At 43.6% G+C, this 144,179-nt stretch overlaps 1 long non-coding RNA gene across 1 annotated transcript; it reads left to right on the top strand.

Moving 5' to 3' along the window:
* Positions 1–43,062: 43,062 nt before the first annotated feature.
* LOC117368219 lies at positions 43,063–101,652 on the top strand. Its single transcript, XR_004540928.1, has 4 exons — positions 43,063–43,305; positions 70,945–70,954; positions 81,916–82,089; positions 101,484–101,652. It is a non-coding gene; the product is annotated as an uncharacterized LOC117368219 (long non-coding RNA).
* The last annotated feature ends 42,527 nt before the right edge of the window (positions 101,653–144,179 follow it).

Genomic DNA, 144,179 nt, shown 5'->3' with positions numbered 1-144,179 from the left:
AACTTTTGAGGATTTAATTTTAAAAGACATTGGTAATCTGGAAATTAATCCTCCTCATACTCGGTTTAATTTATCCAAACAACAACAAGTAGCAATTTCTACTTTGTCATCTGACACGAACATTGTTATCCATCCAGCAGACAAGGGAGGAGGAATAGTTATTCAAGACACTAGTGCATATGTTAGAGAGGCACAACGACAATTAGGTGACCCTACATATTACACACTATTACCACATGATCCTACACAATCCATTCAGGACGTCATTTCTGACGTATTGTTACAAGCCTTAGAATCTGCAGTTATTACCGACAAGGAATTCAGATATTTAAATTGTAAACACCCTCATATCCCTGTCATTTATTTTGTTCCCAAGATTCATAAATCATTGTCTAGCCCTCCAGGTAGACCCATAGTCTCAGGTATAGGATCACTTTTGGAACCTTTGTCAGCTTTTTTAGATTCTTATTTAAAAGACAGGGTCCCGTTGGCCCCCTCTTACGTTTTGGATTCCACCAGTATGATACAATTTTTGTCCTCCCTTCAAAATATACCATCACATGCTATCTTACTGACCTTTGACATTTCAGCTTTATATACTAATATCCCTCAAAGAGAAGCCATTGAGGTTATTAAAGTGGAATTACAATCTCAGGAGTTGCCTGCCACTAGGGTACAGTTTTTGCTTGATTTGGCTCAGATTGCTCTCAACATGAATTACTTCCAGTTTGACTCTGATTTTTTCAAACAAATTAAAGGCACGGCTATGGGGTCCAAAATGGCCCCGTCCATAGCCTGCCTTTATGTATCTCAGTTTGAAAGCAAGTTCTTGTATCCTTCTGAGTTTTGGGAATTTTTTCTATTTTGGAAGAGATACATTGATGATGTCCTGGCAGTTTGGATTGGCACTCCCGAGGACTTGGCAAGATTTTATGATTGGCTTAATAGCTGTGATTCCAACTTACAGTTCACTATGACTATGGACCTTCACCACATTTCTTTTTTGGACATCCAGATCACATTGACCAATGGGCAGTTTAATACATCCATTTTTCGTAAGCCCACAGACAGAAATAATCTGCTACAATACGACAGTTTTCACCCGAAACATCTGAGAAACAACATACCTACAGGACAGTTTTTACGTCTCCGGAGACTTTGCTCCACAGTGCAGGAATATGTGTACAAAGCGGATGAAATGCAACACAGATTTTTGGAGAAGGGTTACCCCCCTTCTGTACTCAAGAAAGCTTACAAACGAGCACTATATGCTAACAGGTCGTTGTTGCTGCAATCGCAACACGAATCTAAAGGTAGCTCATTGCTATGTGTGATTCCTTATTCTATCCATGCTTTTCAAATAAAGAAAATTATCAAGCGTCATTGGTCCATTTTACAGTATCACGAAGTTTTTCAAGAAATCCCTAGATTTGCCTTTTCCAAAGCTTCCAATCTAAAACAACGTATTACGCATTCACAATTTTTAAGCCCTGTGGCTTCGGATTTTGTCAGAGGCCAGCATCTACCATGTGGACATTGTAAATATTGCCAGTTCAGTGTCACAACTTCACAAATGTCATTACCTTCTCGAGGCAAATACACCCAGCATGTGACTAACTGCAACACTCATCACGTTATTTACGCTATATCATGCCCGTGCCAGCTTGTTTATGTGGGGAACACTACCCGAAGTTTGAAACACCGTATTGGAGAACACATGAGTCGCATACGTACCGCAGTGCAAGAGGCCCCTCTGGTGCAGCATTGGCAGAGAAATGATCATGTCATAACAGACTTAAGATTTACAGTACTGGATTGCTATTACAACACCAGGGGAAGTGACATAGCCCGTATGCTGTGGAGAAAGGAACAGAAATGGATTTACGATCTCAACACCCTTCATCCTTATGGCCTCAACAATGAAATCGAGTGGGTAGCGTTCCTCTGATCATATCTGGCAATCGCTAGGCATATCTGAAGTTATTTGCTCCGTATTGAAGTTTTTTGCTCTGCTTTTGCTCTGTATTGACTTTTCAGCGCTACAGTGACGTCATCACGCCTGCTACGTTCGTTTTCCCGCCTTTCTCCGGTTTAAATGCCGTAGTGGGGGCGGGCGACTTGTGTAGCACGGAGATTTTTCAACTGCAAAACGGTATGTACATCTTTGTGCTCCTGTCCTTTAAGCTAGCTGGAAGTTCTTTTAAAATCAAGCAGAGGGACCAGCCACCACTATTGGGAGCCCATCAACCTGATCCTGCTGGGTGTCTGAGCTCCGCCTCCCCCCCCCCCCCCCCCGCAGTCCGCTGGGGAGCATCAACTGCCTGCTTTCTTTTAAAAACAAGCAGAGGGATCAGCCACCACTTTCGGGAGACCATCGACCTGATTCTGCCAAGTATCTGTGCTCTGCCCAATAACTACCTTCTTTTTATTTCCAAGCAGCAGGATCAGCCATCGCAACTACAGAGAGCCCATCGACCCGATCCTGCAATTAAGAACTGCCTGCCTGCATATGTAACTGCTAGGCATATGTTACCATCAGAGTCATACAATTGCTAGATGAAAATTTAACCACTAGTGTATGTGTAATTGGTGAAGTCTTGAATTAGGACTACTTAGGAATTTTTGAGGCATATGTTATCATCAGAGACACACATTACATTACATTACAGATTTCTATTCCGCCATTACCTTTCGGTTCAAAGTGGATTACAAAAAGAATTATGGAAGAAGGGTTACAACGTTAGATCAGAGAAGGTTTCCAAGAGAGGGAAAAGTAGGATCTGGGGTTAGGGAGGGGATGGTAAGAGGGGGGTTAAGCTTTATCATGGTATTAAGCTTTATTAAGGTATTTCTTGAAGAGTATAGTTTTTATTTCCTTTCTGAACATCTTGTAGTCTGGGGTTGTTGTCAATAGGTTGGAGACTTGGTTGTCTATCTTCGCTGCCTGAGTGGCCAGTAGTCCGTTTTATAGTTTTTTCCTTTTTACTTCTTTGATTGGGGGGTAAGTGAATGGGGTGTGTGTTTTTCTATGCCTGGTAGAGGTGGTTTGGATGAGGCGGTCGTTTAGGTAGGGTGGGCTGTCTCCATTTATAGTTTTAAATAGTATACAGTAGAATTTAAATTGTATTCTTTCCTGGATTGGAAGCCAATGAGAATTGATGAATGCCTCAGTAATGTGATCATGTTTTTTCAATGAATAGACGAGTCTCAGAGCTATATTCTGAATTCTCTGTAGTTGTTTAATCATTATTGCAGGGCAGGGGAGGTAGAGGATGTTGCAATAGTCTAGGATACTTAGGATTAGAGATTGTACGAGAAGCTGAAATTGTGTTTTTTCGAAGAATTTTTGGACTTGTCTAAGGTTTCTCATAACTGCGAAAGATTTCTGTATTGTTTTGTTAATTTGTGGTTGCATGGTGCAGCCTCTGTCAATAGTCATACCTAGAAGTTTTAGGGTGGTTTGCAAAGGGTAGTTGATAGAGTTGATTTCTAAGTTGGTTATGGTTGGGATTTTGTTATTTTCTAGGAGGATGAATTTAGTTTTGTCTGGGTTGAGTTTCAGTTTGTGGTCTTCCATCCAAGTCGTAACTGTAGCTAGAGTTCTGTGTAGTGTGTCTGACATTAAGAGCATTGGTTGGTCGAAAGGAATGAGGATGGTGATGTCATCAGCATAGCTATAAGAGGATAGGCCTTGTTTGTTCAGGTAAACGCCAAGAGAGGCCGTATATAGGTTGAAGAGAGTAGGGGACAGTGGGGACCCTTGTGGAATGCCGCAGGGGTTGGACCAAGGTTTGGATTTTTCTTTGTCTGATTTTACTTTGTATGTTCTGGATTTTAAGAAACCTTCAAACCATGAGTATACTTTATCTGAGATGCCTATTGAGTCCAACATTTGCAGTAGGATGTTATGGTCTACCAGGTCAAATGCCGCCGTCAGGTCCAACTGTATGAGCAGCATTTTTTTCCCAATGTTGAGGTGCTGTCTTGCTGCGTCGATAAGGGAGCCTAGTAGTGTCTCTGTACTGAAGTTAGTTCTGAAGCCGGATTGTGTGGGATGGAGTAAGTTATGGTCCTCGAGATAGTTGGTGAGGAATTTGGCTACTAATCCTTCTGTTAAATGCATGAGTAACTGATAGCTGCATGTGTAATTACTAGAGACTTGTCGTAGAACTGCTTAAGATCTATATCCCTTTGGACCACCTTCAAAACCTACACCAATCCAGTCAACAACCATACAAACAATAACTGAAGAATTTACAGGGAAACCATTACACTTCTGTGCTAGGAAGAAATACCATACCCTGCAAACATGAATCTCCTCCTTATTTTCCTGATCTGTCTGCTAATTGGCAACATCAAAGATGTTAACTCCCTCCACCCACAATCACAATCAATCAACTACCCAGATCTCTCACTTTTATACATCTCTATTCCACAAGAAAACATAACAAATCACATTACTGCTATCTCAAATAAAAGAAGACACCAATGAACCCTTAAAAAAGAATAAGGCAAGTAAAACCCATCAAAACCAATACCGCTACCAAATCTATCACACCCACATATGTCCCCTGTGCATACCTTAATACTAGATCTGTCAGGAATAAAGCCTTCCTAATTAATGATTGGATCATTAACAAGCAAATAGCCTGCCTTTTACTAACTGAAACATGGTTACTATCAGAAGATGATCCAATAATAATTGACCTCCTATCAGACAATTTTAAAATCCTTACGCTAAACCACGTGGGGAAAAAAGGAGGAGGTCTAGCAATTATTCTTAAAGATGGATTTGAGTTCGAACTATTAGATTCCAAAATGACCGACCAACTAAAAATTCTAGCCTGTAAAATTAGCAACCGTCATCTAGAAGAATCCCTATCATGCATATTAATCTATGTCCCACCAAAAAGCTGGCCAAAAGCCAAAGAAGACTTCTGTGCATTTGGCTTAAACAATTCACTCGGTTCTTCTTACAATATCATCGCAGGAGACATAAACTTACACCTAGATGAAGAGGACAATACAAACGCGAAAGAGTTTAAAAACTTTCTATCCCTACTCAATTACAACCTCCCTCTACCCACACAAACACATGAAAAAGGCCATCAGTTAGATATGGTAGCCATGTCCACAAAGGACATCCCAAACCCTGCCATCTCTATACGTAAAGGCACCTGGTGTCATGATATCTGGTCTGATCATTTTACTTATTATTTCAAGCTAATCTGGTCTTATTCTAAATCTAAAACACGCCCAATAATAAAAAAGAGAACATCACACCAGAGGCTATATTAATCCAATAGATTTCTGGTCACAATATGAATTGCAATCAGAGATAGAAGAAGGAATCGATTTCTGGGATCACTGGATGACAACCAGCACATCCATTTTAGATAAAATTGCCCCTATACGCAATAGCAAAAGCAATGCAAATAAATATAACAAATGGTTTGACACCGAACTTCTAAAACTGAAACAACTAGCTAGACGACTAGAAAGAACTTGGAAAAAAACAAGAGAACTAACAGACCGTAACAAATGGAGAGCTAACATAAAAATCTACAAACAAATGATAAAAGACAAACGTAAAGCATTCTACTCAATTAAATTCAACTCATCTTGTAATGGTTCACAAGGAATCAATACAAAAGAGCTATTCAACCTGATCACAAATTTATTTGACACCGCTCGCTACACCACACCCACACACAACTCTAAGTTACCCTCTGCAAATGACTTAGCACTACACCAATTCGAAAATTAAAAACCTTAGAATTCATTGTTCAACAAACGACCCTAGTGATCATCTGATACCTATCACCCAAGGAAATGATACACCGGCAGACATGATCTGGAGCTCCTTTCAAGATTTAGAGTGGAACAATTACAACAGACTATATAACAAATACTCTAAATCCTATTGCGTTCTGGACTCATGCCCCCCAGAAATCATGAAAGCGGCACCTTTAGTATTTAAACTATCGTTGATGCAATATTTGGCTCATATCTTAAAAACTGGGAAGTTCCTCTCTAATAATGGTCACATAATAATAACCCCAATTCTAAAAAATCGAAAAGAATCTTCAGCTAAAATATCCAACTACAGACCAATAGCATCCATTCCGTTTATTGTAAAAATTATGGAGGGATTGGTACACACCCAACTGATGGATTATCTGGATCAGTTCTCTCTCCTACATGAAACTCAATCCGGTTTTAGACCGTTATTCAGTACTGAGACAGTAATTGCGGCTATTTTAGACAATCTGCGCCTACTGTTTAGTAAGGGCCTTAATGCCCTGGTTATGCAATTCGATATGAGTTCTGCCTTTGATCTAGTAGACCATGGGAAACTGCTGCAATGCCTAGGTGCCATTGGTATCAGGGACGAGGTGCTGAATTGGTTCCGTGGCTTCCTTATGTCCCGCACTTATCAAGTACGTTTTAATTATGAACTTTCAGATACCTGGAGCAATCCATCCGGTGTGCCACAAGGGTCTCCGCTATCTCCATTGCTCTCAACGTCTACATGTCCTCACTAGACATGCAGCTAACCCAGTTAGGGATAAAACTATTTAGTTATGCAGATGATTTTACAATCATCATCCCATTCGTTAATTCTATCTCTGAAACTATTCCTAAAGCTTCAGAAGCCATAAACGTGATGGAGCACTGTATGACAACCTTTAGGCTCAAACTTAATTCAGAAAAGACAACTTTCTTCGTTGCTTCGCCACATCCGCTTGACACCAAATCACCACTATGTATCAATAATCTTAATTACCCTATCCAACCTACCATAAAGATACTAGGTGTAACTTTGGATCAGTGCCTAACCATGAGAGACCAGGTGAACTCCTTGATCAGAAAGGGATTTTTCACTCTCTGGAAACTCATATCCATTAAAGTTTATTTCGATACAGCGGCATTCAGAACCCTAGTCCAATCCCTTGTACTGAGTCTACTTGACTACTGTAACATCACCTATTTAGCAATTTCCCAAAAGAACATGCAGCGTTTACAATTGATGCAAAATGCAGCGGTCAAACTGATCTTTGGGCTGAGGAAGTTTGACCACGTGACACCCTACTACCGGCAGCTACATTGGCTGCCAATGGAGGTGCGCGTAAAGTTTAAATTTGCCTGCTCCTGCTTCAAAGCACTACACGGACTTGCCCCTAAATATATAACTGACCTTTTCGTCTTCTCAGCCAACAGACACAAAAGAAGCTCACATTCCAACTTCGTTTCCTCCCCAGTGAGAGGTTGTAAACTGAAAAAACACCATGAACATCTTCTCTCGCAACAAGCAGCATCATGGGGTAAAGACCTAGAACAATTGCTTTCGCCCACTACTTATGAGGAATTTAGGAAATGTCTGAAAACACACCTGTTCCTAAAGTATCTAGACAACTGATCCTCTCTTCTCTCTCCCCTCTATAGCGATTAACTTGTTCTATTGATCACTCTCTCCTCAAAAATGGATTTCCTGTCCTATTAACCCTCTTTCTTCCTCCCCTCTTAAAGTCAATCAATTTGTACCTTTGCTTAATCTTTGTAAACCGCATAGAACTTCACGGTATTGCGGTATATAAGCTGTTATTATTATTATTATTATTAAATGCTTGTTTTATCCTGTATATTGCATTACCCCCATCATGTTTCCTATATGGTGATGCCTAGAGTAGGTTATAGACCTGTCAAGTTTGAAAATGCTCTTATTTTTATTATTTATTGATAAATCATTAGTTTCTTTTAATGCTTCAATTCTATTTTGAGAGCTTGTCTCTTGTACCACACCCAAAAAAAGAAAGGAAACAATATGTCTTGTGTGCATTTATGGTTTTCTTAATTGTTAAATGATTTACCTTTTCATATTATGTATATACAGTGGTACCTCGGTTTACAAGTGCACCGATTTGCGAGTGTTTTGCAAGATGAGCAAAACATTCGCAAAATTGGCGCCTCGGAAACCGAGCGCGCTTCGATTTGCGAGCGCCCCCCCCCTGTGAATCGGCACCCTCCCCCCCGCGATCCAGCACCCCCCTCGCCACCATCGGGCACCCCCCGCCGCCATCAGGCACCCCCACGCTGCCATCGGGCACCCCCCCGCCGCGACCTGAGGTACCCCCAACCCACTCGAACCCTCTTCTTACTTTGCTGTAGCCTCCGCAGCGGCACCGGCACCAGCATGTCCTGTGCGTGGTGCCGGTGCCTGAAGATCTGCTTCCTGTGCTGGGCCTTGAGCATGTGCGCATGCTCAAGGCCTGAGAGTTCACGTCGAACGTGAACTCTCAAGGCCCAGCACAGGAAGCAGATCTTCAGGCACCAGCACCACGCACAGGACATGCTGGTGCCGGTGCCGCTGCGGAGGCTACAGCAAAGTAAGAAGAGGGTTTGGGTGGGTTGGGGGGACCTCAGGTCGTGGCGGGGGGTGCCCGATGGCGGCGGGGGGTGCGGATCGCGGGGGGGGAGGGTGCCGGTTCACGGGGGGGGGCCTTCGGGGGGAGCAATACCGGTTCTCGTGGGGGGGGGGAGCAGCGCTGCTGGCCTCGGGGGGGGGGGGAACCTATCAAAGCGAGTTTCCATTATTTCCTATGGGGAAACTTGCTTTGATAAACGAGCATTTTGAATTACGAGCATGCTCCTGGAACGGATTATGCTCGTAATCCAAGGTACCACTGTATTTGTGTCCCATATTTCGAACTGTCTCAATGTAGCCGAATGATTCGATTTCTGGTTTCTTAATATAGGTACCTTAATATAGGTACTGTTTTTAGCTGTTGTTTGTATTATTGTTCTCTTAAGTCCATGTTGTTTGCCTTGTTGTTTTAGGCTTCTTAAATCTACAACTGAACATATAACCAGTCAATTTATACTACCCAGATATACTCTATTTCTACTAAGCATCTTGCCAATGATGTAGACTATGATCTTGGTGTTGACACAGAGTTCTATTTTCATAAGTAATTCAGTATCCTATGATTGTAATGTTTTAGTTTTAAGAGGCTTTTAATATGTCTTATATGTATTAGACCAGTGTTCTTCAACCACCGGTCCATGGACCTGTGCCAGTCCACAGAAATTTCCTGCCGGTCCACAGGGCCGGCATGTGCATCGGGCTCAAAACTGTGTTCTTCAACTGCCAGTCCGCGGTGCAATCGATGCATTGTTAATAAGATTATATTGTGTGTATATATGAAAAATGAATGGAAAAAATAGTGTTACAATTAGGACTATGGGGGCAGAGTCTGGAGTGGAGATTGGGTAGAGATGGACAGGGTCTGGCCCTCGACTTAGCCTAGTTTTCTTCAACTGCCGGTCTGCAGACCGATGCAGGTCCACAAAATAAAGATACATGAGTATAGTCCACAAACCAAGTGGGCTACCAATGTGAAGAACCATGGGGTGGAAGGAGACGTACATAGATCGATCAAAAATTGGTTAGTGGGCAGGAAGCAAAGGGTAGGAGTGAAGGGCCACTACTTGGACTGGAGAAGGGTCACGAGTGGTGTTCCGCAGGGGTCGGTACTCGGACCGCTGCTGTTCAATATATTTATTAATGACCTAGACACAGGGATGAAGTGCAAAGTTATAAAATTTGCAGATGACACAAAACTTTTTAGTGGGGTTAGGACTAAGGAGGATTGTGAAGATTTATAAAGAGACCTGAACAAGCTGGGAGAGTGGGCGAATAAATGGCAGATGAAGTTTAATGTAGAGAAATGTAAAGTCTTACATGTAGGAAACAGAAACCCGATGTACGATGGGAGGGCTGGTAATGGGTGAAAGTAGCCAAGAGAAGGACTTAGGGGTACTGATGGACAAAACAATGAAGCCGTTGGCACAGTGCGCAGCGGCCTCTAAGAAGGCGAACAGAATGCTAGGTATTAACAAGAAAGTATTACAACCAGAATGAAGGATGTTATCCTGCTGTTGTATCGGGCGATGGTGCACCTGCATCTGGAGTACTGCGTCCAATATTGGTCGCCGTACCTTAAGAAGGATATGGCGATGCTCGAGAGGGTTCAGAAAAGAGCAATGCGCTTGATAAAAGGTATGGAAAACCTTTCATACGCTGAAAGATTAGAGAAATTGGGGCTCTTTTCCCTGGAAAAGAGGAGGCTTAGAGGGGACATGATAGAGATTTACAAGATCATGAAGGGCATAGAGAAAGTGGAGAGGGACTTTCGAAAACTACAAGAACGAGAGGGGACAGATTCAGAACCAATGCTAGGAAGTTCTTCTTCACCCAAAGGTTGGTGGACACCTAGAATGCACTTCCAGAGGGTGTGATAGGACAGAGTATGCTATTGGGTTTCAAGAAGGGATTAGATGATTTCCTGAAGGAAAAGGGGATAGAAGAGTATAGATAGAGGATTATTATACAGGTCCTGGACCTGATGGACAACCGTGTGAGCGGACTGCTGAGTGCGATAGACCTCCGGTCTGACCCAGCAGAGGCACTGCTTATGTTCTTAGGTTCTTATGTACTAGCACCCAAATCTCCTGCCTTTTACTTTGAGAAATGCCTTGTTTTTCAGTTAGGGAAAACAAGAGACCCTCAGCATATCCAATATAAAACGTAAGTCTAGATTTTTCCTAGTCTGATTTCTATCCATTTCAAAATATCCTTACATATTGCTTCATAGGGCACTTTCTGATTAAACAATTTCAGGAAGATTGCAGAATATTATAATTACTCCACACCAGAAGTTTGTATTCATAACTTGAAGGAATTGGTCAATATATTCCATACAAGAGAATCCACAGCACTAACTGAAGCCAACAGTAAATTTCATAATTCAATGGTACAAATGATTTGTAGTTATTGTGCCAAAAAAATTGGGCAAGTCCAATCTAAGAACAAGTTGTTATTGCATCTGTAAAAATTCCAGAGGCTGTAAAACTACTAAAACACAGTAACTTTTCATAAGACAGACAATAACAAAAGACGACCTTTTAAAAGAGAGATGCCATGAAAGGAGAAGGGAATAGCTGATTTTAAGTAAATAACAACTTTGGCCAAAGTATATTCTGTGTCAAGGTAGAGCATATTATGGGAAAGTGCAGGTATTTAGACTATATTGTAATGATGGGTTGCATCTTACTATAGCAGGAAAAAGAATCCTTGCTGAGAAATTTAGACAATATGAGGCTCATAATCGAAATAATACATAACCTTGAATTCATTTTGCCTGCTGAGGAAGGAGAGGGAGAAAAGGCCTGTACAGGTGAAGAAGGTAAGACCGCCATGAAACTGGAGGTGAAGACAGACCCCCTGAAATCCCCAGAATAATAGAGATATGACAATACATTTTAAAGGCCTGAAATACACCCTGAACAAACTGTCAGCTCTCATACAATCTGTTTCTGATGAAGTAAGCAAGTCAAGCGAAACTTATCCTTTCATATAGAAACTAGTACAACATCTGCTGAAGTATCATAAAAAACAAGGAAGCAAACATAAAACGATTAGCACATATCTTGACCAAGAATATAAAAATAATTACTATGCAATATAAGTCCTGGAATGGCAGGCCTTGCTCGGAAAATTGATGACCTTGATACTAAAAAGGCATATGTCGGGAATTAGTGGCCTTTTTGGTGAACAGGACATTACGCGCAATATGACTTAGAAAAGTTGGCCAATTAATAGAAATGTAATATCCACTAATGTGGTCTCAGGCTGTTAGAAATATATAAATGGACAGTATTTTGATGACATAGTCAGGACAGATTCCAGGTTTTCAAGCCGGCTTGATGTACCTATGCTCTGTTACTCTATATGCTGAAAGATCTATTCTTGTAAGCTGTTATTGTTTATTAATAAAATATATACTACTTATACCAGTATATTGAGTGTCGTGAGGTCATTGGTTGAAGGCCTATAACAGGGTAGTCTTCACTGCCTGAAATGCGAATAGTTTGTTAAAAAAAAAAAATCTCTTAGCACGATTTTATGGTTGGATAAACAAATAGATAGTATCCTTAATAATAATAATAACTTTATTTTTTCTATACCGCCATAATCTTGCGACTTCTAGGCGGTTTACAGTGAAAGAGAGCTGTACAATCAGCGAATTACAATGTGAGAACAGGTAGGAAGTCACTGAGTAATCAGTGTTTACAGGTTACAACAAATAGGTTACAATATAAACTTGAACATTTTACATCAAAGAGGCTGGATGGTCAGCGAATTGCAGAATATAGATGGTGAGGAAGACACTGAATAGTCAAGAGAAGAACAGAATACATTTGTGAAGAAGCATAGTATCAGCATAAAGAGAGACATATTAGGATGGGGGGGCGTTGTCAGACTGGGAAATATATCTATTGATTAAGATGGTCTTGATTTATTTCCGAAAGGCGCCGTAGGTCTGCCTGGCTTTGTCAGTGAAGTTGCCTAACCAGATTTGCTGTCTGCCAGCTTGGAACTTGAAAGTTCTATCCAGGAAGGTTCTGTATTTGCAACCTATGACCTTCGGGTAGGCAAAGAGGTTGCGATTTCTGGTTGTCCTTATGGGGGTGTAAAGTTCGAAGTGAGGTAATAGGTAAGTTGGGGCCATTCCCCACACCAGTTTATAGCAAAAGCAGGAAAACTTGAATAAAATCCGTGCCTCGATTGGCAACCAGTGCAGCAATTTGTAGTAGGGGCTAATGTGATCACTTTTCTTTAGTCCGAATATTAGTCGGACGGCCGTGTTTTGCACTATTCTTAATTTTTTAAAGGTTTTTTTTGAGTATGCCCACATAGAAGATATTGCAGTAGTCTAAAAGATGGAGGGTCAAAATATTTTTTGATGGTTTTTAGTTTCCAAAATGTGGAGAAACATTTTTTGGTCACCGAGTTTGTGTGTTCGATCAAGATCAGGAAGATTGCAGGGTGACTCCTAGTGTTTTTATAGTTTTGGATATTGGATGATCATGACCATTTAAGTGTATTGTTGTTGTGTTGATTTTGTCTTTTGGACTTGCCTTGAGTGATCCTAGTAGGTTTATATCGTTTGAAACATGAGGATAAGTAAATAGGTACCAAACTATTAAGGCATTCAAGAAAGACCATAAATATGTACTAAGTATATTGCATAAAAATCATTATATCAGAAATGTGTGAATTGATCATCTCTAGTAAGCATCATGGAACAAACACTGCATAAAACCTTTTCTTAAAAATATAACCCTAACTAAGCTGCATTTAGGCTATGAAAACAATAGCAAAAAATATTGCGCAATTTTGACAGCAAAATATAGGGATACAAAAACTGTAGAAATGGCCAATGTAATGTTTTCAGGAGTACCCCACAACAGACAGATAACACAGAGATTACATAACAGAAACAAGCACAAAGTTCCAGTAGGCCTTATACTTTCTTCCATCTGTCAAGGATTCAGGGCAGAACTTAAATCTGCAAATAAATACACTGTTATACAAAAAAAAACACACATCACAGCACTAGGCATACATAGAACACATAGCACAATAATCACACAATCAACAAAAGCACAATCAAAATGATGTGGGATAGTCACGTTTGGAGGCTAAGGGCTCCTTTTACAAAGGTGTGCTAGCGTTTTTAGTGCATGCACCGGATTAGCGCATGCTAGCTGAAAAATTACCGCCTGCTTAAAAGGAAGCGGTAGCAGCTAGCATGCGCTGCAATTTAGCGTGCGCTATTCCGCGCATTAAGGCCCTAACGCACCTTTGTAAAAGGAGCCCTAAATGTCTGCTTGAAAATTTCTGAAAGAAAACCCCCCAAACTTGGTACATTGGCTCGATTGCCTGCCGATTTCATTCACAGGGAATTCCTTCATATAGTCATAAGAGACAATGTGAATAGGGAACAGAAACGGCTAGACTGTGCTCTAATCTACAAAAATAAGCAAAACTTACTAATTAAAGCAAGATACAGTGTACAGTGTTAGTTACTAAGGTATTTCAAAGTGTTGCATTGTTAAAGCTGATAAGAAAATGAAACATTTTAAACCTGAAATATCAAGGTTCTTTTAAGGTCACTTGGAGCACAACTTCTTATTTTAATTTTTTTTTTCAGCAAACATTTTTCATGCCAAACCTGGTCCAGGATAGCTATGTATGTTTTCTAACTAACTGCTAATAAAAAAAAACCCAACATTTTAAATCAACATCTTAAAGAAACACATACTCATTGTAAAGCAAAATGAAGTGATAAGGAAAACGTCCCTTGCCAGACACTGGTGGGAAGTCAGCCACTGACAATCTGCATCTCCCAGACCTGTAAGGAAAAATTATGTTTTTACCTGTTAATTTTCTTTCCTTTAGACCAGGGGTAGGGAACTCCGGTCCTCGAGAGCCGTAGTCCAGTCGGGTTTTCAGGATTTCCTCAATGAATATGCATTGAAAGCAGTGCATGCACATAGATCTCATGCATATTCATTGGGAAAATCCTGAAATCCTGACTGGAATATGGCTCTCGAGGACCGGAGTTCCCTACCCCTGCTTTAGACGCAGCAGATGAATCCAGAGACCAATGGGGATAGCACACATCTACCAGCAGGCGGAGATAGAGAAACTGATTAACAGGTGGTCCTATTGGCTGGCACTCCTCCTATATCTTTAGTATAGCTTCTTGCCCAAGCATCCGTAACCATCAATAGGCATAGCATGTAAAAAACTTCTTTCCCATAACAAATCTCAAAAGGCAATAATACAGAATACAACCATCAATAATAACAAACTTCGAAAGTTGCAAAAGAAACAACCGACGGACAATATCCAGAAAGGGTGGGGCTCTGTATTCATCTGCTGCATCTAAAGGAAAGAAAATTAACAGGTAAGAACATAATTTTTCCTTCCTTAGCAACAGCAGCAGATGAATCCAGAGACCAATGTGATGTAGCAAAGCAATCCTCAATCTGGGTGGGAAGCAAACGCCGGCAGCCTCCGCAACAACTGAAACACTAAATGCATCCACCGCATGTGCCCGCACATCCAACTGGTAATACTGATATAAAGCACTTTCTGAAGACCAAGTAGCCACGAGACAAAACTCCTCCAAGGAAAAAACCTCTGGACTGAGTCCAAGAAGTAGCCATCGCTCTGGCGGAATGGTCATGAAATTCTTTCACCAACCGCTTCCCTGCCATCAAGGAAGCGTAAATAATGTCCTCCTGGACCCATCGAGCAATGGAGGCTTTGGACACTGCCACACGTTTCAGGCATCCCTTGAAGAATACAAAAAGGTGATCTAAACAACTAAAAGTCGTTAGAAATCTAGCTCGCGGAGATCGCTACGCACTTTCAAAAAAATGCAGTGAATAAAAGCACGTCTCCCCATTTCTCCTCCCAGGAAGAAGGAAGGAAAAGTGAGAGTGTCATAAAAGAAAGGATGACACCTCCTTAGAAAGAAATTATGGTACCGTCCGAATTGACACCCCAGATTTGTAAATCAGAAATAGGAATCCCCGCCGAACAAGGCCTGCAACTCAGAAAACCGCCAAGCTGAAGCCATGGCCACAAGAAACCCCGTGTTCAATGGCACAGCCCTTTAGAGTCTCAAAAGACAAGGATGAAATGAAGTCTTCGGTAAACTGCGAAGAAGTACCTTAAGACTGTACTCCGGACAGGGTTTTCTAAGAGGTGTATGAATATACCGTATTCCATTTAGGAACTGAACTACATGAAGCTGAGAAGTAAGCGAAGAGCAATATACCTAGCCCTTGTAACAAGCTAAGAATGGCACTTGAAGCTAAAGGGAATTGAATGCTATGCCCTTGGCAATACACTTGTGCCAAAAAAGAATTCTGGAAGGGTGCAAATGTTGAGAAGTACCCAAGAAAGGAAAAACCTCCAAAAGGAAGCAGAAGCCACAGGTGAAGATGTGTGTATCGCCTGGATAACAGAAGAAACAGCCTGCTTCACATAACCCTTACCCTTCAAAAGCTAGGACGTAATACCAAAATAGTACGAATGTCCATGTTGATTGGACCCTAGGTGAGCAAATCCGGAGATACCAGGAAACTCAACAGTCTGGCTGTCGAAAGACTCATCAGATCCGCATAGCAAGGATAGCACAGCCAATCCAGAGATTCTACAAATACTATGCCCTGAAAGAGAGCTTGAGATGGCAAATCCAAGCCATCATCAGCCAGGCGAAAACACTGAAAAAAGAGAAACCAGAGGCAAGAAAGAAGCCACGTTGCTACCCCCTCTGACTCCCACTCCCTGTGCCCGCTGAAGAAGCTAGGAAGCTTAGAATTTTGAGACGAGGCCATGAGGTCTAGTTCCAGGAGATCTCACTTCCATAAAAAGAGCTGGAACGCCAAAATTCTCAATATCCAGGATGTAGAAGATTTCACTATTACTAACATTTACACTTTCTAGAACGTACACAACGCTGTACACTGTAACATACAATAAATGGGCCATGCTCAGATTTCACGGAGAGAAAGTCTATCCAAACTCTTTTCCTGACCCATAAAATGATCTGCTAACAGAAGAGGAAGATGATGGTCCACCCATTGAAGTAGAACCACAACTTTACCCACGAACTGAGTACATCACCTACTGCCCAGGCTGTAGAGAAATACCCCCATCATAATACTGACTGAAAAGACCTTCAGCGTCATTCCGGAAGAATGGTCTGAAGCTCTAAAAAGGTAGCCTGACCATGCTCCAGAGTAGAAGAATGAACAAGTACTGAGTCGCCTCTTAAGACCAGACTCCTGGAGCTGAGGATGGAAGGCACCGAGCCCCCAACCCGACAGCTCGGGATTTTTGGTGACCATGAGCTAGTCCAGCAAAGACCAAGGCATGCCTTTGAAAAGAGAAATCTCGCTGAGCCACCAAATCATACAGAGTGATGCTTGAGGAGCCTACCAAATAATTGGAGCCCTGAGATACCGGGAACCACCGGAACAAAAGCGACTGCTGTAGCGTTATAATGGGAAAGCAAGCCGAAGTTCCCAGTGGAGTCAGCAACATGGATCCTAGAACCTGTATAGCAGGGGTGCCCAACGCGTCGATCGCGATCGACCAGTAGCTCAGGAAGGCAACTCGAGTCGATCGCACTCGTGTTGCCGTCCTGATCTACGGGCCGATCAGCCCTCCTTTCCAGTGTTCTCCCTAGGGCCTTTTAGCTGGGCGGTCTGCCCAGCTGTCATCTGCCGCTGCTGAACATTAAAAAAAACCCCAAAAAAACCGGCTTGGAGATTTCAGCCCCTAGCGAACTTATGTTCCGGGCTCTAACGTGTGCGTGCAGGCTTCTCTTCTCTTCCCTCCGAAACCGGAAGTTATGCCCGGGGAGGGGGAGGGGGAGGGGGGGAGAGGGAGAAGGGAAGCCTGCACGCACATGTTGAGAGCCCTGAAGCAAGCGTTCGCTACGGGCTAAGGCGGGAGACATGTTAGTGAAGCATTTCCTTTTCTTGCTGCCGGGTCCTGCCTACTTTCTGTTTCCGCGAAGGCAGGACCCGGCAGCATTTCCCCCAACAGTTCCTCGCGATGCTGGTCGGCCGAAGCAGGGAGAGGTTGGGGCGTCGTCGGCTTTTGGGCGTGTTATTGGCGTCGGCTTTCGGGCCTGTTATTGGTGGCGGTTTGGGTCCTGGTCCCCGATGGCAGTTTGGGTCCCCGATGGCAGTGGCAGTGTCTTGGGGGAGGGCAGGGAGAAAGAAAGAAAGAAAAAGGGCAGGCAGGGAGACAGAAGGAAAGAAGAGAAACAGAAAAAAAGGAAAGGGAGGCAGAGAGAAAGAAAGGGCAGGGAGAGGGGGAGGGAATGAGGTGTGGAGGAGAGGAAGCATACAGGCTGAAAGAAGGGAAGAAAGACTGGATGCACAGTCAGAAGAAGAAAGTGCAACCAGAGACTCATGAAATCACCAGACAAGGTAGGAAAAATGATTTTATTTTAAATTTAGTGATCGAAATGTGTCTCAATTTATATCTGCTGTCTATATTTTACACTAAGGTCCCCTTTTACTAAACCGCAATAGAGGTTTTTTTAGCGCAGGGAGCCTATGAGCATCGAGAGCAGCGCTGGGCATTCAGCGCAGCTCCCTGCGCTCTAAAAACTGCTATCGTGGTTTAGTAAAAAGGGAGGGGGGTATATTTGTCTATTTTTGTATGGTTGTTACTGAGGTGATAGTGCAGAGTCATCTGCTTTGACCTCTTTGAAAAACCCTGGAATAGGAATGATAATTAACATTTTCTATGCGTACAGTGTGCGTTGTGTTTTTTTTAAATTTTATTGTTGGTAGATCATTTTGACTTGGTCATTTTAAAAGTAGCTCGCAAGCCCAAAAAGTGTGGGCACCCCTGCTGTATAGAATCCCATACTCTTGGTCATGGTGACCGAAGAAGAATGCAAACCTGAGACTGTGACCCATCGCCCTAGTTTCTGGGAAGAAAACATTTCTCTCCTATATGAATAAAAACATCTCCCCGATATACCTATAAAAAGTACAGGAGAAAAGAGCGCTATGTAAATTCGAAGATTCACGTCCAAAGAACTGAGGAAAAGAAACCACCTTTTTCGTGTCAGTCAAATGGCCCGACTGGAAGACGTCCGAATCAAGCAGTCAGTCAAGAAGAAAGTAGGTGAATCACCTGGTAGTGCCAAAATGGTAACACTGCCCACATTTTCTAAAATGTTCATGAAGCCCTGGGTAGGCGAAATGGCATGTACCAAAACCAAAAGCGCTGCTCCAAGAGAGGCAAGCAAACCTAGTGCCAATTCGGAGTCCATAGTGAAAATGTAAAGATTCTCCCAGTTTTTCTGCAGAAATGTGTAACCCTGAGAAACTAATTCAGCAGAATGGGATCCAGCCTGCCCAATGCCCCAGTCTTGGGCACCATGCAGTAAGTGGAACAATGTCCCTTAGTTCCTGAAGAACTACAAGAACTGCCCTGAGGACCAGTAACATTTAAAAGGGAAACGCAAAACAAAGAGACTCCAAGAACGAACCGGAAACCTGAGGAGGATGCAAAGATGCAAGCATCCTGAAAAATGTTCACAGCCCTCTGACCTGACATTATAGCGTCTTCCTCCTCATGAGAAAGCCTGAAGAGTCATTGGAAGAAGTCAAGATCCCCTCAGAATGAAGTGCAGAAGGTCAGGGAATGGCAGGATGAGAACTGTAGGATCTGTAAGAAGAAAGAAATTCTCCTAGGAAAAAAATCAAGTTTCGCAATGTAAAGAGGAGTATACTGGAACCATGAAAACAGTACTAACTCCATGCAATGTGAGCGAAATACGTCTTTTAAAGTGAATACATCCTTTAAAGGACTAGACGCAATAAAGATGCTGCATCTACCGCCCCGTGGAAAACAACAGCATCCTAACAGGTATCGGACAAAGCTCACATCGCTAATGAGAGCTTCAGGAATGAGGCTAACAGCCACATAGCGCGCGCTCCTCTGCAAGTTTGATAGAATAGGTAACTGGCTCCTGGTTGGAAGGAGTTGTACAGCACTTCCTGTCTGGTCGGGAAGTCCGTCTAGCAAGTGCCATGAGAAAATGGCAACAGGAGAAACCAGCGTGATAAGCATTGGAAATTTGAAGTCCAGGCTCCCTCATAAATAGAGAGAGTCCTGGCCGCAGGAAGATGCGAAGTGTCATTACGTCCATAGAGACAGCCCGAACTTGGAAACTGTTTGTACTACCTTTAGGCATATATATCCTATGCCACTACTAGACACATGCAGCGCAGCACAGAGGCCCAAATAAGAAGGACAGTTATCAATAGACAAAGGTTCAATCTGCAGAGACCCCAAGAGAGACAATGAGATACCCATGTGAAATACTGCTGATCTCACTGTGCCGTGATTTGCCTTATATCGACCCAGTCCGGAGACAAATCGAGACTGGGTGACCTAGCACAGGTCAGAATCTCTTTGGTAATCCCCTTGAGTGCTAACTAGAGAATGACACGGGGAAAAAATCTGTCCCCGTCACCGCCCCGTCCCCGGCCCACCATCCTCTGCACCGCCCCGTCACCGCCATTCCATTCACCGCCCCGTCACCGTCACTGCCATCCCTTTCACCGCCCCGTCACCGCCACTGCCATCCCATTCACCGCCCCGTCACCGTCCCCGCAGCATCCATATAAGCCTTAGTACTCTAATATTTAGCGTATTCCATTCTTATAAATCAAAGTTCCTGCTGCTGAACTAGAGAAAGAGATGTTCAGCTGGCAGGGCTTTGTTTATAAATTTTTATTAACACAACTAATATACCACCATAATGTTTCCGACAGAGAACAAGTATGCAATAAATGCATTTTGCTGTTTCAATGCCAGTGCTCAGCAGAACAACAGACAGCAATATGGACATTCATCTTATGTAGTACTTTTTTAATATATAAAAATAGGCAAAATTAGTTGCTGTTTTATCATTATATTTTCTTGCCATTATAGTATTCTTCATTGATCATTTTTCTTTTTAAATTCAAAACAAATTCAACCTATCTTGTGTCCCAGCATGAATTCATGTTTCACTCAATTGGCTGTTTCAAGGGAATTAACCCTCCAACTTCCATTTGCAAAAATACCCAATGTTGTTCCTTCTATGAGCAATATTTAAATTATGAGGAACAACATTGGGTATTTTTGCTGAATTGTGTGACACCATTTGGGCTGAACATGAAGATTGAAAATGCCTGGTTAGCCCTGGACAGATGATTTGAACAGCCAGGAGCCTGTCCTGGCCATTTAAATCATTTTGAATATCTAGTCCAATGAAAACAGAATTAGGGTGATTATAGAAACATAGAACTTTGTTGATCACTAAAAACAGTGGAGACTAAGGGTCTATCAAGCTCAGCATCCTGTCTTTGACACTGGCCAGTCTTGGTCTTTGGAACTGCCCATTGTGTCAGAAGCAATAGGGATTAAGTGACTTGCCCAGGGTCACAAGGAGTGTAGTGTAGCTCTAACCACTGGATTTAGAAGTTGGCTTCTTTTGGGATCTTTAACTCATCATCGCTAGGACTCGAATCTGAGTCCGTGGCACCTAACATAGAATGGAATTAGTATGGCAAAGTAATGAAGAATGGTCCAGCAGCCCCCACCTTCCCTCCACCTCACCTTATATTCATTCCGAGTTTGCCGGCTTCCTTTTTCCCTAGCCGCACGCGTTCAAAAAGCCGTGCATTTAGCCAGCTCCCTCCCTCCACCTCACCTTAAATTTCGAGTTTTCCGGCTTCCTTTTTTCCGAGCCGCACGTGTTCAAAAATCAGTGCACGCGCGGCTGCGCGAGTCAATCAAACTTCTCCTCTCCTGCAACTTCCTGTTTCCGGTTGCGTCAGAGGAGAAGATTGATTGACTCGTGCAGCCGCGCGTACACGGATTTTTGAACACGTGCGGCTCGGAAAAAAGGAAGCCGGAAAACTCGAAATTTAAGGTGAGGTGGAGGGAGGGAGCTGGCTAAATGCTACGGGCGGGCGGGCGGTGGCTGCGGGGACCGCGCGATCCTTGATACCTCACTGCGGAGACAAGACCATTCACCACCCCGCGGGCGGTGAATGGCCTTGTCCCCGTCGCCGCAGCGACTGCTAGTTTTCTTCCCCGTTTTCGGCGGGTGACCCGCGGCTAAAATGCGGTGGCCGCGGGTAAACCGCCACCGTGTCATTCTCTAGTGCTAACCCCAGAATCCTATTAAACTAGAAGCTTCCTTCAAGTGAATACAGCAGGAACACAGACATAGACATATAAATCTGCCCTAGCTTGTCCCAAAGCTGGTGAAACACGTACAACTTGTCTGAACCGGAAAGGAGAGAAGCCGCAGCATACTCTGACCAAAGTCAGCTAGAAATAATCTACCAGAATGTTGCAGCTCTCCCGCCATTGCGGGAGACCCAAGCGCATGCCTGATTCTCGCCGACACATGGCCACTGCATTAACGCTCCTAGAAACATAGTCGGATTCAAGCCCCGCAAAATTTACCCTGCCACGGTCTGCATAGAAAGAAAATCATACTCGGGGAATAAGTAGAAGAACGATGCGGTGCTTCCCACAGCGTCGGAAAAAACATCTCCCATCTCATGCGCGCTGCTATAAAACGGCACCTGCACAATCAGTTGCACATGGCCGTGACAAACACCAACGAAAGAGAGCCTCGGAATAAACAGGACTACTGCTGCTACACTGAAACCCAACGAGGAGAACAAGTGCGAGTATGAAATCGTACCACTACTGCCGCACTGTAATCAACAAGGAAACCAAGCGTGTGCATGCAAAGGGCGGGAAAGTCCCAGCTCCCTCAATGGATTTCTAGTCATAAAACTTAGCCTCAATAAAATATCCATTCCTTAAACGTACTTTGACCGAACCCACAGTACTAAGACTCCCAAACAGAACCTGAAGTTCAAACAACAGTAAAAAACACATACATGCTCACAAGCTTGTTAGGGCCGGTTGAAGCCAGTAAGAGCTGGTTGTGTAGCACTAACAGGGCAGAATGTAGCAACTGTGGTCTCCTTTTTAAAAAAAAAACAGAGAAGGGAAAGAAGAAAAAATCGAGACCCAGTCAGACTCTCTAGCAATGGAGGGAGGGTGAGGCAGGGTCCTGGGGGGTCCCAGGTGTAACCCCTATAGCCGGCACCATTCAGCCGGACACCCCTGTCTCACTGAAGAGAAACCTCAACAGGAGAAATAAAATGGCAGTCTAACTGAAGAGAAACCTCAACAGGAGAAAATAATTTTCCAGTCACAGCCAGAATTCAGGAGCTAGTTGAATAGCGACCATCACCTGCTGGGAGATAGAGCATACTGAAGATACAGGAGGGGTGCCGGCCAATAGGATCACCTGTTAATCAGTTTCTCTATCTCCGCCTGCTGGTAGATGTGTGCTATTCCCACTGGTCTCTGGATTCATCTGCTGCTGTTGCTAAGGAAAAGGGACTTGTGTTATATAAAACCAAAAATATAAAATATTACAACAATTAGAATGCAGACCCACTACTCTAAGGGCTCCATTTCCTAAGCCGCTTAGGGCTTTAACGTGCAGAATAGTGCGTGCTAAATTGCCGCCCGCGCTAGACCTTAATGCCAGCATTGAGCTGGCGTTAGTTCTAGCCGCGTAGCGCATGTTTAGCAGCTTAGTAAAAGGAGCCCTAAGTGATGAAATTAAACTGTCCACTAGAACATAAGAATTAGTGTCAATTTATATTGCATTTGCTATATAAGGTCCCTACCACAAATAGCTTACCTGTAAAAATTAAGCTAAAACTCAGCTCCGTGTCCACCATTTACATAAATAACTGTCATAATTGGCTATTAACCTTACCAATATCAGCAAACCCTTTGTTTACCATTATTTTTATGGGTACTTAACCTCTATCTTTGTTATTCCTTTTTTTCTTTTCTCTGGAGCCTTAACTTCCAAGTTAATTTTTTCAAGTGTATTTAAAATTTGATTAAGCACCTGATCATACATTCAAAGGCAATACACAATTCTAAAAACACTTTATAAAACATACAGTCCTTATCTTCTCCCTGATTCCAGCTACAATAGCCCTTTCAGGTCATAACTGATATGCACATCCTTTCTTAACAGGTCTCACAAAACTGAAACAGTCAAACAATTCAGTGTTAAACTGTCTAGCTATTCAAACTTTCTTTAAATCATTCACTTCCTGTAAAAATCCACCTCACTTAGCCTCAAATTCTGATTTCCATTCTACTACGTTTGCTAACCTGTCCTCAACTTTCAGCAACTATCGTGCATCCTTGCTTTATGCAAATTCACCTCAGCTACAAAGCAGACATAAATCTGCAACCTGTCCCATATTTCCAACCCAAAGTATTTTCCTTCTTAACATGACCAATTTCTCTTTCTCTCGTCTTATTTCCCCAGTTCTTTCTTGTACCAAGTTTCCAAGTTTATTAACAATTTAATGAAACACCTATCAAACACCCACACATTTTATAACAATTAAAGAAGACAAATTAAAACAACAAAGATTGAAACTTCAAAAACATAGACAAACACAGAATTAAACTTACAAAAAAACGAGGAGGGAAGGAAGAACTGCAATGAGTAAAGAAAAGAGAACATAGAGCAAAAAAACAAACAAACCCCAATAGGGCAAAAGGAGACAATGAAAAAATAAAAAGAGGATATTAAGAGTATTGCACTGTCTTCTGCAAGCCTGCTGCAACCAGCAGGGCTGAGATGTTATCTCACATGATCAAAAGTAGTACCATATATTCCATACCCCTCTAAATCATTTCCCTATTAGCCACTACTTTGTTTAATTCTAAGATAAAGATCTGCAAGAGTCAGTGATCAATCCCTATTCACATCCCTCTTGCACCTTTGCCAAAACATAGAAGTAAAGCAGCATGACTTACAAAACCTGTGACCATATCACCACTATCCTATAACTTGTGTGCAATAATCCTATGCTTATTTTTATATTAAGGCTATAGTGTATGCTTTCCCTGCTACATCAAAATCTTAGCTAAATAAAATTGCACACCACAATGCACAGTATGTCTTATAACCAATACAAAAGGGTCTGCCAATTGAAACCTGTGCTAAAGTCTCACACAGCTACATAAAATGTGAATGTCTCCTAGCACCAAAAGATATCCTAAAATTCGCCACAGGACTCACTACAGTAAAATCTGAATAGAAAGGCTGTGAACACCTCTGTTCTGAGGTTGGCTTACATCACATAGACTTCACGGCAGTGCTGTGAAAGTCCTTGAAGGGACAAAAGTGCTATGAAGAAAAGTTAAGAAAGAACTTTTTCTTCTTGTTTACTGTATTATTGTTCCTGGTTTAGAAATCCTTGTCATAAGAGTAGGGAGAAACCCGAAAAACCCCCTATATTAAACAGCTTTTCCTGTTTTGGGGGATTCAATGATATTTGCATCTGTATCTGTTAGTTTGATTATGTGTTTACCTTTTGGCAGCCAATAGAGGGTTGGAACCATGCTGCAGTGGCGCTTTGATATTGGGTAGGGTTCAGGGCGAAGCAGTGAAGTGTTGTTTGGGTTTAGTTGGGGTTTAGTAGGGCAGGAGCGGCTGCTGTGATGGGCAGCTGGTTTCCAGTTAGAGAGAATAGTTTCAACTCTGAAGTATTTGTTTGGGCAGTCTCTGTCTTAATCCATATACAATCAGATATCGTACTACTCCAATCTCTATCAATGGCAATTCATTACAGATTCAACACAACATAAAGATCTTAGGTATTATATTTGACAATAAATTGTCATACCACGACCACATAAGCAATGTCGTTAAATCCACTTTCTTCAGATTACGACAAATTCGTTCAGTTTCGAAATTTTTATGTGCAAAATCACTTAATATCTTGATTCATTCTTTTGTCATCTCTAAACTCGACTACTGCAATGCCTTATTCAAAGGTTTACCTCAAAAAGAAATTAGACATCTACAGATTGTTCAGAATGCCGCTATTAAATTAATTCATAAAGCAAATAAATTTGACCACGTCACTCCCTTACTTAAAGAATCACATTGGCTTCCTATAGCACACCGTATTCTATTCAAGATATGTCTACTCACATTTAAAACTCTTATTTTTCAAACTCCTGCTTTTATCCATAGAGTCTTAATTCCATATTCCACTATTAGAACATTGAGATCACAGGACCAACATTTATTAACCATTCCTTCTTTAAAAATCATCAATACTAGACGTCTTACTATCTTCTCGGTGACAGCTCCTCAATCCTGGAATGATCTTCCAACATATATAAGAGAAGAAAAGAATCTAGATAAATTTAAGAGTAAGCTTAAAAGTTTCCTTTTTAATGATGCTTTTAGTGATTAACGATCTTTTATTATCATATTTTTAGTAAGTTTCCCCCCCCCTATGTTATTACCTTTTTTTTTTTTTTTAATTTAATATGCATTGTAACCATTAATGAACTTTCCTTTTGTTTCTAAACAATGTCCAATTATCTATTTTTGTTTTAATATTGTGATTTGTGTTTGTAACAGTATTTATTTATATAATATTTTACCCATGTTTTATAACTATGTGTTTTATTTTGTACATCGCCTTGAATTTTGATATGGCGATTAATCAAACTATTTAATAAACTTGGAAACTTGGATAATTCTGCCTGTCTGGGCAAATATAAGGTATATAAGGTATGGTCGGGGAATGTCTGCATAGGAATATTTTGTAGAATCATGACAATCTGAATTCAAGTCCTCAGCTTTATCCTTATCTTTACAATCTTGTGGAGAAGATATTTGTAATTTTTTCTCTAGTTTAACATCCTATTAAAAATGAGTTGGTCCGGGAGGAAAGAGTGTCCCTTGAATGCTCAAATAAGTTACTTTGTGAGGGAAAATTGTCCCTTGGATACTCTGAAGGGTCAGATTCAGACTTGCAAGAGAAATATATTCTCTGAAATCTGTACCCAGTTCTAATCAAAGTTGTATTTCTATCCATACTTTCTCTATAACGCTACAAATTAACTTTTTCTTGTCCTGTTGCATCGACAAATTTAAGCCACATGCATAACGTTCTCATGCCATGCAGAGCTACAAAAGCTCTTGATAAAATCTTTTAATATGCAAATAAACCTGAGCTCCATGACTGCTAGTCCATTGTTTTATTAAACCAGCATGTGGTTCTCAGTCCTTGCGACACTGGACAAGCTACTCTCCATTCCCCCCCCTCTTTCTCCTCAAGGAAGCCTGTGTGATAGTCACGAGAAGGAGGGGCTGAAAACCCTCTCTGCTGCCCAGAGTCACGCCCACCAGAGCGGGAATCTTTTACAAGCAAATTGGAAAAGGGGGGCCAGATGGGTTTTTTTTTTCTTTTGAGTTACAATTTTAGTTGTTAATTTTAACAAATCATCCCAGGCATGGGAGATCCCTCTCTGGGCCAGGTTCAAGGACCAACATCCTTCTTAGACTTTTTAGATGTTATTTTACCTACTTATTTTCCCTATATATGAGTGATTAGCAGCTTTTACTGCTTCTAAGCGCAACATTCTATATACAAATAACCCTAAGCATCATTCTATCTGTATATTCAAGCCTTAAAAATACACAACCCTCTTTATCTAAACCTGTCATTAATATACTTATGAGTGCCTATAGAGTTATATATAAGGTTATATAAAATAAGAAGAAAACTACTTACATTCCGTACGGACACTGCACAGCTGTTATATTACCTTCACGGCCGGCGTGCAGGATTTCTTTTATCACACAGGTATTCTTTTACCACACAGATGAAATCTCTTTACCACCACACAAGTGAGGATTTCTTATCACCACACAGGTAAGATTTCTTTACCACACAGGTAAGATCTGAGCAATAACCGACACGCTCTGATCATACACACGCTCACTTATCACGTCGGGGTCACCACCAAGAGCTCGCTGCTTAAGGCCTTAAAAGCTGATTCCATAAATCACGCAGACGTGCAATGTATTACCCAAAAGCAGACAATATATTATTTAAACAAAGTATAAAAATGCAACAGCAAAAACAGTTTAAAAAACAAATATATTATCTCAATTGTAATGCATTGGAGAGATCATTAAAAAAATCATAAAGATAGATGCCAAGGCAAAAAATATCTATCTATAAATACATCTCTAGCCTACACAAAGACATGCATCAATTTTTTATCATCTTCTCTCATTGTTACACCCTTTTCTCTTATGCCAATCATTAGCGTTTATGCAAAAATGCTACTATCTTCCCTACCCTATCATTTCCTGGTAACCATAGCTGCGCTTATCTTTAAATGACCAATCCATACACAATTACACAGTCATTTCTGTAGTTCTGTCTTTTCCTTATTTGGCAAACTCAAGTTGTTGTTTTTTTTGTTAGCTGGTGTCAGGTCCAGCCTAGGTAAAAATTTCAGTACATTCCTAAGGCCTGATGCCTATATCTTTATATTTGCTTGTGCTTCTCTGTAGCAGGGACCATATCTTCTTGCTTACAAGATTCACATTCAAATACATGACAGGCCTGTGTCCTTCCAGAAAAGCTTGGTGTCCTGCAGGGCCTCAGCTTGCTTCTTTAATAAATGAAACTTAAGCAGGTTGAAAATGAAATGCTCAACAAAACCAAATGAAATCACCATCCCTTGCATATACGCTAACGCTCAATCAGTGGTAAACAAGCTTTTCATCTTAAATGACCTAATCACATCCAATGACATTGTTCTGTCATTCGTCAGAGAAACATGGCTGAAAGACCTCAAAAGCCCTGAACTCTTGTACCTCTGCTCTCAGGGTCACAACATTCTTCATCTCACCAGAAAACTCAAACGAGGAGGCAGCCTTGCAATAATCTACAAAAACTCATTTGTCATTGCTGAAACAGATGCAAGCTCCCAACCCGACCTGGAATGCATCACCTGCAAGCTCGAAAGTGAGCACAACCTCGCACACAAGAACGTCAGAATCCTCCTACTCTACAGACCCCCTAGCACTAACTCAGACTCCATCACAAAAAAGATGGAAATAATAACAAACCTCATTTGCCAACATGACAACCTAATCATACTCGGTGATATCATAGAAACATAGAAGATGACGGCAGAAAAGGGCTACAGCCCATCAAGTCTGCCCACTCTGCTTACCCACCCCCTGTCTATGCCCTAATGACCCAATTTCCTTATCTTGACCCTCGTAGGGATCCCACATGGGTATCCCATTTATTCTTAAAGTCTGGCACACTGTCTGCCTCGATCACCTGCACTGGAAGCTTGTTCCAATGATCAACCACTCTCTCTGTGAAGAAATACTTATCCTACCCCTTGAAATCAACCTACCCCTTGAATCTGCAGGAAATAAAGAAGTCACTAAACTCAAGACTCTACTTGAGGACTGCCAAATCACTATCATACCCTCAGGCCCACCTATGAAAAAGGCCATACCCTAGATTTATTTGCATCCTCTCCCCCTAACATAGTCAATAGGGCTAAATGGTCCCCTATCCCGTGGACAGATCACTTTTTCCTAGAATTCAACCTAAACCTAGACCTGAATTCCAAAGTCACTAGACTAGTCCGCAGGAAAACAAGACCTGATCTCTTCTGGAACATAGTGTCAAAATCATTCCCTTCCCCCTCGAACACCACCACCTCAATGATAACCAACTGGAACAAAATCATAGCCAAAACCCTAGATACTGTATCCCTCTCCACCCGCGCAAAATAAAACCAAACCAAACTTCATCCTGGTTTACGGAGTCCTTAAGACTAGTCAAACAATTATGCAGATGTCTAGATAGGAAATGGAGGAAAAACATGACATTAGAACACAGAACACAATGGAGAGCAGCCATAAACAAATATAAGGACAACATATCCGAAACAAAAAAAATTACTATGTCAGTAAAATAGGAGGTAACATAACCGACAGCAAAAAATTGTCCCGCCTAGTACAACAACTGACAGCACCCCCCAAACCAAGAAACTGCAACCTCTCCAACAAAATCTCAGCCCAAGAACTTGCAGATTTCTTCCCCAACATAGTTAAATTGCTCCAATCGGAAGTTGCCAAGACAGCCTCATCAAACTTGTCCCAACACGACTATATGGAATACACTGAACCCATAAATGCAGACCAGATCTGGTCTTTATTCACTAACCTTTCCTTCCCAGATACCAATAGGCTAATATCAAAGCTAGCCTTACGAAGCAGTCACCTTGACAACTGTCCTCCTTTCCTTCTTTCAGCAGCTCTGCATATCATTAACTGGCTCACTAACCTGCTAAATAGTTCCTTAAACCAAGGGCACCTACCCAAAGAAATGGGTAAAATAGCCTTAAACCATATACTGAAAACAGCCCAAGCAGACCTCTCCATAGCAGTGGCGTACCAAGGAGGGGGCGGGGGGTGATCCACCCCGGGTGCATGCCCCAAGGGGGTGCACAGCTGGCCACCCACCGGGGAATAGGCTGCTGCCGGGGAAATGCTGCCACTGCCGCCATCGGGAACAGGCCGGTGCCGAGTTCTCCCTCCCTGCTTTTCTTTCCCGCGGGGCTAACCAACTCTTGTCACTAAGCAGGGTAATTGGACACAAGCGCACTTTTAAGCAGCAGTCCCCGTGTGGGTGTCAATTAAGCTGCTAGCTTCACTCTAGGTGTGTAAAAAATACATGGAAAATGACACATGACGCATGTTTTATTAAAATAGTTATTTGGTTTATTAATTGCCATAAGGACCCTCAAAAGATTGGTTGCATCATCTGGGAGACCTTTACAGCTGCCAAACGCTGGCCGTTCTGACAAAGATCTCAACCAGATAATTTGTTGTTCCCCAATATGTACCTTTTGTCCTGCATGACATTATTGGCTGTCAGCCAATCCACTAACAGAGGCTGTCCTTAGCTTTGGACAAAGAACTTCCTTTTAACATGAAATAAAAGTTTCAGAAATCATATTTTTGTTTACATTCATTTCTGAATATACATTATTACATATCCATATGCATTATTACATATCCAAAGAAACTTTGAATCCAAAACTGCTGAAAAGTTCTTGTCCCTATCAGCACCATAGAAAGGAGGAGGGATATCCCCCCCTGCTCTGAAAAACTGGCAGTTTCAAGTTTCACTGACACACACACATAGAAGCCTAGATCCCTTCCTATACTGGTGGGCCTCTCTAAGACTGGTACAGCGTCTGATTCTAATTTCCAGATGTTGTTCTCAGAGGCTCCCTTGGAGTTTCTTCAGGTTTAAAATATATAAAATATGTTTTTCAAAATCCACTCTCATGCTTAGTATACCTTCACACATTATTCATATATCATTCATTCGGGGCCCCATTCACACACAACACAATGTATTACATTCATATTTAATACATGTTATATCTCAGTTTGGAATATGGAGTCTAATATGCTCTTCCTAACTGGCCTAAGCACATCTGTTAGCAATTTGCCCATGAAAGTCAAAGCAGGAAATGAACAAAGACACAGAAGGGACATAGGCCAAACACAAAATGGAGTAAAGCCAAGCAGAAGATACAGAAAGACAAAGATCAAAATGGAGTCATTAATATTTTTATGTATGTTACACATTACCTGATTTCTTCTATGATTCTGGCCCACCTAACACCTTACACAAATAGTGAAGTCCCCTTTTCCTATGCTATATATCGGTTTCCTGATCTTTTGTTTATTATCCTGACTTTTTCAAAGTTTTAAAGGTGTTTGCATGTATATAAGACCCTCTGATCAGAACTAGGGAAGTCTCTGTCACACCCAGCTAACGCTTCTGCGTAGTATGCGCCAACTCAGGCCTCTTCACCACCCGACATCAATTCTGACGTCGGAGAGGACGTCCTGGGCCAGCCAATCGCTGCCTGGCTGGCCCAGAACGTCCTCTCCGACATCAGAATTGACGTCAGGTGGTGAGAGTTGGTCGGCCCCGCGGGGAAGAAAAGCAGAGAGGGAGAACTCAGTGGCAGCCTTTCCCCGGCAGCGGTGGCAGCAGCATGTTTCCCAATGGCGGTGGCATAGGGGAGGACAGGGAGAAAGAAAGAAAGAAAGGGGGGGACAGGGAACCAGAAAGAAAGAAAGGGGGCAGGGTGAAACAAAGAAAGAAAGAAAAGTGGGCACGGATAGAGAGATAGAAAGAAAACGTACGGAAAGAAAGGGTGCATGGAGAGAGAACGAAAGAAGGGGGCAGGGTGAAAGAAAGAAAGAAAGAAATGGGGCACGGAGAGAGAGAGAAAGACAGACATACAGAAAGAAAGGGAGCATGGAGAGAGAAAGAAAGAAGGGGGCAGTGTGAAACAAAGAAAGAAAAAATGAAAGAAATGGGGCATGGAGAGAGAGAAAGACATACATAGAGAAAGAAAGGGGGCATGGAGAGAGAAAGAAGGGGGCAGGGTGAAAGAAAGAAAGAAATGGGGCACAGAGAGAAAGACAGACATACAGAAAGAAAGGGGGGCATGAAGAGAGAAAGAAAGAAGGGAGCAAGGTGAAAGAAAGAAATGGGGCACAGAGAGAAAGACAGACATACAGAAAGAAAGGGGGCATGGAGAGAGAAAGAAAGAAGGAGCAGGGTGAAAGAAAGAAATGGGGCATGGAGAGAGAGAAAGACAGACATACAGAAAGAAAGGGGGCATGGAGAGAGAAAGAAAGAAGGGGGCAGGGTGAAAGAAAGAAAGGAATGGGGCACAGAGAGAGAAAGGCAGACATATAGAAAGAAAGGGAGCATGGAGAGAGAAAGAAAGAAAGGGAAGGGTGAAAGAAAGAAAGAAATGGGGCACAGAGAGAGGGAAAGACAGACATACTAAACTAAACTAAACCTTGGGTTTGTATATCGCATCATCTCTACATTCGTAAAGCTCGACACAGTTAACAAGGGTTAGGGTAGAAAGGAACTCCAGTGAAAGGAAAAGACAAAATGAAGAGAAAATTTAGGACAGAGTAACCAGAAAGAGGAAGAGTTACATTTTTGAAAATAACCAGGTTTTCAGAGAGAGAGAGAAAGAAAGAAGGGGGCAGAATGAAACAAAGAAAAAGTTGGGGGAGGGAATGAGGTCTGGAGGGAGGTCTGAAAGTTGGTCCTCAACCTGGCAGCTAGGCTTCAATGCTAAGAAATGTAAGGTCATGCACCTCGGAAGCAGAAATCCATGCAGGACGTACTTCTTGAACGGAGAAACTTTAACTAGGACTTCAGCAGAACGAGATTTAGGAGTAATCATCAGTGCAGACATGAAAACTGCCAATCAAGTGGAGAAGGCTTCATCTAAGGCAAGGCAGATATTGGGTTGTATCAATAGAAGTTTCGTCAGCCGAAAGCCTGAAGTCATAATGCCGTTGTACAGGGCCATGGTGAGACCTCATCTGGAGTACTGTGTGCAATTCTGGAGGCCACATTACAGTAAAGATGTGTGCAGAATTGAATCGGTTCAACGGACGGCCACCAGGATGATCTCGGGGCTCAAGGGTCTCTCGTACGAAGAGAGACTGAACAAATTGCAGCTCTACACTCTTGAGGAATGTAGGAAGAGGGGAGACATGATCGAAACATTTAAGTACCTCACGGGACGTGTCGAAGTGGAAGATGATATTTTCTTTCTCAAGGGACCCTCGGCCACAAGAGGGCACCCGCTCAAACTCAGGGGCGGAAAATTTCATGGCGACACCAGAAAGTATTTCTTCACAGAGAGAGTGGTTGATCATTGGAACAAGCTTCCAGTGCAGGTGATTGAGGCAGACAGCGTGCCAGACTTTAAGAATAAATGGGATACCCATGTGGGATCCCTACGAGGGTCAAGATAAGGAAATTGGGTCATTAGGGCATAGACAGGGGGTGGGTAAGCAGAGTGGGCAGACTTGATGGGCTGTAGCCCTTTTCTGCCGTCATTTTCTATGTTTCTATGTTTGGAGGAGAGGAAGCATACAGGAGGCTGAAAGAAGGGAAGAAATATTGGATGCACAGTCAGAAGAATAAAGTGAACCAGAGACTGATGAAATTACCAAAGGTAGGAAAAATGATTTTATTTTCAATTTAGTGATCAAAATGTGTCTGTTTTGAGAATTTATATATGCTGTCTATATTTTGCACTGTGGCCCCCTTTTACTAAACTGCAATAGCGATTTTTAGCGCAGGGAGCCTATGAGCATTGAGAGCAGCATGGGGCATTCAGCGCAGCTCCCTGCACTAAAAAACGCTATCGCGGTTTAGTAAAAAGGGAGGGAGTATATTTGTCTATTTTTGTATAGTTGTTACTGAGGTGACATTGCATAAAGTTATCTGCCTTGACCTCTGAAAACCCATGGAATATAAATGATAATTAACATTTTCTCTCCGTACAGTGTGCTTAATGTTTTTAAAATTTTATTGTTGGTAGATCATTTTGACTTGTCCATGAAGGTAAGGGGGAGGGAGGAAGGGGAGCTGCTGAAAGACATCTAGTAATCCTTATAGGCTTGACTGTGCAGGGAATTATTTTTGTAAAATCATGTTTTGTTATGTGACTGGTGAAAAAGTTCAGATACCAATACTGCCTCACACACATACTCTGTCATCTCTGGTACCGATGCATCGGGGGGATGGCATCTCATTAGAAAGAAAAGAACACACATGCAGTTGTATGGCCAAAGAAATCTCCCATTTATTCAGAGCACTGACACATATTTATAGCATTTCACATGGGTCAGTTTTTTCAGCATATGACTGTAGGAAAGACCATATTTGGTAACAGGATACATAAAAGCAACTAGAAAGAGGTAGCAAACAAGGGGGGAATAGTGGGACATTTCCATTATAGCATATAATACTGTCTTGTCTAAGGTCTAGCAATGTTTCTTTTTTAACAAATGTTTCTTATCAAAACAAGTCAACTACAGAACAAAATGGGGACACAGAGCTCAGAACACAAAAAGAAAAGACCTTGTGGTTTCTTGGCAAAATGATAACTGTTTCAGCAGTTCCTTTTACACAAGCAGGAATAGAAAAACTTACAAAGAATATATGTGCCCCTTCAATCCCCTCTTACGTCATGAAAATGACATCATAAGTGTACAGCATTAGCTTAGAGGGAGAGATATTCCAGATATGTCCTATGATATATATTTCAATAAGAAGGTGTTTAACCCATTCTTGCATCCAGCTAGTGTATTGGTCCCAAGGATTAAATAACCCAGAATTACGTTTGAGCTCAGCAGAGAGGTCCTCTAATTTAAGGCGGGAGACAACACATGAACAGGTGAAAAACAACATAATCCAAGCAACATTGGCTTGTACCTAATACCTGGCCTTGTACCCATCGGGGACCCCATTTGAGACACCAAGAGCAGCAATATAGACATGGGGGTCAAAGCTTCCGGGAAGGTCGGGGGTCTGTGGTAGGGACTGGTAGGTACTAGCCAGGGCTGCAGTAGAGCGATGAACAGCAGAGTTGACTATACCATGGAATCACAGGGACCAGGAAGGCAGGCAGCCAAGTGCGAAAGCGTCAGTCAGCAGGGAGGCCACACCAGTTTCGGAGAGGAACATGAGCTAGTTTGGTGATGCGCTCCACATCTTCCTCGAGCACGGTACCATCATCATCAAGGTCAAGGCAGCAGTTAGAGAGGTGGAACTTGCCACAGACGCCACCTTCCGCAGCCAGCAAGTAATCTAGGGCCAGGCAAGTCTGGATTTTTTGAGCGTAATAAGTTCAAGAACAGCCTGCAAGCGAAGTATGCAGTTGAGCAGGTAGATTGGGGTCCGACAACCTCAGGAGCCATCTTTGGCCCATGTAGCAGGTCCATAAGCAGCAATGATCCATTCAGCAGGCCTGTTGTCACCCCATTTTCCAATCTGTATGGGGTGGAGAGTGCTAACCACTTTTGGCAACCCCTAGTGTTGAACACAGGGGCTCCCAGGCGTTCGCTGTCAGCCAGCAGTAGCAGGAAGGTGCTGGGACGGATCATGCCAAGTACACATGTAACAGTCCGGGTGAGCAGGCAGACAAGGGTAAGCAAACAGGACACAGAGCCATCAGGTGTAGGAAGTTCCATGGAGCAAGTACTGAAGAGGAGGTCCTGGTAAATTGAAGATGCAATAATGGAAGTCCGCAAGGCCCACATTGGAAGTCGTGGGGCTGACGTGAAAGAGAGGTTCTGTAAAAGCAGGTCTAGCATATCCAGCTCTGTTCATGACCATTGTTCTCCCATACCAGTCCCACCACAGACAAAACAATTGCTGACATTAAGAGTCTGGCCTATAGATTCAGCAAACTGTATAAACAGATGCCTAGTTGTGACAGGAAAAACAAAATCTGCTTTCATATGTGCATAAAAACGGGGGAAACACAACAGAAAATAGCACACGGGACACATTCCCATAAAGGACAGGCTCCTCCATGAGTGAAGGTTTCCTCATAGGGGCATTGCTTGAAAGGCATTAAGCTATAGAACACATTTGAGATAATAATCCTGCCAATCGAGGAACAGTATGAGGGGCAGTACCATGACCATCAAAATACAAAGGCACTGGGCGAGGAGGGTAATGAGGGGGCCTTCAGAACCTGCTAAAGGCACTGGGTGGGGGCTGCGATAAACCACAAGCTGCCAATTACACTCATACACTTGTAAACAGTTCTGGTCCAAGAAATTAAAAGGTCAGGATGTGGCGTTGCATGTGTATCAGTCTCTTTAAACTGGTAAGGTGCATACTCAGAGAGAAAGGTGTCTGCACAGACAGGGAGGGACACACTAGCTTGAAAGAAGTTCAGGTATCATCACCCAGCAGCTGAAGTCCAGGGAGGTGAGTCAAAGGAGGACATTTACTTGGTATAAGTACGGAAATGAGAGACAATATGTAGATATACAATGTTCATAAGAGGACAGGGTGATAAGTTTGTATGGGTTGCGCACAACTAGTAAGGCATTCAAGAGAGACTATAAGGATATACTCAGTGTAGGGCACAAAAAAGAAAAAAAAACATGTCAAAAAGTATGAATTGAGCATATCCAGTGGGCACCATGGAATAAACACTGTATAGAACCTTTGTCTTAATAATATAACCCCTAACTAAGCAGCATTCAGGCCATGAAAACAAGAACTAAAAAGATATTGTGCAATTTAGATAGGAAAAAACAAAAATGCAAAAATGGGGATAAAAACCAACCAAAAATGGCCAATGGTATGTTTTCCGGGGTACCCCACAAACCAAACAGACAGACAACACAGAGATTACATGATACAAACAAACATAGAGCTCCAGTAGGTCTTAAACTTGCTTTCATCCATCAAGGAGACAGGGCTGAACTTAAATCTACAAATAAACACAATTATACAAAAGGAAGAAGAAAAACAACATCATAGAACATAGCACTAGCAAAGTAAATTTCCATGGCACAATAATCAATAATCAGAAAAGGCATAATCAAAGGATTTTGAGTCTAAATGTATGCTTGAACTTCTGAAAGAGAAAACAAAAAATTTAGTCAATGGGCTCCATTGCTCTGCCTATTTTATTCATAGGGCATGTCTTCAGTCAAATCACACAGTCAAGAGAGATCATGCAATCAGGGACACAACTGACTAGTCTGTGCTTAACTCTACAGAAATATGAAGATCTTACTAGGTAATGCAAGATACAATGTCCAGGGTTAGGTACAGAGGTAGTATGAAGTATTGCAGTGTCAATGCTAAGAGGAAAAAGAAACATTGTAAATATTAAAGTGCAAGGGCATTTCAAGGTCACTTGAGGTACAACTTTTTCTTCCTTGTTATTTCATTTCGGTCCAGCAAAAAAATTATTTGTGCCAAAACTGGTCCAAGATAGCTATGCATGTATACCAACTGACTGCTAAGAGAGAGAAGAAACATTTTAGAAAAAAGAAAAGTGATAGGGGAAACGCCCCATGCCAGATACCGGTGGTAAATTGGCTGCCAACAATCGGCATCTACCAGACCTGTTAAAGAGACTTGTACAGAGTACTATACAACAAAAAAAAAAGTGAACACTACAACAAGAATAATGCAGATCCACTGGTCTTAACAGATTAAAGTAGTAAATTGCACTTTCCACTAGAACATGTGAATTAGTGTCAATTCATAGTTGCTTTATACAGTTCCTACTCCAAAGAGCTTACCTAAACAAAAATAACATGGAACTTTACTCACACCTGCCTATTCCAACTAGAATGTCCCTTATAATAAGGACATAATACATGCACATACTTTCAAACACATGACACATACCCTGTTTATCGACATACGCTATCCTGTCTGCAGCGTTTGGCAACAATCATGCTTCCTTGCTTCACCAAATCCACATTAGCCACAAAGCAAACCTGAATCTGCAATCTTTTCCATGTTTCTAACCCATTTTTTTTCCATCTCCCCTGGTAATTTCTCAATATCACCAATTTCTCTTTCACTGTATCTTGTCTTGTTTCCCCAGTGCTTTCTTTGACCAAGTTTCCAAGTTTGTTAAAAACTCGATTAAATTCCAAATACTAAGCCTTTGACAACAATAAAAAGAAGGGTAAAGACAAATGAAAACAATAAAGATTTAAAATTACAAAAACATACAAACACAGAATTACACATATAAGAAACAAGGAGAGAAAGAAGAACTACAAGGAGTAATGGAAAGAGAACATAGATGGAAGAAAAACAATAGGGCAAAGGGAAATTTTTTTGTGTGTTTGTTTAAAGCTCCTTTGAATTTATCTAAATGTCGCTAAAACATAAGATTAGGAGAGTTAATCCAGTCCAAGCATGACTATGTAAAGCCTGAACCAATTCAGAACTAATTAGCATATCTTATTTTATTTATTTTAGGAAAAATACATTGCAGTCCCTAAAACCATAAACTAAGAACAATGTGCTTGGCTCCTATTCCTCTTCAAACTTCAAAATGTGCACAGTGCTGTAACTTGTGACAATATTCCTATTCTTAGATTTTTTTATATTCAGGTGATAGTGTTTGTTTTTCCTGTCACATCAAAATCTAATCTAAATAAAAACATATCTAAAGCTATTAATTCATAAATTGTTTATGTAGATCAGAAAACTAGTTCTTGGCTCCTACAACCACAGGTTTACCTAGCTAAGTGATCACACAGAGTGTTGGGTTTTGTTTATTTTTATTAGTAGTATTAGTATTCAAACTCAGTTAACATTGATTCTCCATAATTACCCAAGCAGTGTTTGCTAATAATTCACTGTTTCTTCTGCTAAGCACAACACAAACAAAAAATTGACAATCTCCTGTCAAATATGCAAAATGGGTCCTAAGCACTAGTAAAAAATTATTGAATTCCAAAGCAAACACTTTCTTCCTTGCTTTAGGAAATTCTGTTCGTATTAGCTCAACTACTAAAGCTCTCTTTCTTCCTGAGTCTTATCTGTTTCAGCTTACTGCTCCCCCTTCCTATTCTGAATTTGAGAAAGTTTAATAAGTTTCAACTCTAGTCAGAAGTGCTGTATAGATTCTGACTTTTTAACATCTAAACGAGGAAATGTTTTCTCTCCCCCTGACTCGTTCAGCTCCTCCCATCTCTGTTTAAGGCACCATCTCAAATTATTTTCTCCTAACATTCCCTCTCCCCCGAGGGTTTTACAGGGAGGAGATAAATAGTTTAAGGGGTCTCATGGGCAGATTTTTTACCTCTTTGCAATCCCCTTTGTTTGTTTTTTCAACAGGAAACATTTCTAGCTTCCTTAGTGTTGCTTGCAATTCTCCTACTAATGTAAAATTTGACATAGCCAATTTGTCCTCCACACTAAACTTTGGCCAGAAGCTAGGTGGAGTCTCAATACTTATGATCCTCTCTAAGGGCTTTTCCAGAGGATTGCTGTCTGGGGAGGTCTCTCACTTCTGCTTTACTCCCCATTCTAGCCCCTTGAGCCACCCCACATTCAACAGAAATCTTTTGCTTCATCTGTCTCTGGCCACGCCCTTCACAGGACAATGGAAACGCAAATAAGGACTCCCTCTCGCTTCGTGCTCCTGGCACGTCTCACACACACACAATTGTAGGATGCTCACAGAAGAAACTTAAGCCAGTTCTGGACTCAACCCTATTCTTTCCCCTAATATAGATATATACAGTATATATACAAATGCACAATATCTACTTTCTTTTCCTATTACAAAACACAGCGTGGTAATACACAAATCTTACTTACCTTATTTTATAAACAAGACATCGTAATATACAATGCGATAGAAAGAAAAAGCACATGCAAGAAAGTTTTCCCAGAACAGCAAAACAGGTGAGTTTGTACAGATTTGAATTACTTATATCAATCCTTCCCAAAAGAACAGGTAATCTGTGGGGTTTCCAAAACCACCACTATGGACTTCTCAAAGCCCAACTCCATGAGAGACTTGCCAAAAGCCTCAATAATCAAATAAGGGTGTGGAAGAGGGCAGAGACCAGTGAGCATTAGAAAACAGATACGCACTAGAGACCCGGCACCAATCACCACTCCCGGGCGAGCCCCCAGCTGAAAAGGTTCAGATACCAATACTGCCTCACACACACGTACTCTGTTGTCTTTGGTACCAATGCATCGGGGGAGGGGGATCTCATTAGAAAGAAAAGAACACACATGCAGTTGTATGGCCAAATAAATGTCCCGTTTATTCAGAGCACTGACACATATTTATAGCATTTCACGTGGGTCAGTTTTTTCAGCATATGACTGTAGGAAAGACCATATTTGGTAACAGGATATATAAAAGCAACTAGAAAGAGGTAGCAAACATAAGGAAGGGAATAGTGGGAAGTTTCCATTGTAGCATATAATTTGTCTTGTCTTGTCTAAGGTCTAGCAATGTTTCTTTTTTAACAAATGTTTCTTATCAAAACAAGTCAACTACAGAACAAAATGGGGACACAGAGCTCAGAACACAAAAAGAAAAGACCTTGTGGTTTCTTGGCAAAAGGATAACTGTTTTAGCAGTTCCTTTTACACAAGCAGGAATAGAAAAACTTACAAAGAATATATGTGCCCCTTCAACTGGCATTATTTAGACTTTAATTTCTATGAATGAATAGAATGAAAATGATATAAAATTACTTGCTTGTTTTTATGTGCATGCGCTGAAGGAAAGTGGAGAGAGAGTGGGCTGAGGACGCTAAAGGGAAATGGGGAAGAGAGAGTGGGGAGAAGACGCTGATTTATAAATTGACAATTGTACAGAATATTGTTTCTTTTTATACTTTAATATAATAAGTTCAATATAAAACAATTCAAGGCTTGTGTGGATGGAATCAGGTGGTTTGTGGGGATTGGGGACTGAGCTTATAGGGATTAGTCCAATAAAATGGTATTTTCTTATTTCTCATTATTTGTTTTATTTTTATTTGTTAATCTGTAAAGTGGTGATTGTTATGTATCAGTTTTTTTCAAATTTACATCTACTGTCTTTATATTTTGCACAGTATTAGAGGACATGTATTATTGTTTTTGTGGTGTTGTGGTGTTGCATTGCATGAAAGTCTGGTTTCTTGGTAGTTCAGTTTAACTTTTGTCTACATATTTCTATTTTTAGTTTGTGATTATTCCATATTGGGCGAGGGTGTATCTGTCTGAGTGTATGAAAAGGACATGGCTTTCTGATAGCATCGACTGTATAGGATCAATTGACTGTGCAGGATCTGGCTTGTTTAGTTTTACAATGTATATGTTGGTGTTCTAATGCTCACTGCAGTGTTTAAGATGCTGCCTTTTCCTAGGTACACTCTTGTTGTGCGATATGTGGATTGTTACTAAAAATCATATTTTCCAAAAAAGATGGGGGATGTCAAAAATTGATAGGCCCCAGGTGTCACATATGCTAGGTACGCCACTGCTCCATAGCATCCAACTACAGACTGATTGCTGGCATTCCGATCCTCACTAAAATCCATGAGTCTCATGTCAGCAAGCAGCTAGCTTCATACATAGAGCAACACTCCTGCCTTCATACATCCCAGTATAGCTTCCGAAAACAGCACAAGCCCTTATTTAGATACTTAATAGGAAAAAACCTGCAAAAGAGGTGGTGGGACTGCTGGATGACCAGGGAAGAAAAGGGTACATCAAGGAAGACAAACAAATTGCAGACAGACTAAATTCCTTCTTTGCGTCTGTCTTTACGAAGGAGGACACCGCAACAATACCAGAAGCAGTGAAAGTGTTCAAAGGAGTAATAGAGAACAGCCTCACCACAGTAGAAGTGGACTTGGACCAGATATACTATCAGATCGACAATCTTAAAAGCCACAAATCCCCTGGACTAGATGGAATTCATCCGAGAGTCTTAAAAGAACTGAAGGTTGAAATCGGAGAGCTTTTGCAAAAACTTGCCAACCTGTCAATTAGAACTGGACAGATAGTGAACGTCACGCCAATTTTCAAAAAAGGATCAAGAGGAGAACCGGGCAACTACAGACTTGTGAGTCTTACGTCTGTCCCTGGAAAGATGGTTGAAGCACTGATTAAAGATAGCATAGTCCGGCACTTGGATACACACGACCTGATGAGAGCCAGTCAACATAGCTTCAGGAAAGGGAAATCATGTTTGACAAATTTACTTCAATTTTTTTGAGACCGTGAACAAACAAATTGATAGTGGAGAACCGGTGGGCATAATATACTTGGACTTCCAGAAAGCGTTCGACAAGGTTCCACATGAAAGACTTCTCAGGAAACTACAAAGCCATGGAATAGAAGGATTTATACTAAGATGGATAGGCAAATGGCTGGAGAACAGAAAGCAGAGAGTAGGCATAAATGGGAAGTTCTCAGACTGGGAGAAAGTGACTAGCGGTGTGCCCCAGGGCTCGGTACTTGGGCCCATCTTATTTAATATTTTCATCAATGACCTAGAAGAAGGAACATCCAGTGAGATCATCAAGTTTGCAGACGACACAAAGCTATGCCGGGCAATCAGATCGCAGAAGGATAGCGAGGAACTCCAGAGTGACTTGTGTCAGTTAGAGAAATGGGCGGAGAAATGGCAGATGAAGTTTAATGTGGAAAAGTGCAAAGTAATGCATTTAGGCAGAAAGAACAAGGAACACCAGTATAGAATGTCAGGTGCAACTTCGGGTAAGAGCGAACAAGAAAAAGACCTGGGTATATTGATAGATAGGACACAATGCGCGGCAGCGGCAAAGAAAGCAAATAGAATGTTATGCATGATAAAGAAAGGAATCACAAGTAGATCAGAGAAAGTTATAATGCCGCTTTATGTTCTTATTTTCTTGTGTAGCAAAATCTCAGCGTTAGGAGGGATTCGATATCGGAGAACTACTCCATTGCCTGGCTTGTGTCAGGACCGGTTAGAGAGGAACACAAAATCCATACTGTTAATTCTTTAATCATTATGTCATTCAGTCCTAATTGGCTTCTAATTTGCAAAAGAAAATACCCCAGTCACAGGTGGTCCTAGTGTCTGAAATCAAGGCTCTTTAGATAAAAATTTATGTGTTTCACATCTCTCTATGCCCTTCTTTGTTTTCTCCTATTGAAAATTTTTTTTATTTTCTACAGAACATGCTAAAGGCCAAGAAAAACTTGTAGCTACTGTTGTGTAATATATTTTATGAATAGCTTTATGTATTCAAGATCTCTTTTCTCTGCCCAGTGAATGGTATAAATATGTAACCCTCTGCAGAGACTGGACTACTACTTTCAGTGAGCTACTAGGCAGCTTCTCAGCTAGTACAGAGCAGTGAAAGAGGACAGCTGGGACCATGAGACCAATACTGGTGCTGACTGTGGGGCTTCTCCTGACCTATGTGCTTCAGGCAGAGGCACAATCGTCAACAACGGGCGACAACTTATACGACAACTACTACGACAACACCTTATACGACGACTACTACGACAACACCTTATACGACGACAACTTATACGATGGTAATCTATTCAATGTTTGTTTAAATATAAAAGTTGAGCTGTAAGGGTGGAGAGATAGGTGAAACCTTTAGCTGTAGCGTAAATTACTCACACTGGTCTGGGAGTGCACTTCAGTCCTGGCATGCAACATTGCCTCTAATCTGCCTGCTATTGGCATCTCTAAACAGAAGAATTTGTGGTGGCAATATGAAGGCAAACTAAAGTGATATTTCCACCATCACAGTCCCTTGTCTTTAAAAGTTGTGGTAAAAGACCGTAGAGGCTTTCTGTACAGTAAAGAGCTCTTTGGTTAGTTTAAGCCACTCTTTAAGAACATAAGAGTTGCCTCCGCTGGGTCAGACCAGAGGTCCATCGCGCCCAGCAGCCCGCACCCGCGGTGGCCCATGAGGTCCACTGACCTGTTAAGTGTCCCTGCCTTTCCTGTACCTATCTCTATGTCTATCTGTCCCTGCTTTTCCTATACCTGTCTCTATGTCTATCTGTATCCCTCAATCCCCTTATCCAGTAGGTATTTATCCAAACCTTCCTTGAACCCCTCAAGCGTGCCCTGCCCTACCATATCCTCTGGGAGCATATTCCATGTGTCCACCACCCTCTGAGTAAAGAAGAACTTCCTAGTATTTATTCTAAACCTGTCCCCTTTCAATTTCTCCGAGTGCCCCCTTGTATTTGTGGCTCCCTTCAGTTTGAAGAATCTGTCCCTGTCTACCTTCTCTATGCCTTTCAGGATTTTGAAGGTTTCTATCATGTCCCCTCTAAGTCTCCGCTTTTCCAGGGAGAAGAGCCCCAGCTTTTCTAACCTGTCAGTGTATGAAAGGTTTTCCATACCTCTTACCAATTTAGTTGCTCTTCTCTGGACTCCCTCCAGTATTGCCATGTCTTTCTTGAGGTACGGTGACCAGTACTGGACACAGTACTCCAGATGGGGGCGCACCATTGCACGATACAGCGGCATGATGACTTCCTTCGTCCTGGTCGTGATACCCCTTTTGATGATACCCAACATTCTGTTTGCTTTCCTTGAGGCTGTCGCACATTGTGCCGATGCTTTCAATGTTGTATCCACCAACACACCCAGGTCTCTTTCAATGTTACTTACCCCTAGCAATGATCCTCCCATTTTGTAGCTGAACATCGGGTTCTTTTTCCCCACATGCATGACCTTGCATTTCTCTACGTTAAAGCTCATTTGCCACTTTTTTGCCCATTCTTCTAGTTTCGTTAGGTCCTTTTGGAGGTCCTCACAGTCTTCTGTGGTTCTAACCCTGCTGCAGAGTTTGGTGTCAAATGCAAATTTTATAACCTCACAATTGGTCTCCATCTCCAGGTCGTTTATAAATATATTGAACAGGAGCGGTCCCAGTACCGACCCCTGCGGAACTCCGCTTGTGACCCTTTGCCAGTCTGAATATTGGCCCTTTACTCCAACCCTCTGTTTCCTACCCTCCAACCAATGTTTGATCCATCGGTAGACATCCCCTTCCACCCCGTGGTTCCACAACTTTTTAAGCAGCCATTCATGGGGTACCTTGTCGAAGGCTTTTTGGAAGTCAAGGTAAATGATGTCAATGGATTCCCCTTTGTTCATCTGGCTGTTTATCCCTTCGAAGAAGTGCAGTAAATTTGTAAGGCACAACCTTCCTTTGCAGAAGCCGTGCTGGCTCGCCCTCAGCTGTCCATTGCTTTCCATGTGCTTGCAGATGCTGTCCTTGACCAGTGATTCCATCATCTTTCCCGGAACTGAGGTCAAGCTCACTGGCCTTTAGTTTCCCGGGTCTCCCCTTGATCCCTTCTTGAAGATAGGTGTGACATTTGCTATTTTCCAGTACTCCGGGATCTCCCCAGTTTTTAAGGATAGGTTATAGATTTGCTGGAGCGTAACTGCTATTTCGTTCCTCACTTCTTTTATTAATAATAATAATAATAATAATAATAATAACAACAACTTTATTCTTGTATACCGCCTTACCCAGGGAGTTCTAGGCGGTTCACAGCAATTTATCAAAGTTATAAACATATCAGAGATTACAAATAGTGCACGAACAATAAAGAACAATTGACATAGAATGATGTCGTTGAGGTTAGCTGGAGAAGGGAAGTAAAGGTTGAGGGTAGTGGGAAGGGATATTACAGTAAGAAGGAGAGAGAGGGGATTTCACCCTTGGGTGGATTCCGTCTGGGCCTGGTGATTTGTCACTCTTCAATCTATCTATTTGTTGGAGGATATCCTCTTGGCTTACCTCTATTTGCTCTATCTTTTTGCCCTGATCCCCACTTATGATTTCCTCGGGTTCTGGAACATTGGATGTATCCTCGCTTGTGAAGACCGAAGAGAAAAATTTGTTTAACCTGTCGGCTACCTCTTTTCCCTCTTTCACCACTCCCTTCATGTTTCCATCATCCAAAGGTCCCACTTCCTCTCTCGCCGGTTGCTTCCCCTTCACGTACTTGAAGAATGGTTTGAAGTTTCCCGCTTCCCTTGCCAGCTTCTCCTCATATTCTCTTTTTGCTTCCTTAACCATCCGGTGACATTCCTTTTGTTGTTTTTTGTGTTCCTTCTGGTTGTCCTCAGTTGGGTCCTTTTTCCAATTTTTGAACGATTGTCCCTTACAGCCTTTTTCACTGCGTTTGTTATCCACACCGGGTCTTTTGTTCGGTTCTTTTTGCAACCCTTCCTAAACCTGGGGACATACAGGTTTTGTGCCTTGTGCACCGTGTCCTTGAGTAGGGACCAGGCTTTCTCTATGGTCTCCATCTTCCCTGAGCTGCTTCTGAGTTTTTTCCCCACCATTTTTCTCATAGCATTGTAGTTCCCTTTTCTGAAATTTAGCGCTGTTGTTGTGGTTCTTTTCACCTTTGATGTTCCTACTTCTAGTTTGTACTGGATCATATTGTGATCGCTGTTTCCCAGTGGCGCTAATACTACTACCTCCTTTGCGGGTCCCCCTAGCCCGTTGAGGATTAGGTCGAGAGTGGCATCTCCTCGCATTGGATCCTTGACCATCTGCTCCATGAAGCAATCCCTCACAGCCTCCAGGAATTTTGATTCCATCGCGCAGTCGGAGTGTCCGATACTCCAGTCTATCCCAGGGTAGTTGAAATCCCCCATCACCACCACACTTCCTCCTTTGCATTCCTGCCTCAATTCAGCCTCCAGATCTTGGTCGTTGGCTTCTGGCTGTCCCGGTGGGCGATAGTACAGTCCCAGTTTTATGTCAGCCCCATTTCTTCCTGGTAACTTAACTCAAAATGATTCCAAAACTTCCGCCCTTACTGCTGTTTCCATCCTGGTCGAGTGAATGTAGTCCTTTATATATAATGCTATTCCTCCACCCTTCTTGTACGTTCTGTCCCTCCTATAGAGTTTGTACCCCGGTAGGACCACATCCCATTTGTTATCCTCGGACCACCATGTCTCTGTGACTCCAATTATGTCCAATTAACTCCTTGTTGGCTATGACTTCTAGTTCTCCCATTTTGGCTCTCAGGCTCCTTGCGTTTGTGTATAAGCAATTGTAGTCCCGGTTGTTTGTTTTCCTTGCTGGTTTCTCTTGTGGTTTGTTGCTCCTGCCGACTCCCTCTAGGGCTGCCAGCTCTTGAGTTTCGTTTTGTTCTCCCTCTATCTGTGGTGTGTCCTCTATGTCCTCAGCCTGCTTCTCCGATTTCCCAAATGTCATATGTCCCTTTAGCTCTTGCTGTTCGCTCTTTTTTTTGCTCTCCAGTTTCAGTTGTTCCTTGGACCACTGTATTCCATCCTTAAGTCCTCCTCTGCATTTTCCCCCCACAGTATCTTTGCTCGATACTCTCGTCCGATGTGTCATCGTTAGACCGACTGTCGGCTTTCCCCTTCTCCTCAGTGTAAAGCCTTTTCTATTGCAGTCTTGATGTTGTTCGCCAGCATTCTTGTTCCCGCCGCGCTCAGGTGCAGTCCGTCCCTCCTGAAGAACTTGTTCTTCCCCCCAAAAGTTGTCCAGTTCCTTACAAAGTGGAAACCTTCCTCTTCGCACCATCTCCTCAGCCATCCATTTATTGCTTGCAGCTCGGTCTGCCTCCTCGCATCCGCCCTCGGTACTGGCAGGATCTCAAACTATCATTATGATTTGATAGCATTGTTCAATCAATTTTTCTATATAGGCATAAAGTCAAGAATCTATACAAGATTAGAACAAAATCTAAACTCTGCACTTCTAGTTCTGAACACATACTTTGTCCTAGCTAAGGGGCTAATATTTAGCTAGTGGTGGTGACCATTTTTTTCTTTTTTAACGCTGACCATCACATGCAAAATTAGAATCAGATATGTCCAGGCACTAGCCCTGAATATTCAGGTAACCTGAGATACCGGAGGTTATATAGTATGGCCAATATTCAGTCCTACTTCTATGAGGGGTAAATATTCAGTCCTACTTGTCCAAGGACCAATGTTCCCTCTAAAGACTGAGTTCATGTGAGCAAAAAAAATGTTTTCATGAGCAAAAAGTTTCCTTTATATCACACTAGAGAAAGAGAAAGCAATGCTTGTCCACTTGTGCTGTGCAAAATATAAAGAAAGCAGATATAAATAGCTAAAAATTGACATTCCAACCACCAGATTACAAATCAACAAATGTAAACAAAATAAAAACTGAAAAATGATACCATTTTATTGGACTAACCCCCTCTTCTATTAAACTGCGCTAGCAGTTTTTAGCGCAAATAGCTGCAAAGAACTCTATGAGCGTCGGGAGCAGCGTGGGCCATTCAGCACGGCTCACCTCGCTACAAACTGCTAGCGCAGTTTAATAGAAGAGGGGGGGGGGGGGTAAATATATTTTTCAATTAACTTTCAGAAGCCAAAACCTCCTTACTCAGGACAGTATACTGCTATTATGGAATCCTATCCTGACCTGAGGAAGAAGGCTTTGGTCTCTAAAGTTAGTCAAAAAAGGTATTAAAATTAATCCAATATAATAGCACCTTATTTCCATTTTCTGTTTTTACTTATTAACATGGCTACCACACTACTGCTGAGGAACTTTGACAATATAGCACTCATGGAACTGGCATAACTAAGGGGAAATACCTTGATAAAGCCCCATGGGCAAAACATAGCCTATGTTGGAATGAAGAACCCGTGCTATGCTTCATAAAAGAGATGAGTAAAAATATTAAAAACATAAATATAGAGTTATAGATAAATTATTCTTAAGAACAATATATTGAAATAGACCGATGAAGACCTTGGTGAAACTGTGAATGAAACTCATATGCAGGCTGCACCGCTGAGGTCTTTAATGGGATTGAATTGAAAATATGTAAGGTTACTTGTTTTTGACTACCAGTGAGGCAGAACAGGAAAAGTACGAGCATGATGTTACTCTGCAAAAGGTGCCATATCAGCTTAAATTGGAAACCTGGCCCTTTAAGGTATTTTCAGTACCAGCAGCCTAGGAGAAACCAGGTTCCACTTGCTAGGGAATATAAGCCCAACCCCCCTCCTAGGAGAGAGTGGCGTGACTATGACATGCTAAAAGAGAGATCCCTGAATCACAGACAGGGGTAGGCAAGGCAGAGGAACAGTCAAGAGTGCAAACCGGAAGGGGAAAGGAGGAGTCATTCCCTTCAACTCCCAGCAGTCAGGACGTGGAAATGGCCTGAGACCAGCTGCTGAGAGCTTGGTAAGGGAAGAGGCTATGGAAACTGCTGAATTACCTCTAGGTGCAAGCTCTGACCAGGAATGGATGATAGTGAGAGAGTTTGTCTTTTGCCTAAAAGAATTGAGTTTTGTGCTTGCTGGCTATGCAAGCAGAGGTCAGGTGACCTTAATTAAACAGAGCAGGAAAAATCTCTGTTTTTACTCTGCGACTTTTCTTTTGTTTGTGTGCAAAGAAGCTGTGAATTTAGCCTGTGAGGTTTCCCTGATACAAGTCTCTACAGCATTAGGGCTAGATTCACTAAGCAAACCGATCGTGTACCGATCGGTTTGTGACCCGATTTCCCTCCGATCCGATTCACTAACCTGTATCCCGATCATCCTCCGATCTAAGCATGCAAATGAGGGGGAACGGCATTCAAATGATGGCAGGTAGCGATTCACTAACAAAAAACCTGCAACACCAACTAGGCCGGTTGATCACAAACAAGCGACTGCTGAGGACCAGTCGCTCAGGTCCTTTTTGACTGCCCTGCATTCTGCTGCTCTGGTCTCTGCCCCAAACTCCTGCTCTCAGCCCCAATCTCCTGTCTGCCCCAAACTGCTGCAGCCCCGATCTCCTGCCTGCCCCGAACTCCTGCAGGAGAAGATCGGGGCTGCAGTGAGCACACACGTATAACTTCTTGCCAACCGAGAGAAAGTCATACATGTGATACTCGATGCAAAAGACTGGATAGCAACCCTCTTGCTACTCTCAGGAAAGACAGGGTTGGAAGAAAAGGAGAGGGAGTAGGGTTATTTGGTAAAGATCATATTAAAACCACACAATTGTAGGGCAAGGAAGAGGCACTGTGAATCAATTTGGAAAGAGGGAATGGTGAATATATTTACATTGGTTTGATATATAGACCTCCTTCACAGACAGAAGAAGTGGATAGAGATTTAACAGTAAACATTCGGAATATATCTGCAAAAGGGGAAGCCTTACTAAAAGGTGATTTTAACATGCCGGTTGTTGACTGGGGTATCCCTATTGCGAGTTCTTCTAGAAACATAGAAAATGACGGCAGAAAAGGGCCACGGCCCATCAAGTCTGCCCACTCTAATGACCCACCCCCTAACTTCTTCCCCTAAGAGATCCTACATGCCTATCCCATTTTTTCTTAAAATCTGGCACGCTGCTGGCCTCAATTACCTGCAGTGGAAGATCATCCCAATGACCAACCAACCTTTCGGTGAAGAAATACTTCCTGGTGTCGCCATGAAATTTTCCACCCCTGATTTTCAGCGGATGCCCTCTTGTGGCCGTGGGTCCTTTAAGTAAAAAGATATCATCTTCCACCTCGACACGGCCCATGATATATTTGAACATCTCAATCATGTCTCCCCTCTCTCTACGTTCCTCGAGTGAGTATAGCTGCAATTTACTCAGCCTTTCCTCATACAGGAGATCCATGAGTCCTGAGACCATCCTGGTGGCCATTCGCTGAACTGATTCAGCTCTTAGCACATCTTTTTGGTAATGTGGCCTCCAGAATTGTACACAATATTCCAGATGGATCTGTACAACGGCATTATGACTTCGGGCTTCCGGCTGACGAAACTTCTATGGATACAACCCATCATTTGTCTAGCCTTGGATGAAGCTTTCTCCACTTGATTGGCAGTTTTCATGTCTTCACTAATGATCACTCCTAAGTCACGTTCTGCTGCAATCCTAGCTAAGGTCTCACCATTTAGGGTGTAAGTTCTGCACGGATTTCTGCTGCCAAGGTGCATGACCTTACACTTTTTGGCATTGAAGCTTAGTTGCCAAGTCGAGGACCAATGTTCCAGTAAGAGTAGGTCCTGTGTCATACTGTCGGGCAATGTGCTTCTGCCTACTATGTTGCATAGTTTGGCGTCATCGGCGAATAATGTTATTTTACCTTGAAGCCCCTGAGTCAGGTCTCTTACGAATATGTTAAATAGGATCGGGCCCAAGACCGAGCCCTGGGGCACTCCACTGATCACCTCCGATGTTTCGGAGAGGGTACCGTTAACCACCACCCTCTGAAGTCGACAGTTTAGCCAGTCTTTGACCCATATAGTTAATGTTTCTCCTAATCCCATCGAACTCATCTTGCTCAATAACCTGCGGTGTGGGACGCTATCAAAAGCTTTACTGAAGTCCAAGTACATGACATCCAGGGACTCTCCCATATCCAGCTTTCTTCTTACCCAGTCAAAGAAGCTGATTAGATTGGATTGGCAGGACCTTACCTTTGTAAATCCATGTTGATGGGGATCAAGTAGAGTCTCCTCGTTCAGGATCGTATCTAATTTATGTTTAATTAGTGTTTCCATAAGTTTACTCACTATTGATGTGAGACTTACCGGTCTGTAATTCGCAGCCTCCGTCCTGCATCCCTTTTTGTGGAGTGGAATGCCGTTAGCCGTTTTCCAGTTCAACGGGACTCTTCCTGTACTTAGGGAAAGATAGAAGAGCGTGGATAACGGTTCCGCCAGGACATCACTCAACTCTCTAAGCACCCTGGGGTGTAGATTGTGTGGTCCCATGGCTTTGTTCACTTTGAGTCTTGATACGGGTCTTCCGAGCTTTCCCTTGTCTGCAACTGTGGACCAGACCCCGGCACCTCGCAGGTAAAGACTGAGCAGAAGTATTCATTTAGAAGTTCGGCTTTATCAGAATCCGATTCTACATAATTCCCGTCTGGTTTCCTAAGGCGTACTATCCCATCTGTGTTTCTTTTTCTGTCACTAATATACCTGAAGAAGGATTTATCCCCCTTCTTAATGTTCTTTGTTAGATTCTCTTCTATTCGGATTTTGGCCTCTCTGACTGCTGTTTTGACAGCTTTAGACTTGGCCAGATAGTCTTCTTTTGTCTCCCTTTTTCCTGATTGTTTGCAGGAGATAAATGCTTTTTTCTTCTTTTTAACGAGGTCCAAGATCTCCACAGTGAACCACTGAGGTTTATTGTTTCTCCGCCGTTTACTTACTGTTTTTATATAGCGGTTAGTTGCTTCATGTAGGATAGATTTCAGATTTGACCACTTAGCCTCTACATTATCAGTTTACATAGAAACATAGAAATAGAGGCAGATAAGGGCCACGGCCCATCTAGTCTGCCCACCCCAATGACCCTCCCCTACCTTTCTCTGTGAATAGATCCCACGTGTCTATCCCATTTGGCCTTAAAATCAGGCACGCTGCTGGCCTCAATAACCTGAAGTGGAAGGCTATTCCAGCGATCAACTACCCTTTCAGTGAAAAAGAATTTCCTGGTGTCCCCATGCAGTTTCTCGCCCCTGATTTTCCAAGAATGCCCCCTTGTTGCCGCGGGACCCTTGAAAAAGAAGATATCTTCTTCCACCTCGATGTGGCCCGTGAGATACTTGAATGTCTCGATCATGTCACCCCTCTCTCTGCGTTCCTCGAGTGAGTACAGCTGCAACTTATCCAGCCGTTCCTCGTACGGGAGATCCTTGAGTCCCGAGACCATCCGGGTGGCCATTCTCTGGACCGACTCCAGTCTCAGCACATCCTTACGGTAATGCGGCCTCCAGAATTGCACACAGTATTTCAGGTGGGGCCTCATCATGAATCTATACAATGGCATAATGACTTCAGGCTTACGGCTGACGAAACTCCTGCGTATGCAACCTATGATTTACCTTGCCTTGGATGAAGCTTGGTTTTGCAGCGCCCGATGGATGAAATCTCCCTTGCGTTTGAAGTCAGTTCCCCGAAAGTTGAGGACCTTTGCTGCTGTGTTTGATCTAGTGAAACCTTTCCTGAGGTTGAACCATACCATATTGTGGTCACTGGAGGCCAGCGTATCGCCTACCGAAACCTCTGAGATGCTTTCTCCGTTGGTGAGTACCAGGTCCAGTATCGCCTGATCCCTAGTGGATTCCAATACCATTTGTTTGAGTCGTGCTCCCTTTATGGAGGTTAATAGCCTACTGCTGCCGCTGGTCGTAGCGGAAAGTGTGTTCCAATCTGCATCAGGCATATTGAAGTCCCTTAACAATACTGTGTCCCCACGCAAAGTGATGTTCTCTATGTCTTCGATTAATTCTATATCCTTGTCTTCCTGTTGTCTTGGAGGTCTGTAAACTACACCAAGATACAGGCATTTGTCATTTCCCCTGGCCAGATTCACCCAGAGGGATTCCCTGGTGTACTTGACATCAACGATTCTGGTAATTTTGATGTCTTCTTTAGTGTATAGTGCTACCCCTCCTCCTAATTTACCCTCTCTGTCTCGACGAAGTAAGTTATAACCCGGTATAGCCATATCCCACCCATGTGAATCCGTGAACCAAGTCTCAGATATCGCCACCACGTCTAGGTCGGCGTTCATTATTTCCATCTCCAATTCCAGAATTTTATTGCCTAAACTGTGTGCATTAACGTACATAGCCCTCCATACCTTATGTTTGCTAAGTCCCTGTGGAGAATTTCCCGCCTGAGTTAGTGTGACTCCTATAGTATTGCTTTCAATGTGTGTACTTACCTCAGACTCAGAAATGGAATTGCAACTTACCTCGCCAGGATGGTTCCTTACCGCGCCAGTATGTGAGTGGGTACCCTCCCCCCAACTTACCTAGTTTAAAGCCCTATGAAGCAGGCGGGCTAGTCGGTGTCCAAAGATATTCTTACCCCTTCTGGTCAGGTGGAGTCCATCTGGTCCCTGAAGTCCCTGCAGTGCCTCTCCATGGTTTAGGAATCCTAAGTTCATCTTCTTACACCATCCATGTAGCCACTCGTTAGTCCTCTGGATACGGTCTTCCCTGACTCTTCCCTTACCTCTTACTGGGAGGATCGAGGAGACCATCTGCGCTCCCATCCACCTCAGCTTCTCACCCAGGGCTCCAAAGTCCTTAGGTATATTCTCCAGGGTGTTCCTAGCAGTGTCGTTCGTTTCGACGTGGATGAGAAGCATGGAGAAGTGGTCTTGGGGCTTGATAAGTCTATTTAGGCAGGCAGTGACATCTCGGATCCTGGCTCCTGGTAGACAGCAAACCTCTCTTGATTGCATATCCGATCTGCAAATTGGTCCCTCGGTGCCCCTCAGCATGGAGTCCCCAATGATTATCACTCTGCGCTTCTTCGGGGGGAGCTGATCTGTTGTCCCCGGAACCAGAGCCATCTGTTGGACATCTTTCTGTACCTCATTGGCAGTTCCTTCCTGTAAAAGCTGGAATCTGTTCATCAAGGTGATTTGTGGGGTTGATGTAAAACTGCCCTGTTTGCAAGAAAAAGAAGAAGAAGAAACTGAAAAAGGGGAAGGTCTTCTGTGCTTGCCTGTGGAGGAAGTTACCAGCTGCCAGGAATCAGTGTCTCCAGCCTCTTCCTGTACCCCATTCGTTGGTTTCAAAGCTGTAGGTTTGGTCGGTTTGGGCGTCTCAAGGATGGTCTTGTCTTGCGCCTGCTCGGTGATTTGGGACAGCTCCTGGATGACTCCGTCAATGAAGGCCTCATCTTCCCGGTTGCTCCTCAAGCGCTTCACCTCCTCGCTTAGGCTCCTCAGTTCCTGTAAGATGTCTCCGTCTAGCTGGCCCACTTCTTCTGTCTGTGTGGAGACTGTAGTGTACTGCTGGGGGATGGCCTCGGTCTGCACAGAGACCTCTGTCCACCGTCCTGGGTTATTCTCCGCCTTTACGTAGGCCGTGGCCACCCCCTGGATCCCTTCGGTGACTGGAATCCCGGTCTTGATTGTAGTCTTGGTACTTCTAGTTCTCCCTGCCATTTTCAAGGTGTTTTTTTTTTTTTTTTTTTTCCTTACTCCTACTAGAGTATCCGGAAAGGTCTGCCTGTCAGTTAGTTGGAGAGGACTGCCTGTTAGTTAGTTAGTCAGCCTGCTTGTTGTTTAGGTCTGCCTGCTTGTTAGTTAGTTAGTTAGTTAGTTAGAAAAGTCTGCCTGTTAGATAGTTTGAGAGTTTGAAAGATTAGGGTGACTGGTAAGGTCTGCCTGCTATATAGTTAGAGAGGTCTGCCCGCTTGTTAGTGAGATAGAAAGGTCTGCCTGTTGGAAAGTTTGAAAGATAGATGGAAAGTTTCCTTACTCCTACTAGAGTGTCTGGTAAGATCTGCCTGTCAGTTAGTTGGAGAGGACTATCTGTTAGTTAGTTAGTCAGCCTGCTTGTTGTTTAGGTCTGCCTGCTTGTTAGTTAGTTAGAAAAGTCTGCCTGTTAGATAGTTTGAGAGTTTGAAAGATTAGGGTGACTGGTAAGGTCTGCTACATAGTTAGAGAGGTCTGCCCGCTTGTTAGTGAGATAGAAAGGTCTGCCTGTTTGAAAGTTTTGAAAGATAGATGGAAAGTTTAAAAGATAGCTTGAAAGTTAATTAGTTAGTTGTATGTGCCTGGTGGTTGTACTCCGCCTTGTTGTATGTTGAGTCCTTACCTTGGCTGTTTCCTGGAGCCCTTAAAGATAAAGATTCGGCCCTTTGCAAAGACCCTTTGCAAAGGCGCTCTCACTAAGGTGAGCACCTTTGCCGCTCGACTTCACCGCTCGCCCAACAGCTGCGCGCCATTGGCTCCTCCTATTTTATGGGGGAGTTCAGCTTGTGACGTCGGGGGGTAGGCGGAGTTATCTCTTGCCTCTTCCCCTCGACTCTGCTCGGTCCGCTCCTCTCCTTTCCTTGCTGACTCTGCTCCTTTCTAAATCTCCCTCTGTCTCCTCCGCTCTGGTAATGGAATCCACGCAGGATGAGGTCATACTGGACAAATGGGGAAAGTTTTTCTGATGTTAGTGGGTGATCATCTGGCATCCAAAATGGTTTAATATTAAGATGGATATAGCGAGGGCTCATTCAAAAGCAAAGGTTCTATACTTTTTTAAAAGCTAACTTTGTTTGGATGGGAGATGACGTCAAGGAAATATTGTCTGGTTGGGAACATCTGGAAGGAGTGGAAATGCGGCAGGCAAAACTGAAAGGAGCAATTGTAAGGGCGACAAACCTTTTAGTGAGGCAAGCTATTAAAAGTAATAGGAAAAGAAGGCCACTTTGGTTCTCAAAAGTAGTAGCTGAGAAGGTAAGAAATAAGAGGTAGATTTCATAAACTACAAAAGATTGCAGAAAGAGGAAGACAAGCAAAAATATCTGGAAAAGTTAAGAGAAGCTGATCGTGTAGTCAAGAAAGCAAAGATGCAAATGGAAGAAAAAAATAGCTGACACGGTAAAACAGAGAGACAAGACATATTTTAGATATATTAGTGACAGGAAGAAGTGCAAAAGTGACATTGTGAGACTCAAAGATGAAGGGGGGAAATATGTAGAAGCCGATAAAGAAAGGCTGAATTGCTTAACAAGTATTTCTGTTCTATGTTCATGGCTGAAGTGCCGGGAGTGGGACTGCAGAAGAAAAACGTGAATTGGGAGGGAAGAGTAATAGACCCTGATCGATTTTCAGAGGGTTGTGTACATGAGGAGCTAGCTAAAATAAAGGTAGACAAAGCGATGGGGCTGGATGGTGTACATCAGAGGGTGCTGAAGGAACATAGGGAAATTCTGGTGACTCCGCTGACTGACCTTTTCAATGAGTTTCTAGAATTGGGACTGCTACCGGAGGACTGAAGAAGGGAAGATGTGGTCTTTCTCCACAAAAGTGGAAGTAAGGAAGAAGTAATAATAATAATAATAACAGCTTATATACCGCAATACCGTGAAGTTCTATGCGATTTACAGAAGATTAAGCAAAGGTAACAAATTGAATTGACTTTAAGAGGGGAGGAAGAAAGAGAATTAATAGGACAGGAAATTCATTGTTGAGGAGAGAGTGATCAAAAGGACAAGTTAATCGCTATAGAGGGGAGAGAGAAGAGAGGATCAGTTGTCTAGATGCTTTAGGAACAAGTGTGTTTTTAGACGTTTCCTAAATTCCCCATAAGTAGTGGGCGAAAGCAATTGTTCTAGGTCTTTACCCCATGATGCTGCTTGGTGTGAGAGAAGGTGTTCATGGTGTTTTTTCAGTTTACAACCTCGAACTGGGGGGGAAACAAAATTGGAATGTGAGCTTCTCTTGTGTCTGTTGGCTGATAAGAAGAAAAGGTCAGTTATGTATTTAGGGGCAAGTCCGTGTAGTGCTTTAAAGCAGAAGCAGGCAAATTTAAATTTTACGCACGCCGCCATTGGCAGCCAATGCAGCTGCTGGTAGTAGGGTGTCACGTGGTCAAACTTCCTCAGCCCAAAGATCAGTCTGACTGCTGCATTTTGCATCAATTGTAAACGTTGCATATTCTTTTGGGAAATTGCTAAATAAGCGATGTTACAGTAGTCAAGTAGACTTAGTACGAGGGATTGGACTAGGGTTCTGAATGCCGATGTATCGAAGTAAGCTTTAATGGATCTGAGTTTCTAGTAGGGAATTACAGGCCGGTAACTCTGACTTCTATGGTAAGCAAATTAATGGAAACATTTTTAAAACAGAGAATGGTGAAGTTTCTGTAATCCTGTGGGTTACAGGACCGGAGGCAAAATGAATTCAGTAGAGGTAGGTCTTGTCAAACAAATTGGATCAATTTTTTTGACTGGGCGACAAGAGAATTGGATAGAGGGTGTGCGCTAGATGTGGTGTATTTAGATTTTAGCAAAGCCTTTGAGAATGTTCCATACAGACGTCTAAAAAATAAACTGAATGCCATCGGGATGGGTCCCAAAGTGACAGGCTGGGTCAAGAACTGGTTGAGTGGAAGGCAACAGAGTGTAGTGATCAATAGAGATCGCTCTAAGGAAAGGGATGGTGTGCCTCAAGGTTCTGTTCTTGGACCTGTAATTTTTAACATTTTTATAAACGATATTGCTGAAGGGTTGTCAGATTTGCCTCTTTGCGAATGATACCAAAATCTGCAGTAGACACGCTGGATGGTGTGAATAACATGACAAAAGACCTGGTGAAGCCTGAAGAATTTATCTGAAATTTGGTGGCTAAAATTTAATGCTAAGAAATGCAAGGTCATGCATTTGGGCTGCAAAAACCCAAGGGAATGGTACAGTTTAGGGACTGAAGAACTTATGTGCATGACAGAAGAGCAGGACTTGGGTGTGATTGTATGTGATGATCTTAAGATGGCCAAACAGGTTGAAAAGGTGATGGCGAAAGCTATAAGGATGCTAGGGTGCATAGTGAGAGGTATGGCCAGTAGGAAAAATTAGGTATTGATGCCTCTGAGACCTCATTTAGAATATTGCGTACAATTCTGGAGGTCACATCTTCAAAAAGATATAAAAAAGGATGGAGTCTGTCTAGAGGAAGGCTTCTAAAATGGTGTGTGTTTTTTATCATAAGGAATATGGGAACAGACTTAAATATCTCAATCTGTATACTTTGGAGGAAAGGTGGGAGAGGGGAAATATGATAGAGACGTTAAAATACTTACATAATGTAAATGCGCATGAGTCGAGTCTCTTTCATTTGAAAAGAAGCTCTGGAATGGGAGAGCATAGGATGAAGTTCAGAGGTGAGGCTCCAAAGTAATCTAAGGAAATAGTTTTTTACAGAAAGGGTGGTAGATGTGTGGAACAGTCTCCCGGAAGAGATGGTGGAGACAGAAACTGTGTTTGAATTCAAAAGGGCATGGGATAGGCACATGGGATCTCTCTGAGGTTACTGCGGATGGGCAGACTAGATGGACCATTTGACCTTTATCTGCCATCATGTTTCTATGTCTATTTATGCTTCTCCTTGCTTAAATTTGGCTTCCAGAACCTCCCTCTCACATTTTCCTATGTTGTTTTAGGGTCCTCAGGAAACAACAGGAGGTGTTTAGTAATCTCAGGGGATAATAATTCCAATAGAAATTCTTTATGCTGTGTTTGACCATAATCTTCTGTACTGGACCAATGTTCATGCTCTCTAAGTACAGCATCTATCACCCACACTCTGTATGCAAACTGGTTTAGTGTATCAGTTGGCAGGGGCAAAAGAGTTCTAAGTACTTGCAAAGGGGTGCAGCAAAATAGTTGTTCAATGCCCATCTTTACAAACTGGTATGGGTGAGAGCCAAATTTATAATAGAGTGGTCCCAGGGCTAGGTGCATAAGCTTAGTGGCGAACCAGGGTGGGGGCAGTTCGCCCCGGGTGTAGCCTTAGGGAGGGTGCACAGCCGGCCTAGTCCCTATCGCGCTACCACCCTCCCAGCGAGAACAGCAAACCTCCCTCCAATAGCATTGGCTGCTTCACAGCTTTCTCCTCCCTCTGCCGCATCACTGATGATGTCATCAGTGACGCTTCACCAGCAGGAGAAAGCCGCAAAGCCGCCGACGCTACTGGAGGGAGGTTTGCTGCTCTCGCTGGGAGGGTTGGAAAGGTTCACTTGGGGTGGGGGAGAGATAGGAGGGTCAGCGGTGGTTCGGCTGGGATGGGGGAGAAGCGGTCTGCCTCGGTGCTCCAAGGCCTGGCGCCATTATCTTCTTCAGGCAGCAGCAGCTTTTACAATTCGCTGCTGTTGCCGGCTTCAGGCCTTCCTCTCTGCCAGGTCCTGTCTACTTCCTGTTTATATGAAGACAGGACCCGACAGAGAGGAAGGCCTGAAGCCAGCAACAGCAGTGAATTGTGAATGCTGCTGCTGCCCGATGAAGTTCAGGACACCAGGCCTTAGGTGACAAAAGGAGGAAAGGGAGCAGTGGGGGACAGAATTGGGGAGAGTGTTGCTGTACTCAACTGGAGGGAATGAAAGGAGATGCCAGGGCTTGGAGGGAAGAAGAGACGCCAGGGCATGGAGGGAAGGAGGAAGGTATGCCAGATCAAGGGAAAAGGAAGGGGGAAAGGAAGGAGGAGATGTCAGAGCATGGAGGGGGAGGGGGAGATGGAAGAAATGGAAAGGAGAGAAATGCCAGGAATCAGGGAAGGGATGATGCCAGACCGTGAGGTGGGAAGGAAAGAAAGGAGAAGAGAGAGATGCCAGAGCATAGGGGAGGGGGTGGTGACAGAGAGAGAAAAACGGAGAGGTGACAGAGTTGAAATCAATCATGTACAAAGGAGAGAAGAGGCACGGGATAGATAATTTATGAAAGGAGCATAGAAAGAAGAGAAGAGAGAGAGAGGGTGCACACTGGATAGAAAGAGCACAGAGGGCAGTGAATGGAAGGGGTGAGATAGAGGGTGAACAGTAGATGGAAGGGGTAGAGAGAGGGAAACAGACACTGAATGGAAGTGTGGGGGAGAAGAAGGACAGCTGCTGAATGGAAGTGTGAGGGAAAGGGGGAGCAGATGCTGGAAGGAAGTGGGGAGGAGAACAAAAAAAAGGGCACATGCAGGATTGAGGGAAGAGGATAGAGTTAGTTACTGGAAGGAGTGAGGGAAAGAGGTGGCAAGCTATAGGTAGACATAGTGAAAGAGGGAAATTGAGGACTGAATAGTAAAAAAGAATTTAGACAGAGGCAGAAAATAAATTGAGAAGGAAGACCAGGGAAGAACAGGAGGAAGGGAGCGGAGAGAGAGATGCCAGAGCAGGGGGGAAGGAGAGGAGACAGAAACCAGACCAATGGGGGTGATAGGAGAGATGGAAGGGGAGACATACAGTTTCTGGAAGGGGCATAGAAGGAGAGAAGATGCCATATAGGGGCAGAGAGATGGCAGACAGTGGATGGAAGGAAGAGAGTAACAAGAAGATGAGGAAAGCAGAAACCAGAGAAGACAAAGGTAGAACAAAAATTTTCTATTTATTTATTGCTTTAGGAGACATGTGTCACTGTTTCTATGGTATTGCATTGTATGCAGAGTCCAGCTTCTTGCTGGTTCAATTTAACCTTTGTCTATGTATTTCTATTTTATCCCCCCTTTTACAAAACTATAGAGCATTTTTTAGTGCCAGCCGTGGTGGTAGCAGCTCTGATGCTCAGAATTCTATGAGCGTCAGAGCTGTTACCACCGTGGCTAAAATCCACACTACAGTTTTGTAAAAGGGGGAGGGGTTAGTTTGTGATGACATATTCCATACTAGGCGAAGGTGTTTTCTGTGTTCTGTGTGTTCAAAAGACATAGTTTTCTGTTAGGATTGACTGCAGGATTGATCTGTACTAGTCTGGCTTGTTTAGTTTTACAATGGGTGTATTGCTGTTGTACTTCTCACTGCAGTATGTAAGATGCTGCCTTTTCCTAGGTACTCATGTGTGACGTGTGGCTTGTTACTAAAAATCATGTTTTTCGTACAGATGGGGGAGGGGGTGCCAAAAAATGATGGGCTCCGGGTGTCACACATGCCAGGTACGCCACTACATAAGCTTATCAGAATCTGAATTTTTCCTTTTATATTTCCATAGACCCCAGTGAATCAGAATATCAGTAGCCCATTTGCACCATTCATTTATGTTAAAAGGCATAGGGCCCATTTTCTCCACTATTTTTTCAGTGTCATTGTCTTTCATATAGTCCTGCAGCAGAACTGTTACTGGTGCTGTAGGTTCATTTAGAAGGGTCACTATAACCTCCCTGTCACTCTAGGTATTTCTGTGGCACAATGAACTTTCCTCCTTTGTGTTGGTCTGATTTTCCTGTTCAGGGTCTGTGTTCTGTTTCCCTTTTTTCTGCCCTGCTACAAAAACTTCCATGTGGTTTTATTTCTGTAATACATACTGGGGCACAGCACTAACCTGTCCTTGTGAAGCCAGTTTAACATAGTAACATAGTAGATGATTGCAGATAAAGACCCGAATGGTCCATCTAGTCTGCCCAACCTGATTCAATTTAAATTTTTTTTAATTTTTTCTTCTTAGCTATTTCTGGGCCAGAATCCAAAGCTCTACCCGGTACTGCCGAAATCTCTGTTAAAACCTACTCCAGCCCATCTACACCCTCCCAACTATTGAAGCCCTCCACAGCCCATTATCCACCAAATGGCCATATACAGACACAGTCTGCCCAGTATTGGCCTTAGTTCAATTTTTAATATTATTTTCTGATTCTAGATCCCTTGTGTTCATCCCATTCTTTTTTGAACTCAGTCACAGTTTTACTCTCCACCATCTCTCTCAGGAGCGCATTCCAGGCATCCACTACCCTCTCCGTAAAGTAGAACTTCCTAACATTGCCTTTGAATCTACCACCCCTCAACCTCAAATTATGTCCTTTCTCTGGAAAAGATTATGTTCTACATTAATACCCTTCAAGTATTTCAACGTCTGAATCATATCTCCCCTGTCTCTCCTTTCCTCTAGGGTATACATATTCAGGGCTTACAGTCTCTCTTCATACGTCTTCTGGCGCAAGCCTCCTATCATTTTCGTCGCCCTCCTCTGGACTGCTTCAAGTCTTCTTACGTCCTTCGCCAGATATGGTCTCCAAAACTGAACACAATACTCCAAGTGGGGCCTTACCAATGACCTGAAATCCACTTTGCACGAAGCAACAAATCGCTTTATAAAAACAGTTAGCAAAAGACGGAGAAACAAAAGACCACAGTGGCTCAGCACTGAAATTTCGGACCTCGTTAAAGAGAAGAAAAAAGCATTTATTGCCTACAAACATTTAGGGAAGCGGGAGGCAAAAGAAGACTATCTGGATAGGTCTACAGCTGTCAAAAAAGCAGTCAGAGAGGCTAAGCTCCGGATAGAGGAGAATCTAGCGCGGAACATTAGGAAAGGGGATAAATCCTTCTTTAAGTATATCAGTGACAGAAGAAGAAGCAAAGATGGAATAGAACGACTAAGGCAATCGGATGGAAATTATGCAGAATCAGATGCCACTAAGGCCGAACTACTAAATAAACATAGAAACATAGAAATAGATGGCAGATAAGGGCCACGGCCCATCTAGTCTGCCCACCCTAATGACCCTCCCCTACCTTTGCCTATTGAATAGAGCCCACGTGTCGATCCCATTTGGCCTTAAAATCAGGCACTCTGCTGGCCTCAATCACCTGCAGTGGAAGATTATTCCAGCGATCAACCACCCTTTCAGTGAAAAAGAATTTCCTGGTGTCACCTTGTAGTTTCCTGCCTCTGATTTTCCACAGATGCCCTCTTGTTGCTGTGGGTCCCTTGAAAAAGAAGATATCTTCTTCCGCTACGATGCGGCCCGTGAGATATTTGAACGTCTCGATCATGTCCCCCCTCTCTCTGCGCTCCTCAAGCGAGTATAGCTGCAGTTTGTCTAACCTTTCTTCGTACGGGAGATCTTTGAGTCCCGAGACCATCCGGGTGGCCATTCTCTGAACCGACTCCAATCTCAGCACATCTTTGCAATCCGGTCTCCAGAATTGCACACAGTATTCCAGGTGGGGCCTCACCATGGATCTATACAATGGCATAATGACTTCCAGCTTCCGGCTGACGAAACCCCTGCGTATGCAACCTAGGATCTGTCTTGCCTTGGATGAGGCCTGCTCTACCTGACTGGCAGCCTTCATGTCCTCACTGACGATCACCCCCAAGTCCCGTTCTGCTACCGTTCTTGTTAGGATCTCACCATTAAGAGTATAAGTCTTGTATGGATTATGGTTGCCTAGGTGCATGACTTTGCATTTTTTGGCATTGAAGCTGAGTTGCCAGGTCCTAGACCAGCACTCCAGTAGGAGTAGGTCGTGCATCATGTTGTCGGGCATTGAATCTTCGTCCGTTGTGCATTTTCCCACTACATTACTTAGTTTGGCGTCATCAGCGAATAAGGCTATTTTACCTCGAAGCCCTTCTGCCAAGTCTCTTATATAGATGTTGAATAGGGTCGGTCCCAAGACCGAACCCTGTGGCACTCCACTGATCACCTCCGTCATTTCTGAGGGGGTGCCGTTCACCACTACCCTTTGAAGCCTACCACCAAGCCAGTTCCTAACCCATTTCGTCAATGTGTCACCTAATCCTATAGAACTCATCTTGTTCAGCAACCTGCGGTGTGGTACGCTATCGAATGCTTTGCTAAAGTCCAGATACACGATGTCCAGGGACTCCCCAACATCCAGCTTCCCCGTCACCCAGTCAAAGAAGCTGATCAGGTTGGATTGACATGATCTCCCCTTAGTAAATCCATGTTGACGGGGGTCCCGTAGATTTTCCTCATCCAGGATCTTATCCAATTGTCATTTGATCAGAGTTTCCATGAAATGAATACTTCTGCTCAGTCTTCACCTGTGAGGCACCAGGATCCGGTTCACAGTTAAGGACAAAGGAAAGCCAGAAAGTCCCATTTCAAGATTTCAAGTTTACGCCCAGTAACGTCTACTGTGAACTTTCAAGACTCAAAGTAAACAAAGCCATGGGACCAGACAACCTACACCCCAGGGTGCTTAGAGAGTTGAATGAAGTCCTGGCGGAACCATTATCTGTGCTCTTCAATCTTTCCCTAAGCACGGGAAGAGTCCCCTTGGACTGTAAAACAGCTAACGTTATTCCCCTCCACAAAAAGGGCTGCAGGACAGAGATGGCAAATTACAGACCAGTGAGTCTCACTTCCATAGTCAGCAAACTTATGGAAACACTGATCAAACAAAAAATTGATACAATCCTGGACGAAGAAAATCTGCGCGATCCCCATCAACACGGATTTACCAAGGGCAGGTCCTGCCAATCAAATCTAATTAGCTTCTTCGACTGGGTAACAAGACAACTGGATGCCGGGGAGGCCCTAGACGTGGTGTATTTGGACTTCAGCAAAGCTTTTGACAGCGTCCCACACCGCAGGTTATTGAATAAGCTGAAATCGCTAGGATTAGGGGGGACACTAACTGCATGGGTAAAGGATTGGCTCAGCGGAAGATTTCAGAGGGTGGTGGTAAACGGTACCCCCTCCAAAATGGCGGATGTGACCAGTGGGGTGCCACAGGGCTCGGTCTTGGGCCCGATACTATTCAACATATTCATAAGCGATATGACCCAAGGGCTTAGACGAAAAGTATCATTGTTCGCCGACGACGCCAAACTATGCAACATAGTAGGTCAAAACACTTTGCCAGATAGTAAGACGAAGGACCTACTACTATTGGAACAATGGTCATCGACTTGGCAGCTCAGCTTCAATGCTAAAAAATGTAAAGTGATGCACCTGGGCAGAAGAAATCTGTGCAGAACATACAGACTGAATGGTAAGACCTTAGCTAGGACCACGGCAGAATGTGATTTAGGAGTTATCATTAGTGATGACATGAAAACTGCCAATCAAGTAGAAAAGGCTTCCTCCAAGGCAAGGCAAATGATGGGTTGTATCCGTAGAGGTTTTGTCAGCAGGATGCCAGAAGTCATAATGCCGTTGTACAGATCCATGGTGAGACCTCATCTGGAATATTGTGTTCAATTCTGGAGACCACATTATCGGAAAGATGTGCTGAGAATTGAGTCGGTTCAGCGGATGGCCACCAGGATGGTCTCGGGGCTCAAGAATCTCCTGTATGAAGTAAGGATGAATAAATTGCAGCTGTACTCACTCGAGGAACGAAGAGAGAGAGGAGACATGATTGAGACGTTTAAATATATCACAGGCAAGATCAAGGTGGAAGAGGATATCTTATGTCTTATAGGACCCTCGTCCACCAGAGGGCATCCGCTAAAAATCAGGGGAGGGAAATTTCATAGTGCTTCCAGAAAGTATTTCTTCACAGAACGGGTGGTCGATCGCTGGAACGAACTTCCACTGCAGGTGATTGAGGCCAACAGCGTGTCAGAGTTTAAAAGTAAATGGGCCCAGATGTCCCCGCGGCGGGAGAGTTCCGCGTCGGACCTGAGTGAGGGAGCACTCAGGTCACTGGATTTGCTGACATCGTTGTCCCCACTGCATCTCTCTGCGCCCCCAGGTCCAGTTGAGCTTGGCCCCGAGAGAGAGGAGTTGGAGACCCTGGAGCAGGCAATGGGAGGAGCTACTGCCCTAGCTGGAACGCTGGGTGGAAGGGCTGATGGAGGAGAAGGAGCACCAACAAGCACCCCAGCAGTGACACTGGAGACACTTTTGGAGGCTATCAAGAGACTGGATGTGAAGGTAGAGAAGACTGCCTCAGATATTGAGGTAATGGTTAAGAAAATGGATAATTTTTCTGAAAGTCTGGTAAAAGTCAAGCAAGAGTGCATGGACAAAATACAAACTGAGTCAGCTTCATTGAAAAATTCAATTACTACTATTGTTAAAGAACAAAACTTTACTGCCCGTAAAATAGAAATGATTGAGAACTTTAACAGAAGATTGAACTTGAGAATCCTAAATTGCCCAAGGATTCTGGCAACATCACCCATTGAGATTTTTTAAAAATTTTTGGTAGAATGTTTGAATTATCCACAAGATCAGATTCCGCCTTTAAATAAAGTATACTTTCTACCTACTTCAAAAAGAAATTTAGATATACCTAAAGGTGAGAATTTGGTCACTGATAAAGACTTGCAAAATCTTACGGCAATATTAGAGGAATCATCTATGGAAGTTAAAGAAAGAGGAACTTTAATTGTTAATTTTATCTTTGAACAAGATCTTAATGCAGTTATGAGGTTATTCTTTAAAAAGCCTGGATCACTTTTTTGTGGTCAACGTTTATGGTTATATCATGATGTAACTAGAATAACCCAGGAAAGAAGGAAATTGTTTTTGGGCATGAGAGAAGAGACAAGGAAGCTAGGTGCTACTTTTTTGCTAGCTTATCCATGCAAATGTGTTATTAAGTTTAAGGGTCTGAAATATGTGTATTTTACACCAGATCATCTACGTTCCTTTTTAGATCTCAAAGGTTTAACTAGTGGAGGGAATGTAGCTTAAAGGAAATGCTGGGTTATAGCGTTTAAGTCTTTACTTATTTGTTGTATTGTTGTAATATTACTCCCTATAATATCTTTATTTTCTTTTTTCCTCCTCCTAATGGAGGTCTAAGGAAGAGTTAAGTTTCATATATATATTTATTTTAAATATTGTAATGTTTAATGATGTTTTTCTTTTGGAACATGATTCTGTATTTCTAAATCAAGCAGTTATACTTGAAAGTATGTTAAATTCAATAAAAATAAAGTTTAAAAAAAAAGTAAATGGGATTTTCACGTAGAATCTCTAAAGATGTAAAGGGGGTGGGTCTGTAAAATCAAAGGGGTGGGTCATGAGAGTGGGCAGACTTGATGGGCTATGGCCCTTTTTTGCCATCATCTTCTATGTTTCTTCTATATTTCTTCCTTCTACTGACTATGCCTCTCTTTATACAGCCCAGCATCCTTCTGGCAGCAGCCACTGCCTTGTCACACTGTTTTTTTGCCTTTAGATCTTCGGACACTATCACCCCAAGGTCCCTCTCCCCGTCCGAGCATATCAGCTTCTCTCCTCCTAGCATATACGGTTCCTTCTGATTATTAATCCCCAAATGCATTACTCTGCATTTCTTTGCATTGAATTTTAGTTGCCAGGCATTAGACCATTCCTCTAACTTTTGCAGATCCTTTTTCATATTTTCCACTCCCTCTTTGGTGTCTACTCTGTTACAAATCTTGGTATCATCTGCAAAAAGGCACACTTTTCCTTCTAACCTTTCAGCAATGTCACTCACAAACATATTGAACAGGATTTCATTTCTGTCTCAGTCGCTTCTAATTGTTCATTAACAGATAAAAAGAAATTGGTATGGAGATAGCATGGAGATATTCATTTGTGCCTCATCTAAATCTTTGGACAAATGATTGCACTGAGTGGCCAGGTCAGTATTTTCCTGTCTCATGCTGAGTGCTTTTCATATGCCTTGGATGAAAAGGCACTTTTGTTCGTTTATTTTCTTTCTGAATTCTTGAGAATGATTAATCATTTGTTTTTTAATATTGTACCATGTGCTTTTTTGGAAAATTACCTTCATATGGACCTCCTTTTCTCTCAAAATATTTCTATATAATAGCCTTGGTACTTGGTCTTTGTTCATATATTTATATGGCCATATAAATGGCCCTGTCTAAGTGTGTGGCCTTTGATTTTGAAATGGTCCCACTTATGGAGGAGGGAGACTTTAGTGATAGGTAGAAAAATGGGGTTATGCGAGTTAGGTCAGAGTTGCCAGCATGACGCACGTATGCCCCCACTTTGAATACATTCACAGGCAGAAGTTTAGCAGGAAAAAAAATATAAGAAAGTTGATAGAAGAACAGTGTTGCCAGCTATCAGTTATGGCCCAACATACATTGGTGCTTGCACCAAGACAGAGACTGGCAGGCAATAGAATTAAAAGCACAGTTACAAAAAGGTAAAGTTGTTAGTACAGATGTGGGGTGTTTTAATTGAGTGACTGTTTAACTTCATACCAACTCCAAAACAGCTGGATTCTCTAGCATTCTCTTCAGAGCAGCTCAAATATTAAACCAAATTTTATGACATGTAACGCACTCCGACAAGCCTATAACAACAGATCATGAAATGCAAACCACATTGCACCAGGCACAGGTAAAAATAAAAATCAAGGATTAATACAGAGCCTGTTGATAAGGGAAAATCTCTAAAACCCAATTTTATTTATTTATTTATTTAGATTTTTATCCCGTCCTCCCAGTAGCTCAGAACGGTTTACAAGTAAACATTCACAATGGAGTGAATTGGACATACACAATTTTGATTCTTATCTCACTCTGTCTATAACAATTCATCAATCAAAACTGCACAAGGACTTTTGAATGTAAAATACAATCTCTCGCCTTGTCTATGCAGTATATATCATACTTAGTGAACACTGCCTACAAGAAAATTTAAATTCTACTTACCTACTGTAGCTTGAAAGCCTCTAGGAGGGACAAAGACAAGCCCCCAAAATGTAAGGTTTTGTAGGGGGGTTAAGTGGACAAGCCCCTAAAATGTAAGGTTGCGGCCCTACAATCCGCCAGAGGTCCAGGATTTAGTACCCTCAGAAAGGTTCAGTAGGAAGTGAAATTAATGACATTGATAGCCAACAATGGTTGCATAAAGAATATATTGTGTAAAAATAGGCTTAATATTACAGAGATACCATATACATGCTTGGTACTAAAGTACAGAAAAATATTTCTATTATAGAGATAGAAATAAGAGAGTAGATTTAGAGACTTCTTCTGTGTGTGTAAATGAGAGGAAAAGGATAGTTTACCTGCGTGAATGTGTGTCTGTCTTAGGTCTGAATGATAGGTGTATAGGTGGGAATAGGCTGAAAGGGAAAGAGGGAATTCAGCAAGACAGGAGGAAGCCAGAGGGTCCAGAGAAAGAGAGAGAGGTGGTCAAGAAAGGAGGCTTTTATAGGTTGGAATATTATTCTAAAAATAGAATCTATTGTTGAATTTCCCAGTATCTTTCTGGTAGTTGGAATTAGTCTGTCTAGCTTCAGGAGCTAGAGTCAGATTTATATACGGCTCCTTTTACAAAGGTGCGTTAGGGCCTTAACGCGCAGAATAGCGCATGTTAAATTGCCCCGCGCGCTAGCCGCTACGGCCTCCTTTTAAGCAGGTGGTAGTTTTTCAGCTAGCGCACGCTATAGCGCGTGCTAATCCAGTGCGTGCGCTAAAAACGCTAGCGCACCTTTGTAAAAGGAGCCCTTAATGTCAGATTTATATTTATAGATCTTTGCTGACAGCTAGCAATGTAAGGCTGGGCTGACACCACCTTCTGAGTTTGCTTACAGAAGGGAAAACTGAGGAGGGTGCTGTTCTACAGAAGGGGAGGAGTTTCAGGTTCTTAAAGTGATACTCTTTTGCAGTTCACGGGAAGTGGGAACCAACAGCTCAAGTACAGACTTCTGTGTATCTATAACAGAACTGCTCTGCATCCACTGTTGGATGAGGGGAACTTCTGTTGATGCAGAATTTATGTTTGCATTTATACTGTAATAGTCAAGTGTACAGAATCAGGAATCAGTAAGTTTTATATTAGAGCTCCAGGTTATATAATTTAACTGCAATACATTTTGTCGAGTATAACTAGTGTCTGCAGATCATTTTTTTCCTAATATATAGCCTGAGAAAATAAGTTGCATTTTATTCTTGAGGTAACCACTTGGTCAATGTTCTGATCTTCCAACCCCGCTTCTTGACCAGAGTTTTGAGGTGGTCCTTCCTTTTGGTTTCCTTGTGGGGAAGGAAGCATTATTTTATTTCTAACATCAGGCACAGACTGCCTTGAACCATCCTTGTCTGACAAGTATTGTGTTCCTGAACGTATTCTCATACTGATCAAATCAGAGAAGGACAGAGAGCATCAAGATAAGGCTGCTGCAGAGCAAGGACTTGCCCTGACCCATTAATTGAGAGGCACTGTTTTAGAGAGAGCATGTTGTTGAGGCACAGGCCCACCCAGAACACAGGATTCACGACTGTCATCTTACTCCACCCTACTCCTGGAACAGCTCGATACTCCAGTTTCCATTAAATTGGGTTTGAAGTATTGCAGCATATGGAATAATAAACAGCCTGCCAAGGCCAGGGGAAAAGGGGAGATAATCTTCTCTCATTCCCATCTTTCTTTCAATGTGCCGATCTACAAACAGATTTCAATAACCCAGTTGTTATAATAGAGTAAGCTGTCACTTTATGATGCTGCTGTTGAAGTGAATGGCAGAGTGACCGATTTTCTCTAGGGACAGAGGGGGACAGTGGCATAGTAAGGGAGGGGCAGGGGTCCCAGGTGCCATCTTGGTGGGGGCACCGGCACCTCTCTGCCCCCCCCACACACACCACATTTGTGCCATCCCTTTCTCCCCCATACTTCTTTAAATCTACACTAGCGCAAGCATCTTCTCCAGCCTGCTGCTTGCGCCAGCCTGGCTCCCCCTCTGAAATCACTTCCGAGTTGTGGGGCCAGGAATTCAGCCAGAGTCAGAGGGAAAGCCAACACTGGCGCGAGCAGCAGGACGGAAAAGCTGCTCATGCTGGTGAGGGGGAGGGAGGGCACGAGTGTGGCATGGAGGGCACGGAAAGAGCGGGACAGAGAGGAGGACACGGGGGGGTGCTTCCAACCCTCACTATGCCATTGGAGGGGGAGCTAAGTGGTGTGGAGCAGGAAGAAGAGAAGCTACAGATAAAATGGGTAAAAAGCATGAAAAATGCAAAAAAGAATGACATTATAATCAATATTTTCATACATATTTAATTTCTTTTTCTTACAGACAACTCAAAGTACGTATATAATAATAATATTTCATTGGAAGAGGTGAGTATGTGGGCATATAGATGTACACAAACATGCAAGCTTCCTGAATCTAAAAAAGAGAGAGGTTTTATGAACAAATACCACACTAAATCTGTCTTAAGCATAAGGATGTAATTAGAAGAGAGAAATATGAAAAGGGTTTTGGATTTAACTCGCATCTTTTTCAAGGTGAGTTACCTACTTCAATGTATTTCCCTATCCCTGCAATCTTAAATCTAAAGAGCCCTTTTACTAAATATAGGGTTAACATATGGCTCCAGCAAAAGGAGGATGGATTGAGACATCTCTTTTTTTTTACCTCCACTGAAAGCAATGGAAGTAAAACCTGGCTGTCTCAATCCGTCCTTCTTTTTCCGGATCCTTATGGTAACCCTAGAGTTAAGCACTAGCACACACTTGAAGCAGGAAAAACAGCCTGCCACAGTAAAGTATTTTTAGTACTTTGCCTCTTAGCATGTGGTAATCACATGCAATTTAAAAAAATTATTTGTAGAGGGCATGTCATGGGCAAAAAATGGGCATGAATACTTTATCCAGCTAGCGTACTAACATTACCATGTGCTGTGTAATGCAGTTTTAACAGAGGAACACTTACAGCTTGTTTTACAAAGCCGCGTGGCAACAGCTCCAAAGCCTTTTAAATCTCTATGGGCTTCGGGGTCGTTACCGCGCAGCAGCCACTAGTGCGGCTTTGTAAAACATGCCCTTGTCAGCCTAGCTATCGCTATCATTCAGCATTTTTAGTTGGCATTACTTATGTCAGCAAGGCCTATGGGAAAATTATATCAATCTGACTCTGGCATGGGAATGTAGATAGACCCTGAGGACAGGGAAACTGTTTTAAGTATCCCTGATATGTTTTAAGTTGCCCTGATTGAATCATGACTAGCTAAAAGGTGTTAATGTCTGATTAAGAGGGTGCTTAGGACAATGGCCTGCTTGAATGGGACAAAGAAGCCAGAGACTAATCCCATCACCATGCTTGCAAGTATCACACCCTCCTTAGCAATTAAATTAACCATTGTTTCAAACAGTTTACAAATTCTAAACAGAAAGATACTGGGAGATACAATAATTTCTTTATTCAGAATAAGATTCCAAGGTATAAAAGTCTGCTCTCTGCTCTATCAATCTATCTCTCTTTCTATCTAGCTATCTCTTGGCTCTTGACTTGGCACTCTGGTTCTGTCTTGGCTCTCCCTCTCTCTGTCTACCCTTCCCTTTATCTATGGAACATGAAGTTTAGACCATCCCCCTTTTCTCTCTCTCTGGCTCTTCCTAGAACTGCAAGCTTCTATGTCTCTCTTTGTTTCTAGACTATGTAAAGCAGGGAAACTGCTTTGCTCATTTTTTTGCAACTCTTGTGTGCTAATTGAAAATTTAACATGGGACCTGCAAATATTAAAAAAAGAAAAATCCCTATTTTACTGCCACAATAAAAATAGGCATGGGGCAAAATATTATTATTTAAAAATCTTTATTCATTTTTAAGCCAACAATAAGTGCAATATATTAACCAAACATTTTATATTTCAAACAGCACTTAATACAATCAAACCATTTTTCATAAGGTATATACAGTATATCTCTTCCCCCTCCTTTATATCACTTAGAAACTCACAAGATATAATTCTACCCTTCTGATAACATGTGCAAGAGAGATAGATAAATCTTTAATTATGAAAGCTTATTTTCAGAATAAGCAAATGAAGTTTTGTGGAGATCATGTATTGATTTTTCCAGATGTGGCCCAAGCTACTCAATTGAGAAGAAAAGCTTTGAAATCAAGAGTGGTGGCTTTGGGGGCCACATTTTATTTAAAATTTCCATGTAAATGCTTAATTAAATTTAAAGATAGTGAATATGTATACTGGGACTCGATTCAGTTGGAACAATTTTTACAACTTAATGAAGTTAGTTAGACATCACGTGAATTAATATTTGGAGTTCAAATGTATTAAGCACCATTAATGTTTGATTTTTTGATCAAGGATTATTGGATTGTTTCGTTTAGCTTATCAAGATATTCTCTCCCAATTATGTGGACTTGAGGAATTAGTGAGATGTCTTTTTTGAAGTGTTTATGTATTTGTTTGTAATTTTCCTTTCTTTATTATTATTTGTATAAATGATAATGATGAGAAATTTTGATAAATAATTAAAAAAAAGAAACTTTCAAGAAAGAATATAAATGATTTTACATAAATTGCAATCAAATAATAAATTATATTAAAGACTAGTGTTAATTACATTAATGGGTGCCTGTTACATTAATGGGTGCTAGAAAGCAGCCTTGACAAGTCCAAAACTCCACCTCACTTCGTTAGAGAAAGAGATATATTGCTGAATCTATCAATTTAGAACAGCCACCTCCAATACATTGTACATGCTAGTATCTCTGCTGTATAGAAGAAAAATAAATGAATAAATTATCCTATACATTTGGTTTGTCTTACTTCTGATATGATTTGAAGAGGACTGTTTACCTAAACCTTGAATGTACAATGTATTGGAGGTGGCTGTTCTAAATTGATAGATTCAGTAATATATCTCTTTCTCTAACGAAGTGAGGTGGAGTTTTGGACTTGTTAAGGTTGATTTACCTCACTAGCATCTTCTTATACCCTATGCTAGAAAGCAGCCCCCTTTCCCTCACCCCCTCCAGTTCCTCCCTAGCTGTCTCTCTGTGGCCTCCTTCTGTCTCCACTCCCCAAAGCAGCCTCCTTTCCCTTTCTGCCTCCAGTTCCTCCCTGACTGTCTCTCCGTGGCCCCCCTTCTGTCTTCCCCCCCAAGAAAAGCTGTCTGCCTCCCAGCACACCCCTCCCCCAAAGCAGCCCCCTTTACCTCTCCCCCTCCAGTTCCTCCTTGACTGTCTATCCGTGGCCCCCCTTCTGTCTTCCCCCACCAAGCAAAGCTGTCTGCCTCTCAGCACACCCCTCCCCCAAAGTAGCCCCCTTTCCCTCTCCCCCTCTAGTTCCTCCCTGACTGTCTCTCCGTGGCCCCCCTTCTGTCTTCCTCCCCAAGCAAAGCTGTCTGCCTCCCAGCACAGTGGCAGCAAGGGACTAATGGAGCCAAAGGGAGGGTCGGATGGGAGGCTGAACGGGGGTTTGGGTGTGCCGGGGACAGGGGCGAAGATGCCGACACCGACCTTTACAATTGGGGCCTTGACTCCCTTAGTTCTGACCAAAGTTAGTTTTAAATTCTAAGCCGCGGCAGCTGCTTCTCTCAAGATCCCTGCCTGCGTCAGAAGCCTTCTCTGACACAGGTGTGGCTCATGAGAAGAACCGCGGCGGCGGCTTAGAACTTAAAACTAACTTCGGTCAGAACATTAATTGGGTTCCGTGATCGGGTCCTCTTTGGTCTGCCACTGCCTGGAGGAGCTGAAGAGCAGGGAGCCCCGCGTACCGATTCTCTGCCGGCCACTGTCACAGGCGCGCATGCGCACTCCTGTGGACACAGACCTACAGATCATGGAAGCACGCAGTTCAGAGTGCGCATGCGCGGCTAGGGTTTTATTATTAAGATATATTAGAGAATCGTGTTGCCGCTATGCTGATTGCAGCAAGGGAATCTCCCTGCCACGATCAACTGAGCGGCAATGTCCCCACCCCCGACACTCCGCAGCAGGAGGAATGCCCAATTCCTCCTACTGCCACTCCCAAACTCCCCTCGATTTCCCCTGGCAGGAGGGATGCCCACTCCCCAATAGCCCCCCCCAAACCCATGACACCCCCCTTTTACAAAAGCTTGGAAGAGGTTTATAGCTTCGGCTGGCACGCTGAATGCTCTGCGCTGCTCCGACAGTCATAGAGTTCTTATGAGCATTGGAGCAGCACAGAGCATTCAGCGCACCGGCCAACATAAGAACATAAGAACATAAGTAGTGCCTCTGCCGGGTCAGACCAGAGGTCCATCCCGCCCAGCAGTCCGCCCCCGCGGCGGTCCAACAGGTCATGACCTGCCTTAATCACCAGAAGGGGCCCCCTTGCCCCCTAGGTTTCTCATCGAAGTCCTATCTTCCCATCAATGTCCTAACCCTCCGGCCTTGCACCTGCACGACCTGGTGAGCTGTCTATACTTATGCAACACCCCAGCACCTCCCTCAGTACCCCACGATCCCCTTTTCCCTCAGGAATCTGTCCAATCCCTGTTTGAATCCCTGTACTGTACTCTGCCGGATCACATCCTCCGGGAGCGCATTCCATTTGTCCACGACCCTTTGGGTGAAGAAAAACTTCCTTGCATTTGATTTGAACCTATCTCCCTTCAGTTTCTCTGAGTGCCCCCTTGTACCTGTCGTCCCTTTTAGTCTGAAGAACCTGTCCCTGTCCACCCTCTCTATGCCCCTAAGTATTTTGAAGGTCTCTATCATATCCCCCCTGAGCCTCCTTTTTTCCAGAGAGAAGAGCCCCAGTTTATCCAGCCTCTCAGCATATAGGAAGTTTTCCAGCCCTCTTACCAGTTTCGTTGCCCTCCTTTGGACTCTCTCAAGAACTGCCATGTCCTTCTTGAGGTGCGGCGACCAATATTGAATGCAGTATTCCAGATGTGGGCGCACCATCGCTCGATACAGCGGCATGATGACTTCCCGCGTCCTGGTTGATATGCCCCTCTTGATGATGCCCAGCATCCTGTTGGCTTTCTTCGAGGCTGCTGCACACTGTGCGGATGGTTTCATGGATGGATCCACTAGCACACCCAAGTCTCTCTCAAGTCCGGTGTCTTCCAGCAATCTCCCCCCCATTTTATACTCGAACAACGGGTTCTTTTTCCCTATGTGCATGACCTTGCATTTATCTACGTTAAAGCGCATTTGCCATTTGTTTGCCCAGTCCTCCAGCTTATCGAGGTCCCTTTGCAGTTCCTCACACTCCTCCCTGGTCCTAACTCTGGCGCAGAGCTTGGTATCGCCTGCAAATTTTATAACCTCACACTTTGCCTCCGTTTCCAGGTCATTGATAAATATGTTGAAGAGTAGCGGCCCCAGCACCGATCCCTGCGGCACACCGCTCGTGACTCCCCGCCAGTCAGAATATTGGCCCTTTACTCCGACCCTCTGTAGTCTACCTGACAGCCAGTGCTTGATCCATCTGTGTACATCCCCGCCCACCCCGTGGTTCCACAGCTTCCTAAGCAGCCTTTCATGTGGCACCTTGTCAAAGGCCTTTTGAAAATCGAGGTAAATGATGTCTATGGGTTCCCCTTTGTCCACCTGACTGCTTATTCCCTCAAAGAAGTACAGAAGGTTTGTCAGGCACGACCTTCCCTTACAGAATCCGTGCTGGCTTGTCCGCAGTAGGCCATTTTTCTCGATGTGCTCGCAAATGCTGTCCTTGATCATTGCTTCCACCATCTTCCCTATAACTGAAGTCAGGCTCACCGGCCTGTAGTTCCCGGGGTCACCTCTCGATCCCTTCTTAAAGATAGGTGTGACATTCGCCAGTTTCCAGTCCTCTGGTACCTCTCCAGTTTTCAAGGATAGGTTGCAAACATGCTGGATTGCGCCCGCTATTTCCTGACTTCCACGTTTTTGTAAAAGGGGGTTTAGTTAGGCACTTTGGATTAGGCGCTTATTTTTTTATAGAATCATGTTTTGAGTTAGGCACCTAACTTTCAATTAAGTCCATTTAAAGCCAATTATGATGTGTTAAGTGCCAGTTATCAGCTCTCTGAGTCACCTAACTTTGTCGTTTTGAAAATGAACTAGGGCCAAGTGCTTAAACTTAGAAGCAAAAAGTGGGTGGCTAAGGGGTGGAGCTAAGATAGGGCAAACCGATTACATGGTCAGCACTGACCTCCAGTACTTGCGAAATTAATTACAGACTTAAAGTATATGCAACATACATTTGAATTATAAGAAACAAATCACTTTTGGGGGTCTTCCAGGCAGTGGCATAGTAAGGGGGGGCAGTCCACTCATGCGCCATCTTGCTAGGGGCGCAGGCAACTCTCCTCCTTTCGGCCCCCCACGCTCCTGCCCCTACTATGCTTGCCCCATGCCTTTCCCAATACATTTTTTACTTCTCCAATGTGTGCAATATTGCTGCCCGCATCAGCGCTCTCTCTGACATCACTTCCGGGTCTTGCGCCTAGGAAGTGATGTCATAGACAAGCAAACACCAATGCAGGCATGCTACTTGTGTCGAAGCTAAAAAGGTATGGGGAACGAGAAGGGGCGCAGCGGGGGGACAGGGAAGAGAGCAGTAGGGGCGCCACAACACCAGACACCTCTCACCCTTGCTACACCACTGCTTCCAGGTACTTGTAACTCAGCCTGGCCACTGTTGAAGACAGGATACCGGGCTCACTGGATCTTGCTCTTATTTTGCATGACTTTTCTTATGTTCAGTTATCTAACACATGGAAGCAGCGACAGCAGCAGTCATAAGACTGTGTGTTACTTTGTGCTCACCTGCCTTTGTATTTCCTGCCTAAAGGAAAGATCACTCAAGAGGAGGAAGAGGTTGGGCTTATGACTATTCACTGAATCAAATGCCATGCTGTCTGTCACTATCACTACCATTGTTGTAACTGTTCATTTTACACAGTGCTTGGTATACTTCTAGCAATCAGTAAATAAATATTACACTTCCCCCTCCTGATTTGCGGTTTTAGGACTCGCGATTTGGATTATTTGCAATTTTCTAAAACTGGAATCACCCCCACCTCCCGGACCTCCCCAGACCTTACCTGGTGGTCTTGCGGTCTTTTGGGGCAGGAGAAATCTACCCTTACTCCTGCCCCGTGCTGATCACTCATCCAAAATGGTTGCTGTGAGTTCCCGTCACTATAGGAACTCACGGCAGCCATTTTGAATAAGTCATCTGCACAGGGCAGGAGCATAGGAAGATCGCTCCTGCCCTGAAAGACCGCTAGACCGCCAGGTAAGGTTCGGGATGCCGAGGGGAAGGCAAGATGGAGGCAGGGGTGGGTCAGAGTCGGCCCAAAAGTTATTCACAAAATTTTCAATATTCGTGGGCCAGCTCTGCCTCTAACCTTTGCAAATATTGAGGGAGGAGTGTATATGGCATTTTAAAATGAAATTTCTTTCGATGTATTTACGGTACTTCTGGTACAATATTAGGCAGCAAGGAATGCTAACAGTTTGCAGGTATAGTTGCAAAAGTGTCTACAGACTCCTCTAAACTTACGAGGAAATGGATAGGATTTGATATACCCATGGTTACCAGATTTTGCATCTGGAAAAAGAGGATGCATGGCCCTTCCCCATTCCTCCCCCAAACCCCAGCCCAAGCAAACCTCATTCCTTTGGGTCAAGTCTGGAATGGAATTGCGTATTGTCCCAAACTCAGCAATTTCAAACTCACAGTTCTGCATTCAGTAGTGCTTGGTAGCATAATGCACATCCATTAATTCAGGTTCCTGGAACAGCTCTTCTGGAATCAGTTCTTCCTGAAACTCTATCTGCTCCTCCTGGGTTGGTGCTGCAAACTCTGTAGAAGAACCAGCTTCCTCTACTTCCATCAGGTCTAGGCCATTACCCTGATTTGAGCTGGGAAACTGCTCCATGGAGAGAGGCCTGTTCCTCCTCCCTATCTTCTCCAACAGCATAGAGAAATCTGTAGGCTTTTCAAGGGAAGAGCCACGCCCTACCCTTTCTCTAGCTTGTGGCTGTCAGGGAGACTGCAAGACTTCCTATAAACAGGACTGGATTTAAAGCCTATGTTTCTAGGTGTGTTAAAAGGTGCGGTGACTGGGGAGGTTTTCCATATCCTTCCATTCTGGGTCTGACCAATCATCAGGCTGTTCTCTCTGGCTCTGTGGTTTAGCCTGTGAAGACCGCTTTCTGAGTTTACCTCTACCTTTTCTATGCAATTTCACTGGGACCACGGCAGGCACAGAGCCTGACTGGTCATATTAAATACAGATGCGATGTGATGACATCGAATGCATGTGCACATATGTGTGATATCACCACGTCACATTCGTGCATGCGCATATGCACTCTAGATTCAGCCCCAATCTCAACAGCTTTTCAAAACCCGGACAAAGTGACAGGTTTTGAAAAACCATCCGGACACCTCGACAATCCTCTAAAAAGAGGACATGTCCAGGTAAATCTGGATGCCTGGTAACCCAAGTCTGGTCCTCGAGATTTACTGGCAGACAAGGTTTTCAGGATATCCACAATGAACATGCATGAGAGAGATTTGCATACCGAGAAGGCAGTGCAGGGAAATCTCTCTCATGCATATTCATTGTGGACATCCTGAAAACCTGGCCTGCCAGTAGATCTCAAGGACTGGATTTGTGCAGCCCTGATCTAAATATACCTTCTTTCTGTGGTTACGATCAAAGCAGTTTACATATTATATACAGGTACCTAGGGTAATGGAGGGTTAAGTGATTTGTCCAGAGTCACAAGAAGCTGAAGTAGGAATCAAACCTGGTTCCCCAACTTCTCAAGCTGTTGAACTAACAATTAAGCTACTTCTCCTTTCCAATGTTAGAAGAGGCCTAACATTTACAGCAATGAGCTAAACAGGAAACCCAGGACTCAAATATCGCTTTTTCCACTAAAGTTCCTTTTTCATCCTGGGCCAGTTATTTTATCTAACACTAAGATACAGGTTCTTGAAGATAGAAAAGTGAGGTGACTAGAACAACTCCAAATGAAACAAGTCCTCACTCAACAGGAAAATGATTCAAAATAGAAGAACGGACCAACCAATAAGAGGAACGGACCATTCCTCTTATTTTTTTATTAAGATTTCTTCATATTTCTTTATTTCTTTATTTCAAACATTCTTGCTCCAAGCTATAATGCCCGACGGGACCCTATAACTAAGAGGAAGCCAAAATAAGTGCTCCCTGCTGGTACCCTTGAAAAAGCCAGTGTTGGCGAAACGGGTCCCGTCGGGCATTATAGCTTGGAGCAAGAATGTTTGAAATAAAGAAATATGAAGAAATCTTAATAAAGAAATAAGAGGAATGATACAAGTTGGTCCGTTCTTCTATTTTGAATCATTTTCCTGTTGAGTGAGGACTTGTTTCGTTTGGACCAGTTACTTTATCTCCCATTGCCTTCAATACAAATATAGATCATAAGCTCCTTGGGGAAGGGACATTTCAAACTTAATACATATCCAGAGTTGCCAAGGTGGACAACCCATTCAGTAGGAGGTTTAGGGCCTGCCTCCAGCCCAGCCTACTGCATTCATAGTTCTGCCTAGCCCTACCAGTGGTCTCAAACTTGAGGCCTGCCAGGTATTATTTGGAGGCCCTCGGTATGTTTATCGTAATCACAAAAGTAAATAAAACAGTTTCTTGATCATATGTCTCTTTAGCTATAAAAGGAAAGATTTATAAACTATGAGGAGTTTTACCTCATGCAAAATTATCATTTCATTAATAAGACATTAACTTTTTTTTCTGAGGCCCTCCAAGTACCTACAAATCCAAAATGTGGCCACTGCTCTACACGTAGTACACACCAATTCATGGCCAGCAGCAAAAGAAGTGGCCTCCCTGTCCAGCAGCAGCAGGAAGTGCCTTTATAAAATGTCATCTCCGGCTACCAGTGGGACTGTAGGAAATGACCGCGGAAACCTGGAGACTTGGCAAGTTTGACTTATCGTTGCACAGTGCTGTGTACAGCTAATGAACCATCATTTGCGAACTGCATCCCCTCTGAAAGACTGTACTCTATGCTGCTGCCAGTTGGCACGGTATATCAGATACAGACTTTGAGTATCAGAGAGAAGATAATTTAATTTAATTTAATTTTTATATACCGCTAATAACCGTGAGGTTTCTAAGCGGTTTACAAAAATGAATGCATTAAAAGATACAATAAATAAAAATAAATATGATAGGTACTTGGAAATTCCCTAACTGTCCCAAAGGCTCACAATCTAACTAAAGTACCTGAAGAGACAATTTATGAAAAATAAAGATAAAATATAAAGACAGAGATAGATATAGAGATAGAAATTAATATTTTACCAAGTAATGAATAAATAAATTAAAGATAGAATTAAAAATAAATAAGTAAAATAAATAAAAAATAGAGATAAAAAATAAGTATCAAGAGAAATAAAAAATATATATTTAAAGTATTTTCCCCTGCTGGATCGGGGGAGGGGTGTAACTGTGATCAGGTGCCCTGCTGGAGAGGGGCTCCCGATACTGCTGCTGGTCTCGGTGAGCCGTTGGCACCGCTTGCAAAAGCTACTGTACTGATACCTTGGCACAATAAACTAATTCAATCCTCTGGAGAGAGCATGCTGAGAAGCCCTAGTATATAACTAATAGGGGAATAGATTAAAGATTTGTTCCCCCATTCTTATACATAGATACTCTGGCAGAAATGACAGCCATAGAGTTGAGTGGCAGAGAACATTATTGAGGTGTTCTAGTTCCCAGCAGCACGGCAGCACATCACTGGGCTCAGTGTCCTTAGTGGAATATGAATTAGTAGAAGCTTTCCTAAGCAGAAAGCCTACATCTCCTTCTTAGTGAAAGAAATGTGAAAATGAAATGGAAGCTTGCATGGATCTTTACTCAGTGCTAACTGATTTATTCTACTTCTTTCTATTACTTATTCTACTTCTTATACTTTCTAATAAGTTAATATATAGCTTGATAGCATCTTGTTATTCTTTAGGAGTGTTTCACTAAAATGTGCTAAGATTTTGCACTTAGCATGACTTAACAGAAAAAATTACAACATGCTTTGTGCAGAGGCTATATGGTAATTGATGGACGCGTGTCCAACATGTCCTCAGCAATTACTGTACTGAAAACTGCCCTAGCATGCATAAACATGGCTGCAATTAGAATGATGCACTAAATACTTCCTATTAAGGAGACACCCATTCTCCACCCAGAACCCTCCTAGTTTCTACCTCTAAAACAATATGCAGTTAACATATGAATAAGCACATGTTCTTTGCCTTCTCTTTAGATAAATGCAACATGTACATAAATTATGGGACCTGCCCCAGTGCAATTATGCGCTGGGCCTATGACGTGTATTCAGGAAGATGTATGGCCTTCCAATTTCAAGGGGCCCAGGGTAATGGAAACAATTTCCCTACCCTACAGGAATGTAAAGCTGCATGCTGTTAACACAGTGGAGGTAAGTAACACTTTTCTCCTTCTTCCCAAAGTATACTCGTAGCTCCAGGAACAAGAAAGACAGATTATGCCAATAGATCTAGTCAGCTCACCTTGATTCTTGTTGCATTGCAAGGATGTGCATTCATTAGAGTGTATTTGGTTAGTTTGAGCATCATAAAAATGTTAGTATGTGCAAAATTCAGTGTAATAAAAATTAATCAACCAAATTAACATATGCACAATTGATTTATGAGGGTGGTTTGAAAAGTTTGGTAAAAAAGCAAATTAAACATTGTAGTCTCCATCAAGGGCTATACACTTAGGGGCAAATTCTATAAAAGACGTCCCAATTGCAGGCAGTAGTAGGCATCCTACAACTGTCTAACCAGCCAATTGGGACACACGTTTTCTTAAAAAAAACAAAAAACCCTCAGAGGCAGGCCGCCTACACTATAGGCGTCCGCCACCAATGCAGGGAGGCACCTAGGAGTGCTTAAGCTCGCCCAAGGCTGGGCATGGTTTCATCTGGAAGTGGCCTTGGGTGAGCTTAAGCAGCCCTAGGCATCTCCCTAGGGTCACACTAGGTAGCAGAAATGTAGGCCAACAAAAAACTGGTCTACATTTCAAATAAATGAGGCTGCTGAGCTGATCGCCACAAGGAAATCTCCCTGCTGTGATCACTTGAGTAGTCGTGGTAGGGAATCTGCCCCCCCCCCCTCTAAGTTGGCCAGCAGGAGGGATGCTCACTCCCTCCTGCTGCCAACCCCATAGAACCCCTGAACCCCCAACACTCCCCAGACATTCTACAACATCCACAGCCTTTGGTATCGGGCCAATCAGTCTTAGGTGACTCCCAGTGCATCTCAGAATACACTGGGGAGGAGGCCTAAGATTCCAGTTGGACCAGGCACCTAAGAGCAATCAGGGTCTTAGGCCCCTCTCCGGCGCATCCCAGAATGACTCAGGAAAGGGAAGGCCCATCATTCTGGAAGAGGCGTGCCTGCCAGCAAGAGGGTATGGGCATCCCTCTTGCCAGCTATCTCCTAAAGGTAAGGGGGGTTGGGAGGTGTCAGGGGGGATGCTGAGGTATGAGGGATTGACAGGTGTTGGGGAATGTTGAGTGTTGGGGAGTGTTGGGTGAGTGGGGCCTTTGGTATCTGGCCAGTTGTAGTCTTAGGCCCTTTCGAAACAGTATCCATGAGTTCCTCCAAATAATTGCCCACCCACCATCTTTTCCGTTTACTATGTTCACTCACATTGAGCTACTTCTCTTGAAAAAGAACCACTGATGCCCAATGCCTAACTCCTGCAGCCTACGACCCCTTTGTGTTCCAAAAACAAAACTCTCTCCACTTACTACCAGGATTGAGGGATTTTTGACCTTCAAACCTCATCATAATCCCATAAATTCTCTTTGCCCCCTATCCCACTTGTCTTGCTTTTCCTCCACAATTCTCCCTAAGCCTCCTAAACTCTCTTTCCCCCTTTTTTCCCTGACCCACCATTCCCCAGTATCTCAAAGGCATGCACAGTTTTGCTGCTACAACTTCCTAGTGTCTCATATCCTCCCCACCCTTACCCTGTAGTGAGAAGAAGATAGAGAGCCAAAACGTTTTGACAGTCTTGCATAACTATATCATCTTCCATCACACAAAGTAATACAGCCAGAGAATAATATCCAGTCTAGATGTAATTTATAATAATACTCTGCTTGTAGAACTCTGTTCCAAATCAAACAGTTATTTCCTAATCAGCACCAATAACCTTCATTGGTGGGCTGAAGTATCTTCTTTGGCCATTGACACCAAATCAGTACCAAACCCACCGCCCAACCAAAATTAAGACCCTCCAAATTCAGGTACCACATTGAAGCAAACATACCCATCAAAACTAAAGCTGTGGCAAGTTTTTGGTGTCAGGGGAGCAGATTTTTATAAACAGTGTCGGGTTGAAATACTGGAATAAAGAAGATGGTTAGACTCAACATAGGCATAGGCAGTCGGCGACAGATTTTTGAGGAGGCTGGGGTGAGGCAAGGGCAGGGTAGGATGGAGTGTGGCAAGTCAAGTTAAATCCTGAGGGTGTTGACACCTATGTCAGCATTAAAGGTTAAGTGGGGGCACTTTCGAACACAACAGGGAAGAAACTCTTCATTATGTTACTCTAGTGCAATTGTGCTGACTCTATCCTCCATACTTCTGTCACTGATGGTAATATGTACACTACGCTGTGTATGTCTGGTAGAATTATGGAAATAATGAATAATAATACAGTAGTAGTAATATATTCCATGGAATTATGTGCCAAAAATGGCAATATAACCACAATCTGGTGTTCAATGGGAAAAATAAAATGATTTGGCTATCAATGTGTTAGGTACTTTGCCAAATGACTACCAAGCTTAAAATATACTACCTTTTAGTTTATTATTGAGTTAACAAACATATTTGAAATATGTATTAGTTATATTAGCTGTACCTAATAGTGCTGCCAAATTCAGGGAAAAATTTTTCAATTTGATTTGGCCTATTGAATTGATTTTTCGATTTGATTCACTTTCCTGCCCAATCAGGTGATATATATAAATATTTTTAAATAGCCTGATAGGTTTATTTTTGTAGCCTCTTCACCCACTCCACCCCCCATTTGCCCTCTGCCCCATGCCAATGCTGTGGTGTAAACAAAACCAAAAAACCTTTCCTCTCTCTGTTAGGTCCTAGCTCACGCTCGATAACTCCAGCAGGATACATATTTCAAATCTGACATATTGTAATCACAAAATAGAAAATAAAAATAATTTTTCGACCTTTTCTTGTGTGGTCTATTTTATTATTCAAATCATGTTAGTCCCAGCTCTGGTTTCTGTTTGTCTTCTGTTAACTCGCTCACCAATGTCTCCTGCCCATTTGAAATTTTCTTCTTTCCCCGTACTCACTATTCATCTTTCGTCTCTGTACCTTCCCTTTGAAGATCTGCCTGCTATGCACTCCTCACAGGTGATCACGCAACGCCTTGTTACTATTCTCGAATTCAAACGGTTTATTTCACTAATAGCCAGATCAGGAGCCCTTTCCAGCAGGGCACCTAGCATCATCTACATCCCTCCCCCGTTCCAGCAGGAGAGAGAACTACAGGAGGAGCAGCGCTGACGGTGCTCGGCACCAACTGCCAGTTTCACTAGTGGCCAGATCGGGAGCCCGTTCCAGAAGGGCACCTAGCATCATCTACACCCCTTCCCCGTTCCAGCAGGGGAGAGAACTACAGGAGGAGCAGCGCTGACGGTGCTCGGCACCAACTGCCAGTTTCACTAGTGGCCAGATCGGGAGCCCGTTCCAGAAGGGCACCTAGCATCATCTACACCCCTCCCCCGTTCCAGCAGGGGAGAGAACTACAGGAGGAGCAGCGCTGACGGTGCTCGGCACCAACTGCCAGTTTCACTAGTGGCCAGATCGGGAGCCCTTTCCAGCAGGGCACCTAGCATCATCTATACCCCTACCCCGTTCCAGCAGGGGAGAGAACTACAGGAGGAGCAGCGCTGACGGTGCTCGGCACCAACTGCCAGTTTCACTAGTGGCCAGATCGGGAGCCCTTTCCAGAAGGGCACCTAGCATCATCTACACCCCTCCTCCATTCCAGCAGGGAAGAGAACTACAGGAGGAGCAGCGCTGACGGTGCTCGGCACCAACTGCCAGTTTCACTAGTGGCCAGATCGGGAGCCCTTTCCAGCAGGGCACCTAGCATCATCTACACCCCTCCCCCGTTCCAGCAGGGGAGAGAACTACAGGAGGAGCAGCACTGATGGTGCTCGGCACCAACTGCCAGTTTCACTAGTGGCTAGATGGGGAGCCCTTTCCAGCAGGGCACCTAGCATCATCTACACCCCTCCCCCATTCCAGCAGGGGAGAGAACTGCAGGAGGAGCAGCGCTGACAGTGCTCGGCACCAACTGCCAGTTTCACTAGTGGCCAGATCGGGAGCCCTTTCCAGCAAGGCACCTAGCATCATCTACACCCCTCCCCCATTCCAGCAGAGGAGAGAACTACAGGAGGAGCAGTGCTGACGGTGCTCGGCACCAACTGCCAGTTTCACTAGTGGCCAGATCGGGAGCCCTTTCCAGCAAGGCACCTAGCATCATCTACACCCCTCCCCCATTCCAGCAGAGGAGAGAACTACAGGAGGAGCAGTGCTGACGGTGCTCGGCACCAACTGCCAGTTTCACTAGTGGCCAGATCGGGAGCCCTTTCCAGCAGGGCACCTAGCATCATCTACACCCCTCCTCCATTCCAGCAGGGAAGAGAACTACAGGAGGAGCAGCGCTGACGGTGCTCGGCACCAACTGCCAGTTTCACTAGTGGCCAGATCGGGAGCCCTTTCCAGCAGGGCACCTAGCATCATCTACACCCCTCCCCCGTTCCAGCAGGGGAGAGAACTACAGGAGGAGCAGCACTGATGGTGCTCGGCACCAACTGCCAGTTTCACTAGTGGCTAGATGGGGAGCCCTTTCCAGCAGGGCACCTAGCATCATCTACACCCCTCCCCCATTCCAGCAGGGGAGAGAACTGCAGGAGGAGCAGCGCTGACAGTGCTCGGCACCAACTGCCAGTTTCACTAGTGGCCAGATCGGGAGCCCTTTCCAGCAGGGCACCTAGCATCATCTACACCCCTCCCCCATTCCAGCAGAGGAGAGAACTACAGGAGGAGCAGTGCTGACGGTGCTCGGCACCAACTGCCAGTTTCACTAGTGGCCAGATCGGGAGCCCTTTCCAGCAGGGCACCTAGCATCATCTACACCCCTCCCGCGTTCCAGCAGGGGAGAGAACTACAGGAGGAGCAGCGCTGACGGTGCTCAGCACCAACTGCCAGTTTCACTAGTGGCCAGATCGGGAGCCCTTTCCAGCAGGGCACCTAGCATCATCTACACCCCTCCCCCGTTCCAGTAGGTGAGAGAACTACGGGAGGAGCAGCGCTGACGGCGCACGGCACCAACGGCCAGATCGGAAGTCCTTTCCAGCAGGGCACCTAGCATCATCTACACCCCCTCCCCCATTCCAGCAGGGGAGAGCCGACAGAGGAGAGCTGCAGTCCAACGCTCAGACCAATTGTCGATTCAGGAGCCCGTTCCAGCAGGGTACCCGACACCATCTTCACTCCTCCTGCATTCCGAAGGGTCTACCTCTGAGGATCTCGCATCATGTGCGGCAGCGGTGGAGATTACCTTGCCAGAGATGTCGCCTGTTCTTGGAGGAAACTCAGGACCCAGATAATAGCCATCGGAACTGGGGTTGACGGCAGTTAAAGAATAGAATGGGAATGGTGGTTGAAGTGAATTGGGGTGGAGATGGAGGTGGGTATGGAGAGGGATAGGGATATGATGTATTCCGGAAAGGCATTTAAGATGTGGTGTTAAATGATCATAATAATTACAAGTCAAAGATCTTGATGCTTTTTTGGAGTGTGTTTCTGTTTCTCTCTATGCTAATTTTTATCTCTATTTTGTTTACTTTAATTATTATTTTAATTCTATCTTTAAATTATTTATTCATTACTTGTTGGAATATTTCATTTCTATCCCTATCTCTACCTCTGTCTTTTTTATTTTTCATACTGTTTCTTCAGGTACTTTAGTTAAATTGTGAGCCTTTGGGAGAGTTAGGGAATTTCCAAGTACCTATCTTATTTATTTAGTTTTTATTTATTGTATCTTTAATGCATCATTTTTGTAAACCGCATAGAAACCTCACGGTTATTAGCGGTATATAAGAATTAAATTAAATTATCAAAGAAATGCAGTCAAATACAAAAAAGCAAAAAGAAAAGTTAGTAATTCAAGAAATTGTAACAAAGGATGAAATTCTGCCCCCTGTAGCCGGCTTTTACAAGGTACAGAAAGTTTCACTCTAACCCTGCTCTCTTTGTGCTCCAAGTTTTATACTCAGTACTTGTCATCTCTATAAATCTATAATTTTTTTTTGCCAAGCTTGCTATCTGACTTTCCTGAGAGTTTTCTTAGCAAATCTGCTTGTTGCATCTAATTTCCCTTGTTGTTATTAGTTTGCATAGCCACACCTTGCCTCCAGTCCCCCTTCCCCCAACTATCCATCCTGCTCTTTGTTTTTGTGAACTGATCATGCCTAAGTTTCATTTTCTTGATAAGGTGTACTTTTCTGGGAAATCGCATGTTGCATTTCTCTTACTTTTGTTGTTTAAAGTTACACAGACACTGATGTGCCTGTAGTCACATACTGTCTAAAAAGCTAACAGTACATTATATTCTTCAAGACTTCCATCTTGTCTTTGTCCTCCATTTTGTGAACATTCTTTCTCAGTCCCCTCTCAGTGATTCCGAATGACCAATGAGAGGACCGTCGCAGGCGTGCAGACATCCATTGGGGTAGCCGTGGATGTGGTTCCATGATTCAACATGAGGCTAGTAGTGCTTTTGCTGAAAGCTCATTTTCCCATAGTTCAACAAATGGACAGAACACAGCAGCAAATTATTAGCACAGCCAGAACACTCAGTGCAGAGAAAATAAGGCCTTTGGCTAAGGTACCAAGCCCTGTAAACCAAGAACTCAAGTTTCCCTACCAGGACCCAATTTAGATACCACCCTCATAGTCTTGTACCGAAAGCTTGGCTAAATCATAAATCATATTTACAGCATTCAATATAATATGTGTGCCATTTCTAATCAAAGTGCAGCATTGAAACTCATTAATAAGTGAACAGACTCCTCGAGCAGTTAACATGCAATCTAGTGCTCATCTATTTTGAAAAGCCACGTGAGAAACATCATTTAATTGAGTCTGTTGTGCTATAACTGCTTTACAATATTCTGTAGTCGGGATATAAGAACATAAGAACATAAGAAATTGCCCCCGCTGAGTCAGACCAGAGGTCCATCTTGCTCAGCAGTCCACTCCCGCGGCGGCCCATCAGGCCTAGTGCCTGAACAGTGGCCCCTGATTAATTTTGTAACTTACCTCTAATCCCATCCCTATAATCTACCTCTACTCTTATCTGTACCCCTCAATCCCTTTATCTTCCAAGTACCTATCCAAAGCTTCTTTGAACCCCTGTAGCGTGCTCCTGTTTATCACATCCTCTGGTAGCGCGTTCCATGTATCCACCACCCTCTGTGTGAAAAAGAACTTCCTGGCGTTTGTTCTAAACCTCTCCCCTTTCAATTTCTCTGAGTGCCCCCTTGTACTTATTGATCCCTTTAATTTGAAAAATCTGTCCCTGTCTATTTTTTCTATGCCCTTCATGATCTTGAAGGTTTCTATCATGTCTCCTCTAAGTCTCCGCTTTTCCAGGGAGAAAAGCCCTAGCTTTTTCAGTCTGTCAGTATATGAGAGGTCCTCCATGCCCTTTATTAGCTTAGTTGCTCTTCTCTGGACCATCTCAAGTACCTCCATGTCCTTCTTGAGGTACGGCGACCAGAACTGAACACAGTACTCCAGGTGTGGGTGCACCATAGCACGATACAGTGGCAGGATGACTTCCTTTGTCCTGGTCGTGATACCCTTCTTAATGATACCCAACATTCTGTTTGCTTTCCTTGAGGCCGTAGCACACTGCGCCGATGCCTTCAATGTTGTGTCTACCATCACTCCCAGGTCTCTTTCAAGGTCGCTCACCCCTAGCGCTGATCCCCCCATTTTGTAAGTGAACATTGTTTTTTTTTCCCCTATATGCATGACCTTGCATTTCCATATGTTGAAACTCATTTGCCACTTTTTGGCCCATTTTTCCAGTGTTGTCAGATCTTTTTGGAGATCTTCGCAGTCCTCCATGTTATTGACCTTGCGATAAAGTTTGGTGTCATCCGCAAATTTAATAACCTCACATTTTGTTCCTGCCTCCAGGTCGTTAATGAATATATTGAATAGGAGCGGTCCCAGTACCGATCCCTGTGGAACTCCGCTCGTGACCCATTGCCAGTCTGAGTAATGTCCCTTTACTCCAACCCTCTGTTTCCTGTCCGCCAGCCAGTTTTTGATCCTTCGGTGGACCTCCCCTTGCACCCCATGGTTCCATAGCTTCCTTAGTAGTCTTTCGTGTGGCACCTTGTCGAAGGCTTTTTGGAAGTCAAGGTAAATGATATCTATGGATTCCCCTTTATCCACCTGGCTGGTTACCCCCTCAAAAAAGTATAATAAGTTCGCGAGGCATGACCTGCCCTTGCAGAAGCCATGCTGGCTCGACTTTAGCTGCCCATAGTTGTTGATCTGTTCACAGATGCTGTCTTTAATCAGTGCTTCCATCATCTTTCCCGGGACCGAGGTCAAGCTCACCGGCCTGTAGTTTCCTGGGTCTCCCCTTGAGCCTTTCTTGAAGATGGGCGTGACATTTGCTATTTTCCAGTCTTCAGGAATCTCTCCAGTTTTTAGGGATAGGTTGCATATTTGTCGAAGTGGCTCACTATTTCGTTCCTTAGTTCCTTGAGTACCCTTGGGTGAATGCCATCCGGACCTGGCGATTTGTCGCTCTTTAGCCTGTCTATCTGCCTGAGGACATCCACCTTGCTCATCTCTAGCTGGACCAGATTTTCATCCTCTCTCCTTTTACGATCTCCTCGATGTTGGTTGTGTCCTCCCTCATGAAAACTGACGTAAAAACTTATTTAGCCTGTCAACTATCTCCTTTTCCTCTTTTACCACTCCCTTTCTGTCCCCATCATTCAAGGGTCCCACTTCCTCCCTTGCTGGTTGCTTCCCCTTAACGTACCTGAAGAATGATTTGAAGTTTGTTGCTTCCCCTGCCAGTCTCTCTTCATATTCTTTTTTTGCTTTCCTAACCACTCGATGACACTCCTTTTGGTGTTTTTTGTGTTCCTTTTGGTTCTCCTCTGTTTTGTCCTTTTTCCATTTTTTGAATGATGCTTTCTTGTCACTTATCGCCTTTTTCACTGCATTTGTTATCCACACTGGGTTTTTTGTTCTATTTTTTTTGCACCCTTTCCTGTACTTGGGGATGCACAGGTTCTGTGCTTCTTGCACTGTGCCCTTGAGTATGGTCCAGGCATTTTCTACGGACTCCATCTTCCTTGCGCTGTCATTGAGTTTCTTTCCCACCATTTTCCTCATGGCATCATAATTCCCTTTTTTGAAGTTAAGTGCAGTCGTTGTAGTTCTTTTCACCTTTGATGATCCAATTTCTAGCCTGTACTGGATCGTGTTGTGATCGCTGTTTCCTAGTGGGGCTAGTACCGCCACCTCCTTAGCGGGTCCCCCTAGTCCGTTGAGGATTAGGTCAAGAGTGGCATCACCCCATGTTGGTTCCATGACCAGCTGTTTCATGAAACAATCCCTCGTGACCTCCAGGAATTTGGTCTCCCTCATGCAGTTTGAGTGCCCAATACTCCAGTTTATTCCCGGGTAGTTGAAGTCTCCCATCACCACCACACTTCCGCTTTTGTATACCTGCCTCATTTCAGCCTCCAAATCCTGGTCGATTTCTTCCGTTTGTCCAGGAGGGCGATAGTACAGACCCAATTTTATGTCTGCTCCAGTTCCTCCTGGTAGCTTAACCCATAGTGATTCCAAGTCGTCCGCCCTTACTGTTGTTTCCATCCTGGTTGAAGGTATGGAATCTTTTATATATAGCGCTATTCCTCCACCCTTTTTGTGTGACCTATCTCTCCTGTAGAGTTTGAATCCTGGTAAAGCCACATCCCATTCATTGTCATCAGTCCACCACGTTTCTGTGACTCCAATTATGTCTAGGCCCTTTTTGCTGGCTAGGATTTCCAGCTCTCCCATTTTAGCCCTTAGGCTCCTAGCATTAGTGTATAGGCAAAGTAAGTCCCGTTTGTTCGCCTTTCTTGCTGTTTTTCCTCGTGGTTTGGCGCTCCTGGCCCCCTCGTGAGTTGCCAGACCCCAAGCCTCGTCTCGGTCATCCTCCTCCTGTGGTGTGTCTGTTTCGTCCTCAGCCCGTTCCCCTGTTTTTGGTTGTCCCTCTGGATTCTGTTGTTCTCTATTAGTGCTGCTTGCCAGTTTTGTTCGTGCACTAGACCCCTGCAATTCTCCCTTAGATCCTTTTTCTAAAAGTTCCCACTCAGACCTGAGTCCTCTTTTACAGTGTCCTTGCTCAATATCTTTGGCCCGGGTCCCCTGCATTGCGTCCTTAGGTTCTTTTTCCAAAAGTTCCCTCTCAGTCCCGATCCCTTTTTTATAATGTCCTTGCTCTATGTCCAAGGCCCTGGGCCCCTGTGTTGTATCCTTAGGTCCTTTTCCCAAAAGTTCCCACTCAGTCCCCAGCCCTCTTTTACAATGTCCCTGCTCAGTATCCTTACTTGATACTTTTGTCCGATGTGTCAGATCGACTGTCGGCTTTCCCCTCTTCCTCAGTTTAAAGCCAAATCAATGACGCTCTGGACGTTGCGTGCCAGCATCCTTGTTCCAGTCGTGCTCAGGTGCAGTCCGTCTCTCCTGTAGAGCTTATTCTTTCCCAGGAAAGTTGTCCAGTTCCGTGCAAAAAGGAAACCCTCCTCCTCGCACCATCTCCTGAGCCAACCGTTTATTGCTTGTAGTTCGCTCTGCCTCCTTGCGTCCGCTCTAGGTACTGGCAGGATCTCTGAGAAGGCTATCTTCCTTGCCCTCAGTTTCAGTTTCCTCCCCAGGATCCTGAACTGATCGGTTAGTGCAGTCCTGTTGTAGTCCCTCCTGCTGACATCGTTGGTTCCAATATGGATTACTACAGCTGTCTCCTCCGTCTCGGCCCTGAAACTTACAAATGCCATTCCATGCTCTGTAGAAACCGCAGAACCTGCAAAATGAAGCCAAGCAGTTGCACTAAGTGCATCCAGTCTCTGTTTTGTGAGGGCGATCTGTAGAATTAATATAATCCAGAACCTTCTGAACTGAATCCTGGTCATCCCCGAATTCAGTAGCAAATGAAATGTCTGGGAGGCTTCTCTTACTTCTATGAAAGGTATTGGGACGTGAAATGGTACACTGAAAGGTAATTACTGAAAAGATGAGTGAGATAGTAACTAAAGTACATGTACCTGTCCAATTTGAGGGCAAAGATTAATGCAATAAACCATACCCACACAGGACAGAACGGTCAGCTATTGCAGTTATACCATATAATGAAGATGTCTGAAGGTTGCAAGACCTTACATTTCTCCACATTGAAGTTCATCTGCCATCTTTTTGCCCACTCACTCAGTTTGTTCAGGTCACTCTGCAGTTCTTTGCATTCCTCAACAGTTCTGACACTGCTGGAGAGTTTTGTGTCATCCGCAAACTTGATAACTTCACACTTCGTCCCCAGATCATTAATAAATATATTGAACAGCAGCGGTCCAAGCACTAACCCTTGCGGAACACCACTCGTCGTGACCCCTATCCAGTCAGAGTAGTGCCCCTTTACTCCTACCCTCTGCTTCCTGTCCGCCAGCCAATTTTTGATCCATCTGTGCACGTCCCCTTCCACCCCGTGACTCCACTGTTTCTTCAGTAGGCGTTCATGGGATACCTTGTCAAAGGCTTTTTGGAAATCTAGATATATGATGTCTATGGGGTCACCTTGGTCCAATTGTTTACTTATCCCCTCAAAGAAATGCAGTAGATTCGTCTGGCATGATCGTCCTTTACAGAAACCATGCTGGCTTCTTCTCATCAGATTATTTTTTTCTATATGCTCATTGATACCTTCCCTGATCAGCGATTCGGCCATCTTCCCCGGAACTGAGGTTAAGCTCACCGGTCTGTAGTTCCCCGGGTCGCCTCTTGATCCTTGTTTGAAGATCGGTGTGACATTCGCTATCTTCCAGTCCGCCGGGATTACCCCTGTTCTCAAGGATCTTGTACATAGTCTGCAGTTGTTTTGGGTTTTTTGCTCGCTGCTTGGTTTAGCTGTAGTTCCTGTTGGATTTTTCTTTTGTTGCAAATATGCCGCAGTAACTCTGCTGTTTCATCTCTGAGCTCTTTCAGTATTCTCGGGTGGATCCCGTCTGGGCCGGGAGCTTTGTCAGTTTTTAATCTATCTATCTGCCTGAGAACGTCTTCGAGGCTTATCTCCATGCATGATAATTTTCCCTCTTGATCTCCCCTGAAGATTTTTTCCGGTTCTGGCACACTGGATGTGTCTTCTATTGTAAAGACCGACGAGAAGAACTTGTTTAGTCTACCAGCCACCTCTTTTCCCTCTTTCACCACTTCCTTTCGGTCACCCTCATCCAGAGGTCCCACCTCCTCCCTCACTGGCTGCTTCCCTTTCACATATTGGAAAAATGGTTTGAAATTTCTTGCTTCCTTGGCCAGTCTTACCTCATACTCTTTCTTGGCTTTCCTGACTACTCGGTGACATTCTTTTTGATGCTTCCTGTGCTCTCTCCAATTTCCTTCAGTTTTGTCTTTTTTCCACTTCTGAAATGATTTTTTCTTGCCTCCTATCACTTTCTTTACTTCATTGGTTATCCATGCAGGGTCCTTCATCTGATTCTTTTTGGATCCTTTCTTAAATCTTGTGCTCCTAAGTCCTTTTTCCACATTTTTGGAGCTGTCCTGCGGTTAGGGCTTTTTGGAGATGAGTGATTCGCTATTTGGAGTTTCTGATAGGCCGTTCTATACCTCTCACTCCGGTGGGGGTTTCTTTTAGATAAATATGAAGCTTTTCATTTTCCCCCTGGGGTAGGTCAGTTATTTTTGCGGAAGGTTATATTGGTAGCTAAGAAAATTATTTTGGGGGAATAGGTTTCGGATCGAGCTCCTTCTTATTGGGCTTGGTGTAACCGTTTGCATGCTTTGATGTTGCTTGAGAGGGGTCGAGTGTGTCATTCCTTGTGCCAATCTAAGGATTTTTTGCAGGTGTGGGGTCCTTATATTTATTCCTTGTCTCCTAGAACCTGCAGTTTGATCATTAATACTTTGCCTGTTTGATTTGTACTGAGCGGTGAGGGATTAGTGGCCTTGGGGTGGCCTCTCCCCAGCTTCTCCTTTTTTTTTTTCACTTTATTTCTTCTTGCTTGCTATCTGACTTTCCTGAGAGTTTTCTTAGCAAATCTGCTTGTGACACCTAATTTCCCTTGTTGTTCTTGGTTTGCATAGCCACACCTCACTTCCAGCCCCCTTCCCCCAACTAGCCAGCCTGCTCTTAGGGGCTAGATTCACTAATCCCACCGATCGTGTCCACATCCACTTTGCGAACCCAACCCGATTCACTAACCTTCCTCACAAGCGTATGCAAAGTAGGAAGGACCTCGATTCACTAAACCTTATCTACCACGGTATATTCCATCCACCTTTTTTGGCTCCACTTTTTACACGTTATTAGTGTCACTTAATTCCTCCCCCATCACTTTTAAAATTTAAATATATATATATATATATATTCTGTTCACTTTTTTTCACTTTCCTTTATAACATTATGTCTTTCTTCTTTTTTCATCTTCACTCTTAATAACCACTTCATATTTCATATTCTTTTTGAATATATATATTTTTTGTACTTTTACTGCACAATTGTCACTTTAAATGTTCACTATTCACCATTAATTTTTTATATTTTATATTTTGCATCATGCACATCATCACCAGTCTCGCCCATTAAGATATATTTTAAGTCTTATTTACATTCAATGTTTATGTTTATTAGGACCCCTGAGGAAGGTGTGTTGTCCGATACACGGACTGTGTCGGGTCCCTTGGTTGGTAATAAGGTTGTATATACCATTAGAGTTTGAAATAAACAGTGCCTGCATCTTGTACATAGTCTGCTGTTGTTTTTGGTTTTTTGCTCGCTGCTTGGTTTAGCTGTAGTTCCTGTTGGATTTTACTTTTATTTGTTGAACATAAGAATAGCCTTACTGGATCAGACGAAGGGTCCATCAAGCCTAGTAGCCCGTTCTCATGGTGGCCAATCCAGGTCACTATTACCTGGCCAAACCCAAAGAGTATCAACATTCCATGCTACTGATCCAGGGCAAGCACTGGCTTCCCCCATGTCTTTCTCAATGACAGACTATGGAATTTTCCTCCTGGAAATTGTCCAAACCCTTCTTAAAACCAACTATGCTATCTGCTCTTACCACAACTTCTGGCAATAGATTGAATATTGGACTTGGCACCAGATTGGAATTTATTTGCTCGATCTCCAATCTCTTAAACTTATTTGTATATTTTAATTTTATTATTTTTATTTCTTTTATCTTTATCTTTTTTTTATTATTTGAATTTTACCTTTTCCTCACCATTCTTGGAATTTTGTTATATCTTTTATATTTTAATAATTGTTTACTCAGGTTCTTTAGCTATATTGTGAGCCTTCAGGACTGATAGGGAAGTTCTAAGTACCTGTATTTTATTGTAAACCACTTAGATCTGTAATATGCTTATCTAATCTAATCCTTAGGTTTGTATACCGCATCTTCTCCACGTTCGTAGAGCTTGGCACGGTTTACAGGAGATGAAATAGGAAGGAACTACAATAACGGGTTAGGGGTCGAAGCATGAAGAATAATTAGAGGATTTGGGATGCCAGATAAGAAGAGTTTTTGAGGACTTGGGATACCAAAGTTGGAGAGAGACTTACATTTTTGAGGAAAGCCAGGTTTTCAGATGTTTGCGGAATATCGAATGTTAATTAAACATAAACAATGTGTTCCAGAGCTTAACTATTCTCTGAGTGACAAAATAATTCCTCCTATTAGTTTTAAAAAAAGTATCTCCCTGTAACTTCGAGTGTCCCCTAGTCTATTCTAAGAGCAGGAATGGAATTGCAGCTTTGAAATGTAGCCCAGCATGACTCTCAAGTATGGCCAGTTAGCTAATGGTTTCTGGTATGGAATTATTAATGTGTGCGCTGAGAACAGGAAAGCTTTTGAGTCTGAAAGGAATTAGTATGCAAAAATAGTCAGTGAAGTGAGGCAGGAAAAAGGAAACAAAAGACAGCACAATATTGAATTTTACAATCTACCACAAATGCATCTCAGAAAAATTATTTTTACATAGTTTGTTGCAGAGGCTGAGGTATGGAAGAGTTTTCTATGAGCAGGAATGTAATTGCAGTTTGAAGCAGCTTTGAGATGTATCCAGTAGGGCTTGCAAGTTGGCTAATGGTTACTAGTATGGAGTTGTTAATCAATTTCATCCAATCCCACCTTCCTTTATTCCAGTGATTCCCAAATATGTCCTGGAGGAATCCCAGCCAGACAGGTTTTCGGGATAGCCAATGAATATTCATGAGATTGATTTGGTATGCAAATAAGAACATAAGAAGTTGCCACCACTGGGTCAGACCATTGGTCCATCGCGCCCAGCGGTCCACTCCCACGGCGGCCCGTCAGGTCTATGACCTGTGGTTCCTGTCCATTTCTGTAACCTACCTCTTCTTTTTATCTGTAACCCTCAATCCCCTTATCTTTTAGGAACTTATCTAAACCTTCCTTGAAACCCTGCAATGTGCTCTGGGCTATCACAACCTCCGGAAGCGCGTTCCATGTGTCCACCATCCTCTGGGTAAAAAAGAACCTCCTAGCATTTGTTCTAAACCTGTCCCCTCTCAATTTCTCCGAGTGACCCCTTGTGTTAGTGGTTCCCCACAGTCTGAAAAATCTGTCCCTGTCCACTTTCTCTATGCCCCTCAGGATTTTGAAGGTTTCTATCATGTCTCCTCTAAGTCTCCGCTTTTCCAGGGAGAAGAGCCCCAGCATCTTCAACCTGTCAGCATACGAAAAGTTTTCCATACCTTTTATCATTTTAGTTGCTCTCCTCTGGACCCCCTCAAGTACTGCCATGTCCTTCTTGAGGTACGGCGACCAGTACTGGACATAATACTCCAGATGTGGGTGCACCATTGCACGATACAGCGGCATGATGACTTCCTTCGTCCTGGTCGTGATACCCTTTTTAATGATACCCAACATTCTGTTCACTTTCTTTGAGGCCATCGCGCACTGTGTTGATGCTTTCAATGTTGTGAACACCATCACCCCCAGTTCTCTTTCAAGGTTGCTTACCCCTAGCAGTGATTCCCCCATTTTGTAGCTGAACATCGGGTTCTTGCATATTTATTGTGTATATATTGAAATCTTATTGGCTTGGTTTCCCCCAAGGCAGATTTGGGAATCACTATTTTTCATCAATTCCTGCTCTACATCAATCAGAAAACTGAAATTGCTTCAACTGCTCCTCCCATCTCCCAAAGGGGTTAAATACAAACACATATTTGATTTGTTCTTCACATTTCTTGGCACCACAATTTGGAAAAACCACCCAACTGACATCAGGATGGAAACATTCTACAACAGATTTTTTTTTTTTAATTAAAAACTCTCTTCTTTGAAAGCATACACACCGTAGTCTTCTCTATTACTCCATTCATAATTCTGCCTTCCTCAAACTGCTATAATGTAGCATATACATTCTATAATTTCTTATATTATAAGTCTCCTTCAACCTGTTTAGGCATAGCATGACTCAGAAATACTAGTTCAGATTAGATCTAATGCTTAGTTTTGTATACCAAGACTTCAATCCAGGAAAGCTCGACTCAGTTTACAATGATTAAGATAGGCCAATAAAGGCATATAGAGAATTATAGGGAAGATTAGTTTCCAAAATGTTTAGTAAACAGAATGGTTTTCAGAGACTTACGAAAAAAGGGAAGGGAACCAGAACTTCTTAAACAAAGTAGAAGGTCGTTCCAAAGTCGTATAAACTTAAAAGACAGAGATTGATCAAGAGTTGTGATTCTTTTAATACTTTTACTAGATGGACAGGACAGCTTGAATTGTTAATCACCCTTTGCAAAAGAGAATCCAAAAGAGTTCCAAGATAAAGGAACTAGGGGAGTAAAAATACCACAGAGGATTTTAAAAGTGACACAGGCACATTTAAACTGGATTCTAAAATATACAGGGAGCCAGTGGAGATTATAAAGCAATGGGATCACATGATCAAACTTGCATTTTCCAAAAATCAATCTAGCAGCGTATTCTGGATTAACATAGTATTCAGAATTAACATAGTATTGTTATCACTGTGATATATCATAAACTTTGTGTTGATTAGTGTTTTATAAACCTGCATGCAGCCACCTCTGGAGTGGGAAATCTTAAGACACACACTCACTGCATTAGTTCCATAAAGATGGAAACTGTAGATTGCCCAGCTGTCTTGAAAAGTCATAGGGTTTAAAATATTTCACTGGGATGTCTAATGCTACTAAAATATAGTGCTGCATACTTTCAGAAAGTAACTGTCTAATGACTTTACATATACCAGAAACTCTGAATTCACAATCAAATGCTGCTTCCCCACTTTCCTCCATTCAGCTAAGGTAACAAAATGCTTCAGCAGTACTGTGATAGGATCAGAAGGGAATTAAAAGGCAGTTGGGGGGGAAGGGAGATTAAAGTTGGGGTGGTCCAATGACTGCATGATTAGCATCTGCCCATGTGTTTCAAAGTAAAACCCATCTAACTTGCCCAGTTTAATTCCCAATGCATTGCTTTGTGCGCTAAATTGTCAGAATTACAATCAAACTAGACCACCACTTGTCATTTATCAGAAGGAAAGATGCATAAGACTGTTCAACTGTAAAGACAAAAATGAGAAAACTGGCATTTTTGCTCTGATGTATGATGACTCAATTATAAGCTGAGGGGTAAGTCAAAAGAAGTATGAGATCTAGCTAGGTACTTGGGACCTGGGTTGGCTACTGTTGGAAACAGAATTCTGGGCATGATGGACCTTCGGTCTGTCCCCATATAGCAATTCTTATGCTCTTATTTTAGTGAGGGGGGGTGGGGGGTGTTAAAGTCTTATTATGGATGAGAATCAGGGTGACTGCAAGATGGCAGTATACAAGATTGGAAGGAAACATTATATGAATGGGAATGCAGGATGATAGTGTGGAAGATGGGAAGGATTCATAATTTGAGAGTAGTATAGGGCGTGGATAATGGTGGTGTGTAGGGCAGCACTACACCACCAAGATCTTCTTTGGAGCAAGTGATGTTTGTATAAATGGACAGGAACATTATTTACACACAAAACAAAAGCATTTCTTAAAGGCTAACAGTTTGCATTTTATGATTGCTTTAGGATTTCAACCTGAACCAAATATCACACGGTGGCTGTGGGTAACCCGCCGAAACGGTGAGGGGGAAAAAAGTGCTCACTGCAGGTATGGTGACAAGGCCATCCAATGCACCGTGGAGCGGTGAATGGCCTTGTCCCTGCAGTTAAGGGAGGGAATGCACGCGGCCCCCTCCCTCCTTTCTACCTACCGAATCTATCTATCTCCCTCCCTCCCCTTTACCTTCGCAGCGTGTTTTGAGTAACTTCTTCACAAAGCCATCGGAGCCTGCAAGAAGTAGCGTGTATGTGTGTGTGGGCAGAAGCTTCTCCTCTGACGCAATTTCCATTTACGTCAAAAGAGAAGCTTCCACCCACACATGCATGCTATTGCTTGCAGGCTCCGACGACTTTGAAGAAGTTACTCAAAATGCACTGCAAAGGTAAAGGGGAGGGAGGGAGATAGATAAATATATTCAGGTAGGTAGGAAGGAGGGAGGGGGCCACATGAGCGGTGACGAAGGGCGTGAGATGGCGAGAGGGAAGGGTGGTAAAGGAAAGGAACAGACGCTGAAAAGAAATGGGGAACAGATAGTGGGGAGAAGATTCTGAAAGAAAATGGGGAAGACAGAGTGGGGAGAAAACGCTGAAGGGACATGAGGAAGACAGAGTGGGGAGAAGACGATGAAGGGACATGGGGAAGACAGAGTGGGGAAAAGACACTGAAGGGACATGGGGAAGAGAGAGTGGGGAGAAGACACTGAAGGGAAATAGGGAAGAGAGAGTGGAGAGAAGACGCTGAAGGGAAATGGGGAAGAGAGAGTGGGGAGAAGACGCTAAAAGGGAATAAGACAGAGATGCCAGACTATGGGGAAGCAGAGGGAAGAAGATGGGTGCCAGAACAATTGGAGGGGGGTGGTGTGTGAAGGGAAAGGCACAGTAACAGAGCAAATGGAAGATACAGAGAAAAGACAGACAGTGGATGGAAGGAATTGAATAAGAAGACGAGGGTAGCAGAAACCAAATTACTTTGGTTTTTTTTTTTGTGCTTTAGGATAAAGTAGTATGTTAGTTGTGTTTATAAAAATTTATAAACAAGGCCCTGCCAGCTGAACATCTCTTTCTCTAGTTCAGCAGCCAGAACTTTGATTTATAAGGAAGAAATAAGCTAAATATTACAGTACTGAGGCTTGCATGGATGCTGTGGGGATAAAAGTCGCGGGGACAGTGGTCGTGGGGATGGGAATGGGGCGGGGACAGTGGTCACGTGAACAGGACGGTGACGGGGACAAAGTTTTTCACTGCATCATTCTCTATATCACACACAATGCATTAGAAATGTGTGCATGGATGTGCTATAATCTTACAGTGCCTTCTCTTTCCACAGAAGTCAGAATGATTTGTTTCCCTTGAGACTTCCATTCAATGACCTACTACTCTGAAGCTCTTACTCTGAAGACAGATTGGGGAAAATTAAGGATCTCGAAAAAGTTGGAATCACATACTATTGGTTTACAATGATTAATTATCAATTAAACTATCCTTAGACTGCATAAGCACTGGTCTGGGTCATCTTATTTTATTTCGTTATCCTACAACTATGAATATAAATATACACTAGCATATGCTCAGTTTACCAATTGTTTATTAATATTTTGATATATGAGAAACAAAGGAGCATAGAAACAGGATGGCAGAAAAAGGCCAAATGGCCTATCCAGTCTGGCCATCCACTATCTCCTCCCTCTTAGAGATCCCACATATCTGTTCTATGCTTTCTTGAATTCAGACACAGTCTTGGTCTCCACCACCTCTACCAGGAGACTATTCCACACATCTACCACTCTTTCAGTAAAAAAAAGTATTTCCTTACATTATTCCTGAGCCTATTATTTATTAATTTCATCCTATGCCCTCTCGTTCCGGAGCTTCCTTTCAAATTAAAGACTCACCTCGTGTGCATTTATGCAATGTAGGTATATAAACATCTCTATCATATCTCCCCTCTCCTGCCTTTCCTTCAAAGTATATATACAGTAGACTTTCTGTTAACTGGAACTCAAGCAACCAGAAAAAAAAAAAAAAAAAAAAAAACAATCAAAGAAATACTGTAATACTTTAAATAAAAAGGAAAATAAGATCAATTGCTGGCAGAAATTTAAGTGTAAACTTGGCATTCCACACCTGAGTATGTCCACGCTTTGCCTACCACATGTCCAGTAGTTTGTCTGAAACAGTTTATGGTGAGGCATAGTATGGGGTATAGTATTAGTTAAGCCTATTTTTATATTATTTTTTTTTTTAGCAACTCTCAAGCAACCAGAAACTACATTTATTCAGCATCTATCAATTCCCTTAGGTGCCGGTTAACTGACAGTCTACTGTATTGAGATCACTAAGTCTGGCCCCATATGCCTTATGACAAAGACTACCAACCATTTTAGTAGCCATCCTCTGGATTAACTCCATCTTTTTGAAGGTGCGGTCTCTAGAATTGTCTACAATATTCTAAATTAGATCTCACCAGAGTCTTACACAGGGGCGTCAATACCTCCTTTTTTTAACTGGCCATACCTCTCCTTGTGTACCCTAGCATCCTTCTAGCTTTCACCATCACCTTTTCAATCAGTTTGACCACCTTAAGATCATCACATACTATCACACCCAAGTACCGCTCCTTTCATGCACAAAAGTTTTTCACCCTCTAAACTGTACTGTTCCCTTGGGTTTTTGCAGATCAAATGCATGACCTTGCATTTCATAGCATTAAATTTTAGCTGCCAAATTTCAGACTATTTTTCCAAGCTTCGCTAGGTCTTTCTTAATGTTATTCACACCATCAGGGGTGTCTATTGCAGATGTTGGTATTATTCACAAAGAAGCAGATCTTACCAGACAGCCTTCATCAATATCGCTTATGTGATGAAGAGGATTCCTGTGTTCATGGAATCTTTCAAAGTACAGAAACTCAGCAAACAGACCTTTGATGCCATAGCAACAGGGAGGCTATCATGCACACTGTGTGGACTCCTCCAACTGCCAAGAGCAGAGAGCTACTATTGGCTCTTTGGAAAGATTCAGTTATTTCAATCTAAGAACTGTGTAGAGAGGAGTGGGAAGAGGAAGTGAGCAGTTTGGAGTAAGGAGAAATAGTCTGTCTCTCTTTGTTTAATAGTTTGAGAGTAGCAAATAATTTTTCTAAGCAGCTGGCTACCTCTATACCAGTGGTCTCAAACTCAAACCCTTTGCAGGGCCACATTTTGGATTTGTAGGTACTTGGAGGGCCGCAGAAAAAAATAGTTAATGTCTTATTAAAGAAATGACAATTTTGCATGAGGTAAAAACTCTTTATAGTTTATAAATCTTTCCTTTTGGCTAAGTCTTAATAATAATATTTTAATTTATAGCTAAAGAGACATATGATCAAGAAACTGTTTTATTTTACTTTTGTGATTATGATAAGCATACCAAGGGCCTCAAAATAGTACCTGGCAGGCCGCATGTGGCCCCCAGGCCACGAGTTTGAGACCACTGCTCTATACATATACCTCAGGGGATCAGTGTCCCAGAACCCTGAATATAGTGGTAAAAGATGAATTTCTATTTGACTTATTTATACTCTTTTTTACCTGATAGTGTTCTTTTAGCCTGCCTCAGGGTACCATAGCAGGCCAGAGGTTACACAAATGGTGCCCAAACTAAAGGGACCTATCCCAAAAGAACTTACTTTAATTTTGGTAAATTTTGCTGCACTCCACTCTAGCCACTCTGGAGCCCAGTGCCTGCTGTACCAGTATGTTAGAGTGGTAGGGATTTGAAAATAAAATAAACAAGAAAAAGGTCTGAAATTGAAACTAGTTTATGTGCTTTTGCATATTACTGTGAAAAATGGCAATGCAATCTACTAAATTGGTGTTCAGGAGAGGGAATTGATTCTACAAGGGCCTTTCTGTTAGAACACAACATAAACATAACATAATTTTTTATTTATATATCGCAAAAGCCTTTCGGTTATATGAGGTTTACAAAAGAGATGGGTTGATCATTGTCAGTGAGCTACAATGGATAGAACATTGGCATCAACAAGTTAATAATAGCTTCATATCGATATGCTACTATGCAGGGATTACAAGAATTTTGAGAACAGATGGGCTTTTAATAGCTTTCTAAAATGCATATATGAGGTTGATATTCTAACCATTTGGTCCAGTTTGGGATCCCTGTAAGCAGCTTGGTTTGATAAGAGTTGGTTAATGAATTTTTTCTGAGTACAGCCTTTGACTGAAGGGAAGGAAAAAAATGATTGGGAGACATAGGCAGCAGAATGCTTTTTGTTTGGGAGGGGGGGGCCCAAAAGCTCCGCCCCAGGCCTGCCTAAGCCCCACCCCAAATCCACCCAAGCCCTGTCCCAGACCCTACCTCCATAATAATAGTACTAATTGTAAATGCCATTTCCTCCATTCATTTTTCATATACACACAATATAATCTTACTAACAATACACAATGGTAACCACAAAATTGAGACATTGAAGAGCTATGATGGTCTCTTTCACAACTGCCTCCATGTTTATAATTGAGACTGAACCACAAAATTAAACCACACTCAGGCGCTGACCTTGTAACAACCCACGAAAGGCCGACAAAGCCACCAACAGAACCTAGAGAGAAGACCAAGCCAGGCCCCTGTCCAGGCCATCCTGCAAGAAGTCTAAAATGTTAGGCAGGGAAGTGTGAAAAGAGACCATTCCATGTGCCCCACACCAATCCTCAAATATGCGCCAAACCCACACATAAGCCCGAGATCTGAAAGTCTCCAGGACCCTAAGAGGGTGGAGATCGCTTTAGCTGAGTACCCCTTCTTACCTAGGCAACCCCTTTCAAGAGCCAAGCCGTAAGACAAAAGGGACCCGGTTCGAACATTGGAATGGGACCCTGAGTTAGAAGATCGTCAAAAAGAGGCAGAGGAAGGGGATCCGCCACCAGATGCCTCACCAGATCCATGTACCATGGTCGTCGAGACCAATCTGGAGTTGATAACCACAAAATTAAACCACACAAAGCACATTCTTTTCTTCTCCCCACCACTGCAAAGCATTTCTTCCTCTCTCCTCCATCATCTCTCTTTCTTTCTCTCTCATTCCCTCCCTTGCTGCAGAGGGAATGGGGAAAAAGAGAGAGAGGGATCCATGGTATATCTCTCCCATCCCCGCTATTGCCACCTCCAACATTTCTCCCTCTCTTATCCCCAGACTGTGTGCAGTATCTTTCACCCCTGCCCATCAGCCCCATGCCCAACATTCCTCCTTCTATCACCCCTCTCCAGCTCCATGCCACATCTCTTCCTCCATTCCCTCCACCGAAAGGTTCAACATTCCTCCCTCTTGCATCCCTTTCATCTGTCCCACTGTTCCTTTTCCAGCATCACATCCAACATTTCTCTCTCTACCTCACTCCTTTTCCATCACCATGTCCAACAATTCTCTCCCTTACTATGCCCAACAATTCTTCGATTTCTTCCTTTCCCTCTTATTTACACCCATGCTCAACAATTTCCCCTTTCTATTCCCTCCCCACCTCAGAATCTCTTTCCCCTCCCTCCATCCTGTGTCCCAAATTAGTGCCCCCTCCCTCCTTCCTTCCAGCCTTTGTCCCAAGTCTGTGCCCCCTTTTTCCCTTCTGTGCCCCAAATTCATGCTCCTCCCTCCTTCCTTCTGTCCCCTTCACCGCCCCATCCCTGCTGTCCCCTTCACCGCCCCGTCCCCACTGTCCCTTTCACCGCCCTATCCTCATCCCCGCAGCATCCATACAAGCCTCAGTTCTGCAATATTTAGCTTATTCCTTCCTTATAAATCAAAGTTCTGGCTGCTGAACTAGAGAAAGATGTTCAGCTGGCAGGGCTTTGTTTATAAATTTTTATCAACACATCTAATATACTACTTTATCCTAAAGCAAAAAAAAAAAAAAAGGAAATAAATAGAAATTTTTTTTTCTACCTTTGTTGTCTGGTTTCTTCTTTCCTCTTCTCATTCAGTTCCTTCCATCCACTGTCTGTCTTCTCTCAGCGTCTTCCATTTGCTCTTTTACTGTGCCTCTCCCTTCTCCCCCCCAATTGGTCTGGCACCCATCTTCTTCCCTCCGCTCACCCATAGTCCGGCATCTCTGTCTTCTCCTCACTCTGTCTTCCCCATTTCACTTCCAGCATCTGCCGGTCCACCCTCTCTGACGCCACTGATTCTGGTTAGTTGCTGTCGATGCCGATTGGAGGGTGACGTTGTCGATCTCCCGGGGGGGGACCCAGTGCTGATGATATTTCCCAGGGGGGGGCAGTGCTGACGATCATTCCCGGGGGGCCCGCGTTGCCAAAGAAAAAAAAACCCAAAACACCTGAGTCCTCTGTTTCTTCCGCGGGGCCCCTGACAACTTTGGGCCCTAGGCATGTGCCTACTGGGCCTATCCATTAATCTGGCCCTGTGTCCAATCCAGGAGGAAGGCATCTGCCTCCAGACGATGAGGAGAGTATTGCCTGGAACAATATATCAATTAATCCCTCATGAATTTAAGTCATGTATTATGCTTTATTTTTTTTTTTCGTTTGGAACAATTTTATTAAGAAGCAAACAAACAAACATAACAAAATCAGCCAAACAAGAGGCGGATACACATACAAGGTAAAAAAGAACAAGAATGCAGTACAATACCCAATTCCCAGATCAAATCTATAAGGACCATAAGAGGAAAGCAACCAATGGAACAAGGAAGAAGCACCCCCTCCCCAAGCAAGTGGTACAACAAAAGCCCAACCATGCCCCATCCGTAAAGAATATCAAAATAGGGCAATGGGAAGAAAAGAAACACCGTTTGTGAGGTTACTTCCTTAAGTTTATACCCCAGACAAATCAAACCCGCATCCCCCATACTCCCTCTCCCATCTCCCCCAGCGACTGGAGACAAGGTAGCAAAATACCCTCATAAGGAAACAGATTCAGCAAGGACCCATTCCCACAAGGACTCATAAAGCTTAGGAGAGCTCCCTTCATGGCCCCCACTGCTACGCAGCTCCCAATGGGGCCAGCTCGCGGAGAGACCACTTCCATCCTGCCAACTCTGGGGGCGCCGCATCCATCTACATGCGGAACACTCCCCACTTGGCAGCAAGAATGGCAACGTACATAAAACGCCATTGGTCTGTAGTCAGTCCCTGAGTCAAAAACTCATCATCATCCCAAGACTAAAATCCCATACGACCACTGGACCGACACCCCCAGGATCTGTGCAATGAATTCTAGTACTCCATTCCAGTAAATGCTCAAAAGCAGACATTCAATGATCATGTGCAGTAGAGACCCGGGCATATGCTTACACTTTACACATTCCTCAGAATCCCAGAGGCCAGTCCTCACTCCCAGTGTCCGTATGTTATAGGTACGATGGAGCAATTTGAATTGGAGTTCCTGTAATTGAGCATTGCGGGCTCCTTGGGCAATGTTAGTAAAACAGGCTTTAAGCACCCCTGTGGTAATCTCCTCCCGAAGGGCAAACTGGCTGTTTACAAAACAGTTGAAGAAGTGCATGCCATATAGAAGGTACTGCAAGCTTACGTTCATTTCAAAGAATAATATAACAGCAATACACCCATTGTAAAACTAAACAAGCCAGACTAGTACAGATCAATCCTGCACCGTCAATCCTAATAGAAAACCATGTCTTTTGAACACACAGAACACAGAAAACACCTTCGCCTAGTATGGAATATGTCATCACAAATTCTGAGCATCAGAGCTGTTACCACCACGGCTGGCGCTAAGAAACGCTCCACAGTTTTGTAAAATGGGGGATAAAATAGAAATACATAGACAAAGGTTAAATTGAACCAGCAAAAAGCTGGACTCTGCAGCATACAATGCAACACCACAGAAACAGTGACACATGTCTCCTAAAGCAATAAATAAATAGAAAATTTTTGTTCTACCTTTGTCTTCTCTGGTTTCTACTTTCCTCATCTTCTTGTTACTCTCTTCCTTCCATCCACTGTCTGCCATCTCTCTGCCCCTATATGGCATCTTCTCTCCTTCTATGCCCCTTCCAGAAACTGTATGCCTCCCCCTTCCATCTCTCCTTTCATCCCCATTGGTCTGGCATCTCTCTCCTCTCCTTCCCTCTTCCACATCTCTTCTGCAATCCCTTTCTTCCCTCATTTTCCTTTTCAATTTATTTTCTGTCCATCTAGATTACAGTCTTACTACCCTCTCATCAATGTCCTTTTTTACTGTCTACCTACAGCTCACCACCTCTTTCCCTCACTCCCTCCAGTATTTCCCTAACTCAATCCTTTTCCCCCTATCATGTGCCCTCCTTTTATTTATCCCCTCCTTCCATCATGTGCCCTCTTACTCTACTCCTTCCATCTAGTACCTTCTCCTCTCTCTGTCCACTTCCATCATCTGCTCCCCTCTTTCTATCTTCTCATTTCCTTCCTGCATTTGCTCCCTTATCTCTCCCACCTGCACTTCCATCCAGCATAGGCTCCCCTTCTACCTGCCACGCTACCATCAAATGTCTGCCCTTTCTCTCTCCATCCACCCCTCTTCAATCAGCATCTGCCCCCTTTCTTTCCCTCCGATCTAATTCAATAGTGTGTAAACTCATTGAAACATTGATAAAAAACAGATTGGACCCGATTCTGGATGATGAAAAATTAAGGGACCCACACCAGCATGGCTTTACGAAGGGAAGGTCTTGTCAATCCAATCTGATCAGCTTCTTTGACTGGGTAACAAAAAAAACTGGATGGGGGAGAGACCCTGGACATCGGGTATCTGGACTTCAGTAAGGCCTTTGATAGTGTCCCACACTGTAGGTATTCCCCCCAAAACATCAAAAGTGACCAGTGAAGTACCGCAGGGCTTGGTCTTGGGCCCGATACTATTTAATATCTTTGTAAGGGATCTACCTTAGGGACTTCATGACAAAATTACATTACCATATTTGCCGATGACGCTAAATATGCAACGTTGTGGGCAACGCAGCAGAACCAGACACCGCAACCATGCCCGACACTATGAAGCAGGACCTGCTTTTACTGGAACAATGGTCCAGTACTTGGCAGTTGCATTTTAATGCCAAGAAATGTAAGGTGATGCACCTTGGTAGTGGAAACCAATGTAGAACATACACCCTGAATGGTGAAAACTTAACAAGAACTGTAGCAGAACGGGACTTGGGGGGGAGTAATCATCCGGGAAGATATGAAAGCTGCCAATCAGGTGGAGAAAGCTTCAGCAAAGACGCGACAAATGCTGGGTTGCATCAGAAGGAGCTTTATCAGCCGAAAGCCTGAAGTTATACATATCCATGGTAAGACCTCACTTGGAGTACTATGTTCAATTCTGGAGGCCACATTATCTGAAGGACGTGAAGAGAATGGAGTCGATTCAGCGAATGGCCACTAGGATGATCTCTGGACTTAAGGATCTCCCATATGAAGAACGTCTGAGCAGGCTACGCCTATATTCTCTCGAAGAGCGCAGAGAAAGGGGGGACATGATAGAAACATTCAAATACATCACAGGCCGCATTGAGGTGGGGGAAGAAATCTTTTTTCTTACTGGTCCCACGGTGACAAGAGGGCATCCAATGAAGCTCAGAGGGGGGAGATTTCATGGGGACGCCAGGAAATACTTCTTCACCGAAAGGGTAATTGATCAATAGAATGGTCTTCCATGTCAGGTAGTCGAGGCCAGTAACACGCTTGACTTCAAGGGACGATGGGACAGACAGGTGGGGTCACTCAAGAGGAATACTTAATAGATGGATTTTCGAGGGAAGGAGGGAGGGTTCTTGAGTGGGCAGACTTGGTGGGCCGTCAGCCCTTTTCTGCCGTCATACTCTATCTTTCTATGTTTCTATGTTTCTATCCAGTATTCTTCCCCCTTATGTCTCTCTCCCCTTTCCCTGTACATCAATTCCATCAACACCATCCGTCCATACCACCCTGCCCCCTTTCTCTCCCTGAACTACTCTTTCATTCCAGCAGTCCTCCTTTCTCGCGATGACTGTAGCTGCCGGCTGCCGGTCCACCCCACTCTGACATACTAGCTCTGGAGCAGAGTCGGCAGCCACGTGCTGGAAGATCCCGCGATGACTCCAGGCTTTGCTCTGGAAGAAGTAAGTTACGTCGGAAGGGGTTGATCCGGCAGGCGCAGGGAGTTGCGGCAAGGGCCCGCGATGACTGCGTGCATCCCCTCCAACATAATTTACTTCTTCCGGAGCAAAGCCGGCAGACGAGTCATCGGGGGGCCTTCCTGAACCTCAGCGCAGCTGCCAACTCCGCTCTAGAGCAATGTTTTTCAACCTTTTTACACCCGTGGACCGGCAGAAATAAAAAAATTATTTTGTGGACCAGCAAACTACTAAGACTGAAATTAAAAAAACACATTTCCACCCCGTCTCCGCAAGCTCAGTCCCCGCAAACTATCTGATCCCATCAGCACAAGTCTCAGTTATGATTTTATATTGAACACATTTTATTAAAGTATTAAAGAAACAATATTCTGTTCAATTGTCATTTTATAAATATACAGAGCAAGGACCAACAAAACCCCTGTCTCATAAGAACATAAGAAGTTGCCTCCGCTGGGGCAGACCAGAGGTCCATCCTGCCCAGGGGTCTGCTCCCATGGCGGCCCATCAGGCCCACTGCCTGAACAGTGGTCTCTGACTAATTTTATAATTTACCTCTAATCCTGTCCCTATAACCTTACCTCTACTCCTATCTGTACCCCTCAATCCCTTTGTCCTCTAGGTACCTGTCCAGACCTTCTTTGAAGCCCTGTAGCGTACTTCTGCCTATCACATCCTCCGGCAGCGCGTTCCATGTATCCACTACCCTCTGGGTGAAAAAGAACTTCCTGGCATTTGTTCTAAACCTTTCCCCTTTCAATTTCTCCGAGTGCCCCCTTGTACTTGTGGTTCCCCTTAGTTTGAAAAATCTGTCCCTGTCCACTTTTTCTATGCCCTTCATGATCTTGAAGGTTTCTATCATGTCTCCCCTGAGTCGTCGCTTTTCCAGGGAGAAAAGCCCCAGCTTTTTCAGTCTGTCAGTATATGAGAGGTCCCCCATACCCTTTATTAGCTTAGTTGCTCTTCTCTGGACTCTCTCAAGTACCGCCATGTCTTTCTTGAGGTACGGCGACCAGTACTGGACACAGTACTCCAGGTGCGGGCGCACCATCGCACGATACAGTGGCAGGATGACTTCCTTTGTCCTGGTTGTGATACCTTTCTTAATGATACCCAACATTTTGTTCGCTTTCCTTGAGGCTGTGCGCCGACGCCTTCAATGTTGTGTCCACCATCACTCCCAGGTCTCTTTCAAGGTTGCTCACCCCTAGCGGTGATCCCCCATCTTGTAAGTGAACATCGGGTTCTTTTTCCCAATATGCATGACCTTGCATTTCCCTATGTTGAAGCTCATTTGCCACATTTTGGCCCACTCTTCCAGCGTTGTCAGATCTTTTTGGAAGTCTTCGCAGTCCTCCACGGTTATGACCCTGCTGTATAGTTTAGTGTCATCCGCGAATTTAATAACCTCACATTTTGTTCCCGTCTCCAGGTCGTTAATAAATATATTGAACAGGAGCGGTCCCAGCACCGACCCCTGTGGAACTCCGCTCGTGACCCTTTGCCAATCTGAATAATGGCCCTTTACTCCAACCCTCTGTTTCCTGTCCGCCAGCCAGTTTTTGATCCATCGGTGGACCTCCCCTTGCACCCCGTGGTTCCATAGCTTCCTTAGCAGTCTTTCGTGTGGTACCTTGTCGAAGGCTTTTTGGAAGTCAAGGTAAATGATGTCAATGGATTCCCCTTTATCCACCTGGCTGTTTACCCCCTCAAAGAAGTACAATAAGTTTGTGAGGCATGACCTGCCCTTGCAGAAGCCATGTTGGCTCGACTTTAGCTGCCCATTTTTTTCGATGTGTTCCCAAATGCTGTATTTAATCAGCGCTTCCATCATTTTTCCCAGGACCGAGGTCAAGCTCACCGGCCTGTAGTTTCCTGGGTCTCCCCTTGAGCCTTTCTTGAAGATGGGCGTGACATTTGTTATTTTCTAGTCCTCTGGGATCTCTTCAGTTTTTAGGGATAGGTTGCATATTTGTCGAAGTGGTTCAGCTATTTCGTTCCTTAGTTCCTTAAGTATCCTTGGGTGAATGTCGTCCGGTCCTGGCGATTTGTCGCACTTTAGCCTGTCTATCTGCCTTAGGATGTCCATCTTGCTCACCTCTAGTTGGACCAGATTTTCTTCCTGATCTCCTTTTCCGATCTCCTTGGGTTCCGGAATGTTGGTTGTGTCCTCCATTGTGAAAACTGACGTGAAGAACTCATTTAACCTGTCCGCTATTTCCTTTTCCTCTTTTACCACTCCCTTTCTGTCTCCATCATCCAAGGGTCCTACTTCCTCCCTACCTGAAGAATGATTTGAAGTTTGTTGCTTCCCCTGCCAGTCTTTCTTCATATTGTCTTTTGCTTTCCTAACCACTCGGTGACACTCCTTTTGGTGTCTTTTATGCTCCTTTTGGTTGTCTTCTGTCTGGTCCTTTTTCCATTGTTTGAATGATGCCTTCTTATCGCCTTTTTCACTGCATTTGTTATCCACACTGGGTTTTTTGTTCTATTTTTCTTGCACCCTTTCCTGAACTTGGGGACGCACAGGTTCTGTGCTTCGTGCACCGTGCCCTTGAGTAGGGTCCAGGCCTTTTCTACGGACTCTATCTTCCTTGCAGTATCGATGAGTTTCTTTCCCACCATTTTCCTCATGGCATCATAATTCCCTTTTTTGAAGTTGAGTGCTGTCGTTGTGGTTCTTTTCACCTTTGATGGTCCAATTTCTAGCCTGTACTGGATCATGTTGTGATCGCTGTTTCCTAGTGGGGCTAGTACCGCCACCTCCTTAGCGGGTCCCCCTAGTCCGTTGAAGATTAGGTCAAGAGTGGCATCTCCCCGTGTTGGTTCCGTGACCAGCTGTTCCATGAAACAGTCCCTCGTGACTTCCATAAATTTGGTCTCCCTCGTACAGTTTGAGTGCCCGATGCTCCAGTCTATTCCCTCCACATATATCCCCTCTACTATCAAGAAAACTGAACAAGCCAAATTATTATAAGTTTCAAGTTTCAAGTTTATTTAACTCTTGATATATCGCCTATTTAAATATTCTAAGCGATGTACATAATATAATAAAACATAGAAACATTAATATACATTTAAAAACAGCAAATTTCAATAATGACTAACAAGAAAGCGAGGAAAGGGGGGCAAAGTTACAATAAGGGCATAGGAAAAAAGGGAAAAAACGAAAGGTTGGGTAAATAGTTACAAGGCACTCTTTAAGAAAATTAATTTAAACAAAGTGGATACATTAGAGTTTTAAAGGTCATAGGCGTCCCTAAACAAATAAGATTTTAAAAGTTTTTTAAAAGCTGAGATATCGTGTTCCATTCTGATATACTGAGGAAGGGAGTTCCACGATTGTGGACCTGCTACAGTAAAGATGTCTGCTCTTCTCGTACCGATGATTTTTAGAGAAGGGATAGTTAGTAAATTTGATTCGGATGAACGTAAAGATCGTTGTGGTTTGTAAGGGATCAGAGATTTTGATATGAATTGTGGCTCGCTAGATGTTAGGGTCTTAAAGATTAGAAATATAATTTTGTACAATATCCTATGATTAATTGGTAACCAATGCGCGTCAATCATCAGTGGGGATACATGGTCAAATTTTTTAGCGTTGTAGATAAGTTTGATAGCCGTATTCTGAATAATTTGAAGTCGCCTTCTTTCCTTCTGAGTGATGTTTAAGAATAGAGCATTGCAATAGTCGATTTTTGCAATGATAAATGAGTGTATTAAGATTTTTATGGAGGAAGGGTATAGAAATTTGGAAATGGCTCTTATCTGACGTAGTTTGAAGAAACAGTTTTTGACGATAGAAGAGATATGATCATGGTAAGATAAACTGTCATCAAGTATAACCCCAAGAATTTTAATTGATGCTTCAGTACTGATAGGAAAATTATTAAGAAAAAATGGTTTTGCAAGACAAATGTCTTTTTTCCAGTTGAATAAAATGGATTTGGTCTTATTAATATTTAATGATAATTTGTTTGAGTTCAACCAATTATGTATTTGTTCTAGTTTATGGTTTATGGAGGCAATGTCTGTGACATTTTCGGGATCTAAAGGATGGATTAGTTGAATATCATCAGCGTATGCGTATGGAATAAAACCTATGGCCTGACAAGTTTCTAATAATGGCGATAAAAAGATATTAAATAAAAGTGGAGATAAAATGGATCCTTGTGGGATTCCAAATGTTGAAGTAAAAGTAGTAGAGTCTTCGTTGTTAAATTTCACAGATGAAGTACGATTGTTAAGATAAGACTTAAACCAATCTAGAACTGTGCCGCTTAAGCCTTTTTCTTCTAGTCTATTTAAAAGCAAGTCGTGATCAATGGTGTCGAAGGCAGCTGAGATGTCTAAGGAAAAAAGGATTACGGATTTGTGGTGGTCAAGATAGTATTGAATGTTGGAGGTAAGACCTATTAAAGAGTGTTCTGTACTATGATATTTTCTAAATCCAGTTTGATGTGGATGTAGTGCATTTGTTTTTTCAAAAAAATCGGAAAGCTGGTTAAATATTAGTTTTTCAGTGAGTTTGGCCAAAAATGGAATATTCGCTATCGGGCGGTAATTAGATAAATCGTTTATGCTGGATTTATAGTTTTTAACGATTGGGGTAATTGATGAAGACTTCCATTGAGATGGTACTATTGATGTAAGTAGGCTGTTTTGGATAATGGACAAAATAAAAGGGCCAAAGTGTGAAAAGTATTTTTTCAGATAGAAAGGAGGGATTATTTCTGATCGAGAGCTTTTTGTGTTGACTTGGGAGAAGAGGGATTCGATATCTTTTAGTGATGGGATTGAAAAGTTTGAACATTTAGCTGTCGGAAAGAAATTTGGTTGATTAGGGTTAGAAATAGTGGTAGATGTACTTTGAGTGAAGGAATTCCGAATATTATTTATCTTAAGATTAAATGCATCAGCTAGATCTTGGGCTTTGAGAGAAGATATGCGAGAGGAGGTTTTTAATTTATTTATGGGGTCCATTGATTTTAAAATATTATAGAGGACAGAGGAGTTATTTGCTTTTTCGATTTTTTTAGAGAAGTAAGACTTTTTGGCCAAATTGATTTTAGTTTTGTATATAGTAACCATATCCCTGAAATTTTGTAGATTGTCTGGTGTCTTATTTTTACGCCATTTTCTTTCTAATGAACGTAATTGCTGTTTAATTAAATGTAACTCTGCACTATACCAGGGATTATTAAGCTTGCGTATGGAGATGGTTTTAGAGATCAGTGGTGAGATTGAATCTAAAAGAGATGTCAGGGATGAATTCCAGGCTGATAGTTGACTTGTGATAGAATTGGAATGAGTAGTTAGAATGTCAGGGTCAAGGATGGAAGTTAAATCTTTATCTTCCAGATTTTTAAACTCTCTATAGGTAATAGTTTTAGTTTTGGGTGAAGTGTCAGTATGAGTAATTCTAGGCAAGTTGATTCTAAAAGTTATAAAATGATGATCAGACCAAGGAATGGGAGAGACCAGCAGATCAGAAAAGTTTGCTACACAGAAATATTATGCTAACAGAATACTGCACTCACACATGACAGGAATAGTGTTAGCGGAGTGCAACTAGGGCAACTGCCCCCTGGTCCGAGAGAGCCCTAAGCCAGCTAGAAGCTAAAGAAGCACTGCCTGGGCTTTGCAGTTCCCAGTTATGTCTCTAGCAGGATATATATTTCAAATCTGATATATTCTAATGACAAAATAGAAATAAAATGATTTTATTTCTACCTTTTGTTGTCTCTGGTTTTTGCTTTTATCTTCTTTTCACTCTTTTCCTTCCAGCGTTTGCCCTGTCTCTTCAATCCAGCATCTGCCTGTTCCATCTACTGTCTTCCCCTTACAGAAACTGTCTGTCTTCCCCTGCCACCTCTCCTCTAGACCCCCCCCCCTCCTTTAGTCTGGCATCCATCATCTTCCCTTTGTTCCCTCATGGTCTGGCAACTTTCTCCTTTCATCTCTCTTTCCCTCCCCCCTGTGGTGTTTAGCATCTCTCTCTTCTCATTTCCTCCGCTCAGATCTGATATCTCTGTCTTCTTCCCCATTCAGTGGCATCTCTCTCTCTCCTCTCTCTCTCTTCCCTTTCCTTCTCTGGTCTTCCTTCTTTATTTTCTTCCTCCATCTAAATTAAATTCTTTCTTACTATGCAATCCTCAGTTTCCCTCTTTTCACTATGTCTATCCACAGCATGCCACCCCTTTCCTTCACCCCTCCACTATCTCACTAACTCTATCTTCTTCCCACATCCAGCATATGTCCTTTTTCTTTATCCCTCCTTCCATCCAGTGTGTTCTCTTTCTCCACTTCCATTCAGCATTTGCTCTCCCTTCTCCCCACTTCCATCATCTGCCCTCTTCTGTCTCCCACTTTCATCATCTTCCCCTTCTACCCACTTCCATCATCTGCCCTCTTCTTTCTCCTTCTCTCCGCTTCCATCATCTGCCCCTTCTCTCTCTTTCCACCCATTTCCATCATCTGCCCTCTTCTCTCTTCCCACTTCCATCATCTGCCCATTCTCCTTCCCCTTTCTCCCCACTTCCATCATCTGCCCCCCTTCTCTCAATCTCTCCATCCACCACAGGCCCATCTTTCTCTCTTCCTCACCTTTCCGATTTTGGCAACAAGATCGGCAATGCCCCCCCCCCCCCCTGCGATGACACTTAAGATCGGCAATGGGCCTCCTTCTACCCCCGGCATCAACAGAACTTCAGATCGGCAACGCGGTGCTCAGTCAAAAGTGGAATTAGGAAGTTGAGTCAGAGGGAAGCTTTTGACGTGAGCACTAGAGAATGACAAGGGGGAAAAAATCTATCCCCATCACTGCACCGTCCCCTTCCCCGCCCCGTCACTGCCATTCCCTTCACCACCCCGTCACCATCCCCGCAGCATCCATACAAGCCTCAGTACTGCAATATTTAGCTTATTTCTTCCTTATACATCAAAGTTCTGGCTGCTGAACTTGAGAAAGAAATGTTCAGCTGGCAGGGCTTTGTTTATAAATTTTTATCAACACAACGAATATACTACTTTATCCTGAAGCAAAAACAAAACAAAAAAAGAAATAGAATTTTTTTTCTACCTTTGTTATCTGGTTTCTGCTTTCCTCATCTTCTCATTCAATTCCTTCCATCCACTGTCTCTCTTCTCTCTGCGTCTTCCATTTGCTCTGTTACTGTGCCTCTCCCTTTTTCCCCCCTTCCAAATTCATCTGGCACCCATCTTCTTCCCTCCTCTCCCCCCATAGTCTGGCATCTCTGTCTTCTTCCCTTCCAGCATCTTCTCCCCACTCTCTGTTCCCCATTTCTCTTCAGCGTCTTCTCCCCACTCTGTCTTCCCCATTTCCCTTCAGCGTCCTTCTCCCCCTCTCTCTTCCCCATGTCCTTTCAGTGTCCTTCTCCCCCCTCTGTCTTCTCCATGTCCTTTCAGCTTCCTTCTCCCCCTCTGTCTTCCCCATGTGCTCCCAGCATCCTTCTCCCCCCTCTGTCTTCCCCATATAGTTTCATCGTCCTTCTCCCCCTTTGTCTTCCCTTTCAGCGTCCTTCTCCCCCTCTGTCTTTCCCATGTCCTTTCAGCATCCTTCTTCCCCCGTCATCCTCATGTGCTTTCAGTGTCCTTCTCCCCCCTCTGTTTTCCCCATGTCCTTTCAGCGTCCTTCTCCCCCCATGTGATCCTCATGTGCTTTCAGCGTCCTTCTCCCCCCTCTGTTTTACCCATTTCACTTCAGCGTCTTTTCCTCTCCACCCACCTTTCCTTCCTTTTTCCCTCCCTGCCCCTTACCTTCATGGTGCTTTCACCCCCTCCCCAACAGGCCTGGTCCGACAAACCTCTCTGCCCTGTGGCTGGCAATGTCTAAACTGCCTTCTTACAGCAGCTAGAGCGTTGAAGCTGCATGTGGCTGCCGTAAAGGTCATCTCTGACGCAACCGGAAGTTGCATCAGAGACGACCTTTACGGAAGCCATATGCAACTACAATGCTCCGACTGCTGTAAGAAGGCAGTTTAGACATCACCAGCCACAGGGCAGGGAGGTTTGTCGGACTGGGCTTGTTGGGGGGTGGTGAAAACACCATGAAGATAAGGGGCAGGGACGGAGAGAGGGAGCTGATTCAACTCGGCGGCGACAATATGGAGGGTGGCAGTAAGGAGGGAGGGAGCGCAATAAGGACCGGGCCAGCTGTGCACCCCACCTAAGACTGCACCCGGGGCAGACCGCTCCTCCTTGGTACACCACTGCTTGCATGTAGGAAACAGAAACCCGAGGTGCAACTACATGATGGGAGGGCTGGTAATGGGTGAAAGAAGCCTAGAGAAGGACTTGGGGGTACTGGTAGACAAGACAATGAAACCGTCAGCACAGTGCACAGCGGCCTCTAAGAAGGTGAACAGAATGCTAGGTATTATCAAGAAAGGTATTACAACCAGAATGAAGGAAGTTATCCTGCTGTTGTATTGGGCGATGGTGCGCCAGTATCTGGAGTACTGCGTCCAATATTGGTCGCCGTACCTTAAGAAGGATATGGCGATACTCAAGAGGGTTCAGAAAAGAGCGATGAGATTGATAAAAGATATGGAAAACCGTTCATATGCTGAAAGATTGGAGAAACTGGGGTTCTTTTTCCTGGAAAAGCAGAGGCTTAGAGGAGACATGATAGAGACTTACAAGATCATGAAGGGCATAGAGAAAGTGGAGAGGGATAGATTCTTCAAACTTTCAAAGACTACAAGAATGAGAGGGCATTCAGATAAATTAAGAGGAGACAGATTCAGAACCAATACTAGGAAGTTCTTCTTCACCCAGAGGGTGGTGGACACCTGGAATGCGCTTCCATAGGGTGTGGTAGGACAGAGTACGGTATTGGGTTTCAAGAAAGGATTAGATGTTTTCCTGAAGGAAAAGGGGGTTGAAGGGTATAGATAGAGGATTAATATGCAGGTCCTGGACCTGATGGGCCACCGCGTGAGCGAACTGCTGGGCATGATGGACCTCTGGTCTGACCCAGCAGAGGTACTGCTTATGTTCTTATGTTCCAACCTATAAAAGCCCCTTCTATGCAACTTCCCCTCTCTTCTCTGTCTGGAACATCACTCCTTCCCTTCTCTCTCTTTCCTCTGGACTATGTAAGGCAGGTAAACTGTTTTTTCTCTCTCATTAATTGTAATGCTTGATGTATCTTTATAAATTCTGTTTTTCTGTAATATTAAGCTTATTTCTGCACAATATATATATACTTTATGTAAGCACTCTTAGCCAGAAATTTTACTGCCTACTAAATCTTCAATGAGGGTATTGAACCCAGGACCTGGTGGATTGTAAGGCTGCTTCAACATTACCCCTCCAAAACCTTACATTTTGAGGGCTAAACCTTAAAGAATCCAATAATCTTGACAAGGTGTTTATTGTTAAAACAAGTCAAATAAAATAAAATAATCTCCACTTCATGAATGACTGACGTGAGATATAAAACGGACCCAACACGGTCCGTGTTTCGGCTGAAAGCCTTCTTCAGGGCTCCTGGTAGGGTAAAAAGGGTGAAGCATGAGGAATTACTAGTGGTAATTATGATCAGGTGATGAAAGTGACCATGAAACTGCAGGTGACCGCTGAATTGAACTGAGGGAAAAATGTTAGTAGAAACGGTGCTTCAGAGTGGGAAGAACAAGTGCTGGAATAATATGTGAATGTAGTGACATCTGAGCAGAAGCTATGGGAAACAAAATTATCAAGAAAGCTGTGAAGTACACAGTTAAAAAAGGAAGGTCAGGACGGAAACAAAAAGCCAAAAAAACAATTAAGATAAGCCTATGTGGGGGTGACATCCATATTTAGGAAACATATGTACCAGGTCAGTATTCACTCATGGTATGAAAGATAAATAACAAATGTAGATAAAACCTACAAATAATCAGACCTATCAGCTTAGTAATGACATATAGTAATGACAAATAAGAAGCCTGAAGGAGAGTGTGGTGCAGTGGTTAAAGCTACAGCCTCAGTACTCTGAGGATTTGGGCTCAAATCCACGCTGCTCCTTTTTACCCTGGGCAAGTCACTTAATCTCCCTATTGCCTCAGGTACATTAGACAGATTGAGAGCCCACCGGGACAGACAGAGAAAAATGCTTGAGTATCTGAATAAATTCATGTAAATCGTTCTGAGCTCCCCTAGGAAATGGTATAGAAAATTGAATAAATAAAAAGAAATCATAGGTACATGTAAGCAATAACAATAAAATGCATAAAAATGTGACATGAAAAACATAAAATAATACAATACATGGAACCATTGTAAAGCCATAAAAACAGATCACTTAATATGTGTAATATGGTAAAAGGCTAGGCATTTAGAAATATATATATTTTTTATTTGTTATAGGGAGAGGGAGCCTTGATAAAGCCCGGTGAGATACATGTGCGAAACATGTTGGATAACTGATGTTTCTACCCTCCCGACTAGCGTCACACAAAATCTAAGTACTTTTAGCATATTTATACTTAAATAAATTAAATAATTTAAATAATATTTATGATAAAGGCAAAACATAGGTCCAGTGACGAAAGGGTGCATAAAGCCCCGCACTATGAGATGTATTTGAATGCGTGGTGGCCCTCTGAGGACCCATAAAAAACTAAATAAATCAACAATCATTGAATGAAGTTGGGCAAACTTGTGAGGTAACGTCTTGCAGGTACGGACTGATTTATGATAATATTCTTCATTCTAAAAAAAGGTGAAGTGAGTGCCTAGGTCTTCATTATATGGTAATCATGGCACAAGAAGACGTAGAATTTATGGGGTATACTGATGAACAATTTAGGTCTATATTATCTAGACCGGCTTTACTGGATGATATCACAGAATCCCCGGGATTATCTTCATGGCAAGAGTGGGAACTTGCCCAGAAAAGATTAATTCGGGCAGAATTACACGGGAGTACACTCATACAATATTTGAAAAAGGCGATGATCCCACGTGGGTTAAGAACATAAGAACATAAGAACATAAGAAATGCCTCCGCTGGGTCAGACCCGAGGTCCATCGCGCCCAGCAGTCCGCTCACGCGGCGGCCCAACAGGTCCAGGACCTGTGCAGTAAATTTCTATCTATACCCCTCTATCCCCTTTCCCAGCAGGAATTTGTCCAAACCTTTCTTAAACCCCAGTACTGTACTCTGCCCTATAACTTCCTCTGGAATTGTATTCCAGGTGTCCACCACACGTTGTGTAAAGAAGAACTTCCTAGCATTAGTTTTGAATTTGCCTCCTTTCAACTTTTCCGAATGCCCTCTTGTTTTTTTATTTTCTGAAAGTTTGAAGAATCTGTCCCTCTCTACTCTCTCTATGCCCTTCATGATCTTGTAAGTCTCTATCATATCCCCTCTTAATCTTCTCTTTTCTAGGGAAAAGAGTCCCAGTTTTTCCAATCTCTCAGCATATGAAAGGTTTTCCATCCCCTTAATCAGTCGTGTTGCTCTCCTCTGAACTCTCTCGAGCAATGCCATATCCTTTTTAAGGTACGGTGACCAATACTGGACGCAGTACTCAAGATGTGGACGCACCATTGCCCGATACAGCGGCAGGATAACTTCTTTCGTTCTGGTTGTAATACCTTTCTTGATTATACCTAGCATTCTATTCGCTCTCTTAGCGGCAGCTGCGCACTGTGCTGTCGGCTTCATTGTCATGTCCACCATCACCCCTAAGTCCCTTTCTTGTGCACTCTCATTCAAAAACATCCCTCCCATCACATAATTATACCTCGAGTTTTTGCTTCCCACATGCAATACTTTACACTTCCCAACATTGAATTTCATCTGCCATCTCTCTGCCCATTCCCCTAGTTTGTCCAAGTCTCTTTGCAATTCTTCGCAGTCCTCCTTTGTCCGAGCTCTACTAAATAGTTTGGTGTCGTCCGCAAATTTTATTATCTCACACTTCGTCCCTGTTTCTAGATCATTTATGAATATGTTAAAAAGCAGCGGCCCGAGCACCGAGCCCTGCGGAACACCACTCGTGACCTTTCTCCAGTCTGAGTAGTGGCCCTTCACCCCTACCCTCTGTTTCCTACCTTCTAACCAGTTTCTGATCCATCTATGCACGTCTCCGTCCACCCCATTCTTAAAGAACCTATGCTTATGGGTATGGACAAATCATTCATGGACAAATGGATAGGAATCCTGAATAGATGTTCCCGAGATTTGATGATTCTGTTGGTTGAGACAACCACCAACATTGAACACGATCTGAAAGTCAAATGTGTGGACATTGAGCAGGAACTCCAGAGTAAAATGGAGAAGGACGAATATGACATCAAACACAAAGAGCTGAAGGATTCACTATCACAACTAAGGGAATCCATAAAGCAGACGAAAATCAAGAAATGGAAAAGGGATGAAAAGGATTAAATGGCAGGAAAGGTTTACACCTGGAACAAAAGACAAGCTCCAGCACAAACTAAGAAGAGGGTAGCATTTGAGGCTTCCACAGACGAATCTGAAGGGTCGAGTGGGGATTCTGGGGACTCTTCTACCACTAGGACATCGGGGGACGAAGGACAACAACCGCCCCCGAAAGGGCAAAATGCCAAGGCCAGGACCAGAGGACGGGGTCAAGCCTGGGGCAGAGGAGCAAAGCTGAAATGACATCCCTAGTAACAAATTTGTCTTCTTCAGTGATATTAACATCTGAACAAAAGGAAGTGCTGGAGTTGGGCCTTGGATATGTAATCCAAGGGAAACCGGATTTTTTTCAACTCAAAATTGCCTTTCATAAGTTTATTAGGAAGCTAAGCATCAAGATTTTTTTCCAATCCATGACGGAGATCCCTAACATTGAAGATTCATCTGTGATCAGGAAAGACTCCAAATGGATCCCCCCGGGTGTGATGGATCCAATACTGACCACTTTTAAGGATTTAGTCCTTGATGGGATAACTAAATTTGAGACATCGGTGAAATCTTCAAAAGTCCAATACAACTTGTCCTATTGTCACCATCTAGCTTTATGTCAACTCAGGGACATGGACCAGATTATGATTACCAAGGCGGATAAAGGGGGATCTATTGTGATTCAGGATATACAGCAATATCATGAGGAAGCTGAGCGACAACTAAGTGATACAATAGCATATAGGAAATTGTCGGAAAATCCCACAGGAGTATTGATGAAAGACATTTTCAATTTTATCACTCAACATTATGAACTGGGAGAGATAACTGCAAAAGAATACCAGTTCTTGCTGGAAAAGTATCCTAGGACCCCCTGTATCCGCTTTGTACCCAAAATTCATAAAAATCTGTCTAAACCACCTGGCAGACCTATAGTTAACACCAGAGACAACTTATTAGAACCTCTGTCTAAATTCTTGGACACTTTTCTGAAAGAGGAGGCTGTTAAGGTTGAGTCCTATTTATAGGACTCCTCTCATCTCCTCAGGACACTTCATGAGATTTGTGTTCCCCATAGTGATACATTCCTTGTCACCCTTGATGTGGTATCATTGTACACCAAGATACCCCAAAATGAGTCACTCTCTATTATAGAGGGGGTGATGGAAACAGGACCAAACACCTTAGGATATCTACCCCCTTTCTGTTAAAATTAGCTCATTGGGTCCTTATGAATAGCATTTTTGAATACAACGGGACTTTTTTTCAGCAGATAGAGGGAGTGGCGTTGGGGGCAACTTTGGCGCCCTCCATCGCTACGCTTTATATGGGGAAATTTGAGAAGGAGTTAGTGTATCCATCTGAACCCTTCAAACATATCCCCTTATGGAAACGGTTCTTAGACTACATCTTTTTCCTTTGGGAGGGCACCGAGGAGGGATTGGGGGAGTTTTGTGTTTGGATTAACACTTTGAACCCTAATTTCAGTAAAAGCCAAATTGAGTTTTTGGACATACTTATAAGCAAGGATCATTGTAGAATGGAAACTACTCTGTACAGGAAACCGGTGGCCCGTAACACCTTCCTTCATTTTGATAGTTACCATCCTTACCAATTGAAATACAGTCTACCTATCAGCCAGTATTTGAGAGTGCGGAGGGTCTGTTCCTCGTTAGAGGAATTTAAAAGAGTAGCTAAGGATCTGGAAAGACGGTTCTTAGAGAGAGGGTATCCTAGAAGTTCTATCAGACGGGCCTATTTGAGGGCTCGGTATGCCCATAGGGAGCTGCTACTTGTTGAGAAACCTCGAGTCCAGGAGGAAGGGAGGATGATTTGTGTCCTCCCATTCTCAAAGGCATCGGGGGTACTGGCCTCTCTCATTAAACAACACTGGCATATATTAGGTTTACACGAGATTTTTTCTGAGCAGCCCCTTTTCTCATACCGCAGAGGTAAGACCATCGGACAGAGTCTTAGGAAAGTAGAACGTCCATTAGAATAAGTGGAGCATAGCAAGTGTCACCAGTGTCAATGGTGTGATCTCACATTGGAGGGGGCTCAATGGATTGACCCACAATCAGGATATACGGTAAAGGCCAGGTCAAATACGACCTGCAAAACTACTAGGGTGGTATATATCATTGTCTGCCCTTGTGATCTGGTGTATGTGGGCCGAACAAAGCGAGCGATCAATGTACGTTTAAACGAACATAAATCCCGTATTAACACTGGGACGCTACAAGCCCCGATAGTCCAGCATTGGCTTGATAAGGGCCATGACATCCAACATTTAAAATGGAGAGTGATTGAGTATATTAATGGTAAAGAATTGGAAGGTGATTGGGAAGGGAGGTTAAATCTATTTGAACAGCGATGGATCTACCACTTGAATACGGTAGCCCCTAAGGGATTGAATAACGAACTTGAATGGGCTTCATTAATATGATATAGTTCCTGGGGGGTGACTGTGGATATTGTCCTGCCAAATAAATTATATAAATATGAATAAAATACAGGGGAGGTGTAAGGTTTAGAAAAATCTACGTCACACAATGACGTCCCTAACAGTTTAGGACGTGGTTGTCGTGGATGCATATAAATCAGCTGATCAAGAGCGTGACCGCCATTTCGTCTCGACGCATTGGTGGGAGAATGTGGTTATGAATGGTAAGAGGCTAATAACTTCAAATGTATATAGAAACACTTAATATGTGTAATATGGTAAAAGGCTAGGCATTTAGAAATATATATATATTTTATTTGTTATAGGGAGAGGGAGCCTTGATAAAGCCCGGTGAGATACATGGGCGAAACATGTTGGATAACTGATGTTTCTACCCTCCCGACTAGCGTCACACAAAAGCTAAGTACTTTTAGCATATTTATACTTAAATAAATTAAATAATTTAAATAATATTTATGATAAAGGCAAAACATAGGTCCAGTGACGAAAGGGTGCATAAAGCCCCGCACTATGAGATGTATTTGAATGCGTGGTGGCCCTCTGAGGACCCATAAAAAACTAAATAAATCAACAATCATTGAATGAAGTTGGGCAAACTTGTGAGGTAACGTCTTGCAGGTACGGACTGATTTATGATAATATTCTTCATTCAAAAAAAAGGTGAAGTGAGTGCCTAGGTCTTCATAAAAACAGATCAAAGCATTTAGAAATCATGGGTACAATGGAACAGTAAAAAAACCATGAAATGCATAAATTATAACATGAAATGCATAAAGTCTTACATGGAATGACTGAAATGCAACAGGACAAATCATAACATGCAATGAAAACAAATAAAATTAAAACAGATCGAGGAAATTCATCAATTGCATCAAATGCATCGAATATAAAGCATAAAATGGCATGTCATACATATTGGACGTGAGGAACATTACATTCTTGTGTAATCATAAAAAAGTGCATAATACATGTGTTTACTGAAAACATGATGTTGCAGAATGGGAACAAAAAACTGGACACACAAAGACCTGAGACCATATGATAAGGTCTAATATATTGATAATTATGCCCAAAACTAAAAAGGGAAAGCAGAATTAAAAAATGGGAATCAGAATTAAAAAATGCCATAGCTGAGAGCAACTGGCACCAACAGCTGAACGAATAACATAAGGAAGCCCACTAGAGAGAGGGCCAGGTGAGCCTAGGATACTCAACATGAGTTCCAAAAAATCCGATGTAAAGAACTGTGTGAAAAACAATCTAAGAAATAAAAATATTAAAAGGTTCCCCCTAATGCGACCAGACTTAGGAACCGGAGAACATGAAACGGAACAAAAATAAATAAATAAAAGGGCTTTGAAATAGTGGTCCAGATGGGGAACTCAGTGGGATCCCGGGGTGAGTATGCGATATGTTAACTGGAAGGAAGGTGTGTGTGCCATAAAAATGCCTGCATTCCAAGGGAGAATTCGGTGAAAGCCCGAGGAAAAATGTGCAATATGTTACTCAGAGGAAGTTAGTGTGCCACCAGTGAGAAAGGCCAACCAGCGCTAATCAATAAAGAGGATAGAGTTACTAAAGGGCTAAGGAGTCAAAAACTGTTTCCAAATAGAACTCATAAATAAGGTGCACCTAGGAACCAGTGTTAAAAAACATAACGATAGGAAACCATAAATGAAGGAAGAGTTACCTTGTCCACGATCTTGAATGAAGGGAATCTTCGGGATCCCAGTCAGCATGGATTCACCAAGGGTAGGTCCTGCCAATCCAATCTCAACAGCTTCTTTGACTGGGTAACAAGAAAGTTGGACTTGGGACAGTCTTTGGACGTCGTGTACCTGGACTTCAGTAAAGCTTTTGACAGTGTCCCACACCGCAGGCTGCTAAGCAAGATGGAATCAATGGGGTTAGGAGAGACACTAACTGCATGGGTCAATGATTGGCTGAGTGGCAGACTTCAGAGGGTGGTGGCTAATGGTACCCTCTCTAAAACATCGGAGGTGACCAGTGGAGTGCCGCAGGGCTCGGTCCTGGGTCCACTCCTTTTCAACATATTCATAGGGGATCTGACTCAAGGGCTTCAAGGTAAAATAACACTATTCGCCGATGACGCCAAACTATGTAATATAGTAAGTGAATGCAGTTTACAGAATTATATGGCGCAGGACCTGCTTACATTGGAAAATTGGTCCTCAACCTGGCAGCTAGGCTTCAATGCTAAGAAATGTAAGGTCATGCACCTCGGAAGCGGAAATCCATGCAGGACGTACTTCTTGAACGGAGAAACTTTAACTAGGACTTCAGCAGAACGAGATTTAGGAGTAATCATCAGTGCAGACATGAAAACTGCCAATCAAGTGGAGAAGGCTTCATCTAAGGCAAGGCAGATATTGGGTTGTATCAATAGAAGTTTCGTCAGCCGAAAGCCTGAAGTCATAATGCCGTTGTACAGGGCCATGGTGAGACCTAATCTGGAGTACTGTGTGCAATTCTGGAGGCCACATTACAGTAAAGATGTGCGCAGAATTGAATCGGTTCAGCGGATGGCCACCAGGATGATCTCGGGCCTCAAGGGTCTCTCGTACGAAGAGAGACTGAACAAATTGCAGCTCTACACTCTCGAGGAACGTAGGGAGAGGGGAGACATGATCGAAACATTTAAGTACCTCATGGGACGTGTCGAAGTGGAAGATGATATTTTCTTTCTCAAGGGACCCTCGGCCACAAGAGGGCACTCAGGGGCGGAAAATTTCATGGCGACACCAGAAAGTATTTCTTCACAGAGAGAGTGGTTGATCATTGGAACAAGCTTCCAGTGCAGGTGATCGAGGCAGACAGCGTGCCAGACTTTAAGAATAAATGGGATACCCATGTGGGATCCCTACGAGGGTCAAGATAAGGAAATTGGGTCATTAGGGCATAGACAGGGGGTGGGTAAGCAGAGTGGGCAGACTTGATGGGCTGTAGCCCTTTTCTGCCATCATCTTCTATGTTTCTATGTCCTATCTTGTTCAGGTTTCCCACCTCTTTCCTATGTGATTCTCTGCTTTATGATGTCACTCTTCTTTTAATTTTGCTTTTGCTCCTGCTTCGCAGAACTGATTTTTTTTTTCCGCTGCTTCCTTCATTTATGGTTTCCTATTGTTATGTTTTTTAATGCTGGTTGCTAGGTGCTTCTTAATTATGGGTTGCCGATTGATGCTGGTGGGTCCTGTGGCCATATGAAAATAAACTTTGAGTGGTCTTTGGCCTTCTTCAGCGGGCCCCCCTGACCATTGTGGACCCTAGGCACGTGCCTACTGGGCCTACCCTTTAATCTGGCCCTGAATGCAGGCCACTAACCATGTTTAGGGTCAAAAGAGATGAACACTTGAGGTGAAAACCTGTGTGGCTTAATTCTCTGTATGTAGTAAGCCAAGGCACGTTTACAATCAAATGTATGAAGAGCAGTTTCTTCAGGGTGAGAATGAGGCTTTGGAAAGAACATAGGTAGCACAATGAATTGATTCAGGTGAAATTCAGTGACTACTTTCGGAAGGAATTTAGGATGAGTTCTAAGAACCACTTTATCATGATGAAATTCTGTAAAGGGTGGATCACAGGGCTTCCGGTGACATCAGCAGGATGGCAAACTTATTCTCGAGATCCTGGCCACCCTGAAAAATTAAGGAAAAATACACAGTATTACCCCCATATAAAGTAAGCATAAAAGATATACAGCAGCCAGATTTAAAAGAGTTTGCTTTCCAAGTGCCCAGGTGGAAAATGCAGCCATGCGCCATGAAGATCCTCAGCCAGTGGAACAAGGGAGCATGGTGGAATATGCTGACCCTGCTGACGGGGGGTCACCAGCATCACGTTCGGAGCTCCATGAGTGGATTAATGAACTGAAAACTTTGCAAATGATGCCTCAAGATTTACATGCAGACTTTGATGGCCTACACAAAACAGAGGATATGGGCCAACGGCTAAATGACTTTGAAGAAAAAGGGATCGATCACAATGGGGACTTACATGAGCTGTAGAAAAGGTGCGAACAATTATAAACCAAGCAGGATGATCTGGCAAAGCTGGAGGATGGTGAACAACTTGCGAGTGCGGGACCTCCCAAAATTGCAAGATGGCCACTCGCCTGCAGAACTCCTGCGGACAATATACAAGCACTTTTTGAGTTTAGCATATCCGGATGCGGAGCTGCCACAGGAGAAGGCAGCGTTTCAGGCAGGAGGAGAGAGGAGCACGTGGGGAGGCAGAGGAAGCGCTAAGGAGCACCGGACCACTTCAGGGCGGCTGAGAGGCACAGATTCACTTCGGGGCAGAGGCGAGAGAGAAGCTCCGCCCACCCCCAACGCATCAGCGACTCGCGACCGGGCTCCTCCATTAAAGGAGGCGAGCCAACGGGCGCAGCGCTGATCGGCTGCAGGCAGGCAGGAGAAGGCAGCGTTTCAGGCAGGAGGAGAGAGGAGCACGTGGGGAGGCAGAGGAAGCACTAAGGAGCACCGGACCACTTCGGGGCGGCTGAGAGGCGCAGATTCACTTCGGGGCAGAGGTGAGAGAGAAGCTCCGCCCACCCCCAACGCGTCAGCGACTCGCGACCGGGTTCCTCTATTAAAGGAGGCGAGCCAACGGGCGCAGCGCTGATCGGTTGCAGGCAGGCAGGAGAAGGCAGCGTTTCAGGCAGGAGGAGAGAGGAGCACGTGGGGAGGCAGAGGAAGCGCTAAGGAGCACCGGACCACTTCGGGGCGGCTGAGAGGCGCAGATTCACTTCGGGGCAGAGGCGAGAGAGAAGCTCCGCCCACCCCCAACGCGTCAGCGACTCGCGACCGGGCTCCTCCATTAAAGGAGGTGAGCCAACGGCGCGCAGCCGTTCGGCATGCGGCGAAGGCGAGTGGCAGAGCGCCTTTGCGGAAAACCTTGAGGAGAGCCTTGTAAACCAGACTACACTTGACCAAGGATATCTTAGTGCAGCAACCTATCCCTTTACCCTAGACCACCCCTAATCACACAAACCCTCATACTTAACTCACATCTCACACTAACTCACACTCAGCTACCCTTTCAGATACCCTCCGCTCTTAACTTCTTATCCCAAATCTTTCATAATATCGCACTAGCTCTCAGTAGGATTTTTCTAACTCTCTTTCTTTTCTTTTTCTAATTTACTGACAGGCAAACCTAATTCACAACTTGAAAATGGCAGGGAGGACTAGAAGCGCCAAGGCTACAATCAAATCCAGCATGCCAGCCACCACGGGGATCCAGGAGGAGATCCAGGAGGAGATCCAGGAGGAGATCACGGACGGCATGCAGAGGGAGGAGGACTCTGGACAGTGGACAGAGGTCTCCGTGCAGACCGAATCCATCCCTCGGCACTACACTACAGTCTCCACGCAGACAGAGGAGGACGCGCAGCTGGATGGAGCCCTCATGCAGGAACTGCGGAACCTCAGGGAGGAGGTAGTTCGCCTGAGAAGCATCCGAGAGGATGAAGCCTACATCGACGGAGTCGTTCAGGAATTGTCCCAAATTACAGAGCAGACCCATGACAAGTCCATTCTTGAGACGCCCAAATCATCAGCTTTGAAGCCAACATTTGGGACACAGGAAATGGCTGGCGGCAATGACACCTGGCAGTTGGTGACCTCTTCCACAGGTAAACATAGAATATCCCCCCCCCTCACTTTCAATCTCTTCATCCTCTTCTTTTTCTTCCCAACAGGCCAACCCTACATCAACCCCCCAACTCATCCTAAAGAACAGATTTCAGATTCTTCAGGAAGAAGCTGCCGACCAAGTACAGGAGCAGACCCAGCATGAAGAACTCGAAGAACAGGAGCAGGCCCAACACGCAACTCCATCTGCTGACTGACTTCCCCCCCCCACAACGGAAGAAGCGCAGAGTTATAGTCATTGGGGACTCCATGCTGAGGGGCACTGAAGGACCAATCTGCAGACCAGATGCACACTCACGGGAGGTTTGCTGTCTGCCTGGAGCCAAAATACGGGATGTCACCACCAGCCTGGATAAACTACTAACACCTCATGACCATTTTCCTATGCTTCTTATCCATATAGGTACGAATGACACTGCCAGAAACACCCCGGAGACCATCACCAGAGACTTCGGAGCCTTGGGAGAGAGGCTGAAGCAGACGAGTGCGCAGGTAGTCTTCTCATCAATCCTCCCAGTTAGAGGCAGGGGAAGAGCCAGAGAAGAATGTATCCTGAGAACGAACGAATGGCTACAAGGATGGTGTCGAGATATGAACTTCGGATTCCTGGATCATGGAGAGGCGCTACAGGGACTACAGGGACCAGACGGACTCCATTTGACCAGCAGAGGTAAGAACATCTTCGGACACCGACTAGCCCGCCTGCTTCGCAGGGCTTTAAACTAGGTAAGTTGGGGGAGGGGACCTACTCATATACTGGGAGGGAAAGGAACTATCCTGATGGGACGAGTCGACACTCTGTTTCTAAGGTAAGGACCCACTTTGCAAACAGTTCTCTAGGAGCCACACAGACTCAGACAGGAATAGCCTTACAGGGACTTAGCAAACACAAAGAGTGGAGGGCCATGTATGTTAATGCACACAGTTTAGGTAATAAAATTCTAGAACTGGAAACTGAAATAGGAGATGCCAACCTGGACGTGGTGGCAATATCCGAGACTTGGTTCACAGACACACATGGGTGGGATATGGCCATACCGGGGTACAATCTACTTCGTCGGGACAGAGAGGGCAGGTTAGGAGGAGGGGTAGCACTATACATTAAAGAGGACATCAAAACCACCAGGATCACTGATGTCAAGTACACCGGGGAGTCCCTCTGGGTAAACCTGGCAAGAGGTGGCAAAAAATGCCTGTATCTTGGTGTGGTATACAGACCTCCAAGACAACCGGAAAACATGGACGCAGAATTAATTGAAGACATAGAGAACATAACTCTACGGGGCGACACTGTACTGCTAGGGGACTTCAACATGCCTGATGCAGACTGGAACACATTTTCAGCAACAACCAGCAGCAGCAGGAAGCTTTTGACCTCCATAAAAGGAGTACATCTCAGACAGATGGTAACGGAGCCCACTAGGGACCAGGCGATCCTAGACCTGGTACTCACCAACGGGGAAAGCGTCTCAGAGGTCTCAGTAGGAGATACACTAGCCTCCAGCGACCATAACATGATATGGTTCAACCTTGGGAAAGGATCCCCTATATCAATTACAAAAACAAAGGTACTCAATTTCCGGGGCACCGACTTCACACGCATGGGAGATTTCGTTCATCAGACGCTGCAGGACCAAGCAGAGACCGGCAATGTGGAAACTATGTGGTCGTACCTGAAATCATCCATACACGAAGCAACTAATCGCTACATAAAATCAGTAGATAAACGGCAAAGAAACAACAAACCCCAATGGTTCACTGGAGAGATCTCGCACCTCATTAAGGAAAAGAAAAAAGCATTTCTTTCCTACAAACGTACGCAAAAAAAAGAAACTAAAGTAGAATATAAGACCAGATCTGCAGCAGTCAAAACAGCAGTTAGGGAGGCCAAACTTCGAGTGGAAGAAACTCTGGCAAAAAACATTAAAAAGGGGGACAAATCCTTCTTTAGGTATATCAGTGATAGGAAAAGGAACACAGACGGTATAGTACGCCTTAGACAACCGGACGGAAACTACGCAGTGGCGGACTCCAAGAAAGCAGAACTACTAAATGAATATTTCTGCTCAGTCTTCACCTGCGAGGCACCAGGACATGGACCACAGTTGAAAGAGAAACAAGACGTGGATGACCCGTTTCAGAATTTTGAGTTCACACCTGGGGACGTCTACAACGAACTGGCAAGACTCAAGGTGAGCAAAGCCATGGGACCGGACAATCTACACCCAAGAGTGCTCAGAGAATTGAGAGATGTTCTGGCAGAACCGTTGGCAGTGCTCTTCAATCTTTCACTAAGTACGGGGAAAGTACCGTTGGACTGGAAAACTGCCAACGTCGTTCCTCTACATAAAAAGGGTTGCAAGGCTGAGGCTGCGAACTATAGACCGGTAAGCCTCACCTCAATAGTGTGTAAACTCATGGAGACACTGGTTAAGTATAGATTGGATACGATCCTAAACGAGGAAAATCTCCGGGATCCCAGTCAACATGGATTCACCAAGGGTAGGTCATGCCAGTCCAATCTTATCAGCTTCTTTGACTGGGTAACAAAAAGACTGGACTCAGGCGAGTCCTTGGACGTCGTGTACCTGGACTTCAGCAAAGCGTTTGATAGCGTCCCACACCGCAGGCTGCTGAACAAGATGAAATCGATGGGGTTGGGAGAGACTCTAAGTACATGGGTCAAAGATTGGCTTAGTGGCAGACTTCAGAGGGTGGTGGTTAATGGTACCCTCTCTAAAATGTCGGAAGTGACTAGCGGAGTGCCACAGGGTTCAGTCCTGGGCCCTCTCCTCTTCAACATATTCATTGGGGATCTGACTCAAGGGCTTCAAGGCAAGGTAACCTTATTCGCTGATGATGCCAAACTATGCAATATAGTAAACGACTATAATCTAAAGGATGCTATGGAGCAAGACCTGCGTACTTTAGAAAGCTGGTCCTCGATCTGGCAGCTGGGCTTCAACGCCAAGAAATGTAAGGTCATGCATCTCGGAAACAGAAATCCTTGCAGAACTTACACCCTGAATGGAGAAACTTTAACCAGAACTACGGCAGAACGAGACTTAGGAGTAATCATCAGTGCTGATATGAAAGCTGCCACTCAAGTGGAGAAGGCTTCATCTAAAGCACGGCAGATGATAGGTTGTATCAGGAGAAGCTTCGTCAGCAGGAAGCCTGAAGTCATGATGCCATTGTACAGAGCCATGGTGAGACCTCATCTGGAATACTGTGTGCAATTTTGGAGGCCACATTACTGTAAAGATGTGCTCAGAGTTGAATCGGTTCAGCGGATGGCCACCAGGATGGTCTCGGGGATAAAGGGTCTCCCGTACGAGGAAAGACTGAGCAAGTTGCAGCTCTACTCTCTCGAGGAGCGTAGGGAGAGGGGAGACATGATTGAGACATTTAAGTACATCACGGGACGGGTTGAGGTGGAAGATGATATCTTTCTCCTGAAGGGACCCTCGACCACAAGAGGTCATCCGCTCAAACTTAGGGGAGGGAAGTTTCGTGGAGACGCCAGGAAGTACTTCTTCACGGAGAGAGTGATTGAGCATTGGAACAAGCTTCCAATGCAGGTGATAGAGGCACACAGCGTCCCAGACTTCAAGAATAAATGGGATACCTATGTAGGATCCCTACGAGGGTCAGCCAAAGGATAGGATCACTAGGGTATAGACTTGAAAGAGCGGGTCAGTAGAATGGCATTATTACAATTCTACTTAAAGGGGACATTAGACTTAAAAGGGAGGGTCGATGATGTGGGCAGACTTGATGGGCTGTAGCCCTTATCTGCCGTCATCTTTCTATGTTTCTATGTTTCTACACATGGAATTAGAGTACACAGCCACCCCGAGGCAGTCAAGAATCGCTTGCTTTTTGCATATCCCCATTAAAGGAGAATATCTTGTCTGCAGCAAAGAAAGTTGACCCCTTTCATTGGGATGGGGCCAAGGTGGAGATTTTTGCGGATGTCAGCCATTACTTTGCGAAAGAAGCAGAAATTAACACTGGTCACAAAATGTCTTCTGGACCGTAACATTAGATACCCTGGCACTGTAGCGTGATATGCAAATACCACTTTATACTATCTACCACACTCCGTATACAAATTGGTCTCTCTTTTCCCCTCCCCCTTTTCATTTCTCTTCCTTTCTTTCAAGGTTTAATAAGTACTTTGTATATAGTAATTGCATCCTTAGTAGACTGTGTGCTTTTATTCCCAATTATTATATGTAGTGTTGGAGGAAAATCATTTAAGTGCATTAAATGATGGACTTAAAATAAAAAAAATTTCTAACTGGGATTCTGAAAAGTTTGGAGTCCAGCCCTGCCCCCAGCCATATTATCCAGGTGCTGTGCCAAAAAGCACCTATTACAAAAGCATGACTGGGTGTGCCAGTAAGAGAACTGAGCCATTTAATAGCCAGACAGAGGCAACTCTGGCGAATACACAAAGCGTGGCTGGAGAAAATCTCATCATGACATCACCAAAATAAAGACTGGCCTGCTCTAGAATTGGATGTGAGATAGAGACTGCCCCTGAGTTTTGATGCATCTTGGGAGCCCCTCCCCCATCAATAAAGCATCAATACCATGCAGTCTTCGGCCTCTTTTTTTTCCCTGGATCACCATGCTGCAAGATCACTATTTCTGCATCTTCACCATGTGCTGCTGTTCTGCAAACATATGCTCGGCCTTTTAAAGACTTTTCAACCAGCACGTGTGAATAACTTTGATCTTAGAGAAATTTTGTCTGTGTAAGTCTATTAATTCTTTGCTCAAAAACATCCTATCTGTAACTTTCTACCGGCTTGATTGTAATTTTATACTTGCTCTAAAAAGAAAATAAACTTTCAGTTTGCTTGTAAATGTTCTGGGTCTTTGTCCTTGAATAGATATCTATATTAATAAAATGCTAGCCACGCATGCGCACTCGCGCCGCGTGTTCCCTGATCCCTGTTCTGTCGGGATGTGGCGGCACGAGTGCGCATGCGCGCTTAGTACGTCACTGGCGGGAGACGGACTGTCACAGAGGGAGTGAACGTGGAGTCCTGCCGTCCCTCAAACGTAAGTCTCCTCCTTTGCTCGACTTCAGCCTCAGCCCTTCACCATGCTTCAGTCTGTCGCAGACCCCAGAAGTTTTAGCGGCTCCTCTCATGCCCCCAGCGCTGCCGCTCGGAGGCTGCTGGGACAGAGCTGCGGGGCTGGAGCCGCTCGGCCACCCATGAAGCATGAGCAAAGCACGGCCCGGTCCCTCCCACTAGGCGGGACATGGCGAGAGAGACAGCCGGTACCAAAGGAGCCAACGGCAGAAATCTCAGCTCGGGGAGCTGCAGCTCTGCCTCTTCCGACCCCACCGCTCCTCCTCTTCGGGCAGCAGCAGCGTTTAAAATTCACCGCTGTTGCCGGCTTCGGGCCTTCCTCTCTGGCAGGTCCTGCCTACTTCATGTTTTCATGAAGACATAGAAACATAGAAGATGATGGCAGATAAGGGCCATAGCCCATCAGGTCTGCCCACTCTACTGACCCACCCCCAAGTCTACTATCCTAGAGATCCCACTCCTGGTGACAGGTTCCCTTGGCTTAACCCTCTAAGGGATCCCACATGGGCATCCCATTTGCTCTTAAATTCTTGCACGCTGTTTGCCTCGATCACCTGCACCGGGAGCTCGTTCCAAGGATCAACCACTCTCTCGGTGAAGAAATATTTTCTGGTGTCGCCATGAAATTTCCCGCCCCTGAGTTTGAGCGGATGCCCTCTTGTGGCTGAGGGTCCTTTGAGAAAGAGAATCTTTTCTTCCATCTCGATACGGCCGATAATATACTTAAACGTCTCGATCATGTCTCCTCTCTCCATACGTTCCTTGAGTGAGTACAGCCGCAAATTTTTCAGCCTTTCCTCGTACGATAGATCCTTGAGCCCCGAGACCATCCTGGTGGCCATCCGCTGCACCAACTCTACTCTCAGCACATCTTTTCGGTAGTGTGGCCTCCAGAATTGCACACAGTATTCCAAATGAGGCCTCACCATGGTTCTGTATAATGGCATTATGACTTCAGGCTTCCGGCTGACGAAACTCCTGCGGAGCAACCTAACAACTGTCTTGCCTTAGATGAAGCCTTCTCCATATGATCAGCAGTTTTCATGTCTGCGCTGATGATCACTCCCAAGTCTCGTTCTGTTGAAGTTCTAGCTAAAGTCTCACCATTCAAGGTCTAAGTTCTGCATGGATTTCTGCTGCCAAGGTGCATGATCTTGCATTTCTTAGCGTTGAAGCCCAGCTGCCAGGTCGAGGACCAAAGCTCCAACAAATGTAGGTCCTGTGTCATACTATCGGGTGAATTGCCATCTCTCACTATATTGCATAGTTTGGCGTCGTCAGTGAATAACGTTACCTTACCTTGAAGCCCCTGAGTTAGGTCACCTATGAATATGTTGAAAAGGAGCAGGCCCAAGACTGAGCCCTGCGGTACTCCACTGGTCACCTCCGATGTTTTAGAGAGGGTGCCGTTAACTATCACCCTCTGAAGTCTGCCACTCAGCCAGTCATTGACCCATGTAGTGTTTCTCCCAGCCCCATTGATTTAATCTTGCTCAACAGCATGCGATGTGGGACACTATCGAAAGCTTTGCTGAAGTCTAGGTATATGACGTCCACGGATTCTCCCAAGTCTAACTGTTTTGTTACCCAGTCAAAGAAGCTGATGAGATTGGATTGGCAGGACCTACCCTTGGTGAATCCATGTTGACTGGGATCCCGTAGATTCTCCTCATCCAAGATTGCGTCTAATTTACGTTTGATTAGTGTTTCCATGAGTTTGCATACTATTGATGTGAGACTCACCGGTCTGTAGTTTGCAGCCTCTGCCCTGCAACCCTTTTTGTGCAGTGAAACGACGTTAGCTGTTTTCCAGTCTATGGGGATTCTCCCCGAACTTAGGAAGAGATTGAAGAGTCCTGATAGCGGTTCTGCCATGGACATCACGCAGCTCACTGAGCACCCTGGGATGTAGATTGTCCGGTCCCATGGCTTTGCTCACCTTGAGTCTTGCCAGTTTGTAGTAGACATCGCCAGGTGTGAACTCGAAATTCTGAAACGGGTCTTCCACGCTGGGCCTTGCCTGCAACTGCAGACCGTGCCCCGGTGCCTCGCAGGTGAAGACCGAACAGAAGTATTCATTCAGTAGTTCTGCTTTATCGGAATCTGATTCTGCGCAGTTCCCATCTGGTTTTCTAAGGCGTACTATCCCGTCTGTGTTCTTTTTCCTATAACTAATATATCTGAAGAAGGATTTGTCCCCTTTCTTCATGTTCTTTGCCAGAGTCTCTTCCACTCTAAGTTTGGCCTCCCTGACTGCCGTTTTGACCGCTGCAGACCTCGCCCTATGTTCTAGTTTAGCTTCCCTAGTCTCCGTTCGTTTGTAGGAAATAAATGCTTTTTCAGTTATCAGTTATCAGTTCAAGTACAGCTTGTAGACAAATAATGCAGTTCAGCATATAGATTGGGGTCCGATAGCCCCAGGTGTCATCCTCGGTCCATGTGGCAGGTCCATAAACAGCAATGATCTGTTCTGCAGGCCAGTCATCACCCCATTCACCTATTTTAAGGGAATTGGTGGAAGTCGACCGCTTTTGGCGACCTCTGGTGTTGAATACAGGGGCTCCCAGGTGTTCACCATCGGGAAGAAACTGGGACGAATCATGCAAAGTACACATGTACCGGTCCAGTTAGCAGGCAACCAAGAGTAGGCAAACAGATCACAGAGCCAATATCAACTATCAGGAGCTGACCATAATTCATAGGAAGTTCCATTAAGCAGTGTCTGAAGGGCACTGAAGACAGTGGGAAGCAACAATGGAGGTTCACAAGGTCCATCGTGAAGGTTGTGGACCTGACGTAAAAGTGAGGGTCTGTGAAGTCAGGTTTAACATGTCCAGCTGCATTGCCTCCCATAGCCACTGTTCTCCCATACCAGTCCCTCTTCATACAAAATAATTGCTAACATTAAGAGTCTGACCTATAGTTTCAGCAAACTATATAAACAGATTTCTAGTGATTACAGGATATCAGCATCTATTTTCATAAAACTGGGGAAACACCACAGAGTGATGGACAGAAGCACATGAGTGGGATACAATTCGGACATATACATCAGTACCTGGGTCTCACCTTTTACCATCAATATACAATGCCATGCGATCTCTGGCCTTCTGGACTTGGACATTGGCATTCCAGTTATATGGGTCAGTGATAGTGAAAACCATGGGATTACAGTAGCCTGTAGTACACAAGGGGCCGGAGCTAGGACCTATAGTAAGGGAGGCAGACGGGGTATTAGGGGGATATTTGTGTGGGTTATTGTAGGTGGCCCACAAGACACTTTCTCATAAAGGACAGGCTCCACCATTAGTGAAGGTTTCCTCATAGAGGCATTTCTTAAAGGCATCAGGTTATACAGACATATATACTTAGCACATTTGGTATAATAACACTGTCAATCTAGGGAGCCACACAAAACTGTATTAGGGGTAGTACCATGACCTTGAGAAACATCAAATAGCACACATGTATCAAAATACAAACACCAGGCGAGTGGGGTCTACAATAAGAGTCTAATTGATAAGTGGACCCTCAACATTATCAATGCAGATTTCCGCCCACTTTTAAACTTCATCATCAGTAGGTTGGAAACAGAAAATACCCTCAAATGTTTGACACTTTCTGTACTTAACTCCTTCTTGCAAACAAACATCAGGCAAAAGGGGCTGCACTTGTTAAGTACAATAGGAAAGAAATACAGAAGAAAGAAGCATAAGTAAGGGCAACACAAATACCAGATATATATATACTAACATAGGAAACTCATTTTTCTTTCAGGCACAACTTAGAAAACTTCAAACAGTTATACTCAAGACACTTGCTAAAGGCAGTGGTGAACCACAGGCAGTCAATTAAACTCAAACACTTATAAAGAATTATATTCAGAACACCTGCTAAGTACAGTGGTAAATATTCAGAACTTTTGAGGTCTTAGAAAGCTTCAGCTGAAGATCCGTGTTGTAGTGGAACCAAGTTTCATGTCCGGACACCTTGACAACTGTAAGAGAAGAAATTATTACAGTAAAAGGTCCTATCCACCTAGGTTTCAGGGGGTCTGACTTCCAAGTTTTAGCCATATTATATTTCCAGGGACATACCCTTGGACTTGTGTAGCTATCGATAGTGGGGCCCTTTCCAGGACCCATTTGTGGAGCTCTTAAAGGGCTTTAGCTAAAGACTGGACCTGACTCTAGAGGATATCTGATCCCAGAGTAGCAAAGGAACCAGAATCTGGGTTCACAATGGGTGGTTGCCGGCCGAACATGAGCTCAAATGGGGCTTAGATGGGATGCATCTAATCTGAAAAAGAACAGAAGGCAGCAGGACAGGCCAGGACAGATTAGTTTCTTCAATTCATTTTGTGAGAAGGGTCTTAAGAGTTCTGTTTATTCTTTCGACCTGACCAGAGCTCTCAGGATAGTAAGCAGCATATAATTTCTATTCAATGTGGAATGCCCTGCCACAACAACTTAGAGAAGAACAACATTTAGATAAATTCAAGACTAACTTGAAGACTTTCTTATTTCTTGACGTTTTTGCCTGTGCTTAGAGCTACCTTCTTTTTCTTTTTTTCTTCTCCTAATTCTTTCCTCTCTATTTCCCTCTCTTTCTTTTTTCTCTCCTTCACTCTGCTTGTTCCAATTTATTTAACCAACCGCTTTAAAAAAGCGACCCCACCCAATATGTTTTTCCCCATTCCCAGTTTCTCCCTTTCTTCTCCAAAACATGTAACTTTCCCCCTCCTTTCCCTCTTATCCTCACTTTCATGTCAGTCAAGTTATGTTTTTGATGTTCACCCATCTTCCCTGCATTACTTCCTTACTCCTGTAAACTAGCTTACAAAAGTGTTCTTTTAACTCTAAAGCATTATTATAGTTCTAAAACAAACAGGTATCTAGGATCTTTCCTCAGTACCTTCAATTTCTGCCCCCAATTTAACTTTCCCTCTGTGAGCAGTCATTTAGTGACTCCCCATAATCCCGTACTGTCAAGACTCAGTGCTTGCAGAACTGTGTTTTCCAAAGAACTACTCACCAACATCAGGCAGGTTTCCTTTCTTTCATCAGGCCTCAGGCTCATGCAGTTCTATTCACGTTCATGCTCCTTCTCTGACTTACCCAGGATTCCTTCTTCTGGGTCGACTCACATTTACTGGGGCTTTTGGGACCCCTTTTTCTAATGGGATTCCAAATCAGGATTTCCTTCAGCTTGTGAATCTGGCAAAAACCTATCCTAGTACTAAGCCCCCTGGGAGTTGAAGTTGTACCCTAGCTTTTCCAGATCTAGAACCTAACTTTTTATAATTTTACTGTGAACCGGCCAGATACCTGTTGATAGTCGGTATATTAAAAAGATAATAAACTTGAACTTGAAACTTGATTTGTTGGACAACATTGACAATGAAAGCAGGGCCGTTGTCACTGCCTATGGAAACAAGGAGATCAAAGCATGGAATTATTCAGGAGGTGTTTGGTTACGTCTCTGGCGCGTTCAGTGCAAGTAAGGAAGGCTTTGACCCATCTAGTCAGGGTGTCTGTGAAGACTAGGAAGTGACTGAGGGAACGGGAAATGGGCATGTGGGTAAAATCTACAGACAGAACCTGCATCGGATATGTTCCAATAGGTTGGTATCCAAGAGGTGGCAGTCATCTGATTGGGAATTTTATTCTAGAACTGACAACACACTGTCGGACCATATTCCGGACTAGCTGATCAAGGTGATTGATAAAGAAATGTCTCTTGAGAGTCAATTTTCATAGCGGGTTCTCCAGAGTGTGCCAGATCATGGCATCTTTGACAATCGTGAGGGCCAGGTGTTGAGGAATGAATATGAGGGTACCCGCTGTGCTTGCGTTTGAAGTATCAGTGTGTGGGTCTGGATTGGCACTTGAATTGGAGCATTTTGTATCCACTCCCCTTTCAGGACAGACTGGCCCAAAATAATGCATGCCCAAGTCTGTTCCTGAGAAGCGTACTGGGGTGTAAGGGAATCCAGAAAAGGAATGATTGTATACAGAGGGGCCGAAAGAGGGGGCAGAGACTGGCAGCTCGGGCTGTGCGGTCAGCAAGGGCATTGCCACGAGAGACAAGGTCCGTCACGTGTCTGTAAGCATGGCAGTGCATAACAGAAACACGTGAGGGTAGATGTACGGCCTCAAGAAGGTCAAGAATGAGGGGAGCATGATGGATCAGGCGGCCGGAGGCTGTAATGAAACCTCGATATTTCCAGATGGCCCTATGGGAATGCAAGTTAAGGAAAGCATATTTGGAGTCAGTATATATATTGCAAGACTGAGAGGCAGAGTGGCGCAGGGCAGAAGTGAGGGCATACAGCTCAGCTTCTTGGGCAGAAGGGCCAGAGGGCAGGGGCCTGAGTCAGAAGTTTTTGGAGGCAGCGAAAAGACCGCTCCTGAAGTTGGGTCCAGACAAAAGGGGCTGAGTCAGCGCCTTTGGTGGAATCATACAGAGGACGAGCAATAGTAGAGAAATAGGGATCCAGATGGGACAGTATCCTGCAATACTGAGAAAGGTGCTCAGAGCCTTGCAGTTATCAGGGACAAGGAGACTACAGACAGCCTGGACCTGGGTGTGGGAAGGGACCTGGTACCCTGGGAAATATGAAAGCCAAGGTAGGTGACACGAGGAAGGCATACTTGAAATCAATGTAAATATGGCCACAGGAAAATTTAAAAGGCAGACCCACTATCTGAAAGACTCAGATAAATAATAATAATAACAGTTTATATACCGCTATACCGTGAAGAGCTATGTGGTTTACAAAAAATTAGAGAAGGTACAAAATAATTGAACTTAAGATGTCTACTAACACATAAGAATTGTTCTCAATCCCTATTCTATATCAGGTTCCTACCCCAAAGAGCTGACTTGTAAAAATTAAGTAAAATGCAGTTCTGGATCCACCCACTAAGCAGGGTAGTCTGACACAAGCGCTCTCTAAAGCAGCAGTCCCTTCACTATCAGCTGACTGGCAAAAATATTTACTTCCATATAAAAGCATTCCTAAAAATTACATTCTTACCTAAACTTACATGATTTATAAACAGAAATACAGAAACAAAGATTGGAATATACAGTAAAACTTTGGATTGCAAATTCTTGGTTTGCAAGTGTTCTATAAGACAAGCAATGATTAAATTTTATATACCAGCAACGTCTTGCAATACACATACATACAGTATAGAAGCATCACATTTTCACAACTGAGCCAATGGTTCCTCTCTATATGACGCTGCAGGAATGCAGTGACTGTTTCAAATGAGCAAGGGCTTGCAATACAAGTATGTATATTTTTGTACACGAGTGCCCTGGACTACAAGCATGCTTCTGGAACAAATTATGCTCCCAAACCAAGGTTTTACTGTACTCACAAGTTTAAACATTGTTCAATTTTTTCTTTTTTTTTTTTTTTTACAATCAACATGGGTCTCAGTAGAGACTTACTCCCCCTTCCTACAGAATTTCACAAAGGAGAGAGTTGCTTAAAGATCAAAGAGATCAAATTACAGATGTAGTCCTTTTCAGAATTTTTAAATTAGACAAATAACTTCTAAATTTGGACAAAAAATTTCTTTTTAACATGGAATATAAGTTCCAGAAATCATATTTTTCATTTACATACATTTCTAAATATAGATAAACATTTTATAACATAGCCAAAAACTTTAAATCTAAAACTACTTATCTGTTTCAGGAGAAACTGCATTTGAAGTGCTAAACACTTCATGGCCCTTATCACAAAAGGAGGAGGAGGGGTACTCCCCTCTTCTGCTTTAAACAACTGACAGTTTAAACTTCACTAATACATTTGGACAGACAGAACTCATAAAAAACCCGGAATACTGCAGGACTTGGGAATCAGATGAAGGGAAGAATTTGGCAAGGTCTGAAGCAAGGACGGTGCTGAATAGAGTGGGGCTAATTTTAAAGCCCTGGGATAGACGAGTCCAGGTTACTTGGGAGGTTTGTCCAGTGGAAGGGTTTTCCCATTGGAATGCAAAAATTGGCTGACTGGAAGAGGAACTGACAGCAAACGAATGCATAAAAACCTGACGGGTTATGTCCTCTTCCAGAGAGCCAGAGGGGGCCAGCCCACACCAAATATCGGCCATTCTAACTGGCACAGACAAATAAGGGTTTATTTGTTAAGTATAATCAAAGACAAATTCCTTTTTTTAAATTAGCTAACATATCAAGGGATCCCCACAGGTAGACAGACATCCCCCCATTGTGCAATGGAGGACAAAAACACTTCC

This window comes from Geotrypetes seraphini, chromosome 10, assembly GCF_902459505.1.
Source record: "Geotrypetes seraphini chromosome 10, aGeoSer1.1, whole genome shotgun sequence".
Classification (NCBI taxonomy): domain Eukaryota; kingdom Metazoa; phylum Chordata; class Amphibia; order Gymnophiona; family Dermophiidae; genus Geotrypetes; species Geotrypetes seraphini.
The sequence above is the reverse complement of the archived record's forward strand: the minus strand, read 5'-3'. Positions and strand labels throughout refer to the sequence as shown.